General features: G+C 46.0%; 1 protein-coding gene across 1 annotated transcript; it reads right to left on the minus strand.

Annotated features, from left to right (window-relative positions):
- Positions 1–41,564: 41,564 nt before the first annotated feature.
- On the minus strand, positions 41,565–103,786 carry WNT9A (Wnt family member 9A). The gene is made up of 4 exons (XM_063324241.1): positions 103,653–103,786; positions 65,260–65,519; positions 60,956–61,218; positions 41,565–48,450 (listed from the first exon to the last, which is right to left on the minus strand). The coding sequence occupies exons 1-4, from the start codon at positions 103,745–103,747 to the stop codon at positions 47,977–47,979; spliced, it is 1,092 nt and encodes a 363-aa protein (XP_063180311.1). The 5' UTR covers positions 103,748–103,786; the 3' UTR covers positions 41,565–47,976.
- Positions 103,787–121,896: the final 18,110 nt, after the last annotated feature.

Raw genomic sequence — 121,896 nt, forward strand, 5'->3', positions numbered from 1 at the left:
AGGACACTGGTTGAGAGAGTACCTTGGGAGATAGTTCTGAAGGGCAAAGGGGTCCAGGAAGGCTGGACACTCTTCAAGAAGGAAATCTTAAAGGCCCAGGAGCAGGCTGTCCCCAAGTGTCACAAGTCTAAAGGGCAGGTGGAATGGCCAGTCTGGATGAATAAGGAACTTCTGATGGAACTTAGGAGTAAAAGGAGGGTTTACCACCTTTGGAAGAAGGGACAGGCAACTCAGGAGGAGTACAGAGATCTCATTAGGTTATACAGAGAGAAAATCAGGAAGGCAGAAGCCCAGCTGGAGCTCAGTTTGGCCATTAACATTAAGGACAACAAAAAAAGCTTTTATAAATACATCAACAAAAAGAGAGCCAGGGAGAATCTTCATCCCTTACTGGATGCAGGGGGGGAAAGTTGCAACCAATGACGAGAAGAAGGCTGAGATACTTAATGCCTTCTTTGCCTCTGTCTTCAATAGTCAGACCAGCTATCCCCAGGGTGTTCAGCCTCCTGAGCTGGAAGATAAGGATGGAGAGCAGAATAACCCACCCATAATCCAGGAGGAAGGAGTCAATGATCTGCTTCTGCACGTAGACATACATAAATCTATGGGGCCAGATGGGATTCACCCAAGAGTACTCAGGGAGCTGGCAGGAGAGCTCACCAAGCCTCTCTCCATCAGTTATCAACAGCCTTGGTCAACAGGGGAGGTACCAGATGACTGGAGGGTGGCTAATGTGACACCCATCTACAAGAAGGATCAGAAGGAGGATCCGGGGAACTACAGGCCTGTCAGCCTGACCTCAGTACCAGGAAAGATCATGGAGAGGATCATCTTGAGTGAGCTCTCACAACAAGTGCAGGGCAGCCAAGGGATCAGGGCCAGCCAGCATGGGTTTAGGAAAGGGAGGTGCTGCTTAACCAACCTGATCTCTTTCTATGACCATGTGACCTGCCTTCTGGATGTGGGGAAGGCTGTGGATATTGTCTATCTGGACTTTGGTAAGGCCTTTGACACCATCCCCACAGCATTCTCCTGGAGAAGATGGCGAATCATGGCATAGACAAGTGTACTCTTTGCTGGGTTAAAAACTGGCTGGGTGGCCGTGCCCAGAGAGTTGTGATTAACGGAATGAAATCTTCTTGGCAGCCGGTCACCAGTGGTGTCCCTCAGGGCTCAGTTTTGGGGCCAGTTTTGTTTAATATCTTTATCAATGATCTGGATGAGGGGATTGACTGCACCCTCAGTAAGTTTGCAGATGACACCAAACTAGGTGGGAGAGTTGATCTGCTTGAGGGTAGGAAGGCTCTACAGGGGGACCTGGACAGGCTGGATCCATGGGTCAAGGCCAAATGTATGAGGTTTAATAATGCCAAGTACCAGGTCCTGCATTTTGGTCACAACAACCCCAAGCAGCGCTACAGGCGTGGGGCAGAGTGGCTGGAAAGCTGCCCAGCAGAAAAGGATCTGAGGTTGCTGGTGGACGGCCAGCTTAACATGAGCCAGCAGTGTGCCCAGGTGGCCAAGAAGGCCAACAGCATTCTGGCTTGTATCAGGAATAGCGTGGCCAGCAGGAGTAGGGAAGTGATCGTGCCCCTGTACTCGGCACTGGTGGGGCCTCACCTTGAGTGTTGTGTTCAGTTCTGGGCCCTGCTGTACAAGAGGGGCACTGAAGTGCTGGAGTGTGTCCAGAGGAGAGCTACCAGGCTGGTGAGGGGTCTGGAGACCAAGTCATATGAGGAGAGGCTGAGCGAGCTGGGCATGTTTAGCTTGGAGAAGAGCAGGCTGAGGGGAGAGCTCATTGCCCTCTACAACTCCCTGAAAGGAGGTTGGAGAGAGGTGGGTGTTGGCCTCTTCTCCCAAGGGAATAATGACAGGACCAGAGGAAATGGTCTGAAGTTGCAGCAGGGGAGGTTTAGATTAGCTATTAGGAAGAATTACTGAAAGAGTGGTCAGGCACTGGAACAGCCTGCCCAGGGAGGTGGTTGAGTCACCATCCCTAGAGGTATTTAAGAAACATCTAGATGTGACACTTCAGGGCATGCTGTAGTGGCAGAGATTGTAGGTTGTTTGGTTGGACTCGATGATCTCAAAGGTCCTTTCCAACCATGAAGATTCTATGATTCTATCATTCTATCATTCTATGAGGGCTGAGAATGAAATTGTTGTCTTCAACTTGGGGGAAGGGTTGCGTGTGCCTGTTACTCAATTTGGGAAGTGGGCATTTTAGTAATGACTAATATTTTTCCTTCTCTCTGCTTCCTGTCTCCTAACCTCAAAAGCATCAACCTTCTTACTCACCATTTGCCTGTAAAAAGAGTTAAAAACCCATTTGTACTAGATAACATATTTCGGATTGTTTGATACTCCATTGCTGTGTTTCCAATTAGGTTTCCTTGCTTTTATCTTCTTTGTGTAATCTATTCAGTCCCTCCCACTAATTAGAACCTTATTTGCCTTTTTCCCCCTTTCAACAGTGTTTATCCTTTGCATTGTTCCTCACATCTCTGCTTAGCAAGATTGACTTCTGTTATCTTTATTTTTTAAATATATGTTTAGATTTTATTGGCACAGACGCTTGTTAAAGCGATCCAACTATTCATTACAGACCTCATGATTTTCCATAGTAAATTTTCTAGACAATCAAGTCAGAACATTATTTTTTGTCTCATTCTACATTCTTTCAGAGAGTTATGTTTTATGAAAAGCCTAATACTTCAGATTATTACCTTTCATACATAACATTCCCTCAGAATCAGTTGATATCTGATGATATTCTGATGGCTAGACCTCCAGATGTTTTGTTTTATTTATCATACTTGGCTTGTTTTCTAGGACCAAGTCCAAAACAGCCTCTAATCTCAGGGGCTGCTCAACAAATTCTATGAGGGGCTGTGAAAAGTTATTAAGGGGGAAAAAGTCTTTACACAACAAATAATTCTGCAAATCCTAGTGTTGTCCTTGTGTACTTAAAATATATGTTGATCAATAATAACGTTGTAAGACGATTAATAAGGAATTTTAACATGTGCTTTTGAGAGGGCATGAAAACTCTCAGAATAAACTGATTTCTTGATAATGCAGGTCAGAAAAAAACTTTCCAAGGGCAGCTTTCCAGAATTATTGATCAGGAGGTTTTCGTGCTTTTTTATGTGGCAAATGGCACTTGCCACTGCTCGAGATTGAGAACAGGTTCTGGATTTGTAATCTGAGCCAGAATAGCAGTCTCCATGTCCAGAAAACAAATAGAATGAAGATGAGATGAACCATATGTGTAGCATGCTGTGATGCTCGCCTGCCTGTGTGGAGCTTTACAAGGTTCAGAACTGAGGAGCACCTTTCTGGAAGGACAGGCCACAACCACCTGAGCTAAGGGGCAAGTCTAGAGTTAAACAAAAGGTAAGCGAAGACCAAGGGTCACAAAATTAGAAGAAATGAGCCAGTAAGTTTGCAGTTAACAGTTTCAGTTCAGTGAGTAAAGACATTAACAGATTTAACTTAGTGATGGGCAGGAGGTGTATTTCCATAATAAAATGGTCTCTGAGAAACAGCCATTTTCATACCACACTATTTTCCCTGTACTTCCAGCCTGGTTTTGATATCAGAGACAGATGAGAGAATCCAGAGGCTGAGACACAAGCATTTGCAGTTAAGTGAAGGGCTCTTATGTCCAGTAACATCAAGTAGACAAATCAGCCACCCCTACTAATGACTGACACCATCCAAAGAATTTAGTGGTGTGGTTGACTTGAGCAAACCTACTTTGCTTGGCAGTGCTATTGAGGCACTGTGTCCTTCCCTGGAGCAAAAGCTACCTGCACCATGGGCTGTGAATCTCCCCAGACAGTGCTTCTCCTTCTCCTGCCCATGACTGTGCCAGAAGAGGGTATCTGCAACCAGTTCAGGGCTAGGAGGAAACTCTGTGGTGGTGCTGCCTTGCCAGTTGTCCAGACCCAGGCAGGAGGGAAGGAAAAACGGTAGGACAAAAAATAATAGTTTCATACTGAAAGAGGGTAGATTCAAACTACATATAAGGAAGACTTTTTTTTACAATGAGGGCGGTGAAACAGTGGCCCAGGTTGTCCAGAGAAGTGGTTGATGTCCCATCCCTGGAAACATTCAAGGCAGGTTGGACAGGGCTCTGAGCAACCTGATCTACTTGAAGATGCCCCTGATCATGACAGGGGGTTGGACTACATGGCCTTTAAAGGCCTGGACTACATGGCTTTTAAAGGCCCTTCCAAAACAAACTATTCTATGGTTCTATGAAAAAGGGGTTTCGTAGCTCCCAGTGCCATCTCTCACCAATGCCATCTCTCACCAATGCCATCACTGTGAGATGAAAACTCCTCTGAACAGATCCCACAGTCCAGGTGAGGTTGGAACAAAGAGAGAGCAAAAGAGAGTTTTCCCACTTTAATTTCACCCAAGCATTGTGTCAAACTCCAGCTTTCATGAGATCTCTATGATAGGAGAATGAACAGGAAGTTTAGCAGCAACATGCAAGAGTAGAATGGCCATTTGCTATTCTGTTCAACATGTTTTACACACAGTTTTATCAGAAGAACCAGATGAGGTTTCACATTTCCAGTTCTTAATAAGATCTTTTGCTAGACTCAATTAAGCCACTATTTGTCTTATTTGTCTTCCCTTCTACTCTGTTTCCTTCGTTAATTAATACTTTAGTGGAAAACACAAGTTCAGTGTCACAGAAAAATCTCTAGTCACCTGCAGATATATACCTGCATGCCCCCTCCTTCATTCTTATAACTGACTTCAGCTGAAGTCCCATAGCATGAAGATAAGCTGAACTAAATGCATAACTAAGCCCACAGTCTAATCTTGTCAAGCTGCTCTGAAATTCCTCTCATCAGGTTTTGTATCCTTGATTTCTTGCAGACGGGCTCTCCAATATCTGCAGTGCTTTTGGTAAAGGCAGTAATAGGACAAACAAGACAAAACCAAACAGATTATTTTGAGTTTCAAAGGAAGTTTTGAAACCCTTTTTTTTTTTTTTATCTTAAGGCACCCCACCGATATAACGTGAATTTCTTCCTTTGCATTCAACCCAAGTTCAAAATTGACATGCTGAAATTCAGAATACAAAAAAAAAAAAAAAAGGTAGGAAATTTGAGGATTTTCCCACCCCACCCCACTTTCAACAGTTTCCAAACCTTTTTACTACGACGGCCTGAGAGGGCTCTTTATTTTTACAGCTGCTGCATACCTAGTTCTCCTCGCTGGAAGACGCACACGCAGCTCCAGCGATTCTAATCTTTTCATTCCAGGAAAGGAACCAGCTGTAAATCCACTGAAGCAAGATCAGGATACAGCACCAGGACTGTTGTTCTGGCCTCCCACTGGTTAAGACTTCCCTTGAACTGCTCTCACACTCAGTCCTGTCATGGGTCCAGGAGCCTCTGTTTTAAGAATCCCTTCCCACCTCCCAGTTCTGACCTCAGTAAGCCTCTAAAGGCAGGGGTATTATGATTTTCATGATCTGGTGAGACACCCCTGCAAAGCAACAGTTGAGCCAGATTTGGAGGAGCAGTGGGTGCTTGGTTTCTTCAATCCTGAAAGCACCTGAGAGAGGTGCTCTGTTTGCATCCACTCCCAATTTCCAAACAAATGGTAGGGGTAAAATTACTCCATGCACCCTCCCTGTCCCTGTGTGATGCCATAAATGAATTTGCGTGATGTTGTAGCTCTTGATAGTGCAGATCCCTCCTTTTTTGACTTCAAGCAGGGTTGTCACTAGCCCTGCTAAAATCATATCAGCTTTCAGCTATATGGTAGCCTATAACAACAACAAAAAATTTGGCGCTGTTTTAAAAAAATCATATTAATCTTTGAAAAGAGTGACAGCTTCCCCACATCCATGGAAAACTACCCAGGGAGTCACCTCGTGGTGGTGACAACGTCACCTCCAGAACAGGTCTTTCCCAGATCTTTACGGTAACCTGGTGCTGAGTGTACACAAACACTCACAATGACTGCTTAGCAACACCTCCTGCCAACCCAAGCCGTGGCAGACCAAACAAAAATGTGTGCTGCACTCTCCAGCTATTCCTGCTATGAAAATACATCGTCAAGGAACAGTAAAACCCGTGTTGGGCTGATGGGGATGAGGTGGAGCAGGATCTCCCGCCCGTGTCTCCACACCACTAATACAAGTCTAACGTTGTCTTCGTGGACTTGGCAAGTCTCATTCAGGCTCCAGCGGGCCTCATGTCCCCAGTAAAAGCTGTCACGCATGAAAGATAGATAGATAGATAGACAGACAGACAGACAGACAGACAGATAGACAGACAGAGAGAGAGAGAGAAAGAGAGAGAGAGAGAGAGAGAGAGAAAGAGAGAGAGAGAGAGAGAGAGAGAGATCCCTCTGTTGTGTGAGGGGATGAAGGAGGAGGAGGCAGCTCCACAGAAGAAGCCAGCAGTAGCTCCTACAGCCCAAAGGTCAAGAGATCTGTAGGATTTTTGTAGATGTGGGCTGTCCCCTCTTATCTTGTCTAGATCAAAGGTGGCCCAGCAAGGGGGAATGTGGCTATTTGTCATGAAAGGAGACTATTGCTCTCAAGGCCAGGAAATTAATAGATTTTGAGATCAGAGGCCACAATACACCCCCTATAGCAGCGCTGTAAACTTCTGCAGGGTGTCCTTCAGTACCATTCAGCATCTGGCAGGACAGGTCCCCACTTAATGCTGGCTGTGACTTAGCTCAAGCTTTCCACGTTTGGGGCATCCGTTATGATTGATTTTGGTGGCAGTTTTGGAGGTGGGAGTGCCTATACCAACTAGGGAAGAACAATCCAGAGAGACCAGAGCTAACATGGGGGTAAGCTAGTGTATCCACACAACCTCCTTTCAGGGAGTTGTAGAGAGGGAAAGGTCTCCCCTCTGCCTCCTTTTCTCTAGGCTAAACAATCCCAGCTCCTTCATGGCTAGCTTGGGGACAACCCCGTGCATCGCTGAGTCTTTCATCCTTACACCATACTTCACCATAAATAGCTGTTTCTTTGGTTTTCTGAGAAGCCAAGCAGAAGATTTTCCTCACTGGAGGGACAGTCATCGGAGATGGGCATGTGTCAATAGGATAGTCTGCATTTGCCACCAGCTTAGCTGACAGTAGGCTGCAGGTCTTTTCTTTCCTAGTCTGTCTTGAATATATTAAAATGGTATAAAATCCAGAGCCTGGTATGTGAAACCCTATTGAGTGGCTGTTAATGATTCCCAGTCAAAACTCAATGACAAGGCACCATGCAGTTTCCTAACAAGCATTTAATAAGCATAGAAAACCTTGTAAATCATGTTTGGTAAAAAACGTCAAATATTTAGGACATGCAATAAATTTTAAATGACTACTACTGGGTAGCTCCTCCTTCAGACATCCTTCTTTGTATTGCTCTTAGATATATACCACTGTGTTTCTTCATAGATAACTTCTCCAAGTCAAGAGTGTGGCTGTAGGACACCCTCAGAGGTGGAGAAGAATGGCAGGATCTCAGACATTCACCTGCTGAAAGGTGTACACCTCTGGCAGAGCCTAGAATAGTGTCCTTTTGAAGAGAGTTTAGCTGAAGACATTTAAATTTACTCCCATATGCAATAGCATTTCAACCTTGAGATTAATACCTGACTCACTTTCCTTTAGATAATATGACATAAACCTATAAAAAGACAACCTGGACCACAAAACACATATTTGCTGGTCCTGCATCCACCAACCCTTTGTCGGTAATTTGTATTTCCAGCTCCTGCCTGTGTTGTATGTGTTTCAGTTGTACAAATGTCAGCTGAAAGTGACACCAGCTGTGACACCAGCTGAAAGTGACACCTCTACAAGCTTCAAAGGCAGTTTCTAAGCACAGCTCATAAATACCAGTTCTTACATTTGGCTACATCTGAGCCTTTCTAGACATGATACGCTTCCCTGCTCTCCACATCTACAAGAATTAAAGCTCCCCCAAACCTCTGCCCCTCCCTATGTCTTTGAACCTTTTGTCTGGACTAAAGAAATCCAAGCTGATATATAAAGCATGTGTGATACATCAGCCTGGTAGAAAGCTCCCTCGTGTATTAGCCCTCTTCTGGAGGAGTGAGATTTTTGTGGTATGATGCACAGAGCCAAACCTGCCAGCATTCCCTGGAAAGCAGGAATAAGGGGGAAAAAATCTAAGCTCATTATTTGAGATCTGATCATATTATTATTATACATGTATATCGTAATTATTAAACAAAACATCCACCCAGCTAATTTCCCAATTGCCACCCTGGCAAAGGGCCCCTGGGAACTGAGTATTGGAGTCAGGGAATATTGATCCGTTCGGAGGGTAAGGGCTGGGTTTGTCCGTGTCGGTGAGCAGGAACATCTGGAGGGGAAGGAGGGTGCGTTCCCGTGCGGAGCAACAACTGGCTGCCCCGTGCCTCCAGCCCAGTCACAGCTGGCACAGGCACAGAGCCTCAGCCTCCCTCCACCGGCACCGCTTCCACATGCTATTACCCTCCCATCATATCCTCAGCCACTCTGTGTGCTGCTTGTCACTTAGACCATCCGCACGTGGCAGTGGCACGGCACAGCCCTGGCCTCTGGCCCTATGCAGTGTAAGGATACGGGATGATGGGGGAGCCAGGAGTTGTATCATTTGCATCCCGGAGGCATGAATAAGACCGTTTCCAAATACAGCAGCAACTTGCTGTCAAGGGTTGCAGGACCATTCATACCAGAAGCAGATGATTTGTGTATACTGTCATCCGACGTTACTAATGCTGTTGGGTTCCCTCCCAAGTGGAATACCTCCCTCTTTGAGGCAAAGCCTGGCTGGTATTTAACGGCACAAAGGATCTCTATAAGCTATCCCTTCTACTGAAGTTCTGACAAATCACTTTCCCCATGCAAGTCACAACAGGTTTGTCAACCTCCCGCTCCCAGCACCATCCCAGAAACCCTTCTTCCCCGAGTCAACCGCCTGTGGTCAGAGCCAGCCCATAAAAATAGCTCCCCCCGGGAGGTGCAGACGACTTCTCTCTGAAAGAATCCTCATCCCACCACCATGCCACAGAGAAGGTGGTCAGGTCTCCTGCCCGTGAATCAAGAGCTTCCTATCCTTGCTACAAAGCCACAGGGCTGTTTGATGATCCAAAGATTTCCTTAATTACAATTCAAAATCAAATTCTCAAAATAGATATGATTCTATTTTGGACTGAATCCTGGGGTTGATTTTGATCTTCCTAGTCAAACTGCCTCCTTCACTTCCACTGGAAATCACTGCCTGGAAGCCTTTGGCACCCAGTGGAGCAAGCTTTTATAGAAGCATTAAACAGCAGATGAAAAATTCCTGAAATCTAAAATGATGGGACAGGAGTTAGCTAAATGTCTGGTTTTAGTGCTCTTGCCCAACTTACTAGATGTGTTTGTCACCTCGAGGTGTAGAAAGCTGGTGTACTGCTGAGGTACTAAAGCACTTCGTGCCCTCTGATGCAGCATGCAAGCCACTAAGGACAATAAAGCAAAGGCCTTTAAAACCATGGACAACATTACAAAACAAGAATGACAGCACATGCCTTTTTTTTTCATGTTGGGGAAACTGAGGCAAGACAACTACTTAGCAGAAGGGTGTGGTACCACTTTGAGAGGCCAAAAATCTCTCTAGCACACTGAAACCTTCAGCTTCATTATAAACCAAGTTATCAAATGGATGAGATGGAATGCTACTAATATTTACTGCTTCTAATTTCACCATTGGAACAGTCCATGGGAAAATCTGGGCCAAAGAAAAGATGTTCCCAGCCTCTGCCTTTACAAGGCAGTAGGTTGAGGTGTACAAAGCCCTCCAAGATGTATGCAATACAGACAGGTCATGTAAGTCTTGTGGTTGCCCTAATAACCAATGACAATCTGAGAGTGGCCTGAGCATATCATCTGTAAATTATATCACCCCTCCAAAAAAACAGCGGTTAAAATCTAATCTCAGCTGTCTTGGGGGTAAATTTAGAACAAATCTTGCTCATGACAAAAAAAATCACCCCTGTCTGGGCTGAGAACCAAAATCAGGCTTGAACATCTACATTCCACCTCTACAGTCACCCCATCCTTAGAGTGGGAGGTTGGTGGAAGAGTAAAGGAATGAATCAGGAGCTGCTGTTTGCATGACTTCCGGGTGGTTAGCTCCCCACTCCGTCCTCCCAGTACCAGTGTTTAATTCAGCCCATGACTCTCACACTAGCACCAGATCAGCCTTCAGCTCCTAAGTGACCTGAGCATTTTGGAGCATTCTTTTCTAAAGCAAAGTCCCTCTCACTCCAGCTAATCATCAAAGTTGTGACAAAACTGTCCCATGTCTGGGTTGATTTGTAAGTGGGGATGGGAGAAGGGGAAAGGAAAGGTACTTAGGTATCAATGTAGTATAAAAAAAAAAAAACAGCACAAGACAATAGGCATCTTTTTCCATTCTTTGTGTTGACTTTCAAGTCTGTCCTTAGAGCCTTATGTAGCACACACCAAAGGAGCTCTTCTTTCCTGGGGTTCCTAGGCCACGATGGCTCTCTACCTGCATGGCCTTTGACATATCTGGAAAGCTTCTCATTGAGTTCACCGAGCTCCACATAGCAGTTGAAGTATCGAGTGTTCCATGGGCATCAATGGATATAACACACAGGTTGAGCTGAGGACTAACAGACAAGCAGAAATTCAGTTTCTACTGGTTCTGGCTTAGTGACCACCTTATCTTGGGAAATGTTTTCAGACTCTGATGACAAATTCCACATTCTACTAATTTCTCTTACAGAGATTATTTTCTTTTTTAAAGCAGCGACTTTCCCCACTCCTTCGCTTTTCTTTGTTTCATTTTGTTTGCTTTGGTTTTCCTAGGGGTTCAGCAATGGAGATGGCTTTATCCATGAACCCACACTTAATCAGGGTCAGAGCATCGTACCTCTTCCCACTTCCCCACCACTGCATCTTCTTTTGCAAAGACCATTAATTAACACTGTACACAGAGCAGGGTTTGGCTTCTCTGCTGAATACCCTGAATTAGTGCCAGCTGTGAAGGATGACGCAGCCCCTGAGCACACTGAGAAATGGGCTGAGACCACAAATTCATTTCATGTCAGTCACCGCTACCACACTACAGTCTTTGACCACCGCAGCCAAAATAGACTACTCTCAAACTAGCCGTCTAGAAGAAATAGGAGAGGGATATTTTAAATTTTCCATAAGACAAGTGGATCCAACTTCTTAGGTGGTAGGGGTTGGATGTCAATATTGGGACCTTTTCTTAGAAGATCCACAGATGGGATAACAGCAAATGCTGATCTTTACTTTCTGGTCAATTATAATTCAGACAAATGACAGGATGTATTTAGCTGCTGGACTCCAGGCGTTACCTTCACAGCCTTTTTTCCAAGGCAAATACAGCAGGTTAGAGGGAATTGTCCTGGAGGGGAGATCCAACCCTCAGGTCCCCAGCTGGGTCCACCACTCACTGAAAGTGTGTCTGTGTGTGTGATCAACCCAATTTATCCAAGGTAGTAACCAGTCCCCTGAAGCTGTGCAAAAAAAACCCAGAGGTGATCCTTTCTGTTTGTCTAGTGGGCTGGAACAAAAATATAACAAAGGAGCAAAATGATAAACCCAAAAGAAAGGCTGAGATTAGATTTAGAGCTGGTTCTTGAGAGTCCATTCTTAAATTCCATGTTTTAGGGGAAGCATGGGAACAATCAGGATGAAAGCAAAGGTTTCACCTCACTTTTTCCATTATCCACAATGACACTGCTTGGTCTGTGGCGTGTTCCATGTAAAAGTATCAGAGAATGCCATAAATTACTTAATTCAATTGCTTTGTGCTCTGTGCTATGATGCACTCAGAGATATTCGGTAACTGCAGTGCTAGCAAAGACATATGGAATTTGGAGCCGATCTGGAGAATGTAGAAGTAGAAGAGGTCCTTGATGGAAACTGTGTCTGATGATCCATTTCTGCTCGCATTCCTGGACATTTCATTATGACCCTTCTTTCCATCTCCATTTGGGTTCTTTCCATACATTTTCAAATACAGACATTCCAATGCCTAAAATCATCCCAGACAAAGCATTTCCATCATCATCAAGATGTGCTGTACAAAGTCATCCTTTTCTGAGACCTCTCAGTGCTGGAACTCCCTAACACATTCAGTATACCCTCTTACATTTTTTACACTCTTATAGAATTCCTATATGCTGTGGTTTTATGGGAATAAATTCCATGCTCACAAATGTCCCCTAAAAATGCATGAACCATGTTCAGAAAAAAAAACAAAAAACAAACACACGACACTCAAAATTCGCTGCAAAGACAAAACATGCGGTCTTCTATCTTCTTCCTTTTACAGGCCTCACCTGGGTCCATCACAGCTCAAACTATTTGTACATGTCTTCAGTACCCCCGGTCAAATAAGATAGTAAATTCCTAAGGAGAAAAACAGTCAATAACCCACATCAGGTCTTACATCAAATCCAGGACCTAGATAGATAAAGTATATGGGGGAAAATTCTGCTCCCTGTAAGTAAGTAGTAACCTTTTAGTTACTAGTAGCCTAATTAGTAACCCTGACAGGACTGGAATAGGGCCCTTGCCATGGAATACAAGTAGATGGGCAATGGTAGAACAAACTAAGAAAAATAACATGGTTTTTTGCTTGCAGTTCAGGTCCTCCCGCAGCAGGACTGAATCAGCCACAGTGGGGGAGGATGGAGGAGAGCTCCTTTACTATGGACCATATGTTGCTATGGTCTATTAGTCCTGTGGCTAATCAGAGGGTTTAAGGTCTCCAAGCCATCAATACAGGACTATAATCTCACATTACGAATAACATCAAACTCACAAATGTACACTGTACACAACATTCATGGAAACAAGTAATTCTCCCAGACTAATAACCATTCCGTCATTCCTTTGGGTCTTGACATGCCATGGCCTCAGGCTCAGGTTATTTCATGTTCATTTGACTTCTTTGTGGCCCTGTGTGAGGTCTTTCTGGAGTTTAAGCTGGAGGACAGCCAAGGTGTCAAAGGGACACCTTTCCTCTGAGCTGTTGAGTGGAATGTCCTAAGTTTATGAACACTGGAGTAATTCTAGGTATATGGCCCTCGTGAGCACCATCAATCGCGGATTTTCATTTCAAACTCTCCCTACTTTTTATGGCACTTCCCATGGCTGGGTAGGAGAAATGCTGTCACTCCCACCAGATCACTACAGCTTACTGAAGTTGCTGAGCTGGGTGCTAAGTTATTTTTAATACCCAGAGTGGAGCCTCCAGCAGATTCCTGGTGAGGACTGTGGAAATCTGAGAATGAAAAAAACCTCTTAAATATTCCAACTCAATACAACTTTAGTGTAAAACTAACTGTCCTGGTGCCTGCTGGGACGGGACTCCTGTAACTAACTGTGACTGTTGACCATTTCTCATGGAGAAATATATGTACATGTTCTGCAAAAACCCAGGGCAGTGGTAGATGGGAGTCTGTGGGACATGGTGCTAACAATTCAGGCATTTTTAAGTATACTGATTTATCTATTTACTGATTTTTCTATCACACATCTCTAGAAATCAGTGCTGAGGTTACTGAAAATGTATCATACTCAGGGAGTATATCCATATTAAAGTACTGTAACCAAGAAAAGAAACAAGCAAAAAGCCTGAAATATCAGTTTAAGGTTTTCCCAAACATCTACAATTACTCTTTCTCACACTTTACTGGACATATTCAGATAGATGTGGATCACTTAGACACATCTTTCTGAGAATGTCATAGGAATTCAAATAACAAAACAGGCCTGAGGCTGACCTAGTCCAGAGCAGGAGTAAGGACTGCTCTTATTTTATGAAATTACTCATGAAATAACCAGAGCAGACTGAGATATTATTAAGCTTCAGAGATATTATTCTTTATTGGAGATTTTCTCCTTAATAACTTTCTGATGTGACAGAATCAAAACTTCCCAGTAGACCATGTCTATCCTGCTCAAACTCAGTGACAATTAACAAGACAGGTAGGCAACATGTAAATGCTTTCTCATGTTTGCTATTCAGGGCTGCTTGGGAATTTGCTGGTGAGGCACCTCTTGGTTTCAAAGGGCTGCTTAATTATTTGTTATTAATGGGAAAACGTGATTTCATTGCAAAAAAACTTCTTTGGTCTCCAGGCAGATACTGCCTAAGAATCTGTCAGGTTCAGGGTAAAATTTCCCATCAGAGCCTGAAAAATCTTCACAAAAATTTAGCTGTAGGTTCGTGCTTGGAAAAAGAGAATGGATGAGAAAACCAGTCAGTGACCAATTTCTGAGATTTATCATGATGCAGAATTTTTATTTCAAAGCCTGCTCTCCTTCCTACTTTCTGGCTTGGGCAGCTCTTTGGCTTCCTGCAAGGTTTGGCTCACCAGCTCATTAGACAAAGAAATAGATAATTTCTCAATTTTACAGGTAAGATCCAAAAACACACTGAAAGCATCTATTTGACAGCTATGGACTTGAAGTAAAAAGCTGAACATGGACCTGTATTTCTTATGATTCAGACCAGTATGTTAGCTTCAAATTCAACCTGCTTCATTTTAATATGTGACTCAGACAAGGGTATGAAGCATGCTTCGTTCCAAAGGGCGCATGCAACTGTAGTCCTCAGTCCTAAGAAAGGGCTCTTTTTCAGAGGTAAGGATGGATAAGCAGAGCAGGGCTAAGGAATAACCCATCCCACCCTTGAGTGCCATAAACTGCATTAGCAGCAGGGAATCATGAGTTCACACATCCCTCTTAGGTGCTCTGGAGAGCTTTAGCCTTCCCAAGATCCCCAGGGAACAAGAAAACAAACCTCACCAGTTTAGACTCATCTCCCTATGCCAAGACCTATCCTTGCCAGCCCAGAGCCCTGCAGATTCAAGTCCCTGAGTTGCCGTGTAAGGTGGTTTCAACATCATGGCATCTCAGGCTTTCCCACCCTGCTCTTTTACAACACAATCACGTTCCTCCCCCTGCCTTCTGCTTAAGCCTACCTTGAACTGTGGCCAATGATGGATGCAATGGCAGAGGATTAGTTTCCCCTGACACAGAGGAGGCCAATACAGGGCCAAGGTGCGGACAGGAATTTCCCCCAAAAGCACTATTACTCCTCCAGCCTGCACAGACAACCAGAGGCTCAGCAGCCTTCACCTCCCAAAGCTACAGCCCAAGGAGCCAGCGGCTTTGTTCGGCTACTCTGCTGCCTCAAGAGAAACAAGGAAGGTATTTTCTTTGCTTGTCCCTTAATTCAGTCAGCAAACATTCCCCACACAAAAAACCTGGGCTGGGAAGAATTGATCTATGCACCATCTTGCGTTTGCCAAATGGATTAGCTAGTAGTTGCTGGGTGTCTCGAATGCAAAAGGGCTCCTGACTCCTGTGTATGGCAGGTCTTTATTTAATTTATTTATCATTATTATTTCCCTCCCCCTTTCTCACCCTTGACAAGAAAAGACCCGACCTGTTTCCTAAATCCTTTTTTTTGGAGGGGAGGAGGGTGGAGCAGGGGAGGGGGAGGGGATTCTTTCATTAGCAAAGCCTGTGAGCCTAAAAGTGACTTTGGAAAGCAGGATATTAACCTTTACAGCTCCTAATGCCGTATTACAACGACTAATCCTACATTCCAGGGCAGGCTGAAAAATGAGGAAAGGATGGGTAGAAGAGAAAATATCACTCATTGTGCAAAATGCATTCACTCCAAAGGAAACAGATGGAGGTAAAGAGACAGGACAAAAAAGGAACCATAATAGATTTGGGTGGATTTTTCTGGGGATGTACAGAAATTTCCAGAGAGCAGCGGGGCTCTGGAGGGATTTATTGAAATGACAATTTCTTTTCCTCTCCTTGGCTTCATGCCACTTCCCATGCCCTGCCACAAGTTCTCTGGTCATGACTGTTATGGGAGCATTTATCACCCAGGTGGTGAGGTCAGGGCAATAGTTGTCCCCACCAGAGCTGGAAACACTGTGGACAGCAATTCAATTGTGTGGTGGGATGGGAAAGCCCCACAACATGGAGGGAGCAACAGGGCTTCTCAGTGGCTCTCAGCAACCCTCTCCTCTGGATGAAGTGTGGGATGAACAAAACTATTTCTCCCTGTGCTATGACACATAACGCTGTAAGATAAAGCTCTCCTTCGTGTCCATGTTAACTTTCCAGCAGGCTTAACCCACCAGTCCATCTCAAAGGGTGACAGGGTCTATAGAAGCCTTAGGACAAGCTAGCTCTGTCCCCATAACCCCCCTGCTCAAACATTTCACTCTGTATATTATAGGGAAGTCAGAGTCTGATTTCATGCAACCACATGTGACTGAGCCATAAGGCCATCAGACAATAAAAGTTTTACTTCAAGCTGCTGCCGTGCACGCACACAACGAAGCGGGAAGAAGAGGGATTTTGGCAGAGGAAGGAGAAACAAGCAACCCTGAGTAAACAATAAAACATCAGCCACAAACAGGAAAAGAGAGAGGAAAGGAGGGTCAGCACTTGAAAATACCTTTGTTTGAAAGTTAACGATGGCTGTGACCTGAAGAACATCTCAAGGTTTTGGTGTGCACCAAAATAGAACCTGAGCTTGAGTCAGTGATGTCTTCAGCACAGTCTTTTCCAGAGGTGCAGACTGGGGAATTACAATGCCGTCTGACAACGGTTCAGTTGGTTTTATCAGTGCTTTTTAACCAGCAGCAGTGACAAAACAAGGAACTGTGCCCAGAATTTGTTAGGATCTGGATAGCTGTTGAGCCTCTGGGAGATTTTGCTCTAGATTATTCTTTTTCAGGAAAAGAGATGGAACTATCACATGGCAATAAATTGATTTGGATAACATTTTGTTCCAGAAAAGAAAAAAAAAAAGAAAATTAATGCATTAAGATGAAAATTTCCTTCTCTGACATGTACAGTGTGGAATGATTCATGTTATTCAAGCAATCTGGGGGAGAGAGGGTAACGAAGGGGATTAGCTTCTTTGTAAAGTTTACAGTATTTTTTAAATTACAGAATTCTCTTCAAAGCCAAAGTCAGATCCCACACATTTTATGTGCCTTCCAGTCTGCCTCTCTGCAGATGAATGCACTGATACATACCCATCTACAAACCCAGACATCTAAATAATAATTAGATTTCATTACTGTAGTCTCAAGACAGCTCCTCGCATCTTTCTTAGAGTCCTGACTCTCCATCAAGTTTGATTGCAAGGGAGAAAACGGAGGCCCTGGCTTGAGATCTGAGAGCCGGGTACAAACACATCCTGAACGATCACTGCCAGCTGCTGTAAAATTGCTCTCTATTCACCTTCCTTGATCACATTCTTGCTTCTCTGCTCAGACACCCCACTTCTAAACCATTTTTCTCTTGGTTTACACTCACATGAATTAAACAAAATAAACAAAAGCAAATCAGCCCTGACTAGCTTTCGGTTTGCTCACTTTCTGCAAGACACACACCAGGGCTTTGCTCACAGCATAGCCAAAACCAAAGGACAATTAGACTCCAGGTTCCCTTTTAAACTAAACATTCCTATCTAGGTCATGGGTTCTGCTCCAAACCAGACAGTGAATCCACCAAGGGGTACATAAAAGAGTTCAGCATTGCAGCACTCAGTTGCACAGCTCCTTGCAAATCACCATTATGCTACAGACTTCGGCGATGTTGACCTGTTGAACTTCTTGTTCAGGATCTGACCATCCTACTTTTTCACCTAGGTCTGCAGACAGGGAAAGCATGTTTGTTATTCTTGAGGACAGATTATTATTTTTTTCCTGGATTCGCAACCGCTAGCAAGGAGCAAAAGGGGTTGGAGAAGCTCATTGCCTTGCTAATGTGTGGTTTGCAATGAGAGCTGCAGAAAAGCTTCTTGAAGGAAAACCAAACTGGCTTCAGGAATGAGCCAAACCGAAGTGTTTGGGAGGGATCCGGAGGAGAGAATGAAGAGTGGGGAAGGGGAGAGGTGAAAGAGGGTAATAAGAGCTGTGTGTGGTACTTCCACATAGAAAAAAGAAGTCTTGAGGAACAGATTTGGGATTCCTCCCTTTGGAAAGAGTTGAAAAAGGAGCAGAAGCCTGCATTTAAGAAGAGGTTAGAAATGTTTAAAAAACAAATAGACCAAAAAAACCCAAAACCATGTCTTTGAGGGTTTCTGTCCCATAAGCACTCCCATTCCAGGAGAGCACACTGGGTAAGGCTACGTGACCAATGAAAGCATCCTGACCCCAAAGGCACCACAAGAATAATAGATCTTATATTGCGCTTTCCTTTTGTAGATTTCAGAACATTTTATGGGAAAAATTGTGTTTTCCACAAAAAAATGTTTTCCAACAGGAACCAGAAAAAAAACCAACAAAACAACAAACCAACCCAACTTGTAGAAATTTTCCATCTAAAGTATAAAATCTAGAGGGAAAAACCACTGGGGCAGGAGGAAATTTTTGTTTATAACCAAAACATTTCACTTCTGAGATAAAAGCCAAGGCATGGGGAAGGTAAAGTGGCTTGTCCAGAAGCCCACTCAGGACTTGCACCTAGATGTCCTAAGCCGCAAGCCAGTCTGCCTTCAGTTAAACTGTAACGTCAACAGAGATTTCAGGCAAACATCGAAAAAAGAGTGCGGTATTACTGGTAAAGTTGCTGGGCTATAAACCAGCCTCTTTAGAGATCTCCGTGCCCACACACGTACTATTCATTGCCGGTATATAACAGAAAAGCAAGTCAGGCTGCTTATCCCCCTGTAATAACCAACCACTAAAAGTGCGTAAAGCATTCCTTGCGCAATCTGCTCATCTGCTGTGTATAATATCACACGTACTATGTACAGAAGGTCAAGCTGTACAGGCACAAGCCATTCCCAAGGCTCTGAAATTCCTGCGTGCTCCACTCGGGCAACTTCTGTGAGTGAATTCCCCTGAACGACACCGAGTTACAGCCTCTCCAAGACCTCAAGATTTTCTCCTAAACAAACAGCACGTTAATCCTGCATGGAGTTTTTACAGAGCACACGGATCATGTCACGTATGGAGACTCTCAAGATGTCATCTGCCACTTAAGAGGTACTAAGAGAGCCAAGAATAGCAGAAACCCAGAGCAATGCATACCCTTGGGTGCTCTACAGCTGTGCTTGAGTTTGGAAGACATGTAATTTTCACACCATTTCTCACCAACCTAGATTCAGTCAACTCCATTTTCCCAGCTCTGTGGTCTAAACACACAGATCTCCAATTTTCACTTTGTCTTCTCATTCAAAAGAGTTGGCAGTGCCTGTAGACAAAACCCTTTCAGTCTACTGCATTTCTGTGCTTTGATTTACATTGGCTTCTGGAATCGGCTCCCCTGTTTAATAACTATTTCATTAAGCAGAGACAAGCGGAAAAAAACCAAACAACCAAACCTACCTGAATGGATTGATCAACATTAGTTGATGACTTTACTGCACAACATCTGGGAATGAGAATGAGGTGGAACACTGAGAACTGGAGATGAAAGATACCACAGCAAGGTCAAGCAGAAAAATGTGCCACTCTACCTCCTTCCCATGTCCTCGTTTTGTCGGTAAAGAAGTTTTTGTGACTTTCGGCCCTAGCCTTACCCATCTCTTCAAGCTAACCATAGACACTCCTCTAGCTAATAGAGGTAGAGAGGCTCTAGCAAGGGGGGCATTCATGTCATCCAAACAAAGGAGGAATTCATCATTAGGGAGGTAAATTTGTAAATTGGCTATTGTCATTTATTAGCCATCACGTGCACGGTGACTAGCACAATGGGCTCTTCTCTCAGCTGGAGGACATCACATACCATCACATACCCTCTCCGTAAATGGAACAAATCTGTTCCAGACGAATGGAGAGATTTTCGCAAATTTTGCACTTAAAACCAGCATTAAGCATAACCAATCTCTACTACCACCAAACCTGACAGTATAGGATACAGAAAAACACCTTGTAGGGTGAATTTCTTTTCCTGACTTTGTGGGAAATGGAACAGAAATGCTGGACCTGCAATAAGACCCAGACAGAATCCCAAGACTTATGGAGACAGAAGCATATTGTTGGGTTGAGTTGAGGGTGTATTGTACAGCCATAACCCTGTTGTGTCATGCTGCCGGTAGGTTCAACCTCCAAGGCTTTCAAACCAAACTGGGCTTAGATATTTAGGCTTGACTTTTTTTCTTAGGATCTAAGCGAGTTAGGCACCACGATCTCACTGAATTCCCTTTCTACACCTCTTGTGATCCTCTAGAAGCTACAGCTTTCTACTGCTGCTGTGCTCTCCAACTAGCTATGGTTCAGTTCTACAAAGAGTGCTGCAGTACAGCCTGACAACAAAAGAGTTAACACAATGCCTAAGGCATGCTTTCAACATACAATGAGATTAAAAGTTAGACTTCTGTGTGATTTACTGGCTGATGCAGTACTCGGAGAAATATCATCCTTCACTAGTCCCAGTGGCCCATAACTTATTACACCCAAATCCTCTCAGGTTCAAGAATTCATAGATCAGATTCTTGGTGCATTTATCTGCTATTTTTTAAAGTATGAGCCTACCATATAAGCCTTAAAACAAACTCCACATGAGGAAGAAACCTCTCAGAACTGACAGCAATCTCGAGGCCTCACCTTGAGTACTGTGTTCAGTTCTGGGCCCTGCTGTACAAGAGGGACATTGAAGTGCTGGAGCGTGTCCGGAGGAGAGCTACCAGGCTGGTGAGGGGTCTGGAGTCCAAGTCATATGAGGAGAGGCTGAGGGAGCTAAGCATGTTTAGCTTGGAGAAGAGCAGGCTGAGGGGAGAGCTCATTGCCCTCTACAACTCCCTGAAAGGAGGTTGGAGAGAGGTGGGTGTTGGCCTCTTCTCCCAAGGGAGTAATGACAGGACCAGAGGAAATGGTCTGAAGTTGCAGCAGGGGAGGTTTAGGTTAGATATTAGAAAGAATTACTTTACTGAAAGAGTGGTCAGGCACTGGAACAGCCTGCCCAGGGAGGTGGTTGAGTCACCATCCCTAGAGGTATTTAAGAAATGTCTGGATGTGGCACTTCAGGGCATGCTGTAGTGGCTGAGATTGTAGGTTGTTTGGTTGGACTCGATGATCTCAAAGGTCCTTTCCAACCATGAAGATTCTATGATGCTATGCTTAGTCATTGACAGTCACCATGTCTGTCAGACATGCCTTCTTCAAACACAAGGTGATCAAGGTCAAAAGAAACTCTGTCTCCCATGATAAACCTGATTACAACAGTCCAAATCCAAATCCATCCTCTGGCTAACAACCCTTGTGAGGCATGAAGAATGAAAGTCAAGTCCAAGGACCCCTATATCAGAGGAGGAACAAGTTCTCGATGTCACTCTGCCAGCCAAAATGCTTTCTGCTGCTGGAGCCCTCAGTGCAGACTTGGGGCAGGGATCTGCTGTGAGTCTGTTGTCTCCTGACTTTCTTCTTCTACTTTTGGAGTAGAAGAGCTGGCTGAGAGGGACTGCATATGCAGCCTTGTGTCCAGTTCAGCAAGGCACTTCACAAAAGGGCTCTTGCCTGCCACCTTAAGATGTCCCTTGAAGTCAGTAGAAGAGCATTTGTTGGGTCAAGCTCTAAAACAAACGGACTTCAGATTTCAAGATCCTGTATCTATCCATAAAGCGCTATGGCGTGTGTCGGCTACCAGCCGAATACACAGGGTAGATGTGAAAAATAACATCTCGTCAGAGAGGGCCTCAGTGATTGGAATAAAAAAATTGTACTAATTTAAATTGGGACCAGATTTGCTCAGGAAAATTACAGAAACAACAAAATCATTCTATCCAGATATGTACTTTTCTCTAAATCTTAAAAGAAAAAAGCGAAAAAAAGTCCCGGTTTGGCTTGGACTGAACTGAGTTGAGTACGAAAACCAAAACCAGTCACTAATTAATTGTGTCTGGTTTTCTGGTATTTATGCACCATAAAAATTAATAAGGGACTTCTCTGGGAAAATAAATGGTTAGCTGGAAAGCCGTTTTTGGCCTTTGTTTTTCTCTGTTAGTCATAGCCTCTCAGTGAGATTCCTTGAAACTTCAAGCTGGTTACTTCCCAGGAACTTTTAGTGATTTCCAAAAGCCAACATTTCAAATGAGGAATTGATGTAGTCTCCCTGATATCAGCATACAGAGACTGGGTGTAAAATTTAACTGTTCATGCTGATTCCCAGACCTCATATTCTCAAGGCACACATATGCAGGAGGAGCAGGCACAAAATTTTAAAAAGCTGCATGTGTTTTTTAGATGCATCTCTATATAAAATTTCCTGGATGTCAAGGAAGCGTCTGTTCTTAATAGTGGTAATCATCTGTAGTCGCCATATGGAGGTCAGCAGTTTTTTTCTTTTCTACATAAGAGGCTGCAAAGCTGGGCAACATTTAGACTGATCAGTGGAGTCTGGTGCAGGGTCTTGCACTGATCTGTAGTTCCAGCCAGTCTCCTCATATAATCCAATCTGGCACTCGGAGATATCAACCCAGTCCTTTAAACAATATATTCTATGAGTACAGTATTAATTATTGTACCTGAGCTGAAAATTTCTGCGCTCCAGTAGGTTTATCTGGTGCGGAGCCGTGGAAGCGATAGGGGAAAACTACTCAGCAAACAGCAGATTTAGAACACAAGCAAATTTTGCTTGGACCTCACCATAGACTCAGATATCTGATATTACCCGCCTTCCTGGTGGAGTTCCCATACTCCTTATCAGCCTCTCAGTCTCTCAAGAGGCAAATCCATTGCACCACCACCATCCCCACCCACGGAAGCAACACACAGCAGCCTGGGTGGGCTGGCAGAGGGAGAGCAAGCGCATGGCTTTCTGCTGAGCAGACCTTGGTGCAGATCAGCAGTGCTCAGTGGACATGGGGAAAAGGAGCCCAGGAGCCCTCGTTTAGGTCTTCATAAGAAAAAGCAGCACTGACACCACCTCATTGCATAGCAACTGGGAGCCTCAGATTGAAGATCCTGGGCCAGCTGGTCAGCTGGAGTAAATCAAAATAGCTTTTGACATTGACAGAGCTCTCTTAATTGACATCGTCTGAGGATCTGGCCCTCCTCTTTGTTTTTTGTTGCTTTTTTAATCTTTGCAATTTTCTTGGAATCTGAGACTTTAGCTTTTCCCCTTAATGAATCCACTTCTACAGCAGCACAGCATTGGAGAAGGAGTCCTGTTTGGGCATTTCTAGACAGCAAGGTCTTCTTTGAGGCCTGTGGAGAGCTGCAGGTGTTTGGCTTTAGATGAAAGGAGGAACTAACAATGCTGGTTTATTCCTGACATTAGTCCTGATATTTTACTCAAGTATTTCAGTGATGTCAGAGCCAAACCTTTGGAAAAAAAATATATACGTAGTACACAGGGTTGGAACAAGTGGATGGATTAAAAGAACATGATTATTTTGATTACCTTGATTTAGAGCACCAGCAGTGCTGAATCATGTTCAGCCAAAGAAATATCACGGACAAAATTTAATTCTTTATATGCAGAAAAGCACAAGAGTAGGAAGGCAGGGAGGAGGGAGGAAAGAAAAATTACTGTGAATCAAAAGACGAAAATATACACCAGTTCAACATTTTCTTCTTGTAATGATTTTCTTTCTCAAGAAGACGACCACAAAACACGGAGATGTTTAATCCATTAAAAGTGCAGTTTTCTGGACAGAATAATCTGAGTTTAGTCAACCCACCAGCCTGCTTCTCACTGGGTGGGCTCTGTCTGGGGAGGGGATAGGCTTTCACTTGATTCCTTCAGAACAGGTCAACGTGCCACAGGCTTTATGGATGGTATCTAATAACCTTTGCTGGCAGATTGTAAACATGAGCACTATGGGAAAATTGATTTCCTCAGAGAGTAGCACAGATCTGAATGTCAACTGGTACCACAGTGGCAAGGGGGAGGACAACTTTTAGTGAGAGCATGGGGAAGAATGAAATTCTGGTTCTTTTTTGATGGTTTCCTTCACCACTCATTCAGCTCTTCCATTTTCCTCAAAGGTTGGAAAGGCAGAAAGATACCATGCTTTTCTGCAAGGTACAGATGGACAGAGAGAGGTTTTGAAGGTCTGGCTTGAGCCAGACCAATGTAAACCATCCCTGGAGAAACAGTGACTTTCCTTAAGCCCTAGCATAGGCAAGGGCAATGAAAGGATTCAGATCTCTCCTGTCCCTTGCTCCTTTCCTCAGGAAGGACAACACCAGGACCATTAAGTTACAGCAATCACACACAAACATTGATGACCTGTTTGGAAGATAACCTGGGATGATGAAAGAAAAAGCAAAGGCTTCTCTGTCATGGCATGAGCACCATCAGACTGTCATCCTCCCTCCAGCAGTTGTCATGGTGGGGTTGCACCTCGTCTTGGACATGGGAGGTCTAAATCCAAATTTCAATATATCTTTGCTCTTAAATGTACCAGGTCTTTGGATGTTCTGCCACGGGCCTGCATGCATCTCTTATTTTGTGACAAGCTCTCAGGGAGCTCAGTTTTGTCTTGATGCAGAGCAAAAAAATACATGAAAGCTCACAAAAAAGTAGCACTTCTATGGTAATTGAAAGAAAAATGGTTTCTTGCTCACATTACATATATTCACTCTGCTTTCATTTATACACAGGCTCACACAGACATGCAGATCAGGTCTTAATGGCACAGAGCTGGAAGAAAGGTTGTGTCTGTGGTCCTGTTTCTGCTGAGTTTTCTGTGCATGGAGCAGAGCTCCCTCCATAGAGTATTTTCACATTAGAAAGCTGAGCTACTGTAGTATCATTGACAAAGCCCAAGCAAATCTAGCCATGATAAAATGAAAAATCTAAGTACCTTCTTTCTTAAACTTACGTTTGCTTGCTTGTTTTAATGAAAAGAATGGGCTATAAAGTCAGAGGAAAAATACACACAGTCTCTTTAATTCATTTGATTAAAGAAATGTTGGGACTAGGTCTTTACAAAAGCAAAAGAGGTTTTGCCCCTCTCTGCTCTGGCAAAACCAGGAAAATATGCTTTTTATCCCTCCAATTAACACTTCAGTTAAAGATGATCTCCCCATTAAAAATTATTTTTTTTGCATCAAAAAGATCATTTGTATTCAAACACACAGCAAAAGCAACCCTGATAATCCAACAAGCCCTGAACGCAGCAGGTAAGTGAGGAAACGTGGTCCAATACAGAAATTCTCAAGAGGTGTCCACACTGAATCCAGTCCTGACATCCTCACATCTCTGGAGTGAGCAGACACCCAGTAAAGCCCCTGTGCTGATGCATCCCACTCTGGCAACAGTGATATGTTAAGGGGGAAAGGAGAAAGGTTCAACTGACAGAGGCTGAAGGCTGGGATTCCCAGGAAGAAAAATTCAAGGGAACTCTCTTGCCTGAAGCTCACCTTGGTCCCAGGCATCTGGCTGTGGGTCCTTCCCCACCAAAGTTGTCCTAACCCTCTGCCCTGCATTTCTACCTGTCTTGGGGCATGGGAGGCACCAGGCTTACCCCATCCTGGAATGAGTACAGAAAAACAGTCAGTTCCTCCTGGTTTCAAGAGCTATTTGAGGTTCAGCATTGCCCCTCACCTTAACTGCAATAATGCTGGACACCTTCTTGGACCTAGTAAGCCATTAATGATGGGTAAAATGCATGCAGGCTTACATGCACAGGCACAAACCTTGTGAGGTCATTCCAAAACCACACCTGAACATGGGGCATTTTGGAGATGGAGCTTATCTTGCAGTGCATGGCAAAGAGGTCTTCTTCACTGAGGATTTTCCCAGAAAGGCTACAGCTGCCCCAAAAGCCCCATGCATTACCCAGGCACTAAACCACACACAAACTGAGCCCCAGAGGACACGGAGTTAACTGCTCATTTCCCAGAACCCTCAGGCAGCGTGTCACAGGCTAATAAAAAGAATAATGGATCATCGGGGAAAAACATAATTAGGCTTACAAAACATACCCTAGGCTTCTGGTTTTGTTTCAGATATCGGTCCTACCAAAGGAGCAGTACTTTGTGTTTCTACAATTTCCTGAGTAAAATTGGGAGGAAATTATAAAATGCAAAATGAAAAGTCCTTATCTTGACATGAAAATATTATTCAGAATCTCTGTGGATTGTTTTGCTAATTTCCAAAATGAATGATCAAATACTGAGTGATCCTTCTTTGACTGCCAATATTTTTAATAGGCATCTTAGTCAATGTTAGTACAGCTGTCCTTTCAAATCAACTCTTCTGATGACTCACACTTGGATTCAGAGATTTCCCGAGGTTTTATCTGCTCTCCTAATGCTCTTGGTGGACACGTCCTTGAATCCTGTCACATGAGAGAGCAGGAGGTGCCTTCTCATCCAAAACACACAACCCACTGGGCAATGAAAAGGACACGCACAATTAAAAGAGGCAGGAAAGGAAGGGAAGAGGGGGGGTAAAACAAAAAGAGGAAAAAAAAAAGAAAGACTAGCAGGGTCATTTCATGCTCCAGCAGATTGGCATTTTTATATATAAAGCTCTTGGAACGCTGCAGTTCTGCAGCCACCCTCCAGCCTTACTCATGGCGAGTTCACATCACCTGTTTCCCCTTTGAGTCGACATTTCCAAAGACTTTGGCTTCCTGACATGCAGTTGGAAAACTGAAAGGCAAGAAAGTCTTCACATTCTGAAGAAAACACGGCTGCTTGCAAAGCCCCAGGGAAATGCCAACAGCCAACAGCAATGAAGAAGAGGAAGCCATGAGACATTATCCCTACTGTAGAATACAACTGATGATTTAATATTAATTTGAGGAATTTTATTTCCCCCTGATTAAAATTTTCCCATGTCAATTTGACTGAAGGTTGAAGGATATTCAATAGTGTGGTTGTGGAGGGGAGAAAACATTCCCCTGTAAAAGCTCGTTCTTCAGGTGGAAAAGTGCTTTGTGGCCTAAAGTGTAACATGAGAAAGGTTTTGTGTAGATAACCATAGTTTTGTTGCTGCCCAGATTGCTCTTGGTCCTTCTGAAAAAAATAAAAAATGGAGAAGTCTCTGAGCTGAATACTTTAATTTTGAAGCCTCCAGTAGCTTGAAATATCTCCAAACCTATTAAAACCCGAAACCAAAATAAACATTTTGTCCTCCCTTCATGGAAGCATAAAGAATGTCTTAAATCAACCCATCCACTTGCCTGCCAATACCAAATTGCCCTCAAGAACATATTCTCCAGGGCTTTGTCAAATCAGCTTTAGCATTCCTCAAGCAACAGGGGGTTCTACCACTTTCCTGGAAAGTCTATTCCACAATCTGTTCCCATACCCTTTTTTAAAAAGCACCATAAAGCGCCTGTTACCTGCAAGTACCGTAGCTGGAGAGGAATCAAATTTTCCATTCTGTGGTAAATCCCATGCTTTCAAATATCTTTCCAGTCTGGATCCAAAGCAAAGCAAAATATTTTCAAAATTTTCTACTACACACAATTCTGAGAGAAAAGGACACTTGTAGCTGATAAAACTTTTCAAGTCAATAAACACAAATTTTTTGACTGAGTTCAAGGTTTATTGCTTCTATACAACCAATATGCTGCAGCACTTTAAATTAAAAAAAAAAATAATGGAAAAGACATTAGGAAACTGAAAACCAAAACTTCTTTTTTTAAATGAAAGTTCATCAGAATTAACATTTGCAAACCATTTGAGTTTTATCAAATTGGCTTTTTCCAACAGGAAAACGTTCCTTCAGAAAATTTCCCATTGGCTCTCGGACAGGGCCTTGCAATATCAAGGTCAGAAAGAGTGCTTTTTGTTTCTGCTCTCCAAGAATTTAAACAGCCCAACTATTTCTTTCCCAGAAGATGCATTTCACAGAAAAATTGTTATACTGCAATTGAAGGATTCCTTTTAAACTGAAGGAATTTAAATATTTCAATCAGTGCATTCAGTAACAGTACAGGACCTATGGCTAAATTAAAACAGTGCTTAGGTAGACCTAATTCTTTTTATTTTCTAAGAATTTTAATTCATGTACCTTTTTTTTTTTTCTAAAAATGTTTATCCAGAACCTAAGTGTTCCTTAAATTAAGAAAAAGTGTCAATATACAACTTGAGCTACTTAAAATTGAGTCTGGGCTTGATGTGGATTGTCAAATATTGGAGAAGGGAAAAAAAAAAAAAAGGAGAAAAATAACCCAAAAAACAAAATGAAAGAAAACAAAGCGACCACACACACACAAAAAAAAAAAATAGAATCTTTCCCATTTGATGATCTTTACCCAGGACATCAGGTCCTGGATACCAACATGGGGCAATGTTCATCCCTCTGCTCTCGAGATTGTGTAAGCATATACCTGACGTACACGTACTTCTGCCAGAACCCAACTCATGCCACCTCCCATTCATTTCCATTTAAAGACTTACCACAAACCCTCCGCCACCAAAGCCACCCAGCATTGATTAATAATTGTTTGCGGAGGGAAGCTGCTTGCACTGTCAGCCATTTAGTATTGATTGAGAAGCACTCTGTGAGGAAAGACTGGGTGGCTCCAGCTCTGGAAAGTGCCAAGGAAAATAAAGCTGGTATTAGTGGTCCTCAGCTTCTTTGCTGGGGCTGAGAAAAAGGCAGTATTGTGGGCTGGGAGACTGCTCATCGAGATCTTGATCTTTGCAGTTACCTAACAACAATAATAAGCGCTGGATAAATAGGTGGGATACTCACAAGGGGAACCAACAGAAGGAATTAAAAGTGAATAAAGTAGGAGGAGGACAGGAAAAAAAAGGAAGGTGTTAGACTTTCCAGCATTCTGAGAGAACAAGGTTTTAACCTCAGCTGGGGGAAAAACAGATTTACTAAACACAGTGATCTCACTTGTTTGCATAGCGTTCAGTAACATGTATTTTATTACCTATACTACCTCCATGCTAGCTTACAAAGCCTTTCCAGTGGCCCTGTGAAGGATGCCGAGCGTATGGAAAAGAAATAAACCAGCTTGAGGAAGGAATGGCACAGCTGGGTGAAACAAAACAAAAAAAAATATTACATGCTAGAAACACACTGGTTGGGTGTAAAGAAAACTGAGCGAGTAATGCCCTGGGAGTAAATGTTTCTCTCCTCTGCCCAGTGTCACCTCACCAGTGAGGGTCATTTGAACTGGTGATGGGGAAGTGCAGACAGTGGTGAGAAGAGACCTCTTGCTTCTCCTCCCTTACAATTTATGCACCATAGACTTGTTGGGCATCGGCAGATGGAGGAGACATGTTGACGGGAAGGGTGAGAAGGTCCCATCTTCGAGGGATCAGTCTCTGTCTGCAGCACACCTTCTGCTCCAGGAGCAACCACATCAGGCACTGCCAGCACCGGGTATGGTGAAGCTGATCAGCCCTGCTTGATGCATGGGCACCAAAAAATCAGGAGTTAGGCCATTGCACTGCACTGCAGATATGAAGCAGAGCCTGTCTTCCAGCTCATGTGAAACATGCTGGTTATTTTTGGTGAAGGAAGTACCATTCTTATATGCAACCAGAGGACAGAATGCACCAAATGGGATTTCATTGAAATCAAAGTTGAGCATCTTTCTTACTACAAAATTTGGACCCTTGGCTATGGCCACAAGATCTGACAATAACGTATGAAACAGGAAAACTGGTGGTTTGCAGCCCAGAGACAAAGCCCAGGAAAGCCCCAACAGCCATTTCCGAGAGCCCAGCTCCACTTTAGAAGTCTCCTTTTCCATCCCTTTGCACCAAGAGCGTCTGTGAGCTGGAAGGAAGCAAAGGAGAGCCCGTGAACTGAGTACTAAAGTTCAACAGTGCTAAAAAATATAACAAAAGGAAAGCAAATCTCACTGGAATAATAATAATAATAATAATAATTTAAAAAAAAAAAAAAAACAGGGACAGGAACAGACTAGTATGAGGCGAACTGAAGAGATCTCAGGGTCAGTCCAGTTGAAAAAAATATGAACAAGCCATCAAATGACTTGTCTCCTTCCATGCATTACAAGAGCAGAGGCTCTGCCTGCTCCTTGAGCAAAGATCACACAGGAATCATTTCAGGTGAGAAATCACCTACATAGTTATTTCATATTGAGCCCAAAGTAAGAAGAGGAGATGCAGATGAGTAATAGGTGGGTTGCTGGACCCTATGTGCCACACAAATGGCATTTGGTCAAGGTGAAATCTCCCCCATCTGAGAACAGGGCACAAAATTATGTAGGACCTGTGCAGACAAGACCTATGCAACTGCCTGTGCATCAGTTCTCCAGCAGCTGATGAACCTGCCACTGCTTTACCCAGACAGGGGCAGAGGTTTGCCTGGGTAGAACATGGGTAAAAGAGTGACTTTTTGAATGATCTCCAATACCTGACCTTAGCTCAGCCACGCTTGCTCCATTTCCTGATCCTAACTTTGTGTAACGTATTTTCTGACCTTTGGTCCATTCCAGGACCACATTTTTTCTTTGCCTTCCCCTTTATTATCACCTTCACTTATTGCCTGGGGTTTAGTTTAACATGAGAGCTGCCCTCTTGCCCTGAACATTGGTTTTACCCTTGGATTCTCCAGCTCCTGACCATGAATGGCCTTGAACACAGCACCACAATCCAGGCTCCGTTTGCCCTTGTCCATCAAATGAATCCCCAACAGCACATACAAGCAATGTACCCGTGATTTGACCTGCTGCAGACAAATCAGGTCTTTTCTGGGCCCCATATAGTCATGGTACAGCAGATGTGACTCTGATGGGATGAACCCTGTTTAGAGGCAGTAGGTATTAGCGCAGATACAGCACTATGTTCACCTGTTCAAATGGCTTTCAGCTTGCAGCCCGTTGCTGTCTGACCTCCTCAGCATGTTGCTGGAGCAGACAGATGTGAGCTGACTTCATCTGCGGAGACCTGACAAACCTCGTGCAATAGATCTCCGCTGCTGATAACACATATTAATATTAAGTCTCAACAAGGTTCCTCAACGGCAAGGTGAAAGTCACAAAGCTGCAGCTCACAACAGTGAATGAGGCCAGCAAAGAATGGCCACATCTGATTTTATTCGTATAAATTTAGCCTGTGTGTGACCATTAGACTGGACACGAGCACTGCGGTGGGGGTGGAGGGCAAAAGGTACAGCCTAGAGAAGAGAGAGGCATGGCAGGGTACCTTAGGTGGCTCCTATAAGCTGTTAAGTGGGAGAAGTTGTCTTAGTGTCTAATGTGGTTAAGAGCCTCTTATAGATGGGAGAAGTGCGTCAGCAGAGCTTTTCCACGCACTTTGGCTCAGGGCTGAAACAACAGAAGCCGTCAGAAATGCTGCAGCCATCCCCCAGGCAGCTACCCAGGGATGAGGGTAGAAGCTCCATGAGACTGGCTTGAACCAAGACTTGTTTCCAGCTATCCTGAGCAGGCAGTCCCAAGCTGCAGGGTGACCACGGGCAGCAGCAAGGACCTGACCTAGTAATTGTGTATAGGACAAACAGCAACGGTGTTGCATCAGCTCTTCCTCCCAGCCCATGGTCATCCATGCCAAGGTCTAGTTGGAATGGCCAGATTTACATCCCGGCAGAAGTTCATTCTTTGAAAATGAAACCACAGCTGATTTTCTTGATTGAATCAAACCCTCTGATTTTCAGGAGGACATTTCTCAGTAAGACAGACATGAATTCTATGGGTTGGGCGGGGGGTGGGGGTGGAAAAACAACCAAACAAAAATTCCTCTTTCCCGTTAGCCACAGTGATTGTGCAATCATCCCAGGGTGCTGTCAGCTGGCCCATTCCAAGGAGCTCTCTCCCAGCTCCACCTGGTGGCAAAAAGGACATTCAGGCTGTTGTTGTGGGCGTCGGACTGGGCTCCAAGGGGACGGGGATTCACTTGCTGCTGCTGCCATTTTGCATGAGTGGTCCCCGTTCTGCGTGGCATTGGCTTACCTCCTCTCACGTGGTGGGAACAGCCCTTCACCCCATAGGTAAGTAAAGCCAGTCTCCTGCACACTCGCGTGGTGTGTGGTATGGTGGGGAAATCCCAGCTGGGAGGAAGGCACTTAGGAAGAAAGCAAAGGGAGCCTTGGGCTGGCAGCCAGGCAGAGCTGACAGCTGTTTGCAGTATTTGCCTTGGGGCTGAGTCACTCTGACATCAAAAATCATGAAAGACAGTCAAGAGTCCCCTCTGAAGGTAGTTAGAGCAGTCATATCTTCTAGCTTGGCCTTTAGGAGGTCCAAGGCTGAACTCAATTGCCCAGACACAGGCATCTCATGTCCTTTGAGATGACCTAAAGTCTCTCACCTGTCCTGCTTTCTTTTTCACATGAAGGAGAGGAATTTGCACCAATACCTCATGCTGGGGAAGACACCTTCAGCTTCACGAGAAGAAAAGGCTCTGGGGTGATGTTATAGTGGCCTTCCAGTATCTGAAGAGGGCATACAAGAAAGCCAGAGAGTGACTTTTTACAAGGGCACGTAGTGATAGGGCGAGTGGTAATAGCTTCAAACTGGAAGAGGGTAGATTTAGATTAGATATTAGGAAGAGATTTTTCACTAGGAGGGTGGCAATACACTGGTCCAGGTTGCCCAGGGAAGCTGTAGATGCCCCATCCCTGGAGGTGTTCAAGACCAGGCTCAATGGGGCTTTGAGCAACCTGGTCTGGTGCGAGGTGTCCCTGCCTATGGCAGGGGGGTTGGAATCTTGATTTAGAAATTAGAAACATCTAATTTCTAAATGTCAAAAATTATCAAAAAGCATGAACTGGCCAAAAGTCCTGGGACTGGCTCATAGCTAATTAAAATGCTACAAACCCAAGGATGTAATACTTTGACTTTTAACATAAAGCTGGTTACAAATACTGTTACTGTTATATACATTTGCAGAAAATACTCTCGGGAAAGCAACGTGTATCCTTTGGGGATCTTCTCCAAGTTTACAAGTAACAGCCTGGCTTATACATGCCAGGAGCTGAGGTCACTTCTATGAGAAATATCGGGGTGGGAGAAGTGAAGCCTTTGTAGGAAGTTATAGGGTCTATAGAGGGCTAATGCTGGGTTCAGAACCATTGAGGAAGTTGTTCAGAGCCAATACAGTATAAGGAAAGTGGGGGAAAAAGGGGAGGCAAAGCCATGGTACCAACACTTCTGAAAAGGCTGCACCCACTGGAGTCCCGCTTATTCCATAAACCGCCCAAGTATATATTAATCTAAAGCCGCATGGAGACCAGCAAAGCAGATGTCCCAATCTAACCTCCACCCATCAGGATCTCCAGGGCAGTTTGCTGCAGCTCAGTGTCCTCCACCCACTCGGGCAGATCCCTTTGGGAAGGGAGAGGTGCCAATGTGAGCAGCGGCAAGGCACCGAGGTTGCAACACAAAATCCACATTTTGCTCTCTCCTGGGTCAGAGGACTGCGTAAAGGGCACTTCCAATGAAAAAAAGAAAAGGCAGTATGAAAGCCACACTCTGTCCCCTAACTCCAGAATCAGCCAGTATGCATGGAAATAACCAAGGTGAAGTCAGTAATTGATCATTAATTCCAAAGCAACTTTAACAGTGGTCATAATAATTCCCATAAGCTCTAGTTGAATTACAGCTCAGGTGGGAGACAGGCTTGACAGAGCATTTAGGGGGGAGCATTTAACAAAAAGTCTGCATTTTGTTACCTGGTCAGATTTTATGCTTTTCACAAGGACAATATTTTTCCCCTCAAAATGATTAGGACTAACTCTATATCACAGCATCTCTTTCCTTCAATTAGTGATTCCTACAATGAATGTACCAGACTTTTAAATAGTGAACTAGGAGCTCTGTGTAAAGCAAGAATGTTCTAAAATGCTTATTTGGGAAGAAAAGAACGGGGAGGGGGGGAAGATAACTGATTAAAAATAAATAATTCCTAAAGCATATATTCAGTTCTGTAACTCTTGAACACTTAAATTATAAGGCCTTCCACACAGCTTTCTTTTTTGCATTTTAAGTGAGTGTAACCTGATGGAACCCCAAAATACAACAGAAGTATGGATTCACGTGTAAACAAGCTACACTTTCTGAGAGCTCTCTAGCACATCCCATACGTCAAGCAATATCAGGCAATTGAGATGTAAAACTGAGGTGGTGTGGGCAAGGTTGTCCTTGGGTCGATGTTGGCAACAGGAGCCAAGAGATGGAATCAGGAGACTTTGGTATTATACTGACGATCTTCTCTGAGGATTCTCTTATCTGCAGATAACCATGGGTAAAATATTCCTGTAAATACTTGCTTTCAGTGGAGAATTTTGGTTTCAATTCAGTTCAAATATGCTCTGATTTCCATGGAAAATATTGCTATTTTCATCGGATTTCCTCCCTGCCATCCCTTCCTTTGTACTTCCATGGACTGAAAATACCTTTTTCCCCCCTCAACGCTAGCTTATGAGAGTTATAGCTCAAATGCCTCCTGTCCCTGCTCTGAGATACAAACCAAGCTCCCTGGCCAGTTCGTCTCCCACAGTGCCAGTGGAGGGGACATGCTGTGCATCAGGGGAGTCTGGTGTGACCAAGAGCCCAGTCTACAGGGGAGAGTGGGAGTAGAAGCAATTGAACTTTGATTTTCATGAGGCATCACAGATGCATTTTCTAATTTAAAAAATTATCCCTTTTCAGTTTTCAAACAGAAAATTGCTTTTTGCCCAGACGAAAAAGAAACAAAACCAAACATTATCCAATCAGTTGTATTCAGTAGCACCAGTGGCCTGTTTATGCCGTTGAAATAACCCACTCCAGCTCATTTTCTGTCACGAAATCTTGCTGAAGCTTCAGAAAACTTCATGCGTGTCTTTTTTCTCCCCGTCTGTAGCTTTAAGCCATGACTGAAAGTGAAAACCTTCCCTCCACCAGGTAATGCAACACTTGCTTGGTACCACCAGTTTCTCCAAAATAAAGCCCTCTCACTGCAGCACTTTCAATTTCCAATGCATTTTACTGCCACAATAAATAAACAGCTGACTTCCCTGCATGGACCTAACCAGATCTCCACAAAACAGATGTTTGACATCTTTTCTTTCACTTATCCAGTATTTACAATCATTTCCATTTCACTCGGAGGCACCACTAACTTTCCTTGAGGGAATGAACAGCATGAGACACCCACTGGAATTCACAGGATTGCTTGAGTGAAGATTTCCACCACCTCTAATGTGGTGACCCATGAAGGAAAAGCAATTTAGGATGAGCATCTTCATGCCAAGTCCATCATGTGTGCTGTTATGTGCTCTATGCAGCCTCCAAGCACACTTTGCTGTGACATGAAAATCAGGAAAGAAATAATTTGATTGTCTTTAAACTCATTTCTCTTGATGGTAGATGGCACATTCCAGTGCCATTACAGCTGAAGTAACTGAGACGAGCCAGCCCAGAAGGGATAGGGAATCATGGAAGAGTCAACCAAGCAAGACCACAATCAGCCCAGGGCTTTGAGATAGGCCGCCCACAGCATCCAAAAAAGCTAAGAATGGCTTCTTCATGTTTTTTCCCAAATATCAGCTGGTAGAAATATATTTTTTAAAGGAGGGTGAATTCAAAGTTAATAGCCAATGCAATCCAGAAATAAAATTCAGTTATAACTATACCCCCTCCTCACTATGTCCTTGTACAGGCAGCCTGCGTTTCTGAGCTGGGAACATACCCCAGTCACCTGTCACAAGGAATAAAGAAAGGCTAACAGGCACAAGTGAGGTCATTCACACCTGGGGAAGGGAAAATCTTGGTTTTGTTGAGGTTTCCTTGCCTCAGGAGACAATAACAGAAGAACAAGAGAGAAGTAGTTCATGGAAAACACGATAGCAGCCCAGCCTTGATGCTTGGGACATTTTGCCATTCTGTAAAATTAATCAAGACACCAAATCAGGTAAAGGACTCAGATGTCTTCTTTATGCCCCTTTTTTTAAACTGTGTCCAAAACTTCAGTTAAAGTGCTACCTTGGTAGAAGTTACTAACCACGTTTTTTCATCTTTAATCCTTACAAAAAGCAGTGAAATCTCACACACGCAGTGTCTTCTGTCCTTCTATCTGAATCATCAAGTAGGGTTAGCTGGTAGACTTTCCCAACAGATATCAGGAGGTTCCTTAGGGCTGGAGGTCCCTCCGGTTTACACCTCAGTGCCCAACCACTTTTGTTTTCTTTTTATTCCCCCAGTCCTCCCAGCAGGCTGCCCAGTTCTCCTGCAACATCGCTCACCCTGCTTTAGCAAGCATAATCCCTTGAGGGATTCTTCCATGCAAGTGAGGGGGAGAAATAAGTGATAACTTATGATAAGTGCCCTTGCAATTAGCACCTTGGAAAATAACGCTGCCTGAGGAAGCTGAGAAGGCCATAAATGAAAGCGTAGCCAGGACAGAAGCATCATTCTGTTACTAAGTCTAAATTCTTACTAAAGTAAGTGGGAGCTGGTGGTGGTGGAAGACAGGGATAACATAGCCTAGAGATAGGGGCACAGCTCTGAAACTCTTCTCCCTTGGTCTTACCTGATGCAATATCAAGCTCTTTAAAGCAGGAGCTATTGGCCAGAGGGCACCTAGTAAACTGAAGCTACTATCAGAGACTTTGTATAGGTAGTTCGTCATCAAAGGAGAGGTGGAGAATAGACCGAAACACAGGCTCTAAACTTGAATTCTAATGTTTATAACATGGATGTGTTATTTCACTCTCTGATCAGAGCCCATTAGTGTCTTTCTGTTGACTCCTGAAGGCTTCATATCAGTCCCTGAGTTTGGCACTCTTGCAATGAATGCTACTAGACATTAAATTTATAGAATATATGAATGTAAATATATGAGCATGAGCACATATACACACACATAGAGGTAACCCAAGGCAATGGAGAAAGAGGACTATAAGAGGCACCACTTACCCTCTCTATTGTCCTCTAAGTTTGGTTACTTCTCTATTAAACACAGGTGGAAGTCGTACTACCTCCATTCCTTATATGGGTACCTCAGCTAGATAATTAAAGGAAGCTGTGGCTGTTCAGTCCTTGGGCATGTTGAATGAAGCAGCGGAAGGCTATGCAGGGCCTACAAACAGTGATAAGCACACAAATGGACTACCCTCACTTTGGCTGTCTTTTGGCATGAGATCTTTTTCAAGGTCTGGCCACCTCTTATCTAAAAAGTGATGAGTTTTGTGAGGTCTAGTTATAGTTACTCACCATTACAGAAATTATTTCAGTGGTACCTGGAGGCTTATGTGCTGGAGCAGCTGTGACAGATTTGTTTCTTGCTTTAGTCCTGGCCAACTGGGAAGGCCAGCCTTTCCTGAGATGTGGTTTCCCCATCAGCAGAATAAGAGAACTGACCAACAGGCTTCGTGTGTGAGGATTATTTGTAGAGCACTTGAATTTATGAATCTATTTTAGCAGATTTAAAGAGTGTCAAGGAACATTCCTAGGCACTGGAACTTGATTGAATATATTGCTAAAATATTAGAAAATCCCCGACATGCTTTTGGCTCAGGTAAAAGCACGCTCCCAAGCAATTCCTGGGCATGGTTCAAGAGTTAACATGGGCCAAGGGCCATTCCCAGGAGGCATTTTGCATAGAGCCCACCTTGTTCTGGAAGGCAAGAGCATTTAATAAGTCGGATGTGGGCTGTTTAATGCCAGGTGGCATCAGCATGAGAGCTATGTTTAATTAACTAGTGGAGATGTAGCCAGAAAGTCTAATCCACTCCCTGTACTGACACTGTGACTCTTGGAAGCAGGAGCAGGGGTGAACTGGGAGAGGAAGTAGAAAGTCAAATGGCTCCTCCTCTTTTCCAAGGAACCGGTAGCATCTCCACTCACTATCTCTATATCCCAGGTCCTGAGGGAAATGCTCCATTTTGTATTTAACAGCAGCTATGCCCTTTATTAGCCTGGCTGTAGCCCATCAGTACTGTAGCTAACCACGCACAAGGGAGTAATACGGTTAACATCATCTCCAGCCAGTTTTGATTCCTCCTGTAAGACTGCTAATTGGCAGAAGTGGAGGAGACAGCTTCTAGCATTAGCCCGGAGAGCCAGGCTTGAAGCAAATACATATGGAAACCCATGAATCATGCCATTATCCCATCTGCTTCCCATCACAGTAAGGCAGGATATGAACACTGAAGTGCAGCGTGTTTTGTGTCTCTTTCCTGGCCACCTGTGGTACCCCCACATCTCAAATAGTGTGGAGGGCACTTATCACTACCTGGTTCTAGACACAGTTCTCAAAATGACCAAGGCATGAGTTTGGGCAAGTCTCATATCCTTTCTAGCCCTCTTTCATCTCTCTGACTCTGAGTTTTTACTTCTATTTAGACTGAAAGAGAGTAGGCATAACATCTTCTCTTAAATAACTCAGTTAGGATCTCTACAATGAGATGTTCAAAAGCACCTACACAGCTTGAGCTATGTTAATGATGAAGATAAATCAATATCTGGGACCTGGCTCTCCCATCTCATCTCTTGGTGATTGATTAGATTTTTATTTTTTTTTTTTTGTCCAAGTAACAGTCAGATTTTCATCTTTCATGCCTATTTAAGAGCAGCTCTGTATAAAATTTGTCCCCTTGTTATTTTTTCTCTCTCTTTGCCCTCATTCTTTTTTTTTCGCTCACAAATGCACATGCTTTTCTACATTCATCTACGCTCAGTCAATAGTTTCCTAGCTGGATTACACACCCAGTTCCACACAAAACACATCCCTCAGATGCGTAGTTAGAAGTTTGTAAAAGGTTAGGGCAAGTCCTTACTTGTTTCAAAATTAAAGGCATCTCTATTGCTTATGGGATTTTACTTAATTCTCATGCTACCCTGCTGCTCAGCACATCCACAGATGCACTCTGAAACCACCTTCTTGCAAAGATCTAGCAGTGTCCCTAAGGAAAGCAATGGGAGAAAAAGGGGAAGGAAACCCATTTTATTTTTCTGGAGGTGAAGTCTCCCGTTTGACACTTTTCTTTTTTTTTCCTTTTTTTTTTCTTTTTTTTTTTTTTTAATCCCAAATTCTTACAATATGCATTCTAGCTTCACCCACTTCCTCTGCGGGAACAGCTGTCAAAACGCTGTTACATCCTAGGCTACTGCGGCTTTACGACTCACATTAGCAGCTCTTTAAGGGTCTGGCGGAGGCTGGCTGTGAGGTTTCAAGCCTGTGATTTCTCATTACCCAACTGCCAGGAAGTGTAATGCAAGGTCAGATGGGAAGCTGAAGGCGGCAGGGAGGTACGCTGCAGGGTTTGATGGGAGGCAGAACAGAGGTAGCTCCATGGATCCCACATCTCCAAACCCATCGCCTCCAATCATCCATACTTCCTGCTTAAAATCACCTGGACCAAACATCAGCCAAAGCATCCACCTGGTTCCTCAGGGCATGGTGCTGCTCATTCTCATCACAACAAGGGGCAAAGTAAAACAAAAAGAAGAAGGAGCATTGTTTGTGCAGGGTTCTCACTGATTTAGTAAATATTTACTTGGGTGGATGCTGCAGACAATAAGCTGTGAGGAGTGCAACAATGTGATATGATAAAGATACCATCATCTTTGTTTGAGGATGGACAGTGATGATTGTCTGTAGAGTACTGAGGAGACATCTCTTAAAGGGTTGATTAAAGGCCTGGATGTGATTGCAGCACCACAGTGGAAAATGAGATTGGAAGGTAAAATAAGTGCAAGAATTTTTCATGCATGGGAAGGAGAGAAATGGACAACCAACTCTGACTTTGTGAAGCACTTTGGAGACAGAAGCCAGAGTTTTCAAAGTCCTCCAACACACTATCAAGAACACAGTAGCCCTTGTTTAACAGTCTAACCTGTGATGTACAGAAGTCTATAAAGGGTACGCTGAAAGGACAACTGTGTCTAAAGCTCTTTCCAAGCTTAGTTTTTCTATCACATGCCCAGTCAGCCTGCCAAGCAACTTGGGTTGGCTGTCTGCTTGCTTGAACCATCTGGACCACGCTTAGCTGCCTCAACATGGTGCTAAACTGTTGAGAGCGAGTACCTGGACACATGCATGGAAGCCATTAAGTTACTGCAGGGTAGGAAATTACCTCCTGCCAGCTGAACCATTACTGGTTATGAGCTTTTTCTTACCCCACCCCATGCAGATGCTTATGTTAACATGCTTACTTGACCATTGAGAGAGATGACAAGGATGACTGTGACTGGTTGCCTGCTTCAACAGACAGTAGTCCACTAATCTAAATAGCCTCTTGCTTAAGAACCCACCACCTGCTAACTCAATAAGATCTTTTCTCCCACAAATTTTGTCTATTCCAGTGCTAGGGCAAGGGTTTGCATTGGGTTGTTTGTTTGTTTGTTCTAAAGTTCTTAAGCAGTTGGACCTCAGGTGGCTGCTGGTTCATTTCTCAGCTTTGTCCCCATCCGCATGAAAAAGCAGCATCTGTCAACCATCCCACAGATGTGGTCCAGAGAAGCAGCATCTCATTTCATGCACACGTACGGGGGCACCATGTACTTTCTCAGAGGCTTGGCAAACCCAAATCATCCATGTGCGAGGATCATTAGTAGGTTGTGAGATGAAGAGCAACAGGGTCTGGTTATTTAAAGCTCAGTTGAAGTTAATTTTAGGTACCAAATAGCACCAAGGAGGCCTTAGTGAAGAAAAAGACATTTGATCAAGCAAGACAATACATAGCCTGGGATAATGACAATTTTTTTAATTGTTGTCATTCAGCCAGACTAAATTTGGCCACAACCCTCCCTATTTTCAGCTCCTGTCAGATACTCGATCAGAGTAACTTTGCAATCACTTCATGACAGTGACAGTCTGCCAAGGTATCATGACTTCTCCAGCAAAGCACGATGACTAGTGAAAAGCTGACCCATCAACCTCTTGAGCTTGTTTAACATTATATTGCTCAACACACCAACACAGCAACTGGCCCAGCCCAGAGCACTATGTAACCATCCTGAATCAGACCATACATGGTGAGCTGTTTCACTGGGAGAGCAGAAGATGTCGGGGGGAGAGCAGGAATCTGGGGGTTTTGGCCTTGCTGTAGACAGGTCACTCCGTGGTCATGCAAAATTTGCATAGAGGCATTTCTCCAGCTTATGGTAACACTGCGAGGACAACTGCATTTGAACTTCTGAGACACTACGCTGGCTGTGATCAGAGGGCCAGGTCAAGGACCTAAGATGGACATATCTGAGTACACTTGGCAAGGGTCAATTGTTGCCAAGGTTGGGCTTGTTAAGGACCTGTTTCCTGGGCTGTTGACTCTGCTTTCTGCAGGCAGAATTACCGCAGAGAGAAAAGTAGAACATTTTCTCCTATGAAGGTTGTGAGCATCCCTTCCCCTGAAAACCTGGTGGCTTTCAAAGGAGGAAAGACTGCAATGGAACCAAATAGATGAGTATCTCAACCACTCAACTAATTAATGGGGATTATTTCACCACCCTATTAGGCTATATAGTCTTTCAGGGCTTACATTAGCCACAGGGACAGGCTAGTTCCAGGACCAGTGGTCAGGAGTGGTGCTGAAGGAGGCACAGAGGCTCCTGCAATGGCTGAAATTAGACCTTTTTCAACAGATGCAAAGAAAGAGGAGGACGCTTCAAGTATAATTTAAAATACATTTATTGTTTCATTTGTTCTGGCTTTTTTTGTTATACAAAGATGTTAAATAACTTAAATACATTCTCAACAGTCACTCAGAATCAGATTTATACCTACAAGCTGTACATATGAGGTAGAGAAAAATAACTTAGGCTCCCATAAGACATTGGAAAAAAAAAAAAAGAAAAATACTAATCCTTCATGTTAGTATTCCCACCTCCCTTTAAAAGGAAATGCCATCCCAAGTGTGCAAAACAAATCCTAGACTTTACATTCAGGCCTCAATGGGCATTGTTAGAGACTGGGGTGGATTGGAACAAGGGAAAATTCCTGTGGGAGTTTGGTGATCGCTGTTTCAGATGGGTCCATGTCCAAGGGGAGCTGGCAGGGTTATCCACACAAAACATTGCTTAGCCCTGAACTCATCCCCACCATTATTAACCTAGGTGCATATGTCTTTATCCCCTTCTGTTGTCAGCAGGGAGAAACTGGCACCTCCGCATGGACCAAAACACATCCTAGAGGTGCCTACACTAGTTGCAGACAGAGCCTGGGCAAGCACACCTGCACCATGGGCTCCTTATCTAAGGTGGATGACTCCAGGCCCATTGCAAATGCCCCATTCTGCCAAGCATGTCAGCACCTCTCCCAACTCTCCTGAGCAACCCCGTGAGTGAAAGCGGAATCTCCTGTCCTTTTGGGTCACCTGGCCAAATGCCACTGAGAAGGGTTTTGCCCATTTCTGAAAACCTTCAGCAACAATTGAGAAAAATGCGTTGTTCAGATGTGTCCCCGGATAGCCTGCTGAATTTTCATTTGTCTGAATCATTTATGGTCTTAAATGACACCCTACTCGCTCCTTGCCTCTGAAGAAACATAGTTATGGAAAGCCTACTGTGATGCCAGAGCTAAGCTGTGCTTGCAATATCCATTCTCTTGTCCTTCCAATATCCATTTTCTTTTCCTTCCCACTCACAAATACTTGAGATTCCACTTTTTTTGTTCAGAAATATTCTGTTTCCTGGAACCTGCAAATAACTTGGTCAAATCCAATGTTCATCAGTGAAAAATACATTTAAAAGCTATTCAGTGGTAATATCCATGGCCCTAAGCTTAACTGCTTTAGCAAGGACCAGATTTCTACTGGCCTGATCCTGCGTCATACTGAGCCTCCTTCAAGTTACAAGGGTAGTAATGGTTATAAAAGGCACTATTCCTCTTGCGGGAAAATGTTGCTATCCAAAAGTCATCACCTACTTAGCATCCTGAAAACCAAAAACCAGGACGAGCAGACCATGGAAGCCAGACTCAACCCAACAGATGTGCACAGAGCTGAATAAACTAGGAACGAAGAGCTTTGCTGCACCTGTTTTATCGAGTACAGAACAGACCTAATTTTACTGCAACATCAACTGAGGAATTTTTCACAGGCACTATAATCCACCAGAAAATTACCTTAAGCAGCATCTACTCCATGAAAGTACCCTTGAGAAATCTGTCCCTTCATCTGGGTTCTCATCCAACCCTACTACAGCCAAACCAACCTAATTTCTCCTCAAGTGTTGGCTAAAATAGGGCAGCTGAAAAACGATTAACAAAGAAATTCAAAACCTGGTCTGAAGGAAGGCAGATGTGTACGAGCTGGCCAGCCATAAAAAATCCTCAGAAATTATTTCGTCCCTGCTCAGGTCTCCAAATCAGCAATCCCAAGAGCTCTTTTGAAAACAGATGGTCCATAACTCATCCCCTGCTTCCAAAGGTGAATGACAGGCTTCCTGAACAGCAGCAGACCAAGTTCCCAGCTCCCCAGTTTTACACTGCCTCATTCAAATAGATAAAAAATGGCTTGTGTTGTATCAAGCCTGGAATTTGGTCCTCTTCGTTTAACCTTCCCATGTGCTCAGACTGTTTTTTTTTCACCAACAACCTTTTTAAGAATCATTCTTCCCAGGCCAACTGAGATTAACGGCAAATATTTAGTTATTGGAAATAGGGTTTGGGTTTCCCCCATCCAGATCCAACTCAAGACCAGGATGCACAACCGAAAAAGGGTAATTTTAAAGTTTCGGGGTAGGTTTTTGTATTTTAATTACAAGGTACTCAATCTCCATAACTCATTTTTAGTGTCAAGAATTAAAAAAACAACAACAAAGCCCCTTTGATTAAGCGCGGCTTTTTCTACCAACTGGAGTCTTTTGAGAGCTGGAAGATGATGAGAATGTAATGTTTAGGACTTGTTTTGCATGTCTCCACATCCCGCATATATGAGTCAGTCACACAGAATAGAAGCTTGTTAAAAAACAGATGACGGGTGCAAGAATTATTTGTGTGGGTTTTTATTTCTTTTAATAGAAAATTCTAATATAAAACAGCAAACATTTTCAGTTTGCCTTGTTTACAAAAATATTATATATTTTTTTTTATATTTCTGACATAACTAAATGCACTATTCAATAAAAATATTCTTCCATCAGCTAACTTCTCTTTTAAAAAAAAATTAATAAAAAAGTTATATAAATAATGGTTGCACCCCCCCACCCCAAAACTGATCTTGCAAGTCTTGCTGGATCAGCTTAGGAGAACCAATATTTGACACTTTTGGGGGGACAGGGGCTGAAAGGGGATCAGAAACCAGAGACGTCCCCTACACCCATCAATCCTTCTCCAGTTACATCTGCTGCAAAAAAATGCCTCTCTGTGGGTAGGAAAAAGGGAAAAAGTTTCTTTGCACTTGTTTGTTTTTTTTTTTTTTAACATGAAATGACACCATGAAAGACTCACAGACTCAAATCCACTCTTGTAGTAGTTTTACAAAAATTAGCAATTTCGTTGAATTGCTCTGGAGATCCAATGGTGTGGTGGTAGAATTAGCCTCTCTGGAAAAACCCAATTTCATACAGCTGGAACAAAAAGGGTTTTACAGGACACTACCCAATGTTTTACAGAGGACTTCAGGGTCTCTTATCTAGGGTTTTCTGAACTCATGGATGACTAGCAGAAGCTTCTGCTCCATGGGTTAATTGAATTCCAACACACATCTATCACCAGGAGAAAACCCAGGTCAAGGACTTGAAGAGCTTTTGAGAGGGTTGGACATCATTTCTACCAGCTGCTACTTGTTTCATCCTACTTAAGCTCCACTGGATTTTTCCAAAACGAGGCTTTTCCCCCCATTCTTTCTTCAAAGATAAGGCAAATATTGGAAAATGCTGGAACTAAACACCCCCCAACACCCAAAACACACGCAATGTGGTGGGGGAAGAAGAAAAATAACCCACATATGTTTTACCACTCTAGGTCAAAAGGCCAAGAAGACAAGTTCTCCTGATTTCAGAGTGTTAGTATATTTTATACACTGCCTATACATTTAACACATGTGCCTCGCTACTATTTAGTTATTTATATTTTTTTTTAACCACAGGAGAATAAACCTTGCTATTTACAATATATAACAGGCAAGTAATATATCCACATTAACATAAATACAATTTGTTTTTTGTGGTTTTTTGGTGATTTTTTTTTTAAATACTTACAGAAAGCATCCAGGCTTCAGTGCGTGAGTTATAATACACAGAAGAGCTCTTTCACTCAGTAGTTCATTCACTCTTTGCCTCTTTCCTCTAGTCAGGCTTTGACAGTCTGCTTTATTGCTCACCCATCTCTCTCTCTCCCCTTCACTGCCAAATGCACCAGGCTACCTTATTCCATCCGACCCAGGCATTTTCTCTGCAACGATACCGATGCCAACACTGCCCTCTCTTCTGCATCTCGGGACTCATTCTCCTCTCACACCAGTGCAATGTGGATTTACTCCAGCGAGGTCAACGGAGACAGAGACACCAGTGAAAAGAAGGAAAATGAGGCCCATGGTTTAAATATAACAATAATAATAATAATAATAATAATAATTAATAATAATAATAATAATGCACATAAATTGTGGCCCATTCTTTAATCAAGAACAAATATTTTTTAAAAAAGAATGGAGCCAGAAATAGTAATTCAGACCCAAAAATCCTCATGTTTTGAGCAGGTTTGGATCCAGCCTTACTTTGGAGGGGAAGAGCTATTCTAGCACACACACAAAAACGTAACAGTGAGTTTGCACATATGTGTGAGAGAGAGAGAGAGACAGCGGGAGAAAAAGAATTTAACATAATACCACATTGAAACCATAAGAAGGTCCTTCTGAAGGGCTTTACAATAAATAAATGTTCATTCAATATTTATATATATATATATTTATGTGTCAGCGTGTGTGTATATATATACACACATGCACACACTAAATAATATGTTTCTAGTCAGTTTATTTTTTAAACCATTAGATAAACTGCTCATGGGTGACTTTCAAAGTGGTGCATCTCCCAGAAGCTGCAAGACCTTCCTGCAAACTTTCTGCGTCGAATGCACCACCGCACATTTGCCACGGTGGAAGGGACAAATGCTGTGTGTGAGTTCCTCCTTCCCCAGCACTACCCCAACCTCCAGAACTGTACAGCAAATAAGCAAACCTCAAAAAAAGAGACGGTGCGCTTCACTTTGCAGGACCATAGAGCTATTAACAGTAACATCCTGTCGCTCCCCATGCCCCCACCTCAAGATTTGATGTCAATGAGCCAGGCTGAACTGCAGGTATTTTTTAGCAAGGAAAAAAAAAATATAACTTTTCTCCTCCCAGTAGATGCACGGGAACAGATTAAATATTAGTGGCTACTATTTGGGGAAAAAATTTAAAAGGAAAGAAAAGAAAAAATAATGGTCCATCTCGGAAAACTGCTCTCTTTTTGTTTGTCTAACACCTATTACTGCTTGAAAAAATCCAACCAGCTTTCCTCTTTTGAGAACCAGATCAATGGCTTATATAAAATAGGTGGAAATTGCTACCACTGGACAATCAAAACTTGCTACCAAAAATAAAACAAAATGCCCTCCGCTCTCCATTGTTTCCTTAGAAAGCTTCATTGAGGCATTCACTAACTGCTTCCGATCCACTTTTACGTGAAGGATGTTGCCACATCAAGTCCTGGATTTTAAGTATCCTCTTCAGAGGGAAAAAAAAATGCTGAAAGTTGTCATCTATTTCACAGCGTCAGAGCGATTTCCCTCTGCAGTCAATTTCTGGCTGCTCTGGCCACTTGATAGTTTGTCTCTGCGTCAATTGGTTGTTCCAAATCCAATAGTTTATTAGCATTTAGCAGTTGTATTTTTAAAATACAGTTCTCAATCTAGTGGTTAAAAAAAAAAATAAAATCTTAAGGTCATAGGGTTTACATACAGCTTGCGTCATGTACCACTGCCATGGTTAGAGTAAATGGAATGATGACCTAGTAAAAGAAAAGTCAGCTCCTCCAGAGGTCTATCCAGTCCAAAACGGCTGCTATACAATGCAAGACAGCACTGCATTCCAAGATGCACTCGAATTTCTCTTGTCCTACTCAGAAACGCATGTCCAAATTCAGCTGGTATAAGACTAAAAAGTTCCAGTTTAGATTTCTGAAGCAGTTACCACAGGGTGAATTCAATCATGAAGAGGTGGGAAGAGGAGAGAAAAATAAATCATGAACAAAGTGAAAATAAAACAAAAGAATCTAGTGGTTTTTAAAAATAAAAATTAAAATTAAGACAGCGATAGTGCTAAAAAAACTGCATTTGGAGAAATTGTTTGAAATTGTTTTAAAAAAAGAACACACGATTGGACTGAAGGGGACAGGCACGTCTGGTTTTCTACTGTCTTCCCAACCTCTTTCTTGGATATATTTCTGTCTGCAACATGGTGGACCCAACATTTTTTGAGCTGTACTTGGTGATCAAAGCATGCGGATACGGAACTCTCGCTAAAAAGCTTACCCTCCCAGTGAGTCTCTTTGTCAGAGCCTTGTTTGCTCGATGTGCAGAAACTCCACTAGAGGAACCATCAGGGCTGCTCCTGCTTACCCTACACACTTCTCTCCAGTTTTAAAAGGGGAAAAAATTTAACCACTTCCCGTACCATTGCATTCAAAGCAGAAAGATCTTTCTTTTGTATCTGCTTAGCTCTCTAAGCAGTTGGGTAAGCTTCAGGAATAAAGTAGTATAGATTATTTATGCCAAAGAGAATATATTAGCCCAGGAGTTCATGGAGGATTGGTAAAATGATCAAGATGTTCCAAGGATAAATGATCTGTCAAACTGTGTAGACGACTAAGGTGAAGGTCAACTGGTGTCTAACCCCAGTGTGACAGGCACTTATTTCCACATGGTTGGACCTCATTAAAATTCAGTCTACAGGAAAACAAAACAAAACAAAAACAAAACAGCAACACAGCTGGGTCACCTGTACCCTACAAAGTGCTTATGTCTCAACATAGCTTTCAGATCCCAGAAGGTCAATCAAACCCTGTTTGTCTCCATATGTAGTTCTCATAGATCGCCATTGCCCGTCACCAAGGGTTGCCATCAAGCAGAAGACGTGTCAGTCTTTGCAGGTGTAAACCTCCTCTCTCTGGGTGCATTGCTTGCATTCCACATAGCAGCACCAACGGACCTGGCATTGGCACGGACGGGTGACCACCCGGCTCTGTGTATTGTGCCCTCGCCCGCAGCAGATGCTGTCACAGTTCTTGTCTTTGTAACATTTCCTTCCTGAAGTCCCAGGCGAGTATCTACTCATCATACAGAAGCTTGGGGAATCGTCAATGTAGACAAGATCCGTAGTCCTTGGGATTTGATCACTGTGACCAGGGATGGACTTCTTGGGTGGGGAGATGTCTCCTTCACCTGTGGCCTCGTTGGTAGTGCTGCCCACTTTGAGCGATGTCTCATACTTCTGCTTCAGCTGCTTCCCTATTTCATGGAATGGAGAGAGCTGCCTCCAGCATGTTCGGACAGTACAGGATCCAGATACACCGTGGCATTTACAAGTTGTCTCCACTCCAGCTTTGATGACCTGCAGACACACACGGCCCCAAAAGAAAATCAGTTATGGGGGAAGAAATCAAGACGTAGGGAGGAGGGGGGGAAATTGGTAGAAGACATTCCTGGAACACAAAGTTGATGACAACACGGAAACTATCTATTGGAAGAGGACAGAAGACATACGCTACAGGAAATACTTGTTTTAGAAGGCTCCCTGTTACTAGGAATATGACATTTGCCTGCCAAAACAGTACTTTATTGGCTAGTTAATGATACTGGCAAAGTGTACAAAGGCTGTCCAATGCCGGCACTCATCTATGTAGAGAAAGGTCTGAAGCTGTGATGCAACTAAGAGATTAATACATATTTTAACCTATATATCTATTTTAATAAGAACAAGGGGATAAGATGTAACAAATGTGGAAGGAGTTGGTTTAGTGAAGAGGGAGAGCACTGCTGTAACACACAGAAACACACAGGTGGGGTGGCACATGCTCCAGAACATGAGCTTGGACAGTAGGAACCTCCTCCACACCACCTTAAACTCATGCAGCTCTCAATTAGCAACACAGACTCAGTAGAAAAATGGTTAAGCTGTGCTTATAATTATAGCTGTGCTGAAAATAATGCTGAAATTATATATAAGCCCTTGAGAACAACAGCTTGAATTGCCATCACCAAAACCAGCGGCTCCAGGGAGCTTCTGCCTCTCCAACCCATCTTCAGGATGCTATTCTATGGTGTGGTAGCATGTTCAAAAGGACCTGCCAATTTTTTTCTGATAGCAATGAAGCCACCTGCATGTGCTTTTACAATCAAAGCATGACATTGCATGTTGGCCAAACATGTGTTTAACGAAGGACATTTTCATGTAGGGTAAAACCCAAGCCTGCCACAGTCGCCTTTGGGCCCTCCCTTTCTCTGAAAAATTAAGATGTGAAGAAATGGAAAACAGACGCACGTGTGAAGAGCTCAGTAATTCCAGGTGCTTTAATGCAGCCCCCAGGATTTACTCTGCCTGTGGCACCAGTTGTTGTCAGCTTGGAAGGCTGGCTTCCCACACACAAGGTTTCAAGTGGAAAAAAGTGAAATCTGGGTTGATGCTGCAGTAATAAGAGTCCGTCCCAGTGGGTTCAGTCCTCAGCCCATCAGGTAGCAGCCCCTGGGGACTATGACAGGGCTGGTGGCTGCAGGGAGGACTAGGGGAGCAGCCTTCAGTTTTCAACCAGAGAGAAGGTGTGGAGCAGTCACTCTGCAGGGAGATAAGGGGACTTTAATTTTTTAGTTCTGGCCATGAGAACAGACCACCTACACTAAGGCTGAACCATCTGTCCCATCATGAGCAAACAGGAGCTGCTCCATGTCAGGATGAGGAATCTCAACTGCTGCCTTGATGCTTCAGCAGCACCTTGGGGTGAGAGAGTCCTGAGATTTGACCAGGCAAGACAGTGAGCAAGGACACAAGTATTAGAAAGAGTGTGCTACAGGGGTGGGAAAGCCACTTAGCTAAACACTGTGTAGGGCCCCTGGTGAAGGGATAAAGGGAAATGTCATCACACACAGGCATTCAGGGGCTGCTGCGCCCAAATGTTGTCTACACAAACCACCATCCAGGGAATAACAGGCTACAAGGTTCACGTCCCAGGTTGGTATAACTTCTATAATGTATAGAAACTTCTATAAGGTGTTTTCGACTAGGATGGAAATTTATATTTTATTCTCTCCCCCAAAAAACCCCAAACAAAACAGAGCACTTGTGACGAAGGTCTTCAAACTCAATGTGGAAAAGAAAGGGGAGGCATTTAAGTCCTTGGAAACTGAAGTGGATTCTGTCCCCTCCACATTGGGATTCTCATATCAAACTTTATGCCTGCTTATTCCTCTGGACTACAACTATCAAGGGCAAGGCTTGGTTTCAAATTCTTTCGTAATTACTTAATTATTTTTTTTTATTTTAAAATTCAAACACTTGCAGTGGGTGTTGTAATGAGAAATAAGACTCGTCTTGCCGATCCCTAGCGGAGAGAAATAACTTGTTCAAGATATCAGAAAGGAAATGTGTGTTTGATTTATTCCTAAAGCAAAAGAAAGTCAGTCTCCATATAGCAAGATGTCCAGAACCTGCTTGGGGATAGCTTGCATGGGAATAACTCTCTTCAGACCACTACAAAGTGGAAATGCAGAGGGAGAGCAGAGCCAGTGGAACCACAGTGTTCACATACGAGATGGACGGAATGGAAAGACAAGGTTATTTTCAACAGAAAAAGCAGCATGGGAAGAAGCAGTATCAGGAAGCGAAGAGAAGAAAGCAGACAGTCAATGGTTATTCACCCTGGAGAGACACAAAGATGGTAAGAGCCCTCTGGGTGCTATAAAGGAACCCATACCCATAAATTGACTGATGCTAAACAAAAGATCCCATCCTTTTTGAATCAGACTGCAATAAAGATGCTCCATGGCACAAAAGCATGCCCATCTCCTTATAAATGACACCTGAATGTTCTCCCCTACCTTCTCCCAGAGATGGGTTTACACCTGGGACGACTCCATGGACGACATGAAAGCAGACACGTTATTTGGACAGTCACAGATAACCTACATTTTTTTCCCACAGATTATAAACAGATATTTATAGCTCTAGTTCTCCCTCCCCACCCCTTCCCCAAAAATAGGTTACATTTTGACTTTAAACGGGTAAGGTACAATCACCCCTTAAAATAGCAAGTTAGAACAGAGCCTGTTTTATAGAGCAGCCTCCTGTCAAGGTACTACTGAAAGTGCCCTTCCTTTGGGCATCTACGGTATCCGAAAAAGAAAAAAAAAATAAATCTCCCCCCTCTGCCCATTATAGCATCTGCCTACATTACGGCCTCATGACAGCAGAGGACTGGCTCCAGTCCATTTCCTGACCATCCGGTTCTTAATTATTTGGCTGCATGAGTCCTGCTGAGCACCATCTGCAAATGTGCAATAGGTCATGGACTCAGAATTGGGGTCTGGCCCAATCCTGATATTACAGAGACATTTTTAGAAAGGCACTATGCATAATACAGCCTTCAGCAAAGCCTGGCCAATGGTCACACTTCATTCCTGTGACAGCCAAGACCTTTTCAAATGCAATCCAATAATACACAGTAGCATTCAAACAAGTGACGGGTTACAGAGAGAGATGTGTTACTGCTTATAGTACTCAGCTGGGCCGGCTTGGTTAGGGGCTGTCACGCTTTGCGTGCCAAAGTGTCTAGCCAACTCTGCAAGAAATCCCACAATGTTAGACAAGAGCGTACAGAACACATTTCAACACCAAGGGAAAAAAAAAAAACAAAAACAAAACCAAAAAAACCTCTCACCCATACTGTCCCTCACGCAAAGTCACATTTCACTGGTTGTCCAGAAGTGCGAGCTGAGTTCATGTGAAACAAAGCTCCTATACCTGATTTCACGCCCAGACCATCAGCAAACTGGGCAAAATTGCTGAGATACTTGCAGAAGGGCTGCACACTGCAGTCATTCATCAGTCCAAGCTTTTCTCAACACTTCCACCTCCCCCAACCCATTCACATCTGCTCCACCTGGAAAAGAAGACGACCACCATTGTACAGGAGATGTGAAAGCAAGAAACCAGCAGGAATTGGCTTGGCTGGTAGATATGCTCCTGTGCACAGCCTTGTCCAGATTTAGAGACGGTTGAACAAGAAATGGTCATGAAATGCAGGAAAGGAACCTGGACATGGGGCCACTCTCATCAGGAGCTGCCTCTCCAGAGCTCAGTGTTGACATTGCAGGTGCAGTATATCCGAGGCATCCACATGGGGCTGGCAGATGTGGCACAACGTGTGTTGGGAATCCAGACCCTGATGGATTGGCAGCTAGCAGATGGCAGCAGACCTTCAGTCAAGAATAGGCATGTAGGTTTAGGCATCTGAATCACACCATCCAGCCAGGGCTGACCTCACCAAGGCAGACTTTTGAGTTTAAACACTTACATTTGAGAAACACCTCTAAACTCCCATCAGACTCAGTGGAGCCAAAGCAGGGAGGGGATGCTGCAGTGAAGTAGACACCTGCACACGTTCAGCTGAGCAGCTCTCCAAGGCTCCACCAACTGTGCTGACCACATCTTCACTCACTAACAGGAGCCTAGGGACCAGCTCACACAGAGGCACCTCAGTTTAGATATCTTAACCCGTGAGCAGAATCCCACCCTCTGGTCAGAAGTCAGATGTCTAAATATCAGCCTCTAGCATTGCATTATTTGAGGTACTGTAAAACATTGCATTTCATCGCCAGCGCCCCCTCCAGGAGCAGAAATGTCTCTCAAAGGGTACTAATGAGTATATTTAGGCAGACGAATCCTGCTCTCCTTGTCTGTGCTTAAACAGTGATGCACAAAGTCCCTAACGAGCCACAATCTGGTTTGTTTCCTGACCCACTTCTAGCTCCTCGTTAAGCAGTGGCTAGGACAGCTTAGACACCATGCGCTGGTGGACCAATGCATAAAAGGTTTCCATTGTCCCCGTTCTCATGAATGCACCAGTTCATGAAATCCAGCATGTGGATTTTCATATGGCCACTGTGCAAGTGTGGTGCATCCCAGACGCCCCATAAACTTTCTTCTTGAAGGGCCGGGAAGGGCTCAAGAATGTTACGAGGCAGCTATAGTGAAAATCCTAGAAAAGTTTCTTCCTCAGCCAGCCTCCCCTGCTGCTGTCAGTCACAATGCAGCTACTCAAGGCGATGCGTGATGGAGAACTGCTGCCTACGGGTCCCTAACCACCCACGAGCTAAAATGAATCTTGGCAAAGCCCTTCTGTTTCCCGTCTCGTTCATCAGCTTCCACAAAGACCTTCTTCCTCTTGTTGCAGGCTCCTGTCAGAGACACTTAAATCCATCTCATTCCTCCAGGAAGCAGGGCAAGACTTATCCAAGTCAGCAGGTTTCTGGGAGCAGTGTTGGAGAAACCTTTCCTGGCTGGGCCCTGGCACAAATGGGTAAATGTCTATATGATGCTTTCAAACTTGGAGGGACTTCCAGGATAGAATAACTTAGCTTTTTTTGCCAAAAATGTCTAGGGTACATGAGGCAGAAGATGACTTTAATGCAACCTTATAATTTCAAGAGCCATAGGTAGCTCCTGTTTTCTTTTCAAGGTACATCACACAGTTCAGAGCCTGATCTGCCTCCATCCTACATAGTCTTGAACCTCTCTTGAACGCAAATGGCATCATCACCTATTTAATAATCATATTTCATCTACACCACAGTAAGTCTCCACGTGCATGCTCCTATCTTGTCACAGATGCGAAGGAAAATATATTAGCTTAAATCCAAAGTACAAAACATTTCATGCTCCCTATGGCCTAAAACACCATGGCTACCACACATCAGCAGAGTTCTAGTAACTCATGAGTAGCAACACAAGTACGCATTTGAATCCTTATTGCATTATATGCTGTAGGGAACTTCCACCATGAAAGCAAAGTTGAAGACAACCAATGGCTCAGGGACAGCATCATTCAGCGAAACTACATCCTCCCACCCTCCTCTGAACAGCCACCTGGTCATGTGGTCACAAATAGGACAGCAGTTTGGGAAAAAAAATAAAGCTCTTTGAGCAAATTAGTTTGTTTAATTTAGGAACACAAATTCCCATTGGTCTTGCCATGAGAATGCCAAATACTGACAAAGGCGCAGTGAGGAAAACAATTATGATAGAGCAAGACTGAACTGTCTTTATTGGTGCTTGCTGCTAAGAGGAAATTAGATAGCACTGCAGGACCGCCTGCCCAAATGGCTTTACAAGAGCCGTAGGGAAAAGGGATCACAGCAGAGCATTGCTATGCAACATGTAATCCTTACTCACAACAATGGTTTGCTACGAAGCTCAGACTAAGTGCCCCCATAATGATCAGTCTCAGACATGCTGCAACACACAATTTCTCAGTGTTTTAGCCGAAACGCTGAGGACAGATTCCCATTCATTCCCAGCTGGGTCACGGGGCTCTGGCGGTGGTTTTCAGACAACTCTTGTCTGGGCAGCAGCAGTCCGAAGCGGACATGCAGCCGTGGGAATTCCTCGGTTATAGCTTCGCCGTCGTCATGGCTGGTCTGCGGCTCCAAGGCTTCAAACCATTCGCTATGGTTTGGGGGAGAGGAGGGAGCAGATGAACCGCCTTTGAGTCAGCTCATCCAGGGAAAAGCCTGTCCTCGCCTAGTCTTACTTCAGAAAGGGCTCTGGGATGCTTCTTTACAAATCAAATCTCTTCTATTCTCTATATTCATATCCTTCCTCAATTTAAATAAGCTTAGTTATTCTCTCAGCTTCAGTATTAATGTTTGTTTGGACAGCAGCCATGGTCCACGTTTCTTCATAGGGCTCAAACGACTAGGAGAACACTGGCCATTGTCATTGGTTGAATTATAAAGGCTTCACAGATTGTTAGGAGTTTTCTTTTCTTTTTCCTTCTTTTCTTAGTTCTATCTCATTAAAAACAAAACAAAAAAAAAACAAAACAAAAAAACCCCAAAACAACCCAAACCCTTCTTTTGAGCCTGTTCTCAAACTGTTGTTTCAGAAGTTTTCCCTTTCCACTACCCCTACCTTCCTTTAAAATTATGAACAGTCATATCTTAGTGAAATATGCATTAAGATACAAGTATTTAAACATAGAATAACACAACCCTACATTAAATTGAGAACTTTAAAAGTATTTTTTCCCCTTCAGTATTGCTAGTGTGCTTCACACGCTAAGAGAGCTCCACATAAACAACTAACTGCAATTACTTATGGGACACAGCAAGCAATTTTTTCCAGAGTGTTGATTTCCAGGCCTTAGAAAAACTTCAGCTTAGCCAATCTCAGCCTGAAAGAAGGAGGGGAAAAAATCCAGAGAGCATGCTTATGCATTCCTACCTGTCATAACCTGGAGCAATTAATACTAGTGGTGGCCCGGCAAACTGATCTGTGAATACAAAGTCAAGAACTAGTCTCAGAAAGGCTGCTATTTGCTAGGTTGATTTGTACCTCGGTAAAAGTGTGATGTTAGATTTCTCGCTGGAAACACACCCCCTAAAAAAACCTAAAGGATGCACTTTGTCTCTTTTTTTTTTTTCCATGCACCAACTGTATTAGTGATCTCATGGATTTGTCTCCCCAAAAAGAACAATTCCTACATTTTTGGAGGGTGCAGAAAAACAGAGATTAGCATTTAAGCTTGCCTGTTTGACAAACTCTGGAGTTTGACTGGAATCGTGTTATCCAGTAGGAACCACATGAGACAGGATGGGCAGTGCTTGTAAACACTGTCTCTGCAACAGGAGACCAGGGTGCAAGTCTCTGCTTCGCTACGCCTGTGTGTGACCTTTAGTTAGTCACTTAATCTTTCTGGGTCTCAATTTTCCCTCTGTAAAATGGAGATACAGAAATGAAGAGGGTGGTATGCTCTGATAACATGTTATGTGATAGCTCGTGAAGTTCCTCAGACAGATGATAGCTGGGAAAACATCTACCTGATACGGAGAGTCCGTCTCCAGTGCTGGAGGCACGCTCTCAGCCCTTCAGATAGATCCCTGCCAGCACTGCATAAGGGGAAAAGCCATTCCTTGCATGGACTTCCAAAACAAGCAAGTCAACAGCAAGGAAAAGTCCACGCACCTCCCACTATCCTCTTTAGAGCATCCTATACACTTTCAGAGATGCAGTCCTAACGTCTCAGCATGGGTCTGGACTTGAACCCTACCTACATCAACAAAGGTGACAAGGATCCTTCAGAAATGTGCATATAGTCTGTGCAGACCAAAACATGTGAGTTGATATTGTGCAAAAATAATTAAGGAAATCTCCTGAAGGGAACCAGTGTTTAAGGTGGTTATTGCCTAATTAGAGATCTTTCAGGGGAGGAATTTTCTTGTTCTCCATTTCTGCCCTCCCATAGTTTTGCACTAAACACTCTTGGCTCTCAAGGAGACTGTGGTTATACCTCTGACTTCAGGGTCCTGAAGGCAAAGGCTTGCTTGTGTCCCTCCTTCTGGAAGGATAAAGGGAAAAGCGAATGAGAATATGACAATCTTTTTTTTCCTTGGGTAACAGCAGCCCCCTTTAATAGTGCCCCTTGGATCTGTAAGACATGCTTGACCAGACATACCTCTGGAAGAGGTCAGCACTCCTGGGATTAAGAAACTTAGCAACGCTCCGAGAGAGGGAGTTGGAAAGTCATGTTTAATGATACTTTGCTGAGAAACTAGGCAAATTTAATTAAAACATCACTTACTCAAGCCCAGTGGAACTAATTGAGTGCTCTAATATTCCGACTTTTCATTAATGGGTTACAAAAGAGGGCTGCACTTGTGTGTACAAGGTGGGGGGAAAACGGGGGGAGGATATAGAGAAGAAGAGAGCTTTAGCAAGGCTGCTTGTGCTTCATTTAATATAACCAAGAAACTTCATTGCTGGCAACGGAGCTTTAATGCAGTTGACTTCTCTCACCACTGCCGCCCCCCATCCCCTTGACACATACACACATCTCCCCCCATCACACACCCTCTCCACCCAACACCCCTCTGAAAGAATAGCTGAATGAGCAAGAGTAGATTTCGCAAAGGCAAGGAAATTGCTTTTTTAATAAGTGGGCTATTCAGAGCTCCTACTTTTCAATAAAGAGAAGGCTGGAGAAGTCCTGGTCTAATTACCTCATCCTCACGTTAGACAAGCTCGCCCTTTCATTAGAGATTGAGGTCATATCATATAACTTTGTGAGCCATCATGGGCACAAAATGTTCAGTGGTTATTTCATTGGTGGCAGCAAAATTACAGTTGGCCCATCAAGGTTGTAAAAAAATGAAGTAAAATACTAATTAAAATGAGAATGTCTACCAAGAGACACTAAAACTAGGTGGGATAGGATAATGTCACCATCGCAGAAATACGGAGATTGTTTGCTAGTGTGACACCATGGAGAAACTACTGTGTTGAGCAGAAGGGTATAGCGTTGGTTGCCAAATCAGTCAATTAAGTACAGGTCCTTTTTTTGCTGGGTCTCAAGGGGCTATTTAAACATTTTGCCCATGGTTGTGAGTAATTAGATGGGAAGGATTATATGTTGTTAAGAATCAGTGAGAGACCACCAAGTTTGTGCTATGTCTTTAATAGATATTCCTCCATCCCCTTAGCAAACACACACGTGCACATCCATACGTACGCTGTAAGTACACCAAGAGGCTGGCACTGCAGCAAGCTCCCATAGCAAAGTACTCAAAAAGAAAGTCTCCTTGTCCATTCTCAGCCCAAAGCAGGCTCTAGTGCAGCAGAGGTCTTGGTTCATGCACGTATGGCTTCACTAGCAGACATAACATCTGCAGTTTAGTTAGAGGGAAAAACACAGCAGGTGCCGAGCAGGAATTCAGGAGAGCTGGCTTCAGTCTCCCGGCTCCATCATCGGCTTGCTGCATAACCTGGGAAAAGGCATTCAGTTTGCACCTCAGCTCCCGCTCAAAATGGCCGTAATCATCTTTTTGAGACTCACAGGGACATTTAACACATTAGAGGCCATAAAACCATCTTAGTTATATAATGAATGCTCCACTTCAAAATTATTCCATTTCAAAATGGCACAAATCAGAGCTATCTGAACTCTTACATTGCCTTCGATTCACATCAAATACATATGAGTTATTACCCAAATAATCAAACTAGGTTAGTTCAAAGTTGATTCAGACTGTCACAGCCACTAGGTTAGCATCTCTTTCTACTCAATGGGTGAAAAGTCTACAAGGCAGTAATTAGTTGATGAGCAGCTTTGGAGAAGGACGAGTAGAGAAAACGTGCTGAGTTTCATATTTAACACACTGTCTTCATCAAGGAAAATATGAATAAATTCAGTGAGGGAACCTAGTATTGAGCAACTCTCATCCCCCCACCAACACTGTACTGACACTGGGACCAGGAGAAAAGAAGCTAATTGAGCTTGATATTAATCTATACCCAAGCATAAGTCATGCCAGAGACAATCAACCAACCACACCAAGAAGGTCAATGCTCAGGCTTCAAATCACTTTAAAATCTTAAGCAAGCATAGCAAGTTCTGGCCTTGTAACTACAAAGCCAGTCTGGGTCCTCATCTCTGACTCGAACATCTCTGATCATCATCTTAATGACACCACAGTGCCCATCATTTAGGTCCACACATCCTGCCTATACAGAGGTATGTTCTCCTGATCTTGAACTACCATCCTCCTAAAAGCTTCCCTCTCAATGTGCACTTTGCTTGTTCTCTGCCTGATTTCACAGTACTGATGTGAATCTGGTGGGCTGCTTGGCTTGCCTTTCAACCAGGCCAAGGTAAAATTATTCTAGGAGCATAAACAGAGAAATTCTTTCAACTGCTGCTGCAAATGGGCAAGGGAAAGCTGTCAGACAGCAATACAAACACGACAGACATGGCGTGGGTGGACAAAAATAGGAACACCAGATCACTGACCTGCAGCAAAGGTCTTTGACTTGGATTGCCATGAGGGCTCTCAGTGTCTGGACAACCGTCACAACTGTTACTCAGCTGTTTAGCTGCAGATATTACACTAGTGCTTAGAAACCACTGCCAATAACCAGAGCCTGACCATGCCAAAAAAAGTGGGGGCAGAGGATGCCCTGATATCTCTCCTTCCCCTGGGAACTAGTTCACAGTGGGATCAGGACAAGAAAGGGCAGGCAGAGAGGGGAAATTCAGTCCCTCCAGCTCATCCTTGGAGTTTGTTTAGCTCAAATTCACGTAGACAGTGTAGAGCAAACATGACAAATAAGGACACCTAACCCAAATCCAAGACTGAGTCTCAGCCGTATGGGCATCCTGACTGCAGCTACTGGGGTGGAGAGCGCTGGGAGTTAGGTCAAGCCCTTTGGGCAAGATTTTAGCCCCACCACTTCTGGAGGGGATATATTCATGGAGTTACAAGAATACGTCAATGGCACCTAAAGCCACAGCCTTGTAGATTTTGATAAGACTGTATTATATGACTCTGGAAAGGGAGGAGAGCAGGGACAACTCACAACAATCTCCAGCAAGAAATCACAGACTCCAGGTACCACCTTCTCCATTTTTAGACCCATCTACTACACAGCCAACTCCAAAGAGTTGAGATAGGCCCTCGGGGAACAACAGACCACAAGGATTAAAACAAGTTTCATCACCCTGCAAAGCCTGTTTCACATGCCAAAGAGCTGCAACAGGAGTTCAGAGGCACCGATCTTTTTAATCCAGAGGCAGAAAAGCTGTCAACCAAAGCCAGACACCAGCTAAATACAGGATATTTCTAATCCTGATCTCAGTGCTGTCTAGGAGTATCTGGTGGTGGGGAGAGGGGGAGACGTTTTGCTGGCCAGCACTCACTGGTGGCATTCTCCAATGCCCCAACTCTGTCGCGAGGAATGACATTTTATGCATACGCACAGGAACAACTGAGCTGGAGTGGCGATTCCTAGAATGCACAACTGGCTGGGCTGCATTTGCCTGGGAAACTGGAGACCTAGGTCTCCCATCCCAGCCCCAACCCTCCATCCAATCACACGGACAATAACAAGGCTGGAAGGCTATTTATAGCCTTACAGTATGTCCCCCTTCGAGGTTGGCGCAATGAAACACTGATCCTAGGCACCTGTGCTGGCCAATCTGAGGGATTTTCATATTCGAGCAACTCTAGGCTAGGTACAGCCAAGCAGATTACAGGAGAAGGTGGAAAGCCCCTTCCTTTCCCCTCTCTTGCTGGGATAACCCAACAATTATAGACGCTTTGTCCTTTACATCGGTCCTGTGGGGAGGGCCCCAGGCAGGAGGGTAAAGCCTCATGGGAGGTACATGGGGTAAAGAGATGAAAGCCTTCCAGCTGAGAGGATAAGGATGGGAAAAGAGAAAAGAAGAAAAAGAAAAAAAAAAAAAAAGCAGGGACTACACACCCGAGTACCGTCAGCTGCAAACCCAGTATTTTTAGGCAGAGTGGAAGTCTGCCAGAAAAGAAGGCTGAAGGGACTTTTAGGACTGAGGTCAGTCAGAGAGGATATCTCCACCCTGGTTTCCTGCCAGGTGTTTGACCGGCCAGTTTTAAAGAAACCTGGCTATGAAGATACTACAGTGTCCATGCTCTCCTGAACTACTGCAAGAAAAGCATCCCTCAAGCTATGTTGTGGCAGCATAAATCCCTTCCGTCTTGTCCTACACCTCATGTAAGCCTGGAGAACCTGCCTCTCCATCCCTTTGCATTGTAAGACCCTCTCCTCCCTGTGGAAAGTCAGAGATCTTTCCTCCCACCCCATGTTTTCTAGACTTGGACATTCCTGTTTCTTCCCCTCTGGTTTCGGCACAACTCTTGAAGCACAGTGACAAAACCAGGGCATAGGCCCATAACTAAAACTTCACCCATCCTGCAGAAGGATCATTCCATGTGTTTTGCATCCAACGCTCCTGTTTCCACACTCAGGTGCAGCACATTATTGCCCCTACAAGCCGCACCACAGCATGAACCCCCACCCTGAGCAGCCTGCAACGCACCTTCATGCCCACGAGGTTATTGTGAAAGTCCACCCTGGCTCGCAGGTCCTTGTTGGGCTTCCTCCCCAGGAACTCCTTGACGAACTTGTTACTGTATTTCAGGTTGTCGCCACAACCGCCCCACTGCCAAGCCTCACGGTTCTCCAGGTCGGGGGCCTCGTCGCAGGTGCAACGCTCCATCCGCCCCGCACTGCACGCCTTGGCCATGGCGTGCGTCAGCCCTGCGGAGGAGATGGCGTACAAGAAGGCTGTCTCCTTAAAACCTGCAGGAGAGAGGAAGCGGCAGCTTTAATTGCAGCTGGAGCAAGGGTTAAAAAAAAAATATATATAATGAGGAAATCAAGGCAAAACCCACTGTGAAAAGAGTCTGAGCAATGTCAAAGCACTCCAAGATCTACACACATCACTGATGGTGGAGAGGACATAGTGGAGAGCAAGGAATGATGCATAGAGATGGCACAAGCCAGGATTCGAGAATGCAAATGAAATCTGACCAGGTCTGTGGCTGTCACTGTGCAGTCTCTACCTGACAACAGAAAGTGGCGAGCAAGAGCTGGACAGGCCATGGAGGTACCATCACTCGGTAGCAATACGGCTACCAAGGGTACACCAAATAGCAGGAACCCAGCATAGACTTCCAGTCTGATGGTTGGGGTAGAAATCATGAGGGATCCTTGTTCTTCCCTCTTCTCCAGAGAAGAAGAAAAAAAAAAAAAAAAAAAAAATCAATCAATCACTGGGTCCTACTCCAGTTCAACAAAATTGTTAACAAAAGGCACCTGAGGGCTGGGAAGCACACAGTAGCCAGTCTGTCACCCATCGCAGCATCTCAAATGCCTCAAAAAGCAGTTTACACCTCAAACCTTTCACACGCAACCCTTTTTTACACTTCCATGCTCAGTTGCAGGGATGCCACAGCATCCCTTCCCCCCGACAGGTAAACTGAGGCCCAGAGAGACACATGAATTTGATCCAAATGATAAAGCCAGAAATAAAAAGCAAACACGCCAGTACTTATAGCTCCCCATTCTCCAGCCATGGAAGCCGTAAACGACTGCATATTTGAGATGCAATTCCAGAACAGCTTTGGAACCGACTCAAGAAATCCCCCACTCAAAAATAACACAAGTGGATGGTGACAGTATTGGATATATCTGTAAGCTGGTGTGTCAACCAAGGACATGCAGAGACACTGCCAGGTCATTTTTGGAACTGTTCCTTAGGAGGTTCATGGTAGTCCAAGCAAGCTCATGGGGCGCTACTTTGGCCCATCCCCAGAGCCTGCCTTCACAAAGCATTCCCAGGTGCACAATGCTGAACTTCAGCAGAACACAGATGAAAATCCAGCCCAGAAGACTAAGGTTTGGTCTTCCCAAGAGGGCTGACTCAAACCAGATTCTGGGAGAAATTGTCCGACCGTTCTACTGCTCACCTGGAAAAGAAGAGCAGGAACCTTTCTGCTATTGGAAGGATGTTTAAAATAAAAAAAAGCTCAACTCCACACTCACTAGCGACACCATGAAGAGTGGCCAGGGTTGAAAAACCAAATTTGTTTGTTTTTTTTTTTTCCCCCCTCTTTGTTTTCTCCCTGAAGTTAAACAATGTTCTCTGGCACCCTAGAAACATCTTCAGCATTGCAAACTCTCTCACTGGGAGTGGTGTCAGAATTCTTATTTAATTCACACAACAAAAAATCATGGGAATGCAGGCCAAACTCCTCTGGGTAGAACATGGCTTCCAAGAAGCTTCCATCTTTTCTAGGCTGGTTCAGATTTTCCTAGGTTACACCCTAGGTCGGACTGCCGACATGGCTGTCAGAGGGATGCTGGGATGCCACTACTAGAAAGAGAGATGCTCCCAAGCCTCCTTGCTCCTGAGTTGTAGAGTTGTCCTCTTGCCACTGCTACTCCTTGGGCTATGAAACGAAGAGGTACCAGTGTGCTAACAGAAGGGCCTCGGTGGAACAGGGCATGCAAACTCTTCTCTGAGAGACCGAGACATTGCAATTAGCAGCAAATAGCCTGGATGTGGTCCAGTTTAGTAGGTATCCCAGACCTACAACCTGCTTGAAGGCCTCCTGGTTTGAAGCACTGAATTCACAGCGGTTGTGAAATCTCAGCAGAAAGTCAGTGCCGTGCAACCACAACACATACCAGATTTGACAGAAAGCCAGGAGGAATGGTTTGTCTGCCAGCTTCTCCCCCTCCATCAGTCTCCCCACCAGCTTTGGCTCTACTCCTCCCATTCTCCATCACTAAAAGCCTCACAAATTCCCAGTGCCCATCAGCACGGGTATCATCTCGCCCACAGGCAGCTCAGGCGGCTTCCAAGCAAGTCCATGTGACATTTGGCTCTGGCCAGATTTAAAGCCATCTCCACCACTCACTATTTGATTGCACCAAGATATTTTGTAACAAGATAATGAGCTTTAAATCAATGCAGGCATTCTAACCCCCAATGCAGCGACAGCCTGCCGTCCGCAGCTATCCAGTTTCAGCCATTTCCAAAATTGTTTGCGAGTATCCCGAGAGGATAACAAGTCCCTTAAACAAACCCCAGTTACTTTAAGAAACAGGCTGCATCAGCCCAAGTTGCAAACCAGCAGCCAGGCTGTTCTGGTGACTGAGTGTAAAAATGGAGAGAGAAACTTCTTAAGCAAGATGTGGGGGATTTTTTTTTTTCCCCCTCTTCTCTTTAAAAATGGTCCTGGAGGAGAGTAAGAAAGCCCACACCGATATATTTGAATAGTTGTGTCTTAGTGTGTGATACATGTGCCCCTTTGCCCCAGGGTATCACTTGCCACAACACTGAACCAGGAACCGGCAGCTCCCAGAGAGGAGGAGAAAGATTTACAGGGCAGCGTGTTATGCCGCGGGAACAACATCCGAAGGATTTACAGCATTGGTGGAGGGCAGAGATGTTGCAGGGGCATAAAACATGGAAGAATGAGACAGCAGGCAGAGCCTTGCAACCCTCAGAGCTCCCATTTATTACACGGGGTCCTGACAAGGGGTGAAGGGGGGTGGGTTCTCCAAGGTGTTTTAAGGCAGCTCAGCTTCAAGCTGCCTCGAAACACTCCTTGCCAAGGGCTGCCCACAGGGGCAGGCACATCTGAAGGAACAAGCTGTGGCCTCCAGGTGTCAGCATGAGAAAGTGCTTGGCTTTCCCAAGGCACCACTAATCCAGGGACTCCTCTGGCATGCAGGGATATTTTTAAATGTCTTGCAGCTCTGGCTGGACCTCTTGGGTTTCATAAGGACTTTCCTTGTTTCCACCGCAGTCAGTGACAGTGCATTAGTTAAGCCCCAGCGCTTCTGAATTGCTCCTTCTCACTAATTAGCGAGGGAGGGAGCTTTGCAAACCTTTGTTCTTCTCTTTGAGAAGATGTAGATGTAGACCCTGGGTTTCTAGGTCCAGCTCCGTTGCTGAGTGTGGGACCTTCTGGGTGTCACTAAAGCCCTCGAGACCCATGCAAGATAGCTGTAAAACAGTCCTGCTGCATCTTTAGCTTCAGTTTGGAAATAAGAACTGGATTTTACTGGGAGGGTTCAGGAAACTGGACTACATGAGGTAGCACAAACGAAGGAGGCAAAAATACCACCTGCTCCTCCAATACTCCTTCTCAGCTTCTGGTCATCTCCACCTGAACTGCTGGGAACTGGTGAGGGAATTACCCACAGCTCACATCCAGGGACCTTTTGCCTGGGAGAGCAGTAACAGGACACACAAACATTTGCAGGTGTTGTCCTCAATAGGCCTCCCCTTGCCCCTGCTAGCAGGACAGCACAGAACAGTCCGTTTCGCCTTATTTCCCTTAACTAGGCATTTTCTCAATTTCTTTCCTGAAAGGTTGTCATAATAAATAGGAAAAAAACAAAATAATAAAAAAAAAAAAGAGAGGGGACAGCTTTGGGAATTTCAACACCTTCCCCTCCAGCAACAGTTCAACTTCCAGCAGAAGTGAGGAGGAACCGTAGCTCTTGGCTGCAGACACATGCACAAACATCTCCAGCCTCCAAGGAGAGGAGCTGTGTCCAGCAATGGGAAGCGGACAGGGTCTGCTTGGCTAGAACAAACACATAAATTACTGCCATGCAGCACAACCTTTGCCTGCTGTGCACTTTCATGGATGAGCTGAGCCAGACTTTGTCTTCACCTTCTACAAGCTCTTTTTCGACCTCTAGGGAGGTAGTGACCCACCTCTGGCAAAGGATGCACCAGGATGACCACTCTACAAAACGCTAGAGAAGCTGATGGGTGCAGGAGGTGCCAGGACCCCCGACAGACTCTCCCACCCTGCTCACCTCTCTTTAGCAAGCTGGCCCGGTAGCGACCCTCAAGGGTGCAGTTCCAGCGCTCAAAGCGAAATTGGTACTGGCATTCCAGGGCACTCATGCTGATGGCTTCCATCAGGGTCTCAGCCACGCCGGGGTCCCGCCGGCACATCCTGCGCTGCTTCTTCTCCAGCTTCAGGCGGTCACAGACTTTGTAGTGGGCTTTGACGGCAGCTTCCTCCATTTCTGAGGTCAGAGGGAGGATGGTCAGGGGTTCGTTCCCCGTTAGCCTGCGGAGGAACAGAGGGACACAGTGGTGAGGACAGAGAAATACAGCCCATGGTAGAAATGGGGGCACGGTGGGATCGGGCTCTCCCCAGTTGAGCACCCATGTGGATTTGCTGATGTCTGGGCAAGGAGTGATTTTACAGCAAGGCTCTCTGCAGTGTGTGTGCAAGAAGAGAATTTGGATATTTGGATTTGTGCCCTCTACCAGCTCTCACAGAGGTTGTTTGGACATAAGACCTTGGCAATCTCCACCACAGGACTGCGTTGAAAACTGAAATAGGGAAGTAATAATAGAAGGTACCTAACTGCATAAACTCAGGAAACTAGCAAGTTGACTAGAGCACTACAGCTACTCTCGTGTGCATAAAAAAAAATAATAACGTTAGCACATCAAGCAGAACTGGCTTGGGAAGGGATAGAGGGCAATTCATTCCACCAGACCCCAGGAGACGCACCGAGAAGGCACGTACAGACACTGCCCTCAGCAGAAGATATCCTTACATAAAACCTAGTGAGCCACAGCCTGAGGCTTGAGAGCAGGATATGCTCTTACAGGCGATACTGCCAAAAGCTTTTACAAGGCAGAACGAGCTCAAAACCTAAAAAACGACCTGAAGAAATACGCGTCCCATTGCCTTCTCCCCTCCCCTGCCTTCTCCGAGCGCAAGGTCCTTGACTCGTACAATGTGCAACAAAAGAAGCCAGCGGACTGTTCCCGGTGTCAAGTGACGAGCTGCTGGAAAAGGACCAGGCTGGCATCGGCCCCGGGGAGCAGAGAGGCTGCAGGAACATCTGCTGGGCTCATGAGTGGTTTTGTTGGCCAGGCTGCCCGCACCCCACTCTCCTGGCTCTGCCCTTTTCCGGCCAGGTGCCAGTCCACGCAGTCAATGAGAATCACTATGTAGGGTTTTTTCGAAGGACCTGAAGACACATTTCCCCCAGCCAAAAAGGAAGAATTGCTTAAAGCCAGGATTGAAAACATGCTGGAACATTGCAATCCTCTGCAGGCGAGCCCAGGGATGGGTCGTAGGCTCAGACATCTCCATCGCTTCAGGACCACCTGGGGTAAATGGTGTGATGGGCATGGGAGGGGAACACGCACTCATCCCCTTCACCAAACTGAGGCATCCCAGAAACCCTTTAAAATCCCACCTGCCCTGCACGAGCAGTGGTTTATTGTTTCTGGTTTTTAATAAGGATTTCTCTCTAATGAGTGGGACTCATCTTTGCAGGAGCACAGTCCCAGAGGGAAAGCACCTGGGGTGCTTCAACCCTCAAACTTCCTTGCACAACAGGCACAAAATCCTGACCTGAGCCACAGCCAGCAATATCCCACATAGATCTAATAAGTACTAATGATTTAACATCAGATGTCTAAAGGAGGGAGGAAAAAAAAATGTCTGGGTTGGATTTTTAGGACAACAAAGAGATGGGCAGGGAAATTATCTCCTTCAGTTACCTTCAAAAGTATTAGGATTTCCAGAAAAAAAACAAACCAAACCAAACCAAAACAAAAAACCTGCAATGGTAAAAACAAAGAGTCAGAGTGATTTGTGGGAAACATGGAAAACTAGTGTAACCAAGTATAAATTTCCCAAAAAATAGGTTTTTCCCCCAATTCTGCTCCCCCAAAATGATTCAATGATAAAAACATCCAAAAGGCCAAACAGCAAGCTGCATCTGAAGCACTGAAAAATGTTAACCCTTATGTTTTCGCTCTGTTTGGACTTGGGCTTGACTGCTCCCCGAGGAGTTGGGACATTATCCAGCCCTGGTGCCTCGTTAACCAAAGCTCCGAGCAGGCTAGTTAAGGAGAAAGGTGGCTTGGTCTGAGCTTCACAGTGGTAAATAAAACCTCCAGGACACTCATTTCTGGCCTTCATCAGTATTTCTGCTCAGAAATTTCATTCACGCAAGCTTTCACGGTTGGCACAAGAGATATCCTCCACTGCCATAGAAGAGAGAGGGAGGCATAAAAGCATTTTCTACAGCTCCCCCTCCCCAGTTTACCTTTCCAACTGAGTGGGTACTGTTCAACTAAGTTGGACTGTTCAACTGTTCTGGGAAAGATAAGCTCCAAGTATCGTGTAGCAGATTGCTGTCGCAGTGAGGAGGGATACAGGAATTGATCCTACAGCCAAAATTGCTGCGGAGCAATTGGTGATTTTGCATCCCTTCCCCACCCTCCACCTTAGGTTCTTGGCTTTGGGATACTTCAAAGTGTAGTTGCTGATAGCACAGCCCAACTGCATGTGTCCCCAAAGTGGGCCCAAATAAGAGTCATCTAAAGAAAAACAAAATAAAGAGCCTGGGACAGGGAGAAGGTAGAAAACAGGATTTGTGATGAGGACAATGCCGGAGGACAGCCCTCCATCAGCTACTCAGCTCCAACAGATGGAAAGTCCTGAGAAAGACTAGAAAATTGTCAGCAACGTCCACTGTCTCTGCTCTTTGCAAAAGGCTTAGGTAGGAATTCACCAGCTCCCATATCTGGGACATGTGGGTAACAGCCATGGTGACCTGAGGAAGCTGGGTGAGCGCGCAGAGACCTACTTCACCCCTTCCCAAGAAAACAACACAAAAGACAAGACACGAACACAATGTTCTTATAGGGAAGGCGGAAGATCAACTTTTTCCTGAGCCAGCTCTGCCCTGTCCTCACCCGTTAGAGAAAAGGGGACGTGAAAATCCAAGCTGGCGACAAACAAGTCATGCAATGCGCATGCTGAACGGAGAGACCCGTCCATCACTGCCTGGCTTGTTGCTTGGACTAATTTCACTGGCTTTCAATCTGATCTGAATCAGAGTGAAACAAGTGGATTAAGAAAGCATCTCCAGAATAAGACAAGGAGTAAATTTAGGGGAAGAGGGCTTTTCCTAGACAACAAGCAACAAAGCTCTTCTGCGTGAAGACATCCATGAGCAAAAGGAGCACAGATCCATGCATACATAGGTTTTCCCTCCCTGGTGCTGGATCCGTGCCCATTTCAGCAGGGGGGGACCAATGCAGAGCGATGCCTCAGCTCTGCACACACATTCCAGCCGCCGCGGGAAGAGGGGCGAGGTGGCACTTTTCAGAGCGTGGCATCAACAATAAACAAGTGCAGGCAGAGCCAGGGAGAGCCAGTGCCCCCACCTGAAACACTGCCTTGGAGCTGCCGCTGCATGGAACGTTTATAATCCTATAAAGCCCTTTTATGCAACCTAGGCTGAGTGAGGTCCCGTAAGGCAACGGTGTCAGAGTCGGATGCTTTCTCAGCTCCTCACAAAGACCGAGCTGTTCCTTCCAAGGAAGTTTTTTTGGGATGGGGGAGAAGGGGGGTGTTTTTTATTTTATATTCCACACACATGATCCCACAACTGTTACAATTAAACTGCCAGCTAGCATTCTGTGTGATGGTATTATTTTGGATTGAGGGGGCTGAGCATGAGATGAAGGTGTGTTTGTCTACTGGGAACCTGGAGGGAGACCAAACAGCTCATTGCACGCAACCCATGAAGCTTTAACTCTCTGGAAACTAACTCTGGCCTCTGTGAAAGAAATACGAATCTAAGTCAAGAGGTGCTTTCTGCTTCAGACTTTGACTTAATCTTCTGTGCACCTTGCTTGACGTCTGCTCCGAGTGGCACACTTACACTGCTCAGACCTCAGGAAGGACCTGGTTGCTCAGTCCCGTACCCACCTACCTGAAAGGAACCTTTGCAACATCATTTGCACTATTCTCCTCCCAGTTCAATCTGTCACTTGTTTGAAGCCAGGAAACCAGAAGGTTTATTAGCACCAGCTGTAAATAGCAAGACCTATCCAGTTTGCTTATACACTACTGGTGGCATTCGGCTGCCTTGGTTGTGAACTTCATGTCAAACATTGCTAATTGCTTCGCTCTCTTGGCGTTCAGACTCCAATCACCCAGGCTTGGGAGAGATCCCAAACACAGTCCCTGCCACTGCACAATTCACACCGATAGCTGTGTAGCCAAGTTTTATCTGTAGCAACATGGAATTCATGCTTTGAGAAACAGTTCAAGATGGGTCCTGCTTTCAGCTCATCTTAGAAGTCAAGAGTTTTTATCACCTCGTGAGTTCACACAGTGTCCCTGTATTTTCCCTTATTTAACTAGGGACTTTCCTGGTGAGAATCTGAGGGGGGTGAGACAGAAGTAAGGCGCCTGTATAGACCTGTGAGTGCACTCTCGTTTTTCACATGCTCAAGAGTTTCTTTTGCAAGTGCAGCCAGAGACGCGAGCCAAGGTGAGCTGTTTTCCTGCAAGGAAACACCTCTGCTATACCAGCCTGGAATGACAGGCCTGCTGAAATATTGCATTCCTATCCCAGTGCTTCCTTCTTTGCTGGGAGATTTATCTTTGGTACATCTGTACAAAGGCTGAATTGATTCTATTTTCACTTTTTACATTAATGTGTTTTGGTTTTGTTTTTGTTCTGCAGTATTGCTACTCTTCCAATCCTTTTCCTTTGCTTTCTAACCCTTCTTTTCCTTTATTTAGGAATGTTTAAAGGTTTCTGAAAAGTTGACAACTTGTACACTAACCTTCTTCACTGCAATACCTAAATTAATGACTCCATAACTCAAGGAGACAGACTGAGTTATGCTGGACACCAGGCCTATATTATTATTTTTTGCATCCAACAACCTTCAGTTGTTCTTTCTCTCCCCTACCATCACCCTCCCACACTGCGAAGAAGCTTTCCTAAATTGATCTACCATGCCCCCACACATACACACACACACAAAGGCTAATTGCTATTTGAAGCACAGGAAGCCAAAAGTCCAAGGAAACTCTGTGAATTCTATGATGAGTGATGACGAGTTGATATTTGGAGCAAGAGTTGGCCATTGAAGAATCAACTCTCTCATTCTGCACTGTGTTGTTTGTTTTTTAAGCATTCACAGGTATAAGTGCTACTATTATGAACACTCAATGTCCTTTGGAGGAAACTATCTGAGGAGTGCTCACCAACCTCATTTCTGCTCTTCCCAGAGCTGTCAGAAGCATTGGTGGACCCCCAAATCATTTGGGATTAGAGAAATCTTTCTCTTCTTTGCTACTTAATAATTAGTACTCTATTTTCTTTCTATGCCTCAAAGTCAGAACTAAGTATTTTTGCCCCAAGATGAAGTGCTCACCCCAGTATTGAGGTGTCCGTGTCTATTGTCACCTTGCTTAGACCATAAAATCCAAAGCCATACATGCTAGTATCAAAATCCACTGCCATTCACTGAGCGGCAAAGGTTTCCTGCTTTGGGTAATGTATGCACATGAAAAAAAAAAAAAAAAACAATCCCATATTCCTTTGAGTCCTTAAAAAAAAATAATGCAAGGTATTCTCCAAGCCTCAGGAAGGATTTCTTGGCTTCCACAACATCCAGCCATCTCAGCAAACGTTAAGTCCCTTCATGAAGATTTCTCCATTAGAGTTATTCACTTCTTGCTCAGCCCTTCCTCAGTGTAATTTTTCCACCAATATCCTCCAGCATCATGCTGTGACATTGTGGGGGTCCAAAAAGGTGACAGGAGGGAAAGCGTTTCTCCCTGGCTGAGAAAATGTAGACCAAGGCTTTACGAGACAGAGATAAAGAGCCTATGCTCCACCTAGAAATCAAAAGGCAACAAGGCATTGAGTACTTATGTCAACCGCTCTGACAAAATGCAGCATCGGATTTGAAATGAGCAAGTCGCAGGGCTCCTTATCCTCCTGTGCCACCCTGACTTTTGTACCTCCAGCCACTCCCGTAACACCTCTGCTCTTACAGTCATCCCATGCTACACTCCTCTTCCTCCCAGCTAACTCCATCCAATCTTTCATATCTAAGCTCGCTTCCACTCCTGGACCCTCCCCCTCTGTCTCTGCCCTCTAGCTGATGGGTGGCTAACCAGCAACAAACAGCTTTGCTAAAACTCTGTCCATCCTGGCCCTTTGCAAGGTTTCCTCTCCTTGTCATCATCCACAGACCAATGCCCCTTATGCACATGCCGGTCTTTTTCCTTCATGTTCATTCCCAACCAACTCACTGATGCTTTGTGTTCACCTTTCCTTTTTGCTCTCTATGTCATTCTCCACAAAAAATGGTGTCTTGCTGTTGGAGACCATTAAACAAAGCCAAAAAAAAGTTTGGAAACTCAAGTAACGAATGCAGCTGTTCTCATCACAAGTATGTTTTAAGTACTATTTGGATCCTTATCTTCTTCTCAGTAGCATGGTACACACACTCAGAGCTTTTCTTTAGGTGGCAACCCCTCAAAAAAGGAGTTTCTCATCAGTCAATTGTGCCCAAATCTCAGTTGCAGCTTCTACTTGTGAAGAAATAAATAACAGCCCCCACCACAGAGACCACTACATTACACGCTTCCACCAACACATGGTGGGGGCAACAGGGCCTTGCAACCTCACTTCACACAGGTGGAAACAGCCATACCCTACGCTCATGCTCCAATGAAGAGCACGTGTTTCAGAGAGGAATGCCTTCAAGTCCTTGGTTCTGGTTCCGAGCGGTGGGAATTAGGAGGACAGAGAGGAGAAAAGCTACAGCACAGAGGAACTTCCAACCCAATAGATCCCACTTACCAAGGAAGGGAGCATCAGTCTCCATCAGACTCCTGATGAAGTATGCTCAAACAGATTTTCTTTCTTTTTTTAGGAGACAAAAGGTGCAGATTCTTGTAGACTTCAGTCATTCAAACTTATCTTCAATCACTCCTCTGCCTGTATAGATCTATACAGTGGTTTTCTCTGAGCTTCTTTGAGCGTCTTGGGCAAGGGGATGGAGGAGTTGGCACGTAAGGATCCTGCTACACATACCTGTCAGGATCTCAGCTCCTGTCAAGAGTTACTTCCAGCATCCAGCAAAAAGACAAATAACAGCTGCTTCTGGAAGAATGAATTTGCTGGTGCAAATCTCCAGCTCTTCCCTTTCCTGAATGTTTCTAATACTCGCATCGGCTGCTCTGATCCCAAATTATTAAGCTCTTTTTAGGCCCAGGTGCTACCACAGAGATAATTTATGCCCAAGTTTCCTATTTTAGCCTTAGCTGAAGTTCACGCATAAGCCGGAGGACTTCTTCCAGTCCTGAAGCACTGCTGAATGCCGTGGTCCAAGCAAGTGAAGTGTCCCCAGGCCAGCTGTCCCGCATTGAGAAGAGACCTGGACCCCAAAACCCTTACAAAGGAGTTATCACATCTGCTCGGAAGGGATTTTTTCGGTGAACGGGGCAAGACACAGATGGTTGCCTCCCAGATACAGGATGGTTGCTGTACATATAAATAAGCTTCCATGCAATTTCGTGCCAAAGCATGCCCTCAACTTCTCCTGTACACATTACCAAAAAAAATTTTGGCACCACATAGTATATGAGGGCAAAATTTAGCAACCGAAGGAAAAATACTTCAGTGCATGAGCAGGGAATACGTGACTCAGTTCAGATGTGAAGGGCTGGAGAAGTTCTGGAATTCCTGCATAGAACCTATGGGACCAAGGTGCTGCGAGGAACAGGCTATTTTTGCGCTGTGGTGACCAGGAGCACCACAAGCAAATACTTCAAGCTACTGCAGCATTTCCCTCTCATGCAAGGCTTGAAGACCCACACAGGTTATGAATTACAGCCAATAGCACTCCACTGAAGTAAGGAGACATTGCCTTCCCTTCTGCCTCCCTTCCCCCAGTGAGGGGGACACAAGCAATTACAAAGGAACCCCACCACAGAGGAAGGAATCAAACTTGGGTCTTTCAGCCCTTAGTGGTGTGCCTCAACCACAAGACTGAACTACCTCTCCTCCTCCTTGCCCCACCCCCATTCCATACAACAAACCTTATTCAGGAAGATTTCCAGTCCGCCAGAGCAAAAGACATTTTTATTTGAGGCAAATATCTCAGAGTTGCAACTTTAAGGTTCACCAGCATGGAAACGATACAAGGAGAGGGCAAATATCAGGCCGTTTGCAACATTCCTTGCAATTCACATGGTTTGTGCTGAACAATTCCCTGCTCCAAACCACCTTTAGGAAACACTGATGGGTTTTTGAGGGGGTGTTCAGTTTTTAAAACTCAATGACTATTAGCTGCCCTTGGCTGGGAGGTCACAGGTAGCTTGTCCCCAAGATCTGCCTGCAACCTAATTCCTCTGGAACAACCCATTTTGTCCATAAGGGAGCAGAAGTGGAGAAAGGAGGTGGGGAGGGGGAGGGAGAGAAGAGGAGGGGAAGGTTGTTTCCTCTCTCCCTTCATCCTCTCAAGAATGAAACAGCCATCAACGAGATTTATGAAGGATTTTCAACCCAACTTAAAACTGGCCGGTGAACTGTGGTGCCAGCGGAATGCACAGGCCAGGTGGCAGCAGGGGCTTTCACCCCCGATTTAAGACGGCATTAGCTTTGCCCTTGGCAGCCTGTGCCAGGAATTACACACACACACCCCCTCGTTTGCACCCCCTTCACAGCTGGGCAGCTCCCCAGCTCCTGGACCCCCGCCCCACGACCCACCACTGCTCCTTATTCCAGCCACTGCTTATTCCCCGCCCCCCCCCCCAGTTTAACATCATTTCTTTTGGCATGGGTATCCCGTAGGCAACATGTAGCTGGGAGTTTTGGTGCGGGGAAGGAGTAAGTGCAGAGCAATGCAGTGGAAGAAGGTGAAGAAATAAGCTCAGAGAAAAGAAAAAATAAGTCTTGTTTTAACCCTTTCGGGTCTCCATGGTGTGCAGGGATGAAAGAAAGAGGTTTTCAGAGTATTTTCCATGATAGGACGAATTGGTGAGACACACACATGCACAACATATCTATGCCCTATAGCAACACATCCTTGCATCAGGAAGACAAAACTACCATAACGCAGAGGGAGTTGTTTGATCCTTGTGGCTTTTCTGGGTTGTTTTGGTTTTGTTTATTTGGGGGTTTTGTGCGGATTTTTTTTATTGATTTTTTTTTTTTAGTTTGGTGGGTTTTTTTTTTTTTTTTTTTTTTTTTTTTTTTTTTTTTTTACACTGCTGAAAATACTCCCCATCCCAGGATCTTGGACCCCTGCTGCAGTAAAAAACAGCTCAGCTCCATGCCTGACATGGGGTTAGAGTAGTTCATTTTAATCTAGAATTGGGCCTAAGAGCTCTCCATGATGTAGAAAACAAGGGGCATTTCTAGATCACATTTACAGAAAATATACATAACCATCATCCCTCCCTCTCACCTAGCTTGGAATTGTTTCTGGTGGGGTTGAGGACCAGGAGAAGACCACAGATGTACTGAATCACACAAAGGTCTACAGCAGAATAATTTATACCAGATTTTAAAGACAGCAGACCAGAGGAAACAGGCCCAGTGCTCAATGACACAATTTTCTTGCAACAAGGAGTTGAGCCATACGCAAACTCTCTTACATCAGCTCCTACTGTAAAGCCCAAATTCCTAAAAGCCAGAAAGTCATCTGTGCTATAAACCTGCAGCAGTAGTTTTAGTTTTCTGCACCAAGCAAAGGAAATCCAAGTTCTTGGTCTTTCTTGGTAGCTTCCCTTGTCTGGGGAGAGTTGCACACAGTAAAGGATACTTAGTATTTGAAATCTAAACAAAGAGGAACAAAAAAATCCCAAAGATGTTTGCTTATTGTGGTTTTTGCACAGGGGCTGCCTTATGTTTATTCCAGCACGTTGATGAAAGTGGCATCAGAAAGCATCACGCATGGGGTGAGGGCACTTCCCAAAACACCTCCTGTGTCTGTCCTTCTGGCTGTCTAGAGGTCAAGCTGAAGACGTGAAGCCTAAGCAAGCCTGACAGATCTGCCCAGAGCTGGGGGCTCAACAGGGAGCTCTTTGCTCAGGGACATGCAGGGGTCAGACCTTCTGATTCAGGCCAGGCGCAACGTTAAAAGAAATAGTAATAAATGCAAGATGTTCTAGAGAATGGAGCCCATTTTCCAAACAGCGCATCATTAAACTGCAAGGCTCCTTGCTACTGGATGTTGTGAAGCCCAAAAATATGAATAGATTTCAAAAGAGATTAGATGGATTCAGGAAAGGGAGGTCCTCTCAGGTGGGTGATGAAACATGAGGGCTTGAAGGCAGCCTCTGCCTCAGGAAACCTCTAAACCACTGACTGCCAGGAGAAAGCTGGACACACCAGGAGACACATCACTTGTCCCACTTCTCCTTGGCTTCCCCAGATGTCCATGCCTGGCTGAAGAAAACTTTGGTTCGACCCCATATGGCGGTTTTTATGTTCTCAACACCGAGGCAGGAGCCTGTAACAGATGCACTGTAGGACCTTGCTTCGGCTGCAGCTTATCAATATCTAAAGGGTGGGTGTCAAGAGGATGGGGCCAGACTCTCTTCAGTGGTGCCCAGCAACAGGAAAAGGGCAATGTGCACAAATGGGAACACAGGAAATTCCATCTCAACATCAGGAAAAAGTTTTTTATTTTGGGGTTGGCAGAGCCCTGGCACAGGCCGCCCAGAGAGGTGGTGGAGTCTCTTTCACTGGAAATATTCAAAACCTGCCTGGATGCGTTCCTGTCCAACCTGCTCTGGGTGACCCTGCTTTGGCAGGGCGGTTGGACTAGGTGATCTCTGAAGGTCCCTTCCAACCCCCACCATTCTGTGGTTTAACCCACCTGCACTCTCCAGCCCTTTTGATGACAGCAATAACCAGCCCAGCGGTGTTGAGCACTCGCCACACACTAACACCTTGCAACACCAGGTTGGATGGAGTCATACATTGGGAGCACCCTGCTCTTTCCTCGGAGAGGCTATTGCTGCCGTGCTTGCTTTTGGCACCCCCAATCCTGCCATGTCCCCAGCAAGCCTTCCACCCACAGCAGCCCTCGGTGCGCCGGGACATGGGCATGCCTCGCACGGCTCCAGCGGCCACCCGGCCAGCCATGTGTTAGTGTCAGTCTCTCCCAGCCGCCCCTGCCAGGGAACGCATCTGACTTTGTAATGAATCGCCCGTTTGTCTCCCTAACACCTCAGCCAGCTCTTTTGTTAAGCCTTTATCTCCCAAATTTAACAGCTCCACTGCACACATCATACAGCAGCAGGAGTTGGCCTCTTCCTTTCCCCCTCCCCATCCCGTCTGTTGGATAAATCATGCCATCTCTCCCGAACACTGCCCAGTCTGTTCTCGGCAGATGCTGCAGTTACATAGCTGCCCTTGCCCAGACCACAGAGATTGGCAGCCAGGGAAGAAACTCCTTGGAGCCAACGCAGCAGCTTCCCTCACTGCTGCGAGATATCCCTGTGCACACACACACTCAAGTAGCACAGCAGCTAAAGAGAAAATAAAGGTCATTCCTCAGACAACACAAAGCTGGGGGGGTTGAAATTGAACCTTCGAGGGAAGCACAGTGAATGCAGAGAGCTCCTCGGGTTCATTGGGATAGAAAAACAACTGGAGAATGAGCTTCCTCTTCCTTCTCCCCAGCCCTAGCTTTTATATTCAGGACCTGGAGGTCCCAGCTGGAAGCAGAGACTGGCTCCCAATCAACTTCTGGACAAACAACAATTTCTAGAAACAAGCGTGCAGTTTCACGCAGAAGGGGGGTTTCACCTCCTCCTCCCCTCAAAACATTTTACCCAGCCCCTATTCTATATCGCACGGAGGTCAGCTCGTAGAGTATTTAGATGGTTGGGCCGTTTGACACATCATCTGATCTATTTTGGGAGCAGTTTACAGCTCTGCAATTCCTCCCCTGCACAACAGCGATAGCTTTTCCACTCTAATGTCATATTATCCTCGTGGCAGGTTTAAAAACTAAACAGGTGAAAAAACAAACTTTCTGGGTACTGGAGAGAGCAGGATGCATGAGAGATGCATTATGGCAATGGGATTGTAGAAGTTTTTCTTTCTGAGCCCCAACAGATATTGTGGGAATGAACTATGAACATAGAGGCTGGTTCCTTACAAAATTCAACAGGAGGATACTCAGAGGCTCTTGCATGAAGGCCACTCCATGACAAAAGGTGTCTCATGAATGTCTTTCCAGAGGAGCTTTGCTACCCTGAGGTTTTACAAGCCTCAAATGAAGCTTCCACAGTCAGATCTCCAGCCAAGCAAACTAGCTCTGGCCAAGGTTTCAAACTCATCAGATAAGGATAAACCACCAGCGCAGGAGACTACATTCTTGCTGATGTACTCCAGAACATGTTTCCACAAAGCCAACTAACATCACAAACTACACTGTCTTCTGCTCCAAACACAAGGGCACTGCATGGTCCTTCCCTCACTGTCATCCACCAAACAACATTGCTCTCTTTCCCTTGATCTCCTCCAGCACCATAAAACACCACTCCTTCACACCACAATTTGTCCCAGCAAGAAGAGGGAAAGAACAAACAACATGAACATCTGCCATCCATCTCCCAATGTCCATTCACCACCACCAAGAAAGGCCAAGCTCCTACACCATTATAGGAATGGTACAACCCTTCCTCAAAGGTCTGAATCCATGCACAGTTTTGTGGAAGGGAAGCAGATGCTGTAACAGTGGCTAATCACATGTGATAAATAAATCGATACTGATAGCCAAAATGGCCTTAACAGGCTTGTACTGCTGGCAGGATCCTCACTTACCTTTTGAAGGACTGTAGAATATTGGCAAAGACCTCAGCCAGACCTACCTCTGCCAACACTTCAGGTCAGAATACTTTGTGACTTCAGCACATACATCTTTTTTTATGATACTATGTAGAGTCAATATGAACAAAGAGTCATATGAACCAAAATACTGTAGCCCGAGGAGACCCAAAGCTTTATTCTATGAGTGCTGCTGAGCAGATGGGACTGCATATCATCCATCTTCAAAGCAACACCCTTGAGCTCAGTAATTAAAAGAAAAATCCTTTATGCATTGTATGAAAGGCACGTGGTACACAACCAACCAGCATTAAGGAAAGCATTTCCTTCTTGTATTGATCATCCATCCATCCATCCAACTAAGTTGCATTAGAAAGGCAGGAGGGAGGACAACAAGCCAAGTGTTATACATAGCAAATTCTGATTAGATTATGAAACTTTAAGAAGATCTTAACAAGTGGACAGTGTGCATTTTACATAATTAGCTTGTTACTTACAAACGCCTTCCATAGTGCCAATGCAGATTTTCACCACCTAAAATAGCCTAAAGCTGTTGGATTCAAGGACTCCTGCCATCCCAATTTAGATCAACTCAGATACAGAAACCACGAGGTGGTTTCGTTACACCAAGATTAAGAATTGAATCGGCTCTTGTGTGCCTGGATGTTGGAAGGGGTAAAAGATTACAGAGGGCAAAGACATATTATGTCACACTGCACCTCGCCAGCCCGATCCTCACCAAATGTGAAAGCTGTTCTTCACAGCATTTTGACAGATTTCATGTTACTTGGGGCGGGGGGGTGTGTGTGGAATAGAGCCTCACTAAGACTGGACATAAAGGTGCAGCATTGTGGGATGCCACAGCTGTATCCATATTCATTTAGCAGAGAACTGTTCCCCAGCTCCATGAGACGTATACTTCATGAAGCAGGGACTGTTTCACCTCAAATCCAAGAACAAGCTCAGAGCAAACCTTGAGTTACAACCACTGCCTGTAAAATAGGACCTCATAAGCAGCAAACCAGGTGAGGAAGCCATTTGATTTGCAAGTTGCTCATGCTTGACAGAAGTCCCAACAAATGCAGAGCTACACCATATTATTCCTATGCTAATCCCTACACCACTCTTTCCCAGTGCCTGCAGGCATCTAAAGGGAGAAACATTTTCAATTCCAAGTAAAAAGTGCAAGAAAACATGCTAGAAAGCATCTCAAGGAAAAATTGTCTCATGGGAAGAGGATCCACAGGCTTAGAGTTATCCCAGCGTGCAAAAGTCATCCAAACTGTCAACCAGTTTCTGCAAGTTCCCATTTTCTAAGCTACCTACCAACAGCTAGCAAAACAAGAAGAGCAGAAAGACAGTCCTTGAATCACCGGTTATGCAAAAATGCCATGGAGGTGAACTATGAGCTCTCTGGGTGCATACTACAGGACACCCTATCTTGACCTCCCGAATTGCATTAAGATATCCATAATAGTACCATGGTATAATATTGAGTATGGTCTTTCCACATGTCATATAAGGGCCATTCCAAGGACTGAAGGGGAAGATGATGGCCACATATCTAATGCAGCAAACAGCCCCAAAGAACTTGAGGAAAAGAGAAAATACTTCCCATTTCCCTTCACCTTAATATTTTTACTCCTTAGGCCCCAGAAATGTCATTGGGTCCACTCTCCTCAACAAATCTGCAGTGCAGGATTTGAATCTTTTCCTTTAGAAAGTTTATGAAGTTACAGCTGAATTAATGGCATAAGGTTTTAGCTGACTGTGAGAAGCTATAAGCAAGGTCAGAAGCTCCAACTGAGAGATGGCCCATTAATCTACACATTTGGGAAAAACCAACAAGAATGAACAAAACACAACCAGTGCACTTTCTGCACACAACTCTATATAGGTTTATATCCCTAAACTCCTCTAGAATTCAAAACACTTTAGAGTCCATCTGTGAAACAGAGGTGAAGAAGATATTTGAAAGTTTTGTATCTAAATTATTCTTCGTGAACTCCTTTGAGAACTAGAAGCGGAAGAAGTGAAAAGAATAAAATTCTTATATACAAATGACCTGCAATTCAGCCACTCAAGGGCCAGGAAACATCAACATAATTACTTGTATGGATTAGGAAATAATTCCTCTCTAAAATGTTTACGTGACCACATTCTGCAAAGGAGCACTGCATGAAATAGATATTCTTTTCCAAATTCCCCATCTTGTCTTCATTTCCTCAGGACAACCAGGTGGAAAGGAGGTAGGGCACCACAGGAAGAGACAACTACAATCTTACGAGTATCATGTTGGAGAATTAAAATTCATTCTAGCAGGTCCACAATACAAGGACAATTCAGCCAAGCAGCTTTCACAGCTTTTCACAAGTCATTAGTACGCCTCGTTTTCCAGGTACTGAGTCTCTGGTTTTCCCTAGTGATGACAACATGGGATGACCTATAATAATTTTAAGTACTCAGAAGTAATGAAAAAAAAAGCTGACTCTCAGCTTCAGAAGGGATGCTGTAGATAAGTGGACTCTTGATAGCTTTCTCTTTGAGCTCTGTGCATCTTAAAAACACCCACGAGGAACCAAATGTGTTTTCCATTGACTGTAGAATCTGGATAATGTGTTCTAAGTGAGCCTTGGGGCCACACAGTTAAAGAGAATGGTAAAGAGAAATATTTAGCAATTGCCCATTCCCTGAAAGAGGCAAGGATTTTGCAGAGCAAAACTTGCATCCAACCATGAAACAAAATTCCACTGCAGTGCGCATGCATGAAGGAGATGATTTAGGTTACTCACACAGCTCACCTCTGAAGTTTCCCAAATTAAATGGTTAAGTTGGCATTAGCCATAATTGTATATTAAAAGGTATCTCCAGATGCTTTAGGTGCTGGTATTAAATCCCACTGCTTCCAGATTCACTTGCAGATGCATTTCAGTAGTTATGCTCAGTTTTCACATGAATTTGCCAGAAGTGGTGTTCAGCACTACAAGGGACAAGCAAATTCCAGGGACTCCAGCCTATACCTGGGAGATATATACATCAGGGAAATCCTGCATCATGTATGAACAATCAGATAATAAAGCTATTTGTGACAGTGCTTTAGTGCAGGTGGAATTTGTCTGACTTGGAAATACTGCAAACAGGAAAAGAAAAATTAAAAAACACTTTGGGCATATTCTGTAACCTTTGCTGTAAGTCTTCATAAACAACCTTTATCTTCCTTTTCAGTTTAGCCCTTCATATCCTAACATGATCAGGAATAAAAAACACTGAGAACCCCCTCCCTGGACTACTCCATCAACAGATGCTCATTAGAGCCACTCATAACCAGAGCAGCTCCAGCCTGAAATGAAGTTTCCATCTGTCTTCAAAACGCATGTGGGCTTCTTTACAATTCCCACGTCCCACCTCTTTCAGTGGGTCTGGAGTCTGAGTCATCGTCCCTGGGATGATACAGGGCACAGCTACATGAAACCTGTCAGAATTAGAGTCAATGGACTAAAAAAAAAAAAACCACACCAAAAAAAAATCAGAGTCTAACTCAATTTCCAAGCGTCACGAAGGTGCTTAGCTATACAATGAAATCTCAAAAACTGTGAATAGTGATACTAGAGCAAAACTACAGATTTGTGTTTCCAAGAAAAGAAACAACTTGCCCATAAATAAGTCTCCCTGGCAGGTTCTCTCACCATACAGAAGAAGCAGGACCAGAGCTGTCTGCTCAAGGCTAAATAACATGCAGAAGACAAAAGGCAGGGCAAAAGAAGTTAAAAGCTGTCTGAACCACCAGCTGTACCCCACTTGCACTCTAATTTAACCTGAGTTATATTTTCCCTTGAATCCTGTGGCAAAGCACATTTGAAAGGAGGGTTATGATTGAAAATCGAAGGGAAAAAATTAGGAGATTCAAGGAAGTTCAAACTTAAACAGATACATACACCAAGATGAGATATTTCTTTTGCCTCTTCTACCAACACAAACTAGAATTCCCAGCACTTTAAGCAAATCACAGCAAAACAGCATTGCTGAAGCAGCAGCTGAAACCCTATAGCACTGCGACAAAACTTGGCTACATCCTTCTCTTCGGTTTTACGTCCTTCCCTGGTAGACGATATCACATTCCCCTTCCCCTTTCTTCGGCTGTGCTTAAGACTTTCCAGTTGGCCCCATGTCAAGAAAGCTGTCCCACCCCCAGCCTTGGTCTCTCATCCTTGCAAGAGCGCATGCCTCCTGCCAAGCCTTCCACCGACCTCCCTGGCTCCCTCCAGCCCTCCCTGAGGTTATGGAGGCATCCAGCGTTCCCTGACCTGCATCCCCAAGGGATGCTAACCCACAAGTCTCACACCTCACTTCCTTGAAACCCCACAAGCATGGGTTACACTTGCAATTCTGCAAGCCGAACCACAGGAACAAGAGTGGCAGAATCTCACTCGCTTTGCCAGCTTTCTCTCCACCACCATCCCCAGAGTGACGTTTGTTTTCTTGGTGGTGGAGAAAGGAATCCCTCTAGTTTACCCCTCTCCAGCCCCAAAATAGCAGTGGTTGAAAGTGCCTCAACAGCTTATAACTTGCATATGCAGCTGGAGCAATATGCAATACTGAAACTAAAATCAGGGAAAGACATTTTATTTTACAGCAAAGGAACAACCAGGAAACATTCTTTTTTTTTTTTTTTTGCTCTTACAGGCTGATTAGCAAGTTTCAGGGCATTAGGGAGCAAGAATAATCCATCCTAGCACACAACAATCACTATTACTTATCATCAAAAACACTATTTGTATTAATTTCTTCCACCTTGTGTCAAAGAGTTTAAGCAAGCGCTTAAGACCTAGTTTCCTAGGCTCATGATTTGCCACCCAATTTTCTGCTGAAGGATTTCCATGTTGAGAATCTTGGCATTTCAATAACAAACTCTGATCTATTCTGGAGCTGTTGAGAAGCAAAGTTATCTTTATCAAAGCAAATGGTGGCTTCAGAGAGGAAAGTAACGCACAAATAAACCAAAGATGAGAAGAAACCTTTCTACCAAAGCTCTGTAACATAATTTCTTTGTGAATCAAAAGCATTCTTCAACACTGGAATTTTCCCCCAAGTTAAAGAGGGCTTGCAACTAATTAAAAAAGCCCTCCAAGTTTCCAAAGAATTTCAAGTGATAAAACCAAAGTTACAGTCTGAAAATAAATCATAACACTAATATGTGCACACTTGAGAGAAAAAAAAACATCAGATATAAACCTACACTGGAAAAATCTTACACTTAGTGCAGCCAAAATGCCAGTTGATACATGTCACATTTGGGCGCTCTAGGCAACGCTATCACAATGGCTAATACAGGCAGGCAGAGGTCCAAGACGAATGTCCAAAGCCCAAGAGGACACACAGATGCTCCCCAGAGCCTTAGAGAACACCGATGGCATCTCAGGCCTTTTGCTGAAGCTTTCACACACGTTTAGCATCTTGAGCAGCAGAGCAAGTCAAAGCAAGGCTACGACCTTTCAGAGGCTGTTACCGGCTAATCCTTCTTGAAGGAGGGCCTCGGAAAACATTTAGATTGAAGTATCCATGAGATTAAGATGTTTATCCATCTTGTATTTTGCACATTTGTGATTTCAGTGTCTCCTGGCTGGAAGAACTCAGGAGGACCAAGGGCCAAGAAAGAAAGAATGACTTCGGCAGAGGGAAAGGCTAGCAACGCTAACAAATCCTTCGTGTGTTTGCTAGAAACCTGTTGTCAGCCTACAAATAAAAGAGCAAGAGAAAATTAGGGGAGATTTTTCCCCAGATGGAAATACCTTGTGCAGCTGAGCTGACAGATCTATTGGGCCTAACGAGAACTAAGAGCATAAGATGAGAGGTGCTCCTTGGTAAGACTTTCCAGGTGTTTATATTTGGGTTCTGCCAGAAGTGCCAGGAACACCTTAATACCACCCCAGCTCATCAACAGCCTAAAACCATCTCAGCACAATGCTAAGGAGGAGGTCAATTAAATCCCACTGTGGCTGGAGATACTGTTCGAGCGACCACATGTAGAGAAGAGGGTCTTCCCTTCTCCCACCCCAAACCGTAAGGGAGTTTGGCACCAGAGTCCTCATGGGGAAACCTTACGGAGACATTCAAATCCCTGGAGGATAATGCTGACCCTTTCCAAACACAGCATGGGAAAGGAGGTCTCCAAAGCAGCTCTGGCCACATACCACAGAAAAACATGCTTTATGTGACTGCAAAGTAGAGAAGAGTTTAGGTAACACAACAGGAGGGATGGGAGGATGAAGACACAACAGTAAGAGAAGAGCGTTCCTCACAATGCACATGGAGCGAGGAGACATGACGACAAGTAAAAGCCTTCCTAACTCAGTTTGCCAACTTCATCCTAGAATAACTATCATTTGCAGAGTGCGTGAAACACAGCCTGCAAACTCCAGGTTTAGGAAGCTCAAACCAGACATTTTCGGTCACAGATGAGACATCGCTTACCTGCACTGAGCTACAGCTGTGTTACAGAGTCATTCATGCCTTCGACTAGGATGCTGCATGGGGGCAGGGGACAAGTTTTCCAGTGCTTCTGCAAAGTTTCTGGGCTCAATACCTATTGTGACTCATTGAGGATGTTGGGGAACAGGTCCTAGGCAAGGATGGTCTCCGGCAGTTTGATGTTCCTACACATTTGGTCACAACAAATGAGTCAGAGGGAGAAAACTTTAGGGCACCACTGGACAGCCCCCAGGCAAGGCTTTACAGCCTCCCCAAAATAATATTTATTGGTTTCACACTCAAGGCCCCAGAGGTTGCAAGGCAGGTTTAATTTTAGAGCACACATGGGATTTGCTTACATAATTTTCTTGATTTGGAAGGCTTTTTATTTTCCCTAGTAAGAAAAGCTGTCCAAATTTATCACGTTAAGCAGGGAGCTGCTTGCCCATAAGGATCTTAAAATACATTGGCTGTGATTTTCCTTTTAAAATTTGCATATCTCAATTAGGGCAATATGGAATTAGAGCAGCTTTAAAGAGTGAGGTGGGAAAGAAACCATTAAAAAGGACAAATCCTTACCAAATTATACTGGCATCTAAATGCAACAGCCCACAGGGTGTCCAGAGGCTGCTGAAAACAGGGCAGCAAGAGATCAAGAAATAGTTCCAGTCTGAACCCATTAAGCAGGATGTATAAAAATCCCACAACAGGGATTTTATTGATTTTAAGAGTTTTCAGTTCTTTTAAGAGAACACCATCTTTCTGTTAAAGTTACATTTATAGGTATCAGAGAAGACACTGGCCTCATCATCTACCTGTTCAAGAGCTTAGTCTGCAAAGAAATTTCTCTTTAGGGTTTCCTGTAAATCAGTCCTTGGGGTTACAGAGATGGGACTGGGTAGCAGCATAGGTACTACAGATTTAGTTTTGTTCATCTCCTCCATCCAGCCCTTTTCCTAGTTATCACGTGATTACAGCAAGAACTCAAGTTCTGAGGTTTGTATTTATCAACCCGAAATCACAAAAAGCCATAAAACCCTTATACCAATAACTCACTTGCCCCATTACTCCCAGTTTTGACACTGTTTAGTTCATGTTTTTGTAGATAGAAGTTGGGCATCTTCTACAGCCGATACTTTCCAACCCTATGGACAAGTTGCAGAAGTAGAAAGAAGGGGTCATTTTACCCAGCAAGGAAACCCCACAGACTCCATGGATGTCACAGGCCAGCATCCCTCAGAATGCAGGCCCACAGAAGGGATAATTCAGTTCAGAAGTTGCCAGATTTCTTCCACCTACTGAAAATACATTTTAAGGGACAGCTCCAGCAGCTCCTTTACCATTCTGCCCAATGGAAGAAGTCACATCTCAGGCAGAATCTTTTCATTTGGGTCCAAAATGCACCTCACAGGTCCATACAGGTCTTGCATTTAGGTTTCCAGCACTCCTAAGGAGCCCTGGAGCTCCCTGCCACCACCCTGGGAAGACCCAAGGCTTGGAAAGCCACACTCCGGTTTGCTCTTTGATGTGAGTAATTCCCACTTCACAAAGGCAGCTCATTAGCTTCCCTCTTTCAGATGATGGTTACAAACCCAATCAAACACCAGCTGCCTTCAGTCACTGATATCTGAGGTCTTTTGGCCACAAGCTTTCAATAAGAATGACACCCCTGAGATACAGGCAGGAGACTAATTAGCCAAAGCAGATCCTCACCTCCAACTTGCTGCATAGAGGGATGGCAATTCCTCAGGGGAGCTGGCCTCTCTTTTCTAATGGAGTACCTTTTTCCTAGCACCTGCAACCTTATTTGGTGTCTTCTACTGAAAAGCCTACTTTTACAAGCAAAGCCTCAGAGAGGCCTTCAAAGAGCTACGCTGGAAAGGTCACAGAACCACACAGAATCACAGAATGTTTTGGGTTGGAAGGAACCTTAAAGATCATCTAGTTCCAACCCCTCTGCCATGGGCAGGACACCTCCCACTAGACGAGGCTGCTTAAAGCCTCATCCAGCCTGATCTTGAACACTTCCAGGGATGGGGCATTGACAACTTTCCTGGGCAACCTGTTCCACTGCCTCACCACCCTCACAGTAAAGAATTTCTTCCTAATATCTAATTGAAATCTACCCTCTTTCAGTTTGAAACCATTGCCCCGCTTCCTATCATTACAATCCCTGACGGGCTCCCTGAAGGACTCCCTGGGTCCCTCCCCACCCTTCCTGTAGCCCCCCTTTAGGTACTGGAAGGCTGCTATAAGGTCTCCCCGGAGCCTTCTCTTCTCCAGGCTGAACAACCCTAACTCTCTCAGCCTGTCCTCACAGCAGAGGGGCTCCAGCCCTCTGATCATCTTCATGGCCCTCCGCTGGACCTGTTCCAACAGGTCCCCCAGGGTTTTCCAGGCATCCTTAGGAAAGGAGGGGGTTTTACTGTTGGCCCAGTTTGGCAGGAGGTATTGATGCACATAGATCATGAGGTTAAAATACAGCACCATCCCGAGGTAAAAATTTGCACCTAGGTGAAACATCTCCTTTCAGTAAGAACTTGGTGTTTTCTCAGGAGTGAAGTTACAAGTTGGCTGCTTACACGAGATGTGATGTGTGCTCAGTAGCTGTATTCTTTTCAGGACTGCCCAGAGCAATACCCCTAGAGATGAGGTTAATGACCTCATGTCTTAAAGGAAGAAACACCAACACCTCATGGTGCTAAACTCATTAAGGCTTGCCACCAAAACCTAGCAAGACAGAGGTCTTGGTTCATGTAATTAAAAACCTATAATAAATTTATAAGACTGGGTTTTTTTTCCCCATACTGGTAGAGAATACCAGTATTCTCTGGAATACCAGAGTATTCATTTTTGAGGATATTCCTTGAGCAAGAATAAGAGAAAAAAAAACCTCCCAAGACTTGGCTACTGACTACTACTCTAGGAGACTTAGCCTGAGAAACCAGATTTAATACATAACTACATCAGCAAACACCCATGTTGTCTTTCTTTGTGCCCACCTCATGACCAAGCCTGAAGAAGCTCAGGGACCAAAGACCAACGTGGTGATGTTCTTCAGCCATACACAAGCTGCTACAGAGAAGGAAGGAGGAGCTCCTTGGTAGTAAGAAAATAAGGTGAAATCACCTTATGGTTCAACCAGAGAACAGCACTGATGAAAGCAGCCAGGCTCACAGGAAAACAGCTTCCATTGAGCATTTGAAAAGTTAGTGTGGGAAAGTATCTGTCAGCAATTGTTCATGAATTTGCAAATTGAGACCTTTCCAGGCCCAGTTTATAATCCACCCACAGCAGGGTGCTGTGTCCTTCCATCTTTACTCCCCCAGCTAAAACCCAACAGACCCAGAACATCTCCAAACGCCTGGTTAGAAGAGAACTGCTGGCAGCTTTGGACATGCCTCTCCTCCATCATCCCCATGGCCGTAGGCGAGATGCAGACTTTGTACAGCAGCACAGTGGGTCTTTTGAGGGATTTCAGAGCTGCAGCATGGCAGCACAGAGCGGTCTCACAGCCCCAACACAGCAGGGCAGCAGCATCTGCATCCCACTTGTGTTCAATCCCTGTTCCCTTCTCCACAGCCTGCGGGGCACCAGGGGACTTCTCATGAAGAGCCATGAAAAACCTGAGCTAAAGAAAGTTTGTTCCCCTCCCAAGAAAAAAAGCTCATATAGCTGCCAGCTGCTCCTGTGACCACCTAAACTGCTCACCTATTTCTTAAATGATGCTAAACTAAGAGGAGCTGAAATATCATAACCGGGGGAGATGCAAGGCAGGGAAAGTGAAGTTACACAGGGCTATTAGCAAAATAAACCTTCACTCTGGCATGCTGAAGAAGACTACCAAGAGCAATGTTGGCACTCAGTTCAGTGATCAGGTTTAACCCTTCGGTTCCTCAGCCACCGTCCCTGTGAAAGATGGCAAAGCTGTGCCAAACAGCCATCCCCTCCCCGGGCTGCTGGCAGACGCTCAGTATGGATTAAATTTAAGCCCAGAGCAGCAAAACAGGGGGTTCAGGTGAAGCCCAAGGGGTCAGGATGGTATTAAATCAGTTAATGGACTGCAGGGATACAGGTAAGGGGATGGAGAACTTCATCCACACAGGAGTCAGTGTTACCTCCTCTCGCCTTTGCAAAGCTGAGCTGAAGTTTAGGGTCAGTATGAAGGGAAAAAAAAACACACTGTGACAATTTTTCCCCCTTTCTCAGGGATCTTCCCCTCACTCGATGCTGGCAGGATTCCCCTCTTCTCCCCAAGACACACATTATCTGATGTTTAAAACACAGAAGAAAACCTCTGTCCCACCCAACTCTCTCCAAAGCAAGAATTATCCTGCCCTGTCGCCCGGGGCATCGCATGTAATGACTGTTTTTCACTCAAGCTTCATGGAAGCAGAGGCCAATCTCTTTCCCAACCACAGCTCATCTTCAGCTGGAGAGTTAAATTACTGAGCTAAAAGGATGAGTGCACTGTTGGTGAAATACTCACATTTTATCCAGCGAGTCAAGGATGACAGAGAAAAACTGGGGTGTGACTCACTGCCCTGCATTTTTAAGTGAAAAAGCAAAGAGCTTGAAGAATTAAAAAAGCGAAATATGGAAAAAAAAAAAGAAATAGCAAAAAAAAACCCAAACAGAGCAAACACCTCAAAATTACCCAGCCAGAGTGTTTTAAAGCACTGAATCAGCAGAGGCAGGAGCTCTTCACAGGGGCTGGTTCACACATTAGCCTAGGTAGTATGTTTGCAGCTTTATATCTGAGAGGCTGCCTATATTAGTCATCTGTAAGGGGACACTCCAGCAATGCTAACTGGAATGAACTGAGCACAGGAATGCAAAGTGGGGTGGTTAAACAACATCAGTTTTGAAGGAGTGCCTCCCGCGCAAGGCTCTGAAGTGCCCTTAATTCAGTTTAGTCTGATTTGCATTGAAATCAAGTATGTTAAAGTGAATTAAGGCTCTTTAATCCCCCCAAGGAGAGTGTTTCCACCAGGGCTAGTTAAGAGTAATTGAACTAATCCACTTTAAAAGTCAGTTCAGATTAGTTGTGCTAAGTGGCTGTGCAGATGAGGCCTGGGAGCACAGGGACTGTCTCTAGCATGCAATCATCACATCAATCTGCCTCTGGGGCTGCTCTGGGAGGACAGGCTACAGCGGGGCTATTTTGCTCTGCAGAGGCTGGGAGTGGTCCAAGACACTCAAATAAGAACACTAATAGAAATGTCTACTTGTGCTTGACAGGTGCCATCTGGTTGCAAGCGAAGGCATTTTCCACATGTATTTTCTGTGCATACCATATGCTGGGAATGGCCAAGGGGGAAGCTGTTTTTATGGGCAGCTCCGGGACCAAGTTGCTGGTCCAAGAAGCACTGGCAGCATCTCTCATTCAAGCCAGGCTTGAAGCTCACATCCCCTCACTGAAATATGGAACACAAGCTTGCAGGTCTCTACTCCCACCATCCCAGCGATGTCACAAGACATATTGTGAGCTCCATGGGGGACTGAAGGGACCATCTACACCATACAGGAAGGGTCAGGAGCAGTTGGTTTCCCCATTTAGTGCCATCACACCCACCCTACTCTTCTGCAAGCTCCCAGGGTGTTAACCACTTCCCACTGGTTTCCACCCCAGCTTTTCAACTGGTTAGAGCAAAAACAGTTCAATCCCACACAGTTCCCACAGAAACAGGGAAAAGGAAGCTAAGAAGGGGTGACAGGCACGAAAGAGAGCACTATCAATCACTCCAAACCCCATCCTGCCCCAGCTTCTACCACAGGTTCCCCTGCCCCCCCACCCCAAGAGCAGGCAGCAGCATCCAGCACAGGTTTTGCCTTTCTAGGAAAGCACCAAACCCCTCTGTTTGATCCAAGCCAGTTCTGCCCCAGCTAAGAATAATCCCCCCCAGCTGCTGTTTGCTTTACACATTACCATGGAGGCACAGTGTTTTTTATCTGGGAGATATACAGGGGGAGAGGGAGCAAGTCTGCGTGTGTTCGTTCTAGTTAATGTTTCCTGTGCGGTTCAGGCCGTTATGCCTACAGGTATGTTTATTCCACTACTTTAGCAAAGCAGCAGACTTTTTAATGGAACTGTTGATATTTTTCCTGGCTGATCCTCCTGGAGAGGCGAGGCAGTGTACAAATGAAGTTCATTCCTAGCTCCAGCCTGAAGCTACTCTTCTTCTCCTGGGACCGCAGGGAATTGAAGGTTTCCATTGCACTGGTCGGATTTCTTCCTTCTCCAGCCTTCAAGCTTTAGATACATAAACAGAGGCACTCGGGCAGCTGACAGTAGCAAGAGCAATGTGTGGCTGGTGCTTTATGCAAGGGCAGCAGCTGCATTGAAAATCCAGCCGTGCATCTCACAGCAATGCTCTGGGAGAGGATAGTGGGTACAACACTGCACACCTAAAATGAAGCCTCAGCTCCAAGACTCATTGTGCAGTCAGATCTTGCAGGGTTTTCCTGCTTATTAGCATTTCAGAGGCCACTAAGCCATCAGCAGATCCCTCATGCATTTGTCTTTATTGCACATGCCTCCCTTTTATTGCTGCTAAAGGAAGAGAAACTGCAACCTGGAGGGCTCTGCTTCATCAGGCACCCATAGAAGACACTTTCAGGTATGGTCCATAGTACAACAGTCCTTTCGGGTCCCAGGAAGAGCCAAGGGTTGTGCACCGAGTCAGCTCAGCTCACAGCCTGCTCCCCCAGAGAGCAGCCCTGTTTTACAAGCTGAAGTACCCCGAGGTTCATGGATGTGCCCAAAGCCATGCAGATGCCCATCAGTCTCTCCACTCCCTTCAGCCCCATGGAAGAGCACGGTAAAACCTATCCCTGGCCTCTAAACACATCCAGACAGATCAGACACCAGCTCTAGAGCCACTTCAATTGAAAGCACTTGAAAGGAGTGCTCCAAAGAGCTCTGGTAACAGAGTGAACAGTCCCACACCAGCAGGCAGAGCATCTGTTTGAACAAAGCTACTCAACTGCCCCCTGCATCTGACCCTGTGCTGCTGGTCTGCCCAACAACAAGTGAAGCACAGCATCCCTGAGGGCAGCTCACCAGCCTCATACCACACTCAACACCAAAGCAGTCAGCCTCTGGGAGTGGTTGGGGTCACCATCCTGCCATGAGGTGCGGTGCCCCCCTGCCTACAGCATGGTCTGAGAGGGAGAGCATCCAACCCCAGCCAGCTGCTAGGGGGCATGGTAAAAATATGGCCAGTGTCACCGTGCAGTGGGGTCATCGAGCCTGCTGCAGTCTCAAGCTCCAATGAGTCAGAAGAAGCCAAGTCTTCAGGCTCACCTCCCCGCTCCCAGTGCCAGTTCCAGCTCTCAGATTTTCCATGAGCCTTGCAGCAGCCCAAGTGAGTGCCTCAAGGGATGCAGTGCTGAGGGAGGATGCCCTTCTCTTACCCTGGTACCTCCCACAAGGCGGCATCTGGGACAGCCCACAGGGAACCCAGTGCATGCACTGCAGGAGACTGGGACCACAAGATCCCCTGAGACAGGCTGCAGTTAGCTTTAAGACATCTCCAGTACATCAAGTGAGATTTTTTTTCTGCATGGCTGTTGATCCCTCTGCAAGCTCAGGAGACAACTGCAGGATTATGCCTGGTCCCACTCCCCTCCAAATGCAATCTCTTTGGTCCAGCATCTGCCCTGCACCTTGCAGAGACAAGTCTCTGCCTATAAACACGTTTTCATCAGCTCCAGAAAGCAGTGTGGAGATTATGGCTTCAATCAGGTAAAAAGAATAGCCACATCACACTGACCACAGGAACTGCTCAAAGCCTTCTTTAGTCCAGTTCACGCTCTCCCAAGAGCAGCTCTTCAGCTTCAGTCCTCTCTTCAAACTCATGCTAAGCCGCTGGATTTCCAGAGTCAACATGGGACAAGCCAGAAGATAGAAATAGTCACCAGGGATGCAACACAGGCGTGCTAATGAGCCAAAGGAAGTGTTGGATCTTTGGTTAGACCCTGTAATTCAGCTCAAGTGGCTGTTTCACCTCTGGCCTGTCAGATCAACTTGCTAACCACAGACTGGGAAATAGCTCCCTGCTAGCTCCCAGCAGGAGATTTATCTTTGGCAAGGGCTGAAAACATCCCTGCCCCCCCTCACCTTTGATTACAGAGAGGCCCAGAGATGCAGAAAGAGAGCTATGCTATAAGTTTGCCAGGTATTTCAAGATCTCACCTTACACTGGAAGAGGATTAGGGCTAGAAAAGATTTTTGTCAAGATTAAGCAAAACAAGTCTGTTCTTTTAAATAAAGTATCAGTTCTGGTCAACTGTCCCCAGAGGGTTTTGGGCTCCAGGATAGGGTTTCTCGTCAAAGGAGACGGGCAGCCCTGGAGAGCTGTAGCAGAGCAGGGCTCACAGCAGAGCAGTAAACTGAACTCTGTCACTGAGCTGGGCAAGCTCTACTGAAGCCATCAATTGCTCTGGGAGAGGTCCTTGAAGCCAACACCAATGAAATCAGCCCAAAAGGATTCACCCAAGTTGGATCCTCATCCTAAGTGCAGCCACTCTCAGCTGCCTCCCAGGTACCCAGTCCCACCAGCTGCCCTGGCTCACAGGCAAACACCTCATCCTGAACTGAACTTGTCTCCCAAACACTCCCATGTCATAGCACATGTCACAGCTCACTCATTCACATCATAACTCACAGCCCTGAGCAAGACCAAAACTGGTTCCAGGCAATGGAGAAGCTCAGCTCTCCAAGCAATGCCACCAAAAGTGGCAGAGGCATGTAGAGCAGTGACATGCCCCAGGTCAGTGGAGCACACATGGTCCCATCCCTAAAGAGGGGGACACTAGAAGTCTCCTTTGAGACTACTGAAAGAGAGAGGTGTCCAGGCCTCCTCAGACCTGGGTGGGTTGGGATACCTGTGCTTGAGGCTAGAGAGAAATAGGATGTAGAGAAGCTGAGAAACACCAAAATACACAGTGGCATCCCATGCTAACCTCAAGTGGAAACACGTTTTCTTTGCTTGCCCAAGTATTTCACAATGCTTTGCCTGATGTGCCCTCAACTACACTGACAGTTTCTGCTTTAGAAGATGCTTGGCACCCATAGGAGACAGGACTGACTGGTTTTCCATGGGACTCAGTAGACACTGAAATCAAAGCAAGAAACTTTGGGAAAGGATCTGTCAGACCTCCTGCAGGCAAGAGATCTACCCTTCCTGCAGGCAGAGTGAGGAGCTTTGGTGTTAAGGCCAAGCAGGGTAGAGATCCACCAAAAAACATGCCCTACCAGTAGTCATCTACTAGATGTCTTTGCACTGATCCAAAGTGAAGCATTGTGTTGGTCACTAGGGTAAAATGAAGCCACCAGCAGCTCAGCTTCCAGCATAGCCAAGGTTGAACACTTCACCTTGGTAACTTCAGAGAACAAGGTTTTTACTAACAGTAATCCTAAAAGATTGAGCTGGAAAGCCCACAAGGAGTCCTCTGCAACACGTAGAGCCAGATTCACCTACAATCTTCCGTTGTAATCTCTAACTGAAGTGCAGTTTTGCCCACCAGGGCTGCCTGGCTTTGTTTCATTGCCATACCAAGATCACCAATAAAAAAAAATATCAACCCGCAGAGAAGACATTACAATGAGGATATTTAAAAGCCTGAGCTCACCATAATAGTGAAAGCCAGTCAATGCACCCAACTCAGCAGGGATTCACACAGCAAGATCTACACTGGGAATTAGCTGTAGGCAAACCATGAGGACTGGGGCACAGCAATGCCTCTGTGCTGCTTCTTTTAAGCAATCAGGTGGGGAAGTGTACAAAGACCACAGCAAATCATGAGATCCAAGCCTACGGAGGGGTCAGCTAGCACCAGTGTACTCCTGCACAGGCTGTGTCAACACCCAACACACTCCCACATGCAGAGCTGGAGGAGCTGTCACATACAGCTGATTGATGACAGCAGGGAACATAAATAAGGCACTTTGTGGAGGTGGAATTTAAAAGGTAAAAACTTGCTCTGACTGGAAGTTAGAACATGTATTCTTGAAGACATAGTTGAGCCTACCTCAGTAGATGCTCATCTGGAAATGCTGATGCTTTTGGAGCAGAGTCATGACCGGTTCTTGGGGAAGTTAAAAGGTTCTTAGGATACAGAAGCAAGAAACACAGTGTCAAGCCCTGGGCTCTGCGCATCAAAATAACTCATCTTGACAGCCTGTCTCACCTACCTGCATGTTACACATGAAGGCATCACCCAGGGGTCAGGTGGTCACCCTGGATCACACAGGTCAAGACACACCCTTGTGTATCTCAAAGTAAACTGTTAATTTTGCTGGACTCCAACAATGGAGGAAAAAATTAAGTAGACCTAGAACAGATAGAAGCTAGTTCTTTTGCTCATTGGTTGACCTCTTCCAAAACAACTTGGTCTCAAAAGCAAGAGTTGCTTGACCCTACTTGCTTTGGGAGGCTGATCTGCGGTTTGGTTTCGGAGAGGTTTCTTTGCCAAAGGCAGACCAAGGCTCTGGCTAAACTTCTGCCCATTCCTCCCAGTACTGCCTTAGCCAGACAGGTTTTTAAGCAAAGCTCAGGTATTCCTATGGGCACCTCAGTGCCTCATTCACAGCTAGGGGAAGTCACATGTTGCTCCACAGCATGAGAACCTACCTCCTACTATGCACAATAAATGGCCAATTATGCTACTTCAGCCTCTGGAAGACTCAGAACAGTTTTTCCAAGAAAGGAAACTTTTGCTACAATTGTGAAACTTGTCTATCCAGTGCACGGCAAGTGCAGAAGCCAGAGCAAGCTTGTTCCCCATCCCCCCCACCCACCCCTCCCCAAACTCCCTAAGCATCTAGCTATCCAATTAATGCTATTTTAATGAACTAGGCCAAATGAATCTGCTCAAAAAATTTCATGCCAACTCCCATACAGCCTGACATCCCATCAACATGAGCTGCACACTCCATGCTACCTTCCAAGCCAGCACAGACTCAGCAGTAATGTCAGATACTGTTGAGTTTGCATGTTCTCTAGTGGATATATAGAAGCGCTGTTTTGCTCTGTGTTCTTTCCAAAGGAAGAGTTCAAGTTTTTTTAACCTGTCGTTTCCCCTTCCCCCAAGAGAAATCCTTCAGCAACCGAATTAACAAAATACTCCCCACACCTTATAGAAGAATGATTTAAGGTCACAAGCAGAGTGGAAGACCACATAACACACGCAGGAGCTGCTTGATCCATTTGAAAAAGAATTCTCCACAACGGCTAAAGGGAAATCAGTCAGAATAGATTTTTTTTTCTATCAGCTAAAGCAAATCCTGTAACTGCTATGTTTATCCATGTAGTCAAAATACTCCCTCTTCCACTTAGCACAGTGCAAACACACATTACAATAAAATGTAAAGCTTACTAGGCTGATAAACTTCATAAGTGTATTTTATGACAGTATCTCAAGAGATAAGACTTATTAGCACTTACAGCCACGATCTGAGGGAACCTTAAAAAGCACGGTTAAAAGCAAGGGAAGAAGAAAAATTTGAGACTTAACCCAAAAAAAACCCAGCTTCCAAAGGGTTAACCCTTTCCACCCGGCATTTTAATTTCTAGCTCCTTCTCAACTTGCCTGAGCAGACTCCCCAGCTCTGGGTCCAGTAAGTCAGGAAAACATACTCTACCTGCCCCACCTGCAGCCAAACCACGTGCTGGTCCAGGACCTGCAGCACCAGTCTCCCTGCAGCCACATTCTGCATGAGGAGCAGTAGTGTCCCATCAGCATTTAATAGTGCAACTGGTCCCTCTGCTTGAGAGCTCCTCAGATTGAGAAACCAATTGCATTAACGTGCTACAAGGCCCTAGAGAGCTTTTTTGGCTGCAGAGGGCAAGGCTGCTTCATTATGGAGGGAAGCCAGATGCGCAGTGTGTTTGCAGTCTGGAAAGCCAGGTACATGAGAATTCTTGGGTTGCTTCAACACACACCCTCAGGAAAGCACTGGGAAGCTGGCAGGTTCCTACCTAGACAGTCAGGGAACTTGGGGTAAAAGAAGTTTGTCTCTAACATAGGTTTTAGTATGAACTAAGCAAGTGCCATCCCACCCAAAAGTGCTTTTTCCAGGAGGTAGCTGTAAGCTGCATGGTTAGCGGGTCAAGATAGTTTTAATGCATTGAGCTGTCTCCTCTCAAATGCCTTAGACATCAAACACTAGGATAAGAGTGTCCCATTTATACTCTACAGAACTCAAGTGACCAGAGAACCCAAGCCTTGAAGGTGCCACATTGCCCCATGTAACTGGAGCACAGGATCTATATGGGGCTTCTGGCAGCAGAAGTCCTTACAGCTCTGGTGGCCTCAGACCATGCTCAAGACAGCCTCTCCCCTAGGGACAGTCCAATGTAGCATCTCCTTAGTCTCCAAAAAGCTTCAAAACCCCTTTCCAACCTAAGTCCATCTTAGAAAGTAGCTGTGCACAGGGGCACAAGAGGGAGACAGGGCAGGCAAGTCTAGCCTTCAGCTATTCTAAGCTGAGCTTTCTAGGTCCCACCACCCCTGTACGGCTCTGGTCAGCTCTGCACCAGAAACTGCCTCATGCAGTGGAGGCACGGGTGATGCTCACTGGTTTGGTACCTCCTCCAGCTAGTCAGACTCCTCCAAGAATACAGATAGAGTTCAGCAGTGTCTTCTGGCTTTGTTTTTCCACCAAAATCTCAGTGAGCCTTTAAATATCAACCTTTCACCAAGGAAAACACCAGGAATAAAACACTGTCAGCATCCCAGTAAATGAAGGGAATGGAACGGAGCATCCCTGGGACAGGAACATCTTTTCCAGGAGGCAATTACATCATGTCTGCAAGTACAGTGGATTAATGAAACAGAAAGAAGAAAGCAGTAAAGACTGACAAAGCCCAGTCTGGTCAAAAAGATTCAAATTAAGGAGCATCACATTGGCTTCTCCGCACAGTCTCCCAGACCTTCCACTGAACCCTCCCCCTTCCCAATCCCACAACCTAATTCAATTACCTACCACTGAATAAGCCTTAAGGCGATTCTCATTACCCTGCGATAAAGCACAAGGCCTTTAATTATTAAACACTCATGGGCTTTTTGTGTTGGGGTTGTGGGGCTGGACTCCCTTTTATTGCTGTTAGCAGCTTCCAGAAAGCAAGTTAATCATTGACCAGGCATTTCACCAGGAGACCAGAATCTCATAGATTCCTGGTCTAGTTCTGCATCATCGGTCACATTAAAGAAAGTCACTGGCCTCCTCCTGCTTTGCCAAGTACGCAGCTAACAGTCTCTTAACAAGGCATCTTCTCCCCCTGGGGAGTCATCTGTAGCGCTGGTGACCCCTGCAAAAAACCCCCATGAAATATTTAGGCTGAGACCACATAAAATGCTCACCATTGAGTTCAGAGCAAAATGGCCCCAATGTCTACCCAAGTGAGGGAAACTGAGGCACAAGGTAGTGGTCCCCAAGTCTCAATCAACATGGTCAATACAGTACATGAGTCCAAGTCCTACTAATCCCTGGCTGTATAAAGTTTTGCTCCATCTACCAAGCCCTCTGCAGGTGGAAGGAGCTTCCGTGTACTTCCCAGCCTGATTTGGGACAGATCCTGGTCCCCCAGGCTGGAGATGCAGGTCTGGTGTATCTTACCCCTGAGTACCTAATTTTTTTTCCTGCGTTTGTCACTATCCTTGTGGCACTTCAATTCCAGTGCCACCTTCAAGCACCTAGAAAGTAAATACTTCTCCTGGCCATTACCAAGGGAAGGGAGGCTAAACACTGCTTCCAATCGACCCAGAGAGGCCAATTTTGGGACAGAAGCCAGTCAGGACTCAGACAGATCAGTCTCTATGTGACAATTCACCCAGCTCAAAAGAAGTAGGAAAAAAAAAAAAAAACAAACCAAGCCAGGCACACCCTTCCTACTCCAAGAAAAACCCAATAATCCAGCACCTTAAAAACCAGTATCACCATCTAGAAGAGGCAGAACACCTCAGGGTGGGATGGCAAAGCCATCCTCCCAGCCCCCGGGAGCTGCTTTCTTACGCTCCAGCTGTGTTTGCCTGCGTGCTGCATTCCTCCCTCGCCACCCGCGTCCAGGTTTTGTTTTTTTGGGTTGTGCTGAGAACCAGCTGCTCCATCTCACACACGCCAGAGGCAAACGGCGCGTCTGGAAAGCCAACACGCTGTGGCCTGGCTACGCAACGGCTTCCCCCGAGAAGTTCACACGCCTTCGGCCCAAGCGGCAGACGCCAGCATGTGGCCCCACACCACCATCAAGTGACAGGTACAGAAATTCTTGATATGCAACAGCCCTGTTAGCACCTAGCGTATCCCGCCGGCTGGAAAAAACAGGCAGCAAAGCCTGCCAGCACCCAGTGGGCTGGCTTTTATTGGAGGTGACATTCAAGCCAATGCCACACACTGGTAGCAACAGAGTTCAGGAACTCACGCTAACTCTCAGAGCCCACCCCATTGGGGTGCACACAACCCCCAAATATCCCTTTGAGTTCAGTATTCAACTCTTTCCTAAGTAATTTTAGCAGAATCACGCCCAGAATTGCAGGGCATATAATATTTCTACCCCAGCAGCGCCTAAAGCATAGCGGGGTACTTATTCTGCACCTGCCAATGGGGGAAAAAAAAATATATTTCACTTCCCACATCAAAAAAAAACCCTACCATGGAGTAAGGAACCTGCTCTCACTAGTGATGTGTTGGTAAATTAGGGCAAGCTATGCTTCCCCTCCCTCCCTCTCCCCCACACAAGCATTTAAGGGTTCCTGTTGCCTGCGTGCAGCATACGGATCAGTTACATTTATGAAGAACATTGCAATCTGTCAATATAAACACTATGTAAGCATGAGCCACTTGTAACATTACTACTGTCTTGACAAGTGTTTGCGGAGGGAGCAGAGCTGCTGGGAGAAAGCAGAGCAAACTCCAAACCACAGAAACCAACGCTTCTTCCAGCAAGAAAAGGGAAAAAATAAAAAAGGAGGGGGTGCACCAAAACCGAGTCAGACTAGAAATCAGAACACCCAGAAAGAAATAGGAAGGGTTTGGTTTATGGGCAGGGACAGGTTGCAACCTCGGAGCCACCGACCAAGCAGATCAGGAAAGCACCAAGCTCCCACAGCCCAGTTTGCCACCCCATTGGCACTGGGGCAGAGCAGGACTGAAGTTAATCAGCCCACCTGTCACCCCCAGCATGGCTAATCTTGTCATCTGCCACTTCCAAAGCCCAGGAGTGCAAGACAACACAGTTCCCAGATGCCTCTATGGCATTTCCACCACCTCCTCATCACATTTGAGGGAGGAAGGGGAGGGAGGGGATGGTACCCACACCCAAAGCTTGCCAGGTTCAAGAAAAGCAGAGAGAGAAGTGAAATGCAATGCTTTCTCAGGGATGCTGGCAGACTGGGGCTGCTCCAAGCTACCCCCACCACCACCACCCAGTCGTAATATGGTCCAAATTAGTTTTCAGACAGCCCAGCTGCAGAGGAGACAGCTGAACATAAAAGCAGGCTCACTTTTAGAGCAGCCAGTGCATCTCAACAAGCCAGGCTGGGCTGACGCTTATCTCAATGCAATGCTTCCCCCTCTGGTATAAAGTCAGGCAGTAACAGTCTCCCATGCAGACTCCTACCCTAAAACGCACCCATCCTCATCAGGCACCCTGATGGGTGACTCCGCCACAAGCCACCAGGTCCTGCTCAGTTTTGCAGGCATGTTTTCTCCTCTCTAGCATCATGAAGTCTCATATCAGACAAGGCTTAGGTGCTGTGGCATCACCCCGTCCCTGAAGCCAGCCAGTAATTAATGCTTTCCAGTAAGTAGTGCTCACAGACCCCTCCTGAGTAGGTGCCTACAGGGACTCGGCTCTGCTCACTGCTACCCATCAGCATCCCTTCAGGTCCTGCCTTTGCTGTGCACCGGCTCCAGGTCAAGCTGGCACCTGCTCCTCTCCTGCACCAGGGACGAGGTCAGCAACACCCAGGCTGCCAGCATAATCCTCAGCAAGGGACAAGCCTGTCCCTCCCTTCACCCCAGGCAGTGAATTGTCATCTTCAGCCCGTGTCCCAACCAGGGGATGGAGCAAGCAGGAAGGGCCCCATCTGCACCAAGGCTTTATCTCACATACACCAAACTTAACTTCCAGAGGGTGTTTATAATTTTTTGGCTGCTTGTGCATCCCTCTAAGGCACCAGAGCCAGACATACAGAGAGGTAGTGGCCTTCAGCCATGGTTCCCCCCCCCATCCCAGCATCCCCTCCCACTGGGGTACTGCCCCAGAGGGGCAGACACAGACATAACTACATGCTGACACAATCTTGTTATCATGTAACCATGCCCAATTTCTGTCCCCGGGCACTAATTCCCCGCCGGGCCATGCATTTGGAGACGCTGAATTCTTTCCCTGAAATAAGACGTTGGGGATGGGGTGGAAGGGATCATCCACAGCTGTCCCTGTCCCCCACAAGGCTATGGAACAGAGCGGCAAAGCTGCAGCTACGGCATAGCTGTTTAACGCAGCCACCGGCTGCGCTCTGCTCCCCACCACCTCCTCTGATGGGGATGTTCACACCCGGAGCAGAGGGTCTAGCTGGCGGCCAAGAGACATCCCAGTGGCTTTGATGATGCCTTGGTCTGGGAAGGAGTGTCCCTTCCACTGCCTAGAAAGGGTGTTGCATTAATGGAGCCCTCTTCAATATTTCAGTTCAGCACGAGGGATGCATCCAGGTTTTAAGGAAAGGTTCGTATCAATAAACAGATGTGCTTCCTCACCAGAGCAGTCCCTCCATGCATATGGCTACGTGTTATGCCAGGGGAGGTTTAGACTGGATATTAGGAAAAATTTTACACAGAAAGGGTTACTAAGTATTGGAACAGGCTGCCCAGGGAAGGGGTTGAGGCACCATCCCTGGAGGTATTTAAAAGACAGGCAGTCATAGTGCCTAGACATATAGCTTAGATTAGTAACAGGTTTTGTCAGAGTTAGCTCGATGGTTGGACTAGGTGATCTGAAAGATCCCTTCCAACCTAGGCAACTCTATGATTCCATGATTCTACATTTCTAGGCACAGCAAGAAGGGCTAATACCAGCCTTCACGGGGCACTTGCAGAGGTACCAAGAGCCCTGCAGGAACATACAGCTTTTACCAGGTAAAATTTCCTTTCCTTATCAATATCCAGAAGCCCACAGCAAGGAGGGCTTAGCTTTTCCACACGCGCTTGTTAGATCCCGTATCGCTGGGGATTAGCGGGGACCCTGGACCTCAGCACTGACTATTCCCGTGTGTCCCCAGCAGCTCAAGCAAGAGCAACCTCTGCTTTAGGCCTCTGGGAAGAACAAAGAGAAGATTAGCAGCAGATGCTGCTACTTCGCTGTGGCTCTAACCAGAGAGCAAGATGCTTTGCATAAGCAAACTTCACTGCGCACCGCAGCACACATCTGGCTGGGTGCACATCTGGCAGCATCTCCTCTCCTTATTGCTGGAGAGGGAGTCTCAAATCAGAACCAGCAGCCCTTCGGAGACAGAGGGAACAACCTAAAGTGGTCAGGACAGACCTACCAGCACAATTCCCTCAGCTCAGCGTGTTCACAATGAAATTAAAATCTATACCAGCCACACAGGACTGGGAGAGAAATCCCAGAAGCAAGCAACTGGAATGAGTTACCTGCTGCACAACAGCAGATCCCAGCACCGCGTGGATTAATAGGAGAGTTACAGCCAAACTCCTTCCAAGCCCCATCAGTCCCCAAGGCACAGTACAACTGCACAGTGCTGGTGGTCCTTCAGCAGCCACACGAGCCAAGGGGCTCGATGCAGCCCTCTGCGTGCTGCTGGGGGAGAAAAGGGCTTTTCCCAAAACCCTGTGCACGTGGGATGGGCTGTTTCCTCACAAAACCAGCCCCAGCAGCAGGAAGTTAAATGGTTCTCAAGTTGGAGAGAGAAGATGTAAGTAGCACTGTTTGGAAAACTTTGCCAGACCACAAGCAATGGACAAGCCTCAACACCAGGATTCGTTTTACTGGAAAGAGGAGGGGGGAGGAAAAAAAAAAAACCTCAAGTCTGCTAAAACATTCTCCAGGGCTGGTCCAGTGGCTCCTACCAGCGGTCACAACACAACATCCCAAAATGTGACAAGAACCTTCACTCTTGAGCAAACTTGCAGCAAAACGTCTTAACCAGGTGCTCGCACCCCACTACCCTCGCACACCAGACCCCATTTTGGGGACAAATCTTTAAAAGAAAAAGGCAAGAGGCAGCTCTATTGACACCCCAAAAAGCAAAAGGGGGTGGATGCACAGACAGGGAGGCGGGCAGACCCTTCGCTGGGGGCTTTAAAGAGAGAGGGTGAGGGGGGTTATTTGGCTCCCCCAGTTCAGCCCCCCGCCGCTGATAAGGGGGTCCGGAGGGCGATGGGAGGGAGCAGGATCCACCTGCGCGGGTGCGGACCGGGCCGGGAGCGCCCCCTGCCGGTTGCGCCCCTGCACCGCGCACAGGTGAGCTCCGCGGGATGCGGGGGGGCTCCGCGCCTCTCCGCGCTCAGCCCGATGGAGAGACCCTCACCTCTTTACACCGTCCCAGGCTGGGGACAGCAGCATGCACCCCCCCCAAAAAAAAAAAATGCAGTTAAATAAAATTAAATAAAATTAACAACGCCACCGGGGCGATGCCGGGCCCCGCTTGCCAGCACCTGGTGCTGAAGCATGGGCTTAAATTGGTGGAAAAAAATAGTATTTTGGGGGCTGTCCCATGCTGGTGGAGGTTACAGCGGGGAAGTCTCCAGCCACCCCTCTACGGGTCAGGGAAAAAAATAAAAGAGGTGCTCCCTCGCCCGCGGAATTTCTGCCTGGGAAAAGCACGGCAGGTCCCGGAGAGCCCGGCGGTGCCAGGCACACGCCAAGGGGATTAGAGTGGCCCGGCTCCGAGCGACGGGACGGGGAGAGAGCCGCCGGGACCGAGCTGTCCCTCCCCCGGACCGGCTGTCAGCGCAGACGGAGGGGATGCCCGCACCCGCCAGGGGAAAGAGGGTGCGGGTAGCATCCCGAAATCGGGCAAAAAAATTAACATAAAATAGGAGCTAAAGAGCGGGGGCGCGGGGCACCTACCCGAAGTAGGCGGCGGAGGGCCGCGGGGCGCAGGCGAGCAGCCCTAGGAGCGCGCAGGAGGAGAGCCATCCCAGCAGGACGTGTCCATCCAGCATCTTGCAGCGGCGGCGCCGGCGCTGCTCATCTCGTTCCCCCGCCGCGCCCGCTGCGGCCCCGCCGCCCGCCCCGGCCTCTTATAGCGCGGCCGGCGGAGCGCGGCCGGCCGGCGGCGGGGCGGGGCCGGGGCGGGGCCGCGGCCGAGGGGCGGGGCCGGGGGCGGTGGGGACACGCCCACGGGAGGCGGGAGCTGGGGACGGGACGGGCCGGGGGGGGGCACTGCGGAGCGGCGGGGAGGGGAGAGGCGGGAGGGACGGGACGGGGAAGGGGCGTCCCCGGCCTGGGTGTCCCAGGTCTGGCTGGGCAGGGAGGCGTATCCCGGGGGTGGGAGTCCCCGGCCTGGGTGTCCCGGGGATTGGTGTCCCAGGGAGGGGTGTCCCCGGTCTGTGTGTCCCTGGCATGAGTGTCCCTGGCCTGGGTGTCCCGGGGATGGGTGTCCCCAAAATGGGTGTCCCAGGTCCGGCTAGGCAGGGATGAGTATCCCGGGGATGGGTGTCCCCAAAATGGGTGTCCCAGGTCTGGCTGGGCAGGGATGAGTATCCCGGGGGTGGGTGTCCCCGGCCTGGGTGTCCCGGGGATTGGTGTCCCAGGGAGGGGTGTCCCCGGTCTGTGTGTCCCTGGCATGAGTGTCCCTGGCCTGGGTGTCCCGGGGATGGGTGTCCCCAGAATGGGTGTCCCAGGTCCGGCTAGGCAGGGATGAGTATCCCGGGGATGGGTGTCCCCAAAATGGGTGTCCCAGGTCCGGCTAGGCAGGGATGAGTATCCCGGGGATGGGTGTTCCTGGGAGGGGTATCCCGGGGATGGGGGTCACCGGCCTGAGTACACTCCCTGGGTGTCCCAGGGAGAGGTGTCCCTGGCCTGGGTGTCCCGGGGATGGGTGTCCCCAAAATGGGTGTCCCAGGTCTGGCTGGGCAGGGATGGTTGTCCCGGGGATGACTATCCCGGGGATGGGTGCTCCTGGGAGGGGTATCCCAGGGATGGGTGTCCCCGGCCTGAGTGCACTCCCTGGGTGTCCCAGGGAGAGGTGTCCCTGGCCTGGGTGTCCCGGGGATGGGTATGCAGGGGATGGCTGTCCCCAGACTGGGTGTCCCAGGTCTGGCTGGGCAGGGATGGTTGTCCCAGGGATTGTTGTCCCAGGGATGGGTATCCCTGGGAGGGGTATCCCAGGGATGGGTGTCCCCAGCCGGTGTGTGCAAGGGATGAGTGTCCCCGGCCTGTGTGTCCCCAGGATTGATCTGCAGGGAATGGATGTCCTCTGCCTGGTGTCCTGGGAGGGCTGTCCCCTTCCCGGGTGTCCCTGGGAGAGGTTTACAGGGTATGGGTATCCCCAACCTGGGTGTCCCCAAAAGGGGTATCCCAAGCTTGGGTGTTCCCAGCCTGAGGGTCCCTGGGCTGGGTTTGCAAGGGATGGGTGTCCCCCACCTGGGTGTCCCCGGGATGGGTGTCCCCGGGATGGGTGTCCAGGGAATGGGTGTGCAGGGGAAGGATGTCCCCTGCCTGGGTGTCCCAGGGAGGGGTGTCTCTGGTCTGGGTGGCCCAGGCAGGGGTGTACAGGGAATGGTGTCCCAGAGAAGGGGGTGTGCAATGGGTTGGTGTGACACAGCTTGGGTGTCACAGTTCTGGGTGAGCAGGGGGTGGTGTAACACAGCTGGGCAGGCAAGGGCTGGGTGCACAGGGGCTGGATATGCCAGGGACGGGCAGTTGTGCAATGACCAGATGTGTCACATCTGGACAACTGTACAAGGCTTGGTCAGTCATGAAAGGGCTGTGTGTGCCAGGGCTGGATGTGCCAGGGCAGGGCAGCCAGGCAATGGCCGGCTGGATGTTCCAGGGATAGGCTGGGTGTTCTAGGGCTGGGCAGCTGTCCAAGAGATGGATGTGTCACATCTGGACAGCTGCGCAAGGGCTGGGCAGTTGTGCAAGGACTGGGTGTGCAAGGGCTGGATGTGCCAGGGCAGGACAGTCGTGCATGGGCTGGATGTGCCAGGGATGGGCATCTGTGCAAGGGTCAGGCAATTGTGCAAGGGCTGGATGTGCAAGCCTCAGGTGTGCAAGGGCTGGACAGCTATGCTAGGGCCAGGCACAGGGCTTGAGTGTGCAAGAGCTGGATGTGCCAACACCAGGCAGCCAGGCAAGAGCCTGACTGTTGTGCAAGGGCTGGATGTGCCAATGCTGGGCCACTGGGCTGGGGGTGAGTGTGCAAGGGCCAGATCTGTGCAAGGGCTGGGTGTGCAAAGGCCGGGCATGCTATGGCCAGGCATCCACGCGAGGGCCAGGCAGGGCTTGATTGCCGTGCTGGTGCTGGGCGTGCAAGGGTTGGATGTGCAAGGGTTAACTGGCTGTGCACAGACCAGAGATGCACAAGCCAGGTGTGCAACAACTAGGTGTGCAAGGGCTACAGGTAATGGTGACCCGTCATGCAAGGATTAGGTAGTTGTGCAAGGGATGGACAGTTGCCCAAGGGTTAGACATGCCGGTCAGTCTTTTAAAGGCAAGCCAGCTATGCAGAGGCAGGAGGGGCAAGGGCTGCTCCAGCAGGTGAGAGCTGATCACCCCACCACAGACACCCCAACGCACGGACAGGACGATGAACACCCTGGCTGGGAAGCAGTTAATGCCTTAAATGTCAGCCCTTCAGGCCGGTGCCTGGTGGCAGCGTTGTTCCAGGTCCGTCTACGTCACTCTTTGTCACTCTCTACGTCATCCTCGAGGCAATTCTTGCACCCGCTGCCGCCCAAGAACGAAACGGTTTCCCTCCTGAGCGTGTGTGTATGTCACGCTGCTGAACCGCCCTGTGTCCCCGCGGGGACAGAGACAGGAGGACACGCAGGTACTTGGCACTGGACTCTCATCTCAAAAGCCACTGTCGCCAGGGATTTAAGGTGTTCAGCTCCGCAGAGCTGTGCCCGGCAGGTGACAACAGGGTGTGTGATGAGACGGTGAGACCCTCGGATAACCGTGGTGGGGTTTGTCTGTGTTTCTGACCCCAATAGTTTGTGGACAAACCGATTCAGGAACCATGCAGGGGGTGGGTTAATGGGGATGAACTTTTTGTCCTGGAATAGCCCCTGGAGCGACACCACTTATTCTCACCACTGGCCATGCATTTGGGCATTTCCAGCCTTCCCAGCACTGTGCAAACTATTCGGGTTTTGCTTGTTTTCAGAATAAAAGCATGAGGGAAAGCAGGGAGGGCAGGGCCGGGGGGCGGGGGGGGGAACTGCTTTAATTTTAAACGTATAAAACTTCTCGAGCCTGTCCCTTTGCAACACAGCCTTGTGGAAAAGTACTGTGCAAAGCTTCGCACGTCCACATGCAACGCCCCCGTGATGGGGTTTTGGGGGCTCCCACTGCGGCTCCGCATCACACGCCTCAACAACCCTTGGACTTGGGACTGAAACATGCTGGGAAGACGGGAGGGGTGTTAAATCCAATCCAGCAAATAAATGGCTTCCTCAAACCTGCGTGATTCACCAGGGTCTGGGAATACCTCAGTTCCCTTATCCCAATGGCTGGGACAAAGTGGCACAGTGCCACCACCCTGTGTCCCCCCATGGGTGCTGGAAGGTGAGCAGCCCCCGGGGCTCTGCGGGCAATCACAGCCCAGCAGAGGCCAGCAGCAATATTGCATTAAAGCCCCATCTAGAGGCCTTTTATTAAGGAGAGTTTGGGAGATGAGGACCAGCTCTGGCATCACGTTGGGTGTCCTCATCCTCCAACCCCAGCAATTCCAGCTTGAGAAAAGGCAGTAAAGGGCCGCGGATGTAAGGAAGGACAAGCAAGGTTATGTATATATATATCACTGGGAGGCTTTGCCTGAGTGTTTCTCTGCTGGAAAAGGCAGTTTGAGAGTCATTCTTCATGCGCATTCCCTAGAAGCTGGTGTGCCCAGCACATGGAAGGAAACTGCGGTTACTCCAGGCAGCCCCAAGACAGAGCTCTGGGACGCGCAGCCAGGGCAGGGTCACGGAAAAGCAGTGCGACCCTCGTCGTTACTCATTTCCTTTGCCCGGAGCAAGGTGCCATAGCCTGGGGTGATGCTCTGGGGCATGCATGACTCTTTCCGAAGTGAGACAGCACCGAAAATAGTCACCACTTCTGCTTTCAGCCCAGGGAAAGGGGAAGCCCAAGAGGGCGCTGACTTCTCCAGGGCTTTACCGTCCACAGATGCTGCCTGTCGTGCCTGGGGACCATGCACTGGTCCTGGGTACAGCATCCTCCCGGGGCAGATTTGTGTCTTTTCAGGTCCTTCAGCAGTCCCCCGGGTGACATAAAAGCCGGGTGTTTCTGCTCAGCGGCAGTGGCCTTGGCCGGTGTCCCCATAGCCACTGACAGCAGAGGGCAGTGCCACATAGGCGCAGCGCTGTGCTATCATGGGCGGCGTGGACACGCTCTGGCGTGTGCTTGGCTTTTTAAGTGGGTATTTTTCAGTAGAGTGGTTTATATCCAGGATGGATGGGACGCGCCATAGCCAGCATGAAGCCAAGGAGTTTGGCGTTACAAGTGACAATTTCAAAGGGCCACAATCTCACCAGGGAATGTTGCTGCTGCCAGCACCATACCATCTTCCTTAGGATGGAAAGAAGATGCCAGGGTGCAATGCTAATGCTGGGCAAGGAGCCCTAGAGAAGTTTTTGCCAGATCTGCCTCTGCTTTGGCATCAGTAGAAAACCTGCATCCACCCCCTGACTCCAACCCCACCATTGTGCTTCTGTAACGGGCTCCTGTGTGTGAGACAGTTAGGGGAGCGACTTGTGAGGATCCCAGCAGTGGGTCTGGCATCCCATGCCCACTGCCGGGACAAGCCCTGCCTCCCAGCCCCACAGATGACACCGACCCGTGACAGCCAGTGATTGTAGTCAACGGGACATCCTCAGACTGCACAAGGCTGCTGCGGCCACCCCGTCAGGCCCTTCCCAGGCACGTTAGACCACAGGAGGATCTGGAGGGTGACTTCAAGTTTTCCTTTTCCATGACTCAGCTCTCGAGCAGGGCTCAGCCTGCCTGCATCGCTCCAGAGGCTTCCCCACCCCAGAGGAGCCCTCACCACCATCCTCCTTATGGTTTTTGCAGGAAATCCATCACCTCTTTTGCTTGGGGTTCCCCTTCCCCTCCCTACGGCTTTGCTCCAGGTGCTCTTCTCTGCAGCACAGAGCTGGGCTCCATCTGCCCTCCAAGCAGCTCCTGTTAGAGAGGCAAGGACTTTGACCAGCTCACCGAGGTCTCACTGCATGAACCAAACTTCTCCAGGGCAGCAACTCCAGCTCAGCGGGGCGGTTGAGTCATAGGAGTCCGAGAGGGAAGGAAAATACCCATGAGGTCATCTCGTTCATCCCTCGCTGCCAGTTCTGCATGGGTTCCCCACCAGATACTTGGCACTCACTCACTCATTGGAGTAACTCAAGCAAAGCAGCAAGAGGTGGGGACCTCACCAGGCTGGGGCTGGGCTGGGTATCCGAGGCTATGCCTGGGATAGCTGAGAAGCCTTCAGCTGCGTTTCCTCTCGATAAATCGCCTCCGAGATGAGCCACTCACATTTCCCTTCCTCAGTTTCCTTAATTAGAAGTGGGCCTGGCATTTATCTGCCCTCCGGATACAGTCTGAAATAACAGACAAGACCCGGGAACGCTGCCTGCCCATGGGATGTCGTTTATTCCACCGTCTCGGGGATCACGCCGTGCAAGTCTCCCCCGCTGCCGCTGCCTCCCTTTCCAGTTACTCTTTTTTCACCGTCATGTGGACTTCCAGGGTGTTTCCTTCATTCGAGTGATCACATGCAGGCTGGAAGCCAGATTCTTCCTTCTTTTCCATCAGGCTTGAATGCAGTTAGAGTCACCCTGTGTGTTATACCTCCATCTCTCCCTCCATCCCACACAGCACATGGCCCTTTAGCCAGGGTCAACGATTTTGGGCAGTAGACCTGTGGTCAAAATATGCCTGTTGCTTTCAGCTGGGCCACTGAGAGCCAGGCTGAGAGCATCCTTGCTTCCCCAGGGCCCTGGATAGTTCAAATCACTGCAAGTAATGAGCTGTATCGTCCTGATCACCCCTGTCCCAGATCGTCCCCTGTGTCTCCCCATCTTTCCAAATAAAGAACAGGCACTGAAGCCAGAGGTAGTGCATTGCTTCAGCATTATTGAAGGCAAAAAACAAATGAGAGCTTCTCATGCCAAGGTGGTCTGCAATCAGCTCTCCATCATGGAGTCTCCCTCCCTCCTTTCCATCCAGGGGAGAGCTGGATGCAGGGACACAGGGGTGCTGTAAGGCTGTGCGTCCCCCCAGCCGCAGAAGGGGGCGGGCCACCAGCTTTGTCCTCTGAGATCCATTTGCTATGGAGACCATGCTGGACACAGAGTCATAGCTTATTGGGCTGCACACGTTGAGTTTTTCGCTTGTTCCTCTGTACATGTACCCTGAAATCTGATGGAAACAGAATCAGAATCAGGCCAGGGCACCAAGGTGCTATGGGACTGACCCTTAGCAGGGCCCCTCGGACCAAATCTCAACAAGCCATTGGTTTCCCTAAATCTCACTCTCATTAGAGATCCCCTCTCTTAACTGATTACAAGACCCATATTAAAATACTTTGAAAGAGACTTAACCAACAGGTCCCAATAGGCATCTGTTACACAGCAGCTAAATCTCATTAAGCATTAGCAAACACCTTACTCCTGGCCCACGGTAACAGGCTCACGCAGATCCTTTCTGAGCATTGCCAGCTCACGGTATAATCGGGCAATCTCATAAAATATGTTTACAAGGGGCCTCAGGAGGTCATCCAGTCCAGCCCTCACTTCACAGCAGGAGCAGTTCCTTTATTTAATTATTTTTTTTCAGAACAATCTGTAGGCATTCTGCTTTCCTATTACGCCACCAAGAGAAAAGTGAGAGGAATATTTTCAGCTTTCTTACGGCCCCTCCAAGAATTGTATCTCATGCAAGAAGAGCAAGGGGTGATCGTTCGGAGCTCCCACATCTCTCCCCCTAATTTAAGAAGCTATTCCTTGCAAGCTGAAGGAAGGACCAAGTTCGTCACCTATTTGTATCAAGTGAGCTCAAGGTCCTGCACAGACTTCCCCCAGGTGGCATACAAGCATCGTATGCAGGTGGAGATGCTTGCCGCTGGCCTACCCTTGTGCATCCTTTGCAAGGACTCCTACATCACAAGGAATGCTGTACAAACCTTGACCCACAGGAGCTGCTGAAGCCCTGTTATATTTGCTCTTGGTCTTTGGAGTGATGTGCAATGGCAGTGATAACCCAGCATCTGAGTAGGCTTGCAGTAAATCCAAATTTGGGAAGTACAACCAAAAGAATCACAGAATTGTAGGGGTTGGAAGAGAACTTTGGAGGTCATCTCGTCCACCCACCCTACCAAAGCAGGGTCACCTAGAGCAGGCTGGACAGGAACGCATCCAGGCAAGTTTTGAATGTCTCCAGGGAAGGAGACTCCACAACACGCTCCAGCAGCAGACATGCCTCCCATTTAGGGAAGGCTTTCTGGGTTCCTGGACTATAAAGTCGCCATGGTGGTGAGGAACAATGCATTTTCAGAGCTCTGCATCCATCGATGAAGTGAACCCGTGAGCAAACCATGCCCAGGGGCAGGCACGGATGCTGCCCTTCAGGCAATGGGGCCTTGCAGGAGGGTGGAGAGTAGAGGGCGACTCAGTGGGACTCCCCCAATTGGCTTTGATGGGCCTGAACCACATGGGGGACCATCAGGGGTCCCCTAAGCCTCACAGCTTTCTGGTATTATACATGCGCGTGTGTGTGTGTGTGTGTGTGTGTGTGTGAAACAAGGTATTTTCAAACTTTTTAATTTTTAATTGCTTTCCATCATTAAAAAATTGAAATTGTAAATAATCGTCTCCTCATGGAAAGCCCAGTAAAAGCTTCCCCTAAGGTCCAGTTATTTCTTTCTGGCAGCAAAGAACATCTCTTTTCACTGATGTTCTCAAGAGCTGGCAAAAATATTTAAAAATTACCTAAAAATGGATATTTTGCCTCCTGCTTCCTTCCGTGTCTTTCCTGAGTTGTGCTCTGCTCTTGCAAAGATTTTTCTTCTTAAGTACACAAGTAATACCAATACTCTGAGTAAACTCAGACAGGTTGTCCTTTGCATGGACACTTTTCTCCTAGTGATTTCATGGAGAACTGGGGACTTTATAGTCTGAGCCAGACTGATTTTTTAATACAATTAGTCCCAGTGCAAAATAAGGTCCTTATTGTCTTTATGACAGTCAGGCATGCGAGGAATGAATGTGTTTTTGTTAGACAGAGCTGCAGGAGGTATTTTTTAGGTCTGAAGAAATAGTGCCAAGCAAGCAGGGACGCTTTTCACATTCCGCCTGAGCCCATGCTGTAAAACAGTGCTTTACCAGCCATTATTTAAGGGCTTCTGGTGACAGTTGGCTTCCTTAGGAAAATAAGATGCAAAAGAGAGATCTGAACCGGTGCAAAGTGGAGGGAGAGGCCCCTGTGTAAGCTCAGCATCTCCTTTGAGCTGATTGATGCCAGCCCTGAGACAGCTTCTGTCCATGCTGCTTGTGGACTTACTGTGGAGGTACTGGAGGTGGTAGTGGAGCGACTGGAGGAGGGAAATTGGGAAATTGAGGTTGTGTATGTGTGGAGGCAGGCATTAGGGGATATGAAGGTGAAGCAAGGGTTACTGCAAGGGTAGATGTCGAGATGCTGTCTGCAGATCTACAGGAGACCTCATCAGCTCTGCTCCTGTGGGACCTCTTGTTTACCTCATCCTTAGGGTGACAGATGCCCTGGGATAACCTATTCCTCTATCTTTAAGGTCACCCACCTTGCCTCTGTATCTTAGGCGCTGATGGCAATGACCAGGGCTATGCCCAAGTCAGAGGTCTTTGACCTTGAACATATATTAAACCAGTTAACTGAAGGATGTGCACAGTCCCTGACACGGAAGGGGAGAGGTATGATAATGTGCGAGAAAAAGAGAAAGGAGAAAAAAAGACAAAAAATAAAGAATGGGCAGTAGAGTCCAGCTGGCCCCTGTTTCTTTGTCCCTCACTGCAGTTACTCCTGTCCCCTTGGAGAAAGGTACACAGAAACCTCTTTAGAACCCTACAAATTAATTTTTGGTTGGTGTTTTGTAACACTTTCTGGACATCCCAGTGGTCTGTGGATGTTGCCATCCACCATGGGATTTTTTTGAAGTTCCCCTAATTAATTTCTGGTCTGGTAAAAGAATTTTTTTTAAAAAATCCTCTTATTGATTCCCAGTTTCTTGCCACCATTTCATTTTAGGTCTCTCCTTCATGGTAAATGACACGTCATCACATCATAACATCTGCTTTTCCTGGACTGCATTTATCCAAATGGGTTGCAACAACAACATGGCTGGGCTGGCGTGTGTTGAATGTCAACGTGTGGCCATGGGCAGTGAGGCAAAGAGCAGGGCGTGGGTTGGTGGATGGGGCTGGGGATGCTCGTCCTGGATCCAGTTCCTTCCATTGGCTCCACTGAGAAGGGATACAGGATGTTGGATCAGTTTTTAACATGGCAAAGAACAAGAAATCATAATAATAGTGGATGAAGTGCAGGTCTGGGTAGTGTCTTTTCTCTGTTTTTATATTTCTTTTATGAATAGCGAATTTTTTGGAAATGGAGATTTGGGAGGGCCAGCAGATATTCATAAATTCACATTGAAATTCTGTGGGCTGGAGAAAAGGTGGGAGAAAATTTCTGGGGGAAAAAATGAAACATTTCCCTGCAATGTTCTCAAGGCAGGTCCAAAATGTCAACAGATTTCCTTGGATATTTCCAAATATGACCTTTTTGTTTGAAAATTACATGCTGTCTTTAAAAAAAAAATCTGTATGTGCAAAGGAAAGGCAGTAAAGGGAGGAGTGAAATGCCCACAGAAGGAAACAAAACCAGCAACTGAGCTGAAATGGACTGTTATGAGCTGAGCCAAAAGGACATTTGCAGTTCTCTGATTTCATTTTTTGCTGAAAAGCCTGAAAAAAACCCAACCAAACTCCTTTGGTCTTTCCAATCTATATGAACTTACTTCAGTCACCACTTTCCAGCCCTTGTGTTTCTGGGTTCAGCTTCCCTTTGGCTGTCCCTCAGAAGATCCACCTCTTTTCCCCCCAGGCTGGGGCCGTGCAGGTTGGGGGAGAGGAGCCAAGAGCGTTGTCCAAAATCACTCACCGCCAGCTCTTGGATGGCAGATGTCTCCCTAGGGTCCTGTCCTCCCATGCTCCTCCGTCCTGCGAGCAGCCACACTTATTTAAACAAAAGGGGAAAACTGCTGCTACTCGGTCCCGCTACGCCCTGTTCAAAATGCCGAAGCAAGAAGCAGTCATTGGTTGTTTTTTAAGCAGCTCTGGGCAGTTTCTCGGAAACTGTTGACAGTTACGGTGGCTCAAAATGGTGGGATATTTCTAGGAGACTTACTGGGGAGGTAAGTCCAAATCCAAAACCCAAATCCAAGTCCAAATCCCAAATCCAGCAGCACCACTGTCTCTTCAAGCTGTACGGGTAAGCTAGCAAACCCATCTTACTGAATGCCGAAGCAGAAGGGATCCAGCCAAGAGATCTGGCAACCTGTCAGCTGCAAAACAGCCAGAAACAAACTGAGCGAAAATATTTTTGTAGTCACAATATCAAGCCCACCCATTGAACGTGTGTCGGGTATTTTCCAGCGCTGCTGAAAACTCTCTCTTTGCTTTTATTTTTAGATGAAGGGCAATTTCGGTCATGTTATTTCACTTTTTGGACATTTCATGGTAATAAAAGGGGTTTATTTCACAGTGTTTAACCTTCTTTTAAAGTGGGATTTATGATTTACTGCGGTAACTGAAATGTCATTGTCTTGAAGGTTGTCATCTGTCTGGTCTTCAGCCAGAGTGTCTAGGAGCTGGGTGTTTTTACCTGTGTTAGCACATGAGTTGACTGCCAGATTTTAGCTCACAAGCCCCAGTTGGAAGAAGCTTTCCATGAGTGAGTCTCTGCTCCTGTGAGCAAAATGAGTCTTGAAAGAAAACACAAACTCAGAAGCTGGGATTGCAGTCATTGAACTGGTCAGCTGTGATGCTCCCAGGTGGGTATACAGCAAAACACAGAAACCCTCAGTGCAACCCATCTCTTTCCATTCAGAGATCTCCAGCAAAGGTGGCCCATATCTGCTGGGCACAACCGTGTGAACGGGCTGGCCTTGGACACCTTGGACATCCCTACAGGTACAACGCAGGAGACTTGTGTCTTCTGGAGCAGCAGCTGAAGGTCACCAGGACACTTTAGTGAATCTCAAACTGCACTAGATGACCATGTCTGGACACTTGTATCCCACCCCATTAACTGCTCTGAGTATGTCCATTGGCTTTAAAGGGAGCTTGAACAACCAGGGTGCTTGTAAAGACTTAAACGTTGCTAGGGTTTGAATTGCCTAAGTGGAGAGCAGAGGAACATTCTTGCTACGCTACCTGTCTTCTGCCAGTCCTGCTCTCTGCTTGCTCAATGTTTAATGCCTCCCTGCACAGCCAGTGATGAAATAATCATTTTGCAATGTGCCAGCTGCTGCTCAGACCCTTGCAAACCTTATGCCAGCCCACCACAGCTCTGAAATCCTTTACCGTTTCTTTCCATCTGAGTAACAGACAGAATAAAAATGCCAGATCTCAATAGGTAACTCACTGCTGGGGAAAATCTGATTATCTGTATTGAGCTCCCTGGTGCAGCTGGGGTGGTCTCCAAATATAGCCATTGCAGTGACTCAGGGCTGAACTGTATGATGCCTTCATATTTAGGCATTCAGATACCGTCTGTGGTGGGGTACCATCATGATGACGAAGGATGATAATAGCATACACTGCTTCATACAGTGTAAGCCCTTATGAGCGCACCATCATGCTCAGCAAAGCCACCTCACTCTTTCTTTCTCTTTTCTTCCTGCTCCGTAGCCCATCGCCTTCTGTCTTATATGGCAAGCTCAACACCTGATACAGTTTGAGAGACAACCTGAAGCCCTGTTATCTCACAACATCCAGCTTTGTGTGTCCACAAGGCTCTCACAGAAGGACTGAATGTGCCCAGAGTCCAAATCTTAGGAAGAGTCCCAGGCTGCATTGTCTGGCTGAAGTTTGGGATATGACATTACTACATGAGCAGTTGGTGAGCACTGAAAATTAGGGTCCATCCACACTGTTAAGCTGTGATCTGCGTGCAGTCTAAAGGGCAGGATATTCATTCTGGATGTACCAAATGGGTGACTCCTTAAATGTGATTGACCAATTAGGATGTAGATGTCTACAGTGTAGATACCTCCATCTGACCTAGGCACTCATGTCAGGCTCCTTTTATAGCTATTGGAGACCTATGCAATATATGAAGTGGAACCTAAAGGACAATTCTCCACTTAACATCTAAACTCTCACCCTAGTCAGTGAAGACCTAATCAATACAATCCAAATGTGGGAATCATTTGATTTAACATGAGCATCTTAGGCCATTTGAAAGGACCTAGATTATCCCAGACAACAACTTGTGGCTGCAGATATAACCCAGGTCCTCCTGGATCAGCATCTGGAGGCCACACAAAACTGGAGGCCACACAAAACTGAAGGCCACACAAGACTGACTGAGACATCTCCAGAGCCACAGCCCTGAAGGGCAAGGCTTGAGAGCCAAAACACGCTTAGTCTCTTACGAAGCAACTTTGGTAGAGTATTGGCAAGTAGGCTGAGGAGCACAAGAGAAAGCACAATAACCCAAGTCCTGTCTGACACTGGGATCCTGAACACTCCAGAGATTTATAATATCTTGCAAAATGTCCCTTTAGCATACAAAGCTGCAATACTGCAAAAGGGCAGAGTATCTGCTGCCTGAGCTGAAGGTGCACTTAACTATTGCTGTCCATGTCCTTGAAGGACGTGAGTATGTCAAGTTGAAATAGAGCCGGGAAAAATCTCTCACCTAAAAAAAGGGGGAGCTGTTGGAAATGAAAGTTTTCTTTTATTTTTCAAGCAGTCTCCAGGAGGGAAGTGGAGATGAAGCTTAATATGAAGAAAAGTTTGTCATTTGTTTCAAAAAGGTGTTTACTTTCAAAGTTTCCATTCAAATACTGGACCTTCATTTTTATTCACTCTTCTTCCCAGCCCCAAAACAGATCTTTTGTATTCTGTTTTCATCTTTAGTATACTAAATACTTTTGGAAATCTGACTCTCAGGTAACTTTGAGGACCCCAGACTTAGCGCTGTCTTCGGGGAACTTCCTATTTCAGTATTCCTGGGAACTCTGAGATACACCAAGGAATATCCCATATACCAAATGTAGATCTTGCAGAAAATCCACCCAGTCTACATCCATGTACTGGCCTGAAAAAAAAAAAAGTATCTTCCCATCACAGTATCTGGTCTTTGTGTCACGTTGTTTTGATGACATCCAGATGGAAGATATTCCCTCTTAATATCATCACATCGACGGTTTTCCTTCTCTTTTGAAATTAGAGAGGTGAGAAATTAATTCGCCTGAATTTCCAGTAGCACCCACCGAGGAGAATGACAGGCAGTAACTACTGGACGGCTGAGCATGCACAGAGCAAAAACGCAAGAGGGATGCTTTGATTGGGAATGCGTCTGACAGACAAGGCAAGGATGGTATGCAATGCGGGGATTAATTAGTAATGATAAGCTAGAAAGGAATGATTAATTCTACCTCATGCAAGGACCGATGGGCTTTTGGCAAATGTCTCCACATTTGTGTGCTTTAGTGGCTCCTGAATTCAGGCATAGCATTTCTGCAACGCGTAGGCACGTTGCATGCAAAAGTGAGGGTGAAAAATGAGTGGCAGGTATTAAATCCCCCGGGGTTTGATACAAAGCATGATTCGTTTCCAAGGTCAACACAGTGCAGATGAAAACGTGGGGAGCACCGGCCTCCGGCACGCGATTGGTTGCGCGAGAGCCCGAACTGAGTCATTACATCGCAATATCCGCACCGGTCTGTCAGCAGCGGCACTGACGAGATGGACAAGTCGGGGTGCTTTCTGTATGGGACCCATTGTTTAGCAATCCAGAGGGCCTTCCTATTTGGTTAATGGGTCAGCAAACTCTGTTGCTTTAATGGTTAATCATCTACTTACATTGTTCAACAAGTAAACCCAAGCAGATAATGCTCCTTGCCTACAGTTCATGTGACAGGCCGACTTCCCAGCTGTGAGCAGGGAAAGTATTTGGCACTGGGAGAATACGGGAGAGGAGAAATGCCAGGCTATGAGGCTCTGACTTCAATCTGGTGGAAACAACGGGAGCAATAACATACATAAATGCATAGATGTGTACATACACATGCAGAAATACGTGTATTACACACAGAGACTCACCTAAAATGAATATTTCAACTCCAGACGATTTTCCAACAATTAAATTAGCTATCAGATATCACACAAATGGCTGCAAGCTGACGTGCAAAATTCACTCCAAACTCTTTTAAGCCGTAAATCAGATTGAGGGCCGTCACCATTCAGGATTTCAGAGTTTCAGTAGTATCTCTTATTCTGATTGCTTGAACATCATACAACTCTAGCCTTCTGCATCCCAAACTTGCATATCCCACCCCTGCACCCTATGCTGTCTGAAAATATCCAGCAGAGATGTTGTGGACCTCGGAGTCAGGTGGCCAAATTCTACTAGGTGTCGTTTTGGAGGTGTCTTTTGCTTGGACATGTCTAATACAGGGAATGCAACAACACTTTGAGTCTTGGAAGCACCTGGAGTCATCCGGATGAGAAGTCAGAGCTTGTCAGGGTGAAGGCAGGAGTCACTGGGTGCAATTTTCTGATTTACTATATTCAAGTTATCAAACTGCATAATTATGTCTTGATCTAAAAATCTCTGTCTCTATGTGACAGTGATAAAATAAACTTCAGGGGCTTGATGGTAATGGTGATTTCACTCCAAGCTCCCCTAATTTGACAAGAGTTTAATTCTAAGTGTAGAATTACATATAAACTAAGCATCCAGCCCCACTCTCTCGAAATGGTCACTTCCAGAGCACGTTCTGTCCCTTCCCAAGGCAGGTGTCTATGAGTTGATGGGAGGAATCACCAGCCACCAATATGCAGGGGAGATGTCCTTTATAACTATCCTTGATACATTTCTGTTACTTTGAGTAGGATGCAATGACTTTCTGATCTGCTAAACCACACAGCCAGGCAATCCAACATGGAAAAAACCTGACATTTACTACTAGATGAAAAAAGACACATCTCAGACAATGACGGCTAACAGTCCAGACAAAGGACTCCCCATGGTGGTCTTGAAATGCTTGTGACTCAATATGGTCAATACACTTCAAGTCCACTTAGGAACAATGGCCTTGACTTCGTGTCATCATCTAGAGTGTTAAGGGGTAATAGGAGAACGGTCTACAAATACTTGGAGTGTTTGTTCCTCCCCGGCGGATACTTGTCACTTGGGAAGTACTTCCAGCCTTCCAGGGCATGGATGGGTAACCTTTGAAGTAAAGGTCCCCTTCCTGTCTGGAGAGGCACACCAACACCGCAACCTCACCAGATTTTTTTGTCGTTAAGCATTGAACCTTGTGCTGGATGATGGGGAGAGGTCATGGCCGCCAGGTTAGAGAAGTGGATCAGCAGTAGAAGTTAGTAACTGTCTGCAGGAACAAAATATTCTTAAATTCCATCCTAAAAATGGTCTGCCATTTCTCCATATGAAAGTAGACTGAGATAAACATCGATGGCCTGAGGTGGCATAGACCTTTTTGCCCTAGTTTCAGACATGAGCTTCTTCACTTGTCCTTGTGCCAGAGCTTTCTGCACTGCTGGAGGAGTTTGTGGGACTATGTCCACAGCCCAGCTACTCCAGATGATCCCACTGCCTTGGACAAAATAGCTGTACCCACTGTGGGCAAAGGGTAACAAAGAAACGGACCTTCTTTTGCTTGGGAACCATAAGGCAGAGCCCTTTCACCTTGTAGTCCTGGATTTGACCTGTTTCAGCACTCTTTTCTCACCCCAGCACAGGAATCCGCATGTCCTTCTTAGCAAAAATAAGCCTTGGCCTGTCTCAGACTTTCCACTGCTTCAAGAAAGGGTGTGTCCCCTCTAGAGAGGGTCACAGGACAGCAACCAAGATGAAAAGAGGCCTCTTGAAAAAGGATCTGTGAAGGGCAATGGAGCCCTTGTTTGCTGTAGGGGAGACCAAGAATTGATGGGGTCACTGCTGGGAGAGGAAGGAAATAAACCGCTCATGTAGAGGGGAGGCAACAACGGGCTCCGAATGCAGTGACACAAGCTGAAGTTAAACATTAGTGTGACCCGTCTGCTAGCCATTTGGCAGCAACATGGACTGGGCTTAAGTGTGAAGGGGTCACTCAGAAAACACCAGCCTGGGCCTCCAATCTCAGGAACCTGAGGACATCCAGCAAAATGCTCTGGTGCCCAGTGAGCTAAAACTCCCTTGCTCACCAAGGCAAAAAAAATAGTTCAACAAACAACAATTTACTCAAGGAAAAGGCAACAAAACAGAAAAACAAAGTAACACACAAAATCCCTCCCTAGCACAAAAAATTAACCTATGTAAAATAAACACATTTCACACCTGCCTGTTTGTTCCCCCCATTTTAGCTCTGCTCCTCTCCATCCAGTGCCAACACATCCTCCTGCCTTTGGGATCCTATCCCCATGAAAGGCACCTGTGATGAATGGGTTGTTTTGTCTTTCAAGCCTTGGCTACCAGGCTTGTATTTTTTTTTTTTTTTAACTGGGAAGCCAGTAAAAACCTGGAAACAACCTGCCTGGGGAGGAGATTCCTGCCTGGGGTCATCTGGGTGTACGCAGTGCTGTCTTGAGGCAGGGCAACAGAGAAAATGAAATCCCCAGGACCATTTTCCAGTCTGACCAGTGACAGCTTTGTGAGAGCCGCCTCTCCCTTTTCCAAGGGCCCTAACTCATGAAATTCAATTAAAATTCAAATTCCACCTAATTTTCTGCTGATGACTTCTGCAAGTTACAGAAAAACTATGCAATCGAGCCATGCATCAGTCATTTTTAACAGCATACCTGCCTGCAGATCACTCTGCTACTTCTTGTAGCTGGTCTCCAGTTTTCCCATTGTCACTCTTTCTTTCTCCTTTGCACTATCTAAAAGAGTGGTGACTGAAATGCCAGGGAAGAGAGAGGCTGATAGTCCCCACCAAAAATGCCCAATGCAGATCATTGTAATACAATGCAAGCAACCAATAGGTCTCTCCTCACCCAGGTTTCTTTTTCCAGCAGATCCAAGGTATTTTTTAGGTAACACTAATTGTTACCAAAAAAAAAAAAAAAAAGCTTCAGATTTTAAATTTCCATTCCTTTACAATGTGATTGGTGTAAAAATAGCCTGGGTAAAGCTATTGACATTGATTCTCGGTGGTTCCCCTTCTGAATGTCCACCACTTTCCTGTAGCAAATGCTTTTATTTTATTGCTTCCTAAGTGCTCCACGTGAGCTCTGGGACTGTCAGGTCTATGGCCAAAGGCAAGACTGGCAGCAGCCCAGGACAGCTCATTCATAGCTAGGTAGGGGTCTGCTAGTGACAGAGCTCATATCCAAGAAAATGAAGCAGAAGGTGAAGACCTACCTCAAGGTTCCAGCAGTTTGGCTCTTTTCTTCTCATTTGCCACTGCTGACCATAGGAAGATTTTGGATTAACCTCCGCCTTGAAAGAGCCATAGGAGTAGGATGTGGCTGCACATTAAAGCACCTAAATTTTAGTGTCTACATCTGGAGACACAATTCAGTTGCTTAAGCACGGATACCTACTGCCATCTAAAATGCTCTGTGGGATGCCCCACCAGCCTCCAGCTGCCACCACATCTGAATGCAGTCCTACAAAAGGTCCTGTGTCCTGCAGGCTAGTCTCATGTGGATGTCTTGGATGCCCCAGGGTGTCTCAAATAGCACTAGACACCTACGTTGAGGCAGCTGATTCGAGCTTTGGGGTCTCCATTTAAGTGGATATCTAAGTTCCTGTTACAATCAGTGGAAATCTGATCAATGGGGACTGTGAAGGGGTTCAGGCAGCCATGTGTTGGTATCTCTGAGTCTCTTACTCACACCAGCATGGGGGAGAGCAGTCTGGATTGGTGTCAGTGAAGGGGGCTTGG

This window comes from Chroicocephalus ridibundus, chromosome 2, assembly GCF_963924245.1.
Source record: "Chroicocephalus ridibundus chromosome 2, bChrRid1.1, whole genome shotgun sequence".
In the NCBI taxonomy this organism is placed as follows: domain Eukaryota; kingdom Metazoa; phylum Chordata; class Aves; order Charadriiformes; family Laridae; genus Chroicocephalus; species Chroicocephalus ridibundus.

Coding starts and splice junctions, on each gene's coding strand:
- WNT9A (XM_063324241.1), bottom strand. CDS start 103,747: ATGCTGGATGGACACGTCCTGCTGGGATGGCTCTCCTCCTGCGCGCTC. Junction 61,219..65,259: donor GGCCAGCTTGCTAAAGAGAG/GTGAGCAGGGTG, acceptor TCTCTCCTGCAG/GTTTTAAGGAGACAGCCTTC. Junction 48,451..60,955: donor ATAACCTCGTGGGCATGAAG/GTGCGTTGCAGG, acceptor GTGTGTCTGCAG/GTCATCAAAGCTGGAGTGGA.